Genomic DNA, 144,179 nt, shown 5'->3' on the forward strand with positions numbered 1-144,179 from the left:
TTAGTTTTAAATAAATAAATAAATGTTATATTTTTTTTAAGTAGGCTCCACACCCAGCACATGGAGCCCAACATGGGGTTTGAACTCACAACCCTGAAATCAAGACCTGAAGAGAGATCAAGAGTTGGACGCTTAACCAACTGAGCCACCCAGGCACTCCTGAAATGCTATCATTTTAAGTTTACATAGTCCATAGCGTAATGGAGACCTCATAGTGGATCCCATGACATCAACTGTGCTGCAGCCTGATGCTCCAGTTTTCTAGTAGAGCAGAGCCCTATCGCACACCCATATCAACAGAGTCAAAGGAATGCTCTATCTGCCGCAACCATTATCTTCTTCTGGTTCCCCCATTTTGTGGGCTGAGAAGCCCGACCACCTCCCTCTCCTATTCTTCTTTTTCCCTCTGCAGGTCCCTGAACGTAAAATTAAATACAGTCTACTAATAAAATAAGAACAGGATTCGTGTCCCCTCCAGATATTAGGGAAGAGAGGAGGCAAAAGATAGTATTTGTTGGCATTCAGATTAAGAGCACCCTCTACACTTAGCAATTCCACTTTTGGAATATATACTCTGGAGAAACTCTCACACATTTATCTTAGAAGACAACTATGAAAATGTTTTTAGCAAAATAATTTAAAAGAGCAAAACATTGGAAATAGCTCCAATTGTCCATCACCTAGAAAATAAGATACTATACAATAATGGCAACTACACTGGAATGGATGAATCTCACTGTTGAGTATTAAAAGCAAGTCACATTAGAACACATGTGTTATGGTTCTATTTACAGAATAGTTCAAAAACAAGACCATTGAGAGTGTGTACTTGGCAAAATTAGAGGAACACAGTAATCTGTAGGGTGGAAAGGAGGGAGATGTCATCAGAGTTGTATATGCAAGAGTTTCAACAGTGTTGGGAATTGTTTTCCCTCATAAACAATGTGGTGGGTACTCAAATATTTTAATATTTTCACATTTTGACATTTCTGAATTCAGGAGGATCTTAAAAGATGTACTTGTTATTGTCATAGAAATCTTAACGAATTTCTGTGTTCACAGTATGTGATATTAAACAGAAGCCTGAGAAACATTTGTAATAAGTACAAAATAGAAAATCAAAGGGACAAGAGAAGATGTATCCATGGTCTTAGGTCTTAGGTCATGGTCTTAGACTTACATTTCAACAGAAACATCTGCATTTATTCTACTGATTCTCACATCAAAGGGGTTACCAAAAGTATTTCCCAAGTTGTTTATATCCTTGGGTAGAAGCTTAAGAGTAATTTTCAAAGACATTTTTGAGTGTTTTTTTTTTTTTGGCATAAGTAGATAAATAAGTAGTTGAAATATTGCTCACAGTTCTGTGAGATTTGCTACCAACAATTGCAAATCACTGGGAACAAATGCTGTCAAAATGTGTTCATCCATTCCAGTGTAGTTGCCATTATTGTATAGTATCTTATTTTCTTGGTGATGGACAATTGGAGCTATTTCCAATGTTTTGCTCTTTTAAATTATTTTGCTAAAAACATTTTCATAGTTGTCTTCTAAGATAAATGTGTGAGAGTTTCTCCAGAGTATATATTCCAAAAGTGGAATTGCTAAGTGTAGAGGGTGGTCTTAATCTGAATGTTTAATATCACATACTGTGAACACAGAAATTGGTTAAGATTTCTATGACAATAACAAGTACATCTTTTAAGATCCTCCTGAATTCAGAAATGTCTTTTTTAGAGCACTCATGGTTCTAAGCACCCTGCGTCCAATGACTCCTTTAACACTTACTAAAGTCTCGTCCCCATTTTCGAGATCAAGAAACTGAGGCACTGTGATCTCTCATGGTTTGGAGGAGACAAATGGTTCACGGTGAAGTCAGAAGCTAATTATTTAGTGGGCAAACAGATTCACTTACTTCACAATGTGGTTGGGATATTAAACTGCATAGCATATGTGAAACACTTTGCAAAGAACCTCATCCCCAGTAAACACCCAACACGTATCTGCTCTGATCATGATTCTACTGATGCCGATGGCTGAGAATGGAACCAGTCATCCTTGAGCTTCCCAGCGAGAAAGGTGTTCTACCGCCCCTGGGGCACTGCGGTCTGTGCTCTACGGATATGAATAGATACAGTTCCAAAGACAAGAACTAAACCTCCAGTTGAGCTGAAAGAAAAGGCATCCAAGTAAGACTAAAAGTGCCCATAAGTCCTGTGCTGTGTAGCATTTAAGCAGTTGTTGGTTAATGTATCTCCCATGTTCCTGTCACTAACATAAACAACTTACTCTGATAATCACTGTAATGGCATTGTTATTATCAAAATGACAGACACCCATATGGATGCAAGAAGCATTTCCTGTAAAGGGCTGCCTGGTGTCCTGGGCAATGCATACTTGGATATCAGTTCAAAAGGGATGACACATGAAGTTAGGTTTTAATTATTTCACTCAGTTACTGGAACATACAACTTGTCAATCTTAAGGAATATGAATCCCTTGTCAATAAACAGAAGGGAAGGCATAAAATTGAGGGAGGACTGTAGGAAATTTTACAGAACAAATGAACTCATACCTTCAACAAATAATGCAAGTGGAAAAAAGATATGGATGAAAATATAGATTAAAAGGCACTTAAGAGAGGGATGGCTGGGTGGCTCAGTCGGTTAAGCGTCTGCCTTCGGCTCGGGTCATGATCCCAGGGTCCTGGGATCGAGTCCCGCATTGGGTTCCTTGCTCGGCATGGAACCTGCTTCTCCCTCTTCTGTCTGCCGCTCCCCCTGCTTGTGCTCTCTCCCTCTCTCTCTCTCTCACACACACACACAAATAAATAAAGAAAATCTTTTTTTTTAAAAAAGGTGCTTAAGAGATATATCAAACGATTGCAATGCATTAGATTCATTTAGAACCTATTCAAACAAATTGTATGTTAAAATAACTTATGAGACAGGGAAATCTGAACACAATTACAATTAATCATAAAAATAAAATTCACTTTTAAGTATTACAATGGTATTGTAATTATTTTTAAAGCGTTCATATCTTTTAGAGAGAAAGAGATTTTTAAATTATACATATAGAATTTACTTCAAAATAATCTGGGGAATTGGTGAGGATAGAGATAAAATATGATTGGCTATGAGCTGGTGATTGTTGGAGCCGGGTGCATAGTATATGAAGGTTCGTTACGCTATTCCATCCATGTTTGTGTATTTCATCATTTTTCATAGTACACAGTTGAAAACCATCTCCCTTTCAAATGTGAAAATTCAGGTGAAATCAGGCTGATCAGAAAAATGTGATGGTGATCTTGAACTTCAAATCAATTGCCTAAAAAATGATGAATTCTTATTATTTTCCATTGGAAATCATAAACAAAAGCCCGATTTTGTTTCTATTTGTGTTACACCATATGGTTTGCAGGTTTGTAGGGAAGGAATTTTTCTCGTCCAAATTCAATTTCAAGGAATGTCTTTGATCCATTTGTCTGTAAATTCAAGCAAGAATTTGAAAATTAAAGAAAATATATGTAGTACAACAGGTGGATGGGGGAAGCCTGTTGTGATAATAGTGATAATCCTTGTTTACCATCACAAAGGAGATATATATGGTGTTTGCCTACTCCTGATGAAATAATAAATTTACCTTGATGCAGATATTCATGTACGTAGAGGGAATTTAGATGAGACACAGCCCTGCAGCCTTAGTGGCAATAAAGAAATACAGTTGGATTTTCACTGACAAACAGAAAACATTTATTTAATTGAAAAATCAACAAGTTTCTTACACTTACTGCTCACTATATCTTTTTAGGCAATAATTTTCTATATAAAGCTTCACAGGTATTGTTTGTCCTTTGATTCACTGGAAATAAAATAATAATGTTAATCATACCTGTCTCTGTTATTTCAAAATTATATCACCTCAATAATTATAATTCCACATGTTTGAATTTTGAAAGTTTAGACAGTAGGTAAGCTGCATTTTACCTATGTCTAAAAATCTTTCTTCAAAAATCTTTATTTCATTGGCTTGTTCATGAAAACAATGAACTAGACATCATGTTAGATGTATATTAGTGAATAATAAATAGTCTGTGCTTCTTTGAGTTTATGGTATAGCTAGAGAGATAAATAACAGAGTAAGCAAATTATAAATGCACAATTTTAAATTAGGGTAAAAGCTTTGAAAGAAACACTCAGGGTTAAGTGATATATATAGATTCACTCACTATATATATATATAGTGAGTGAATCCACTAACATTTATTCATTTAAAAATGTTCATTGGAACTTCTGTTTCTTGTCAAGATTGAGTAACAGGGACCAGATTTTTCCTCCCACCTGGGAAAAAATAAAAAGATATATATATACATATAAAAACAGTGATGTTCCAATATTGGACATCAAGAATTCAGAACAGTCCTTTTGGGAAAAAAGGAACCAAATGATGTGAACCTTCTGATTATTTCAGCTGACTGCCCAGAGATTTTCAGGCAGTGACAGAGGAAGCTGGAACACAAATGGATTCCAGGACTCTCCCTGGGTTGGGGAGTCAGATCTGGGAGCCAAGGAAGCCAAAGTAACTCACAGGGCAGAGGGCCACAGAGATTGAGACCTGCAATGAGAGAGAGCTCCTGAGATCTGCAAATGGTACCCCTGGAGTCTTCAGTTAGTACTAATCAGTATATCTGAATAAAGTCTATGGATTGCACCCAAGGCAGGAGAAAAAAACCAAGAGGAGCGGAAGGAAGAAACCTTGGGACTCACCCAAGGCTGGGGATGCTCTATGTTCTCACTAGCTAGGGTAGAAAACTTCATGGTACATGATGCATCAGGTTCGGTAGTCAGAGGTAATTGTCCCAATACTGGAAAAAAATTAGACACACAATAAAAGCTGCATCATCCCATCTAAAAAAAAAAATTAAAAGCAAGCTTTCAAAGGATCAAACTGTTTCCAAGGAACTTAATTGTGTCCCAGAAAGCTCAAGAGAGTTTATAGACCACAAAAACATCTAGCACACAACAAAGTAAAATTCACATTCTATAAAAGGCACATTCTGGCATTCCATATAAAAGTTACAGGCATGCAAAGAAGCTAGACAATATGACTTTTCAATTGCAATAGACCTAGAAATAACACAGATAATAAAATTAATGGGCGAGGTCTCTAAAACAGTCATTATAACTGTATTCCATACATTAAAAAGACTAGAGAAATTATTGATCACATAAATAAGGAAATAGAAGATCTAATAATGACCCATATCAAACATAAAGATGAAAAATATGATGTTTGAAATTACAATTACAGGGGATGGGATTAACAGCATATTAAGAAAAGATTAATAAACTTGAAGACATAGCAATAAAAATTCAGAATGAAACACAGAGAGAGAAAAGACTGAAATTTAAAAAATAAACTAAGCTCCAGAGATGTGGACAACTACAAGTGATGTAATATACACAAAAGAGAAAAGAGAGGGGGGAGGAAAAAAAAGTTTGAAGAAATAATGACTGATGATTTTTTTAAGATTTATTTCTTTATTTTAGAGAGAGAACACGTGGGAGGAGAGGCAGAGGGATAGGGAGAGAGAAACTTAAGCAGTCCCCATGTTGAGTGGGGGTGTAAAACTAGCAAAATATTAATCGGGTATATGGATTGTATTAATGTCAAGTTCCTGATTTTAATATTGTACTATAATATGCAAGATGTTACCTTTGGGAGAAACTGAGTGCAGGGTGTAAGGAGCCTCTCTACTATTCTTTGCAAGTTTCTGCAATCTATATTTATACAGAATAAAAATGTTTAAAAAATAAGACAACATACAAAAACTAAAAGAATTCAAAATTAATAGAAATACATTATAAGAAAAAGGCAAAGGAAATCATTTTAACAAAAGCAAAGGATACCAGATGGAAATATAAAAGAAGTGAATGGCCCCAGAAATAGAATATGTGGGTCAATTTTAATTTCATTTCTTATATTTGCATATCTTTAAATAATAATGGTCTGCTTTAAGAAAAAATTATAATGTACTGTGAGATATGTGACATGAATTGGATATAAAATGTACATAAAAGAACCCCAAAGACCAGGAGGGGGGAAATGGAAGTGTATTGCTATAAATTTCTTATCGCACACATGACATAATACAATATTACTCCAAGACAGCTGGTGATAAATTAAAGAAGTACATTGTAAAATATACAATATTAATTTTTTTAAAAAGAAAGGTCATAGATATTTGTGGAACATAAGGAATAGCATGGAGGACATTAGGAGAAGGAAGGGAAAAATGAAGGGCAGGAAATCGGAGGGAGAGACGAACCATGAGAGACTATGGGCTCCGAGAAACAAACTGAGGGTTTTGGGGGGGGGGGATGGGTTAGCCCGGGGATGGGTATTGAGGAGGGCAGGTACTGCATGGAGCACTGGGTGTTACACGCAAACGATGAATCATGGCACTCTACGTCAAAAACTAATGATGTGATGTATGGTGACTAACATAACATAATAAAATAAAATTTAAAAAAAAGAAAGGTCATAGAAAATATGCCAAAAGGAAAATAAAAGTACTTAGTCCAAAAGAAGGCAAAAAGAAAAGGGGGGGGGAAGAACAGATAGGACAAACAGAAGGGTGTCAGATTTTAAACTCCCAAATAATAACATTAGCATTAAACCTACATAGAAAAATACACCTGTTATAAGTTGAATTGTGTCTCTCTAAAAGATACAGTGAAGTTCTAACCCCCAGTAGCTCAGAATGTGAGCTTATCCAGAAATATGATCATTGCTAATGCAATTAGTTAAGATGAGGTCATACTGAAGTAGAGGGAGTTCTTAATCTAATATGACTGATATTCCTATAAAATGAGAAGAGATGATATGAAGACACAGACACACAAGAAGAATACCATGTCAAGACAGAGGCAGTGACTGGAGTTATGTGGTCACAAGCTAAGGGACACAGGGGGCTACCAGTAGCTAGAGGTGGCAAAGAAGGACCCTCCCCTAGAGGCAGCAGAAGGATCATAGCCCTTATAATATCTTGGTTGGGATTTCCAGTCTCCAGACTGTGAGAAAATACATTTCTATTGTTTTATACCACCAATATTGTGCCATATTGTTACGGCATCCCTAGAAAACTAATACAATATCCAGATTATAAAGCAGAGAATGCCAGATTGATTGACAAGCAAGTGCCAGTACACTCTGCCTACAAGAGACCCACTTTAAATATAAAAACAGAAATTTAAGGGGCGCCTGGGTGGCTCACTCGGTTGGACGTCCAACTCTTGATTTCAGCTGGGGTCATGATCTTGGGTTGTGGGATCAAACCCCTGTGGTAGGCTCTGTGCTCGGTGGGGAGTCCACTTGGGATTCTCACTCTCCCCCTCCCCTGGCTCTCTCTCTATCTCAAATAAATAAATCTTATTAAAAAGTAACAGAAATTTAAACACAGAATTATCTCAAAAAGTTAAATATAGAATTACCTCCAAAAACTAAACATAGAATTACCCATGTGACCCAACAATTCCCCTTTTAGGTATATATCTAAAATTATTCAAAGCAGGGACTCAAATAGATACCAGTGTTTACCAAGCAATATTCACAATAGCAAAAAAGGTGGAAACAACCCACGTGTCTAACAACAGAAAAATGGATACACTAATTATGCTTCTAAGGGTTTCATCAAAGACATAGGATGACAAATAAGCATATGAAAGTGGCTCAACACTTTTCATCATTAGGAAAATAAAGATTTAACTACAATGAGATGAAACTTCCTAAGCTATTAAAATGGCTAAAATAAACTTGAAAGTGACAATACCAAGTGCAGATGAGAATGCAGAACAGTGGGAATTCTCATAGAGTGCTGATGCGAATGTAAAATGCAACTGTTGCTTTAGAAAACTGTTTGGCATTTCTAAAAAAGTTACATGAATGCCAGGAAAGGATCTGTTCCACGTGTCTCTCTCATAGCTTCTAGGCTTGTGGCCGCATAACTTCAATCTTCACATGGTGTTCTCTGTGTTCGAAATTTCCCCTATTTGTAAGGACATTAGCATACTGGATGAGGGGCGCATCTGACCCCAGTATGACCTCATCTTAACGAATTACATCTGTAGCAACCCTATTTCCAGATAAGGTCACATTGCGAGGTACTGGGGGTTAGGACTTTGTGAGGGGAAACAATTCGACCCATAACAGCACTTACTAGAATGGCCAAAATCTTCTGTTCTCCTGGAGATTTGTTTATTTTTCAATTAACCAAGAGTGAAAGACCTTTTCTGACATTTTTGCTTGGGGTATTGGATTTAAAAGTATGTCATTTATGTTTGATACATTTAATTAATTAAATGTTTGACATGAGTTTATAAGGAACTTCTATTTATTTTAGTCAGTTCAGACTGCAATAGATCATTTAAAATTCCATTAGAGATTATTATTGACATTATTATTTTTAAAAAGTACATCTGATAGGATAAAGCCTCTCTGTTGCCAAATTTTTTACTCTTCTTTGGTATTTTTTTTTAATTTGGTAATTGTGTTAATCTCATCTTCTCTTAGTAATTTCCGATGTTGTAGTTAATGACTCAAATAATGCTATTTAATCAGTGGGTCAGACTAATACACTCAAGCTCACGCTCGCCTAAATAAAATCAATAAAATTTAAAAACAAGAATGGACAAAATAAAAAAGACTGACCATACCAGGTATGTGAGAATGTAAATGGTACAACCACTTTGGAAAACAGTTTAGAAGTTTCTTTAAAAGTTATACATATTCCTACCATATGAGCAGCTTATTCTACCACTAGATAGTTCCCTAAAAGACATGAGAGTACACATCCATGCGAAGATTGTACAAAAATGTTCACAGTAGCTTTAGTTATGCTTTCCAAAACCCAGAAACAATCCTTATCCATCAACAGGTGAACGGATAAGCTAGCTATGGTACATCCATACAATGGAATAGTACTACTCAGCAATAGAAGGGAACATACAGCTGGTACACAACTTGATCATGCTGAGTAAAAGAAGCCAGGCAAAAAAATAGTTCATAATATATGATCCCATTTGTGTGCAATCCTAGAAAATGCAAACTAGTCTATAGGGGGAAAAAACTGAATCACAGGCTGACTGGGGACAGGAGGAAGAGGGGCAGAAGAGGGAATTAAAAAAGCGCATAAGGACATTTGCAACGACGTGGATGGAACTGAAGGGTATTATGCTGAGTGAAATAAGTCAAACAGAGAAAGACATGTATCATATGACCTCACTGATATGAGGAATTCTTAATCTCAGGAAACAAACTGAGGGTTGCTGGAGTGGGGGGGGGGGTGGGAGGGATGGGGTGACTGGGTGATAGACACTGGGGAGGGTATGTGCTCTGGTAAGCGCTGTGAATTGTGCAAGACTGTTGAATCTCAGATCTGTACCTCTGAAACAAATAATGCAATATATGTTAAGAAAAAAAAAAAAGAAGAAGAAGAAGGTAGCGGGAGGGGAAGAATGAAGCGGGGGAAATCGGAGGGGTAGACGAACCATGAGAGACGATGGACTCTGAAAAACAAACAGGGTTCTAGAGGGGAGGGGGGTGGGAGGATGGGTTAGCCTGGTGGTGGGTATTGAGGAGGGCACGTTCTGCATGGAGCACTGGGTGTTATGCACAAACAATGAATCATGGAACACTACATCTAAAAGTAATGTTGTAATGTGTGGTGATTAACATAACAATAAAAAAATTTTTTTAAAAATGCACAAGGAAACTTTTGAAGGTGATGAACCAGTTCATTATCTTGATTGCGATGACAGTTTCACAGGTATATATATATGTATATATATTTTTTACGTATATAAACTTATCAAATTGAACATTTTAAAGATGTTCAGTCTACTTCAGGTCACCCATAACGCAATAAAGCTGTAAAAAAAAATCCTCTGACTCACTTACAAGGGTATTATACTTATCATATATCTACAAAGTACCTAATAAAAAGCCAGATACACAGAAAATGCTCACTGTAAATTTGATGCCTGAAAAGAATACTAATTAAAAACTGTGACTAAATTTTAAACTACCTTCAAAAAGTATACATTTAGTAAGTATTTACTAGTCTGTGTAGGCACACAGCATAAACAAAAGTATAAGACAATATAACATCAGTTTCTAAAAGCACAAATTACACCAAAATGACCTGTTAAATATAGTTCATTTTCATCTGTGTACTAAAATAGTTTCTCTAAAGATTCCTACCAGGTGACACTGCTAATATGACTTATTTAACATTTAAAAAATAAATCTCTATATATAAATATATCTCTATAAATAACCTGAATTATATGCTTAGTTGCTTTATTACTACTATTACAATTATTATTATTCATTGAGGCTAGCTGGGTTTTCTCCCTATTCCTTGTCTGAGGAAATCAAAATTAGTATAGTACTTTTTCTGTCAAATGAATGTTTAACAGGTCAGTTTCTAAAATTTTTACTTCTTTTTTTATTTTAAGATTTTTATTCATTTATTTTTCAGAGAGAGAGAGAACACAAGCAGGGGTAGGGGGAGAGAGAGAAGCAGGCTCCTCACTGAACAAGGATCCCGATGCGGGACTCAATCCCAGGACCCTGGGATCATGACCTGAGCCAAAGGCAGACGCTTAACGACTGAGCCACCCAGGTGTCCCTAAAATTTTTACTTCTTGCACTTACTCTACTTGCTTGAAATGAGTACTTTCTTCTCTCCCACATTCCACCTATCCCCAGGCCCCATTCAAGTATTTCTTTAGCATATACGTTAGCAACACAGTGCCAATTTCAGTTGGTCATCTTAAAATCCTTCTAAATGTGCAGTGAAACTTCAGTCTTTATTTTATTCTAATAGCCTATAATTTTTTAAAAATCAAAGCTATACTCCTGTCCCAGAGCATCTATTAATAAGCCAAAAGATTTTATAAATCAGTTAGTGTCCATATACTAGCTGTCATCTTATTACAGTTATTCTTATTCAAGCCTAGTTTCTTTATTAAAAAATAATCTTAGTAAGTTCCATCTTGGGTCTTCCCATTTGATTTATGTGGTAGATTTTAAGATAGCAACTTTACCAAATCTCAACTTACAAAATCTCTGGAATGTGATATAGTATAATAAAACTTTGACTTGGAGATGTTAACTAGGTGATAAAATGCTACATAAGATTCATTTGTAAGGTGTAAACTGCTAGTTCTAACTTAAGGCCCTGTAATTAGAGAGAAATATAGAACTCATGCCTATGCCTTAAAGAAAGAAAAGGCAGAAGAACCAAGAAAGTTGTCTTTTCATTATTCCAGCAAGGTAAGTGTGATGACATAGGATGGTGATCTGCTGAGTAAAAAATCAACATAAAGCCATCACTCCTCCTGGGAAACAGGATTCCCTACGCCTCTGTCAGGGCCCCATGATCCAGGGCAAGGACAAAAGATTCCAACAGCTCGATCTATATCAAATCTGGATCTGACACAAAAGATAAGTTTTCCATCTGTCACTGTCTCTTTCCTTGCCAACCCACTCTTGTCCAGGCCCCATTTGCAGCCCCTTTTAAAGCACGTTAGTTTATTGTGCCCCTGACATGACCTCTTCTCTTACATACCGGCAGCAGCCGCAGCTTCCTTGAAGAGACAGACTCCAAAGAGCACACTGCTTAGCTTAAAGAAAAGTGAAAGGATGCAGGTTTTGTGTTCAATATTCCATTCTTTTCTTAGAATGAGACGCTGTCTTAGGGAGGATATTTATATCATTAGACCTCTGAGGCGCCGCTCACCAGGAAGAATTTACACCCCACTGGAATCCCTACTCTTTCTCCTTAAGCAAACTTGTAGCTGAATCCCAGTCTTTGCTTTATTTTACGAGCCTGGAAAATCTCTCTTTCCCATTCATTCAATATTTGCGCCATACTTCAGTATCTGCACCGTGTAGTGAACAGGAGTAATGCTCAAAAATAAGAACTAGACTCCGAGTTATATTCTTCCATATATGAATTATCTTGAAATGAGTCATTCACCAATGTGGTAAGACAGAATATTTGATAACTTGGTTTCACTGAAAATATCAAGATGCTCTGTAGACAACTGGACTGAATCTCTCATTTATTTGCTTGCTAACACAGATGAATATAGTTCATGAAATAAGGTTCTAATGTTGTCCTTCAGCAAAAGCTCCACTCAGAGAAAACCTACACTTCTAAAAAGCTCGGACTCTGTGCTTTTATTTCATTATCTGTAAATGGGTACTAGAACCCCCAGATGATCTTCCATAGGTATCAGAAAGAATGACCTATTATAAATTAAGGATTGAGGGAGATAAGGGGCAAGAAACACCAACATGCATCCAGGAACTCCAACCAATCTGTCTATCTCAAAACCAAATTCTCTAAGATCTCTTCTCTCAGGGTCAATTCAATTCAAAGTGTAACTAGGACTTTTCCACAGGCTTATTGAATTGAATGACCTACACGTTTTTAAGGAGAGAAAGCATTCAAAAAATCATCATAAACAAAATTGAAAGACAAGAGATTAACAAATTCACAATACATGTGACTAAGAAAGGCTTACTATCCATACTGCATAGAGAGTACAGAGACAAAAGGTAAGTAAAAGATAAACACTTCCATATTAAAATAGGCAATGTATATTGCTTTTCAATATACATACCAACCTGAAAAGATAAATACTCAAGATATTTAAAAAATTGGTCACAGTAATAATCAGAGGATTGAAAATTGATATGATAATAATAATATACTTTTCTCACTTGTCAAGTGGAAAATATTTTTACAATGATAGTGCCCAGTGTTGGCAAGGGCTTAGAAGCAAGGCATCCACTTATGTTGCTGATCACAATGCAGATTGCTCTTAGAAGGCAATGCATATTTATAGGATACGTATATTAATTTATATATATTTGCAAATGTATGCACATTGTAAAGGCATATATATTATATATTTTAAAGACAAACATATACTTACATGATATGTATTAATTTATATTATGTATTCATTATGTATTTTAAAACATAATATTAAACACATATTTATTATTATATGTGTGTGTATAAATATATGGATTTATATATTACATGGCTATTTTTAAAGGCATATTTCTATTTTGCTACTATTTCCTAACAAACTAATTGAAAATATGCTGATTTAAGATTCTGGCTCTCCTAAAGTGGATGACTTTCATGGCACATAGACAAAGACTCCTTTGGGCTTCTTCTCAGAATCTTTGATGCCATGTATACTAATGGAGAATGAAGAATGGACATCATTCTTCAACAAACCAACAAAAGCAGATGTATTGTCAAGCATTACAGACACTCCCTCTACAGGGAGAGTAGATGGAATTTTCTTCCAATCGAATTCTTTCTTAACAAAGTAACTAACCATTTAGAAGAAGTCAACTTCACAATTTCCAAAAAAGGCCCACACAGTGATGTCAGCACATGTATAATATGTGAAAATCCAAAAATGAGATCACTAAGACATCTGTAGTTTCACCCAGTTGCATGTTGAGGGAAAATGGAGTAGTTTCCAATTCCTTCATTACCCACTTCAAATTACTAGAATAAATGTCAGCAATTCCAGAGTATATGACATCATTTAAAAAGACTGATTCTGTTCTCATTCTGCTCCAAGTTACAAATAAGCACCACCATTTCCAGTGCAAATGGATTAACCAAAGTCACTCATTATGTAAGGCTTCTTTTATTGGACATTATAAAAAAGCAATTTCCTAGACAGGATCAAAAAGAATATGGATTGGAGAAAACCTTAGTCTTGGTAAAATTCCAGGCTTTAAATTGAAGCTTCTTCAGATCACATTTTTTTAATCTGTGTTTTTGATTGACTGATGTAAGGGGCTCATTGGTTCCGAGGGCTTTATGTTTCCATTGTATGAGTCTTTCCATAAAGAAGGAGATTTTGTGGCCCATCACATTTAATGATAAAATTAAAACCAATGAATGCATCAGCTGAATTATACATTCCTTTGCTTTGACATTTTCAACATCACCTTAAGTCCAATACAAGTACAGATTGGTCTCCATAATGTGATCTCCAAGTTACACTTTTAAAAAGAGTACCAGTGGGAAGCAATCACAGACATCATAACTTAACAAAGTATTGACTGATGGTTCTTGATCATGTACTGAAGAACTCAATAACATATTTGTATAAAGTTAAACTACAACTTAAATAAGGTAATACCTCATTAAAGATAACTTAACAAAAGAAATATCAAAAAATCAAGAAGGGAATAGAAAAATTTTTTCACCTAGCTCACTTGTGTATCTGAGCTTATCCTGGGAACCAATAAAAACTGATAAAGCCCATGGACTGAGGTCCAAACTCATCATTTTATAACAACCCACATCATCAAATCTTTACTGAATACTTACAGAGATGCCCCGTGTCATCTCTGTAGTTACGAAATTGAATGATATTGCCCTTACCCCTAAAAAGTTTATAGTCCAGTAGGAGAAACAAGTACCTAAGGAGATAATTTTTTTTAAAGATTTTATTTATTTATTTGACAGAGAGCACAAGTACGCAGAGAGGCAGGCAGAGGGAGAGGGAGAAGCAGGCTCCCCGCGGAGCAGGGAGCCCGATGCGGGGCTCGATCCTAGGACCGTGGGATCATGACCCGAGCTGAAGGCAGCCGATTCACCGACTGAGCCACCCAGGCACCCCCCTAAGGAGATAATTTTAATATAATATGGTAACCACTAGAATAAAGGCAAGTAAAAACATAAAAGCTTAGAAAAGGAACATTTATCCCTCAAGGAAGATCTCCTTGAAGAGATGATGCCTCAGCTAAGTCTTAAAAATGAAAAGACTTCTTTTATCTCTCATTGCTCTGACCAAACAAATGACCTCATGTCTTCTTTGATGGATAAGAAATTCAGATAATCAGTTTATTAGGCATGTAATTTAAAACCATGCAATGATAGAGGCTAAGCAGTGCCTTTAATATTTGGGCCCAGGATAGAGTGGGCTGTCACAAGGCATGGCTCTGGAGAAAAGTCCAATTTGAAAGAAATGTGCAGGACAAACTGAGTAAGAACCCGAACTAAGGCACATAAAATTTTGTAATGGGAAAAATATAAGATGGAATAGGATTTGGTAAGTAATTGGGTGTTAAAGAACTAAAACACAAAGGACACAAATTTGTCTCTATGAGTTACCTGGAAAGAGACAGTGATGATATACCATTAATTAAAAACAGAGGTCTCATGATGTGAAGGTAACCACCTTTGGGGAAAGCTGCTAAGTCCAGTTAAAACATCTAAATCTGATTCATGAGATCAGTTGGCCTGAATGAAGAGGGACAGTGATACTGGGAGTTTGAGGAGAGAGAGATGTCAGCTCAGGGAGAATCATCTATGAAACGAACAAGAGAAGAAAGAAGTAGTGGTAAAAAGCCCAACTAAAAATTAGAGATCATCAATCTACAGTGTAATAAATTATTTCACCAATGAATGACTTTCTTCTGAAACATTCCATGAGCTAGAAGCAAAAGCAGATGGAACAAATGTTGCACTGAGAAGTGGTACCACAGAAAAGCAAAGCAGTAAATAAATGCATGTGCCCAAGCGTTTGCCAAATAGTAGCTCATTTAGTACTCACCAAAGACTAGGTAGTAAGCCTAGTCAGACCTGCACTTGTCAGACCTCCTACAACTTTTTCACCAGTGCCCACACACGGCATCATTTTATTGTTGCAAGATGACCGGGCATGCTTGATGACTACTAATTATGATACTTCATTTAAAATGTTTCTTTTGTTTTTTCAGCAGCAAATAAGAACTTCTATAAGATTTATATGTTCAATAATCCTCACCAGGACTTCAACTCCAGTGCTTTGAGAATTCACTTCATCTTGTGAAATAGCTTTTTATTTTGTTTCCATTGCAGAAAACAGTAAGTTGAGACCCAAAGCAGTGAGCTAGGGTCATTCAGCCACCATGTGGTGGAGGAAGATTGAGGCTCAGACTTTGAGTCTTACTCTTTCTACTGCACCGAAGTAGAAATGCAAAGTAGGGGCAAAGACAGAGAAAGAGCCTGTCAATGAAGAAGGTAAGAATAAGATTTAGCAGATGTAAAGAAACATCAGGTAAGTGTCAGCTAAAAACAAGTTAGCTGTCTGTGACCAGGAGCAGGGTTGATAATGGCAAAATCCAGGATATGAGAGTAATAATCAGCAGTATTAGGGAAGTGGAAGGTAAGGTTGCTGGCAGTATACTGAGCAACAAACTTTGATTCCACGTCTCATACTCAACGTGGATATTAAGGTTGCTAAGTACTGAGTGGGAGATAAGAAGAAATATGAAAGAGTAATATGAGCAGTAGCATGAACACAACGTCCAAGTGAAGCAATGGCAGGATATAACTGAAATGGGAAGGTTTTGAAATGCAGAGAACAGGCTGAGCCTTTCTGAGTTCACAAGAATAACAAAAGAAGGCAACTATATACATACATATATACGTATAGTTATATAGTTACAGTTATAGTTAGAGCTCTTTATACTTATATACATGATATTTCATATAGTTAGATATATAGAGATATAGATATATAGATATATATAGTTATATATAGTCTTACTTAAAGAAGCCACATTTCCACTGAAGGAGTAAAGAAAGTCTGAAGATGACAAAGTTTCTAGCAGTGAAGTAAAGGTTACATTAAAAAAAAAAAAAGCCATGGGGTGAAGGACGGGCATGAGTAGCCCATAAATGAAATTAATGGATAAGCTGAACTTGAATGAGTTTGTGTGGAGGAATCAGGAAAGAGGAAGACAAACCAAAGAGGGGCGCCTAGGTGACTCAGTCAGTTAAACATCGGCCTTTGGCTCAGGTCATGATCCCAGGGTCCTTGCTCAGCGGAGAGCCTGCTTCTCCCTCTCCCTCTGCTGCTCCCCCTGCTTGTGCACTCAAGCTCTCTCTCTCTCAAATAAATAAAATCTTAAAAAAAAAAAAAAAGACAAACCAAAGAGACAGCAGTGACTGATGTCAGAGCTTGGGAAGTAGAGAGGAAGAAAGGAGTCTTTTTGTAGGAGTTTAATTCCAAAGTAAGTACACCATCCCAAGAATAGTTAGGCAGAGATTCTCATAAAATTTCACATAAGGTGTTTTCTGACTTTAATGAGCTCTCTTTGGTCATGTACTTTGTACTTTATAGCAAGATCAAGCATTTTCCCTGCCTGTTTTGTTCTTAAATATACCTCAAATTAGAAGCAAGGTGTGTGCTTACCAGAAACATAGGATACATCAAACTCTAGTCTATGAATTTTTTATAGGCAGAGAAGAATTAAAAGATCAGATTAAATTCAGAGCAATAACTGAAACCCTGCTCGGAATTAATGTGCATTACTTGAGTGAAGCTTTCGAGAGTAAATACTGCTCATTTTGCAGTCAGAGCACTGAACTGGTGACATGCTTCTAGTTCGCTCAAGCAATTCACTCATACTTTAATATGATATTTCATAAGTACGATAAAATATTCTAGGATGGAAATTATGTTTGGCCATTTATGCAAACTTTCATTTTGTGCAAGTTAATACAATTCATGACCTGGTATGCTTCAGGGCTTAAATATTTAAATGATGTTTAACATAATCTCTCCCAATGGATAAAACCATTTTGGGGGGGGGAAGCAAGATTTGAATGATATTAAGAAAATGTTTACTTAAACTTGTATTTGCAAGATGCTTAAAAGAAACGCTTCAGTTCATTTTATAATCTACTCTGTTCCTCTGTGCTATTCTTTATTCTTAGGATATTTGTCATCTGAATTTCTCTGTGTTTTAAGTAACCATATATCAATTTTTACCAACTGTGGTAGGTCATTTGCAAAGATGACCTCTCATATACATGCACACTTGCAATGTGACCTTGCTTCTCCTCCTATCAAGAAGTGAAGTTTTTTCTCGACCCTTTGAATCTGGGCTTGGCCATTTGACTTTTTGGCCAATGGCATATTAGCAAGCATGAGATGAACAAAGACTTAAAAGTACTTACACATTAGGGATTGCTCTCTTTTGATCCCATCTGGAACCTTAAAACCACAGTGTGGATAATCCTGAACTAGCCTACTGGATAGATGGTTTGGAGGGGAGCAGAGCACCCTAACTTGACAGACTGCTAACCACCTCTCTACGAGTGAGCCCATCTTGGACAATTGAGTCCTAGTTAAGCCACCAGAAGACCACAGCCAAGTGATTGGCCCGGGAAAGATCATCAGCCCAGCTGAGCTTAAAAACTGCCCAAACTGATGACTCACAGAATCATAAGCAACTGAAATTATTTTAAGCCAATAAATTATTTTTACAATTTGTCATACAGCAATGCATAACTAATACACGAATACACTTTTATCTTCTGATAATAGGTAGCAATTGTTCATTTGAAGAGGAGTGGTAAAGAAGAGAGGTGGTAGGGCGCCTGGGTGGCTCAGTCGGTTAAGCGACTGCCTTTGGCTCGGGTCATGATCCTGGAGTCCTGGGATCGAGTCCCGCATCGGGCTCCCTGCTCAGCAGGGAGTCTGCTTCTCTCTCTGACCCTCCCCCCTCTCATGCTCTCTATCTCATTCTCTCTCTCAAATAAATAAATAAAATCTTTAAAAAAAAAAGAGAGGTGGTAAACAAAGCAATGCTTTAACTGGAAGAAAATGAGGAAATAAAAGTATGAGTGTTATGTTAATTCTCAGTCTCACCCAATTGCAATTTATACCACCACCGACCCTCTAGCAAATGCTTAGTCTTCGAAATTAGCTTGTATTTGAAAACTCTAGAAATATGTTACTTCCACATGGTTTCCATTCAAGCTATCCTATTATTCTAGTAATCCATTTATGAAACCCTATTTCCTGATCTATTACTAGTGGAATGCTGGGAAGCGGCCTCAATGCCAGATTAGTTCATTCCTGTGTGTCGAAATTGATCACCAGATACGTGTCTCATGGTCATTCACTTTCTAGCACACACAGGAAAGGCTGCTGGGGGACATGGCTCCACCAAGAGTTAGACTGAGGTCAGGCCGAGATTGCACTAAGCCCTTTACCACAAGATAAGGGAAAAATTACTGGTCAGGATCTGTGATGATGGTTTTCAACCAGGGATGGGCATAATAATCACCAGTGGACCTTTTTATTTTTTATTTATTTAATTTTTGTACTTTTTATTATTAACATATAATGTATTATTTGTTTCAGGGGTACAGGTCTGTGATTCAATAGTCTTTCACAGTTCACAGCGCTCACCATAGCACATACCCTCCCCAAGGTCCATCACCCAGCCGCCCCATCCCTCCCACCCCCTCCACTCCAGCAACCCTCAGTTTGTTTTCTGAGATTAAGAATCTCTTATGTTTTGTTTCCCTCTCTGGTTTCTTCTTCTTTCATTTTTTCCTCTCTTACCGTTTGCAACCACGTGGATAGAACTAGAGGGTATTATGCTAAGAGATATAAGTCAATCAGATTAAGACAATTATCATATGATCTCACTGATATGTGGAATTTGAGAAACAAGGCAGAGGATCATAGGGGAAGAGAGGAAAAAAACAGTGGACTTTTTTAAACCACTGATTTTTCCCCATCTACTGGAAATTTTAATTCATTTAGTCTGAGATGAGGTGCTAACATCTGCTTTATTTTAACGTCACAGGTCATTGCCATGCACACTGCTAAATAGGAATCACTAGTAAGAGCAAAAGAGGGTGTTAGCAATGTGATATGATTTGAGGGGTAACAAGAGGATTTTTTAATAATATAACCCCCTCCACCTGAGTGGCTCAGTCGGTTGAGTGGCCAACTCTTGATTTCAACTCAGGTCATGATCTCAGGGTGCCGAGATTGGGCCGCAGGTCGGGCTCAGAGCTCAGTGGAGAGTCTGCTTAAGGATTCTCTCTCTGCCCCTCCCCCTACTCACGCACATGTGCACACACTCTCTCTCCCAAATAAATAAATAAATCTTTAAAAAATAATGATAATAATAAGACAACCCCCTCTGGCCTAATATCGTGCCTGACATTACACTGGCTCTTCTCTGGCTAAAAATAGATTATCCATGGGCAGGGCAGTTACGTTATATAGGAAAAGTCTTGAACCAAAAACCCTGGATTCTCTCATAATTACTTACCTAACCTTGGTGGAGTCATTTAACCTCTCAGTTTCTTCCTCTGCAAAATAGGGAAAGAAATATCTGCTTTCTAGGTTACTGAGAATGTCAAATGAGATACACGGGAAAGTATTTTGCAAAGTCTAAAACGTCATCTGAAATAAGGAATTACCACCTTTCAGGAGGAAAAAGCCATTTACTTCTCAGAACAACCTCACTTATTTGAATCGCTAGCCTATTACCTAATAAAATGATGAGGAAATGAGACTAGGCACAGGTAACTTTGGATTGGAAGGGAAGAGACCCCTGAAGTGGGATTATATCCACGAAGGAGGAGCGTTTCACCTCAATGGGGGGTCCTCCCCAATGGCAGGAAGACAATACAGATTAATGGAACAGAATAAGGTAGTTAAAAAAAAAATGCTGGGCACAAGCATCACCTACTTCTTGATTTACCTCAGATCAGCTCAACAAATGGCTCCAAATCAAAATGGTTCAGTGGCTTCATTTTACTCTTAAATGATGGGACAGATAGGGAGATAAAGAATAAAATAAGATATACCTCAGAATAATGCACTTGATTGGATATATTTGATTTTTTTAGGCAGCTTTTCTCTTCATCTTTTTCCATTTGAAAATCAGGTTATATCCATTTTTCATATTTGGAAGCACAGTCAGAGGAGGAATTTTGCAGATACAGTAAAAATAAAAGTGAATTGCTCTTCTAATTGCCTTGCAGACTTAGCTTATATGAATAATTATTCCTAGTCTTTTTTGATGCTGTAGTGTAATAAGTTTTTTTTCTTTTGATGGCAATAAAATAGGTTCATTTATTGAGGCTATAACAATCAAAATGAAAACTTGAAAAATGATGGCTCGTGCACTAGAGAAAAAAGAGTTTGAATATTTAAAATACTAAACAGTAAAAAAGTGAAGTTTTTCTCACTTCAAGCTTTCAGAAATGTTAGATGATGGTGAATCCTGGGCACTTGGTTTATTTTTTTTTAATGTTAACACATTTTATCTAACCCCTTATGTTCAAAATATTATTTCAATATACAATCAATATTAAAAAATTATTAATGAGATATTTTACAGTCTTTTTCACAGTGAAATTCAGTGTGTATACACTTGCCGTATATTTCAAATTAGATTAGCCACACTGCAAGTGCTCAGTAGCCACCATGAGGCTAGCAAACTGGAAGAATCGCACAGATTAAGAATATAAGAATATTCTTAGGAGAAGGACAATTTAGCAAAGAAATTCAGTCAATTTACATAATAAAGAGCTCAGAGGCCTAAGGCAAGTAGATTAGGGACAAATGCCTCTAGACTTGAACTTGACAGAGGGGTGGTGAGCTCTAAGTGAATAAGGTGCTGTTCAGTCCCGCTGAGTTGAGCAGTCAACAGGAGATAAAAAGGAGGATTTTATGAAGGATTAAGGGTCTATGGGTCCTTTCCAAGGGGTTAAAAAAAAAAAACTAAAGATTTTGTTATTTTAAAATATTTAAGTTTGCATGGACCTCATTCTTTGTCAAGAGCACTGCTGTAAATTATAACCACAGGGTTGAAACTTCAAAACATTAAAAACTATTTTAAAGGAGGAGGGCTTTTAGTCAAAGGGTGGAGTTGGGGTGGAGGGTTTAAATCCCTAATCCACCCCTCTTTTCATTTTCATAGAATGTGGCCGAGAACACTTCCCATTGCCTTCTCTGTAATTAGCCATTGGAAGAGAAGCAGCTAATCTGGTGGGTTGGGGGCCTGACCCTCCCCAGGGCTTTCATTTCTGGGGAAAGGGCCCAGATGTTCACAGCCACTGGCCCAGCTCTCTTCCTGGGTGCTGTCAGCTGCTTAAGGGCTCTCCCTTTGCACTCCTCCCACCCCTTGCTCAGCCTCTCTCAGGTGGTAAGAGACATATAATCCCAGTACAGCACAGTACTGCTTTACTGGAGGCCTTAAATTCAAAGTAGCATAAGAGCAGAAAGGAAGGAGGGGGTCAGGGGTTTGGAGGTCATTCTTCACACCAGAAGGCCTTCTTTTCTACTCACACACCTTCTAAAATGCCATTTTGTCATTCCACGTTACTATGGAAATGTTATTTTCTCCCAGCTTTATTTTTTTTTTTTAAAGGGGCAGAAGGGGGAGGGAGAGAGATGGAGAGAGAGCCTAAGCAGGCTCCACACCCAACACAGAGCCTGACGCGGGGCTCGATCTCATGACCCTGAGATCATGACCTGAGCCGAAATCAAGGGTCGACACTTTAACTGACTGAGCCACCCAGGCGCCCCTCTCCCAGGTTTACTGAGATATGATTGACATCTAATATTGTATAAGTTTAAAGTGTACAACATAATGATTTGATACGTGTATATGTTGCAAATTAATTACCACAAAAAAGATCAGTTAACAGTTCTATCACCTCACATAGTTACAAATTTTGTATGTGTGGTGAAAACTTTTTAGATCTCTCTCAGCAATTTTCAAATATACAAGACACTATTGTTAACTATAGTCACCATGCCATACATGACATCCCCAGAATTACTCATCCTCAACTGGAAGTTTGTACCTCTGACCACATTCACCCATTTCCCCCGCCTCTCACACCCTGCTCCTGGCAATCACCATTCTACTCTCCGCTTCTGTGAGTTTGGCGTTTTTAGATTCCACATATAAGTGAATTCTTACTGTATTTGTCTTTCTCCATCTGACTTGTTTCACTTAACATAATGTTCTCAAGTTTCATCGACATTGTTGCAAATGGCAGGATTTCCTTCATTTTTATGGCTGAATAATATTCCATTGCATATATAACCATTTTTTCTTTATGAATAAAGAAAAGTGTGTCAATGGGCACAAGTTATTTCCATGTCTTGGCTATTGTGAAAAACACTGCAATGAACATGGGGGTGCAGAGATCTCTTCAAGATAGTGATTTCATTTCTTTGGGATATGTATTCCAGTGGAATTGCTAAATTATAAGGCAGTTCTATTTCTAATTTTTTGAGGAACTTCCACACTGTTTTCCATAGCGGCTGCACCAAAATTTACCTTCTCACCACCAGTGTAAAAGGGTTCCCTTTTTCCCCACATCCTCCCAAACACTCATTATGTCTTGGCTTTTCAATAATAGCTATCTTAACAGATACAGCTCTGATTGCTGTAAGCCCTGCCCCTCTTCTCCATTTCTGTCTGATTCTCAGTGGTCAAGGTCCTGCCAATTTCCCCAGTGATTCCTATGAGGTGATGTCCAAGTGGGCATCTTAGAAAGGACCTGACAATGATGGGGGAGCTGAATGTTCACCTTGGGTTCTTTGCTCCCCCCTGGAGAGACTATAAGCCCAGAAGTGCCCCCTTGGTGCAGCGCTATGCAGTCCTGGGAAAGGGGCAAGAAAGTCAGAGTGTAGCTTCTCCTGTTACCCTTCTAATGCAGATCTCTGTGATAGGAGGGCAGGGGTGGGGGCGGGGAGGGGTGTTGCTTCAGCCCACCCCTGAGTTTCTGGGATTTTTACAACAGTGTCCTATCTCTGGTCTTCTTGTGAGGAGAACTGACGTTGGGAACAGCCTATGTCACCATGTTGGTCTGTGCACTTGGTTTAAATTGAAAGAATGACATGCTGATTTGGGGAAAACACGGCAATTCTTTTATATTTTCTAATATGAAAAGGAAAAGTCACATTCCTTTCTTTGAAAAGAAGTGCATGGCAATGCCGAACATTTTTCAAATCAATAAAAAATTATTCACTAACCTTGTGAAGATGTATTTTTCCTCCATACATTTCCTTATCCTATAAACTACCAAAATTTGCCTTTTTACCTTCTCTCTCCATTCCTACAAATGGATGCAATGGCACATATTCCCTTTTTCACGGGATACAGTTAAGGGCAATAGTAAAAGACACCTGACAATACTGTCCAGCTATTCTGAGTTGGACAAAGACTGAAACTTTGAGATATTACCTGGCCAAGTGGCTTTCTTCGCTTCTGGAGATGTTCTACAAATATGTATGTTTTTTATATCTTGATTCTCTGCCTAGGCATTTGTAATAACCTGGGGTCTTCAAACCAAGCATAATTAACAGACAAGTGAACAATCAATAACAATATAGTCCGGTAGATACTGTAATAAAAGTAATATCAAAGTACAGCAATATTACAACACCTCATGGGGCAGTCGGGGACTTGTCTGTGCACTAATGTCCATGGAAGGTGGTGCTATTAGTTTTCTGCTGCTGTAAAATAAATTACCACAAGCTTAGCAGCTTAAAACAACACGTATTGATTATCTCACAGTTTCTAGGGGCCAAATTCCTGGCTCAGCTTAGCCGGGTCCTGTACTCGGTGTCTTATGGGACTGAAATCCAGCGGTCGGCTCACCTGCATTCTCACCTGGAGATCCTCCAAGGCAGAATTCAGGTCGTTGCAGCTGTAGGACGGAGGTCCCTGTTTTCTTGCCGGCTGTCAGGCTGTCAGTCCGGGGCTGCTCTTGTCTCCTAGGGGTTGCCCACAGGCCTTTGCCACACAGCGCTCTCCCCAGCCTTCTCAGACGGGGCATTGGGGAACCAGATAAAGGAGACCTTATTCAAAATGGAGTCAGAAGCCCTGAAGGGGGAGCTTTCACGCACCTACCACTCATTGCAGCCTGCTTAACCTGTGGGAAGAAGGAAGATAAGAATAATTTTGACAAGGGAGAACATTTTTCACATAGGAATTTTCTCTCCTGCTTTTAGAGAAAAGAGGGGAAATCCCTCCCTGCCCAGCAACAATGCATGAACCCCAGCTTGCTGTCACTGAGAAACCACCACAATCTCCAACCCTCATTCTTCTCAGTGAACTTTGGTTCACATCAACTCTCCCCCACTTTCCGCTTAAAGCCTAAGAAAAGCTGACCTTCCCTTCGTTTCTTCGGACTTCCCTGTGGCTCACTGTAGCTTGCTTGTCCCAAATTGCAATTCCTCTGCTATTCCAGAATAAACTCATTTTTTTTTACCTAAATAAAATGCTTTTTGCTCTATTCAAAGTTACTAACAGTTTACTTCTTCAAGGCCAGCAGGAGAATCTCCTCTCCCGTTGGCTAAGACAAGGTCTTATATAACTTAAGGTAACCACAGGAGTAAATATCCCCTTTTCTCTGCCATATTTTATTGGCCAGAAGGGAGCCACAAGTTTTGCCTGCACTTCAGAGGAGAGAATGACACAAAAGTATGACTCATTTGGAGGTCTTTTTAGGATGTGTCTGCCACAAGATGACATGAAAATTTCATAAAGAGGAGGTCTGAGATGAGTTTTGTATGTTGCCTATGATGGGAAAGAGATGAGGAAAAGACAGCCCAAGCAGGTTGAGAAGCCTTAGCAACAACAGAGCAGAGGAGGGAAGGTACAAAACACATTCTGAAATAGTAATTAGTCCTTAGAATGGAATAAAAGGACCTCTATTCTCTCCACTTTGTGTGAACTTTTAGGAATTCCCAAAAAGAAGGCAGAGTTTCTGCCACCCCAGGTGATGTCTTTGTGTGAATTAGATAAAGACACCCCTTCTCCCGGTGTGTACACACCACACCATAGACAGCTCGGTGGCTGGGTGGCTGCAGGCTGACCTCATACCCCACCCACTCTCCTCAGTCAACAGGCTACACCACTGTCTGTGGCAGCCTCGGAGGAAGAACTGTAGAGGAATTTGGGAAGTGGGTAACCTGGTGCTCGTGGGTAACCATCTCATGTACATTCTGCCCCAGCTGCCTGGCCACAGAGCCCTGTGGCACTTTAACATGCCTCCTTCCAAGGCTTTCCATTATCACCCATGGGCTGACCCTGGGGCACATTTCAAAACTGACAGATCTGAGTAGGGAGAGGCATGGCAGTGGGGATACAGAGAATGGACACCAGAAGAAGGAAAGTGAATTTAAAATTAAAGAATGGAAAATTAGGGGCGCCTGGGTGGCTCAGTCAGTTAAGTGTCTGCCTTCGGCTCAGGTCATGATCTCAGAGTCCTGGGATTGAGCCCTGCGTTGGGCTCCCAGCTCAGCGGAGTCTTCTTTTCCCGTTGCCCCTCCCCCTGCTCATGCTCTCTCTGTCTCTCTCTCTGTTTCTATCTCTCTCTCTCTCAAACAAATAAATAAAATCTTTAAAAAAAGAATGGAAAGTTAAAGTTCTGGAGATTATTTTGCTTTTTTAATAAAGTGGCAATTTTCTCCAGACCTTCTAAGTTCTAAACACTATTGTTTCAAACCAAGTTAGGTATATTTCAATATTCATTAACTAAAATGATTTTAGATCTAACTCTCTACATGGTATTAAGGACCAAATACCATTTTTAGTTTTCAAAAAAAAACACAAAACACTATTTATCAAGTACCTATCATATGCTAGGCATGAAACTTTATAAACAGTACTTCAATTAATCCTTACAAACCTGAAAAATAATTATTAATGTACATACCATTATAGATAAGGAAATTGAGATGCCAGGATATGAGGTCCAACTCAGGGGTTCCATTCCCATGTATTTTGTGTGAATCATGCCTCTCAGGAGTTGTACAAGCTGGTCAGGTCAAGATACCCACTTAACTGAAAAAGGAAACCCTGGTCCTTCAGCTCATCCTTAGTACTGCATCAAAAAGTAAACTTCCATTGCTTCGGAATTTCAGGGAATTTTACTTTTCAGACTTGAGCGGTGGTTCTCTGGAGTTGAGTAGTTATTAGGTATTTATTGAGCCCTTACCATATGTCAAACACAGTATTTGGTGTTCTACATGTTATTTCATCTAATCTTCGTCGTTTTCTGATACAATCAAGCCCCCATTTCACAAACAGGGAAACTGAGATGACAAGTTAATCAACCTGCCCATGAGAGTCAGGCAGTATTTGGTGGGTTCAAGATTGAACCCAGGTATCCTCGATCCATTGCGCAAAACTAATCTGAGAAATTATGGGGGACATCACACTCTCCTCAGGCTGACTTCCCCACAATAGTTAATCTGAAAGTATCTTCCCATTTATCTCTTTCCTATTTAAACTGTCATGCTACTTTGCGATGATTTATCATCACACATCAGATTTTATAGTCACCTCCATGCAAATCTGTGGCTGATGAATTAACTACAATTGGAAGACATTTTGATCATGAAAAGTGCTAAGCATTGCCATGAATAATAATCAGTGTGCTACTCCAACTAAATTATGTATGTCAGTATTGGGAATCAATCAGTAGAGGGAGGGTCACACCTCAGATGGCCAGACTAGATAAGATGGATTAGTCAGAGCAACACAAATGATTCAAACAGATATTAACAGGAAAAACAAGAATAAAAAACAACAACAACAAAGCCTTACTGACCACCTAGTATATGCTATGCACCATTCAGGATCCTGGAGACACAATGTTGAACATGACAAATGATGACTGCCTTTGGGCGTCTTGCAGTCCAGAACATGGCAGACATGACAGGAGGTCCCCCACACGGTGTCCCTGCAGTCAGCCAGCAGACCAGGAGAAAACAGGTAAATGGCCAAGGTGGCTATGATTCACAGCCTGCTCTCCAGTCCCTAAGAGGGTTGAGATGAAGTGAGGTGAGGTTGCAGTCTTAGAAGAGAACCGGGATTGGAGCACCTGGGTGGCTCAGTTAGCTAAGCGTCTGCCTTTGGCTCAGGTCATGATCTCAGGGTCCTGGGATCGAGTCCTACCTTGGGCTTTCTGCTCAGTGGGGAGTCTGCTTTTCCCTCTTACTCTGCCTCTGTGCTCTCCTCTCTCTCTCAAATAAAATAAAATAAAATAAAAGGCTTGAAGAAGAAGAAGAAGAGAACCAGGACAGGCAAGGCTATGACAGGGATTCAGCTACTGAAATAGGGAGTGACCTGCCCACAGGAAGTAGGCAAGAGCTTGGTTACCGGAAACAAATCAGGGCCTGATCAGCAGGAAGGGTAAAGTCAGGTTAGTCTTCAGGCCTAGAATTTTATAAAGCCCTGTGCAGCCTGTTAGAAACGGAAGTGCCCCCAGAGGCTGAGGTACACACGAGCCTAGGTTCTCATGTGCAGTTGCGGCTGCTGTGGGAACCAGAGAGCCATGAAGGGAGGAAGCCCGATAAGCCACCCCACACTCTCCTAGTTTGTTTTCTTTCTAAGATGGCTCACAACATTTCCGTAGATGTAATGAGACACCCTGCCCCTGGAAGTCCCAAACCGGAAGTTACCCAAATGATAGTCACACACAGGGCTTTCCCTTTCCCTACCAAAGATATCGTTTTCTGAGCAGGAATTAGATGTCTCACAAGTTTTCTTGCCCAATTATTCTGCTTGGGAGTAACTGCCGCCTTCATTTCCGGAAGCTGGACTCCCAGTCCTTGCTCTAAGTGGTGAGTTCGCTTTAAAAAGGGAAGCAGCCCTGAAGCAGGAGCACAGGCGGATGTGTGCTGTCTTGGATTGCAGGAGGCCCCTGCGACCCACTCAGTTCTCAGATTTTAATTCTTATCGGGGAGTCAATTTCTTCAAAGATGCCATTTCATTCCTTTCTAATTCTATGACCAATCCCTTTCTATACTGCAGAAGGCGACCGCATTTCTTTGCCTTTGCCTTACTCTCTCGTTAGTTTTTCAGGTGTGATCAAGGAGTCATTTTCCTTCAGTGATGCTGTGCGTATGCCTGTAGGCTATAATCCCCAGTGGCGACTGGCACAAATTGCATTCATTTGATCAAACAAATCAGAATAACTGTCTTTAAAGAAGCAGTATTTTCCCGGAGAATGCGATTTTAAAACAGGTTGTTTCAAGTGTTATTTACTCCATTTTCTTTAAAGACATTTCTCCTCAAGAGCGTAATTACAAACAATAAACTCATTCGCGTCTAAGCTTGGACCTAGGCATTGCCAAAGCTATCAAATATTTTACAAGTATTTGTAAATGTTTCCATATAAGATATGTATAAAAAGGCTAAGTAAAGGGGTGCCTGGGTGGCTCAGTCAGTTAGGCGTCTGCCTTTGGCTCAGGTCATGATCCCAGGGTCGTGGGATCTAGTCCCATGTCGGGCTCCCAGCTCAGCAGGAAATCTGCTTCTCCATCTTCCTCTGCTGTTCCCCCTGCTTGTGCTCTCTCTCTCTCTCTGTAAAAAAAAAAAAAAAAAAAAAAAAAATGACTCTTTTGTGGGCATGTGGTAAATATTCAAGAATCAAATATTCTACACACTCCTGATGACCAAGAACTTCACAAGATTCTTTCATACGTTTCAAATTATTTTATCCACAAAACAGATCAGAGTTATGATGCCCATTTGGCCATGACATGTTCATCTTTATACACATGGACCCTGACCACAGCCCCAATCTCCTGACCTTGAGTTCATTTTCCTTTCTGAAGTGTACATGCTCAAAAACTGTTATTTAAAACACAAAGAGAGACGCCTGGGTGGCTTAGTCGGTTAAGTGTCTGCCTTCGGCTCAGGTTGTGATCCCAGGATTCTGGGATCCAGTCATCATCTGGCTCCTTGCTCAGTGGGGGGTCTGCTTCTCCCTCTCCCCTGCTCATGCTCTCTCTCTTGCTCTGTATCTCTCAAATGGATAGATAAAATGTAAAAAAAAAAAAAAAAACCCACAAAGATGTGGGTCACGGAAAAGTTAAATATGTGATGGGGATTAAACGGTGCACTTGTTGTGATGAGCACTGGGTGATGTATGGAAGTGTTCAATATTGTACACCTGAAACTCGTATTACACTGCATGTTAACTAACGGGAATTTTTTTCCCCCAAGATTTTATTTAAATTCAAGTTAGTTTTTTTTTAAGATTTTATTTATTTATTTGACAGAGAGAGAGACAGCAAGAGAGGGAACACAAGCAGGGGGAGTGGGAGAGGGAGAAGCAGGCTCTCCACTGAGCAGAGAGCCCAATGCAGAACTCAATCCCAGGACCCGGGGATCATGACCTGAGCCGAAGGCAGAGGCTTAACAACTGAGCCACCCAGGCGCCCCTAAATTCAAGCTAGTTAACATAGAGTATAGTATTTGTTTCAGGGGTAGAATTCAGTGATTCATCACTTGCATATAATACCCAGTGCTCATTACAATAAGTGCCCTCCTTAATGCCCATCACCCATTTACCCCATCCTCCTACCTACCACCCTTCCAGCAACCCTCAGTTTGTTCTCTATAGTTAAAAGTCTCTTACGGTTTGCCTCCCTCTCTGTTTTTATCTTATTTTATTTTTCCTTCCCTTCCCCTATGTTCATGGGTTTGTTTCTTAAATTCCACATATGAGTGAAATCATATGGTATTTGTCTCCCTCTGACTTATTTCACTTAGCTTAATACCCTCTAGTTCCAACCACGTTGTTGCAAATGGCAAGATTTTGCTCATTTTGATGGCTGAGTAATATTCCATTATGTGTGTGTATATACACACACACACACACATACACACACATACCACATCTTTATCTATTCAACAGTCTATGGACATTTGGGCTCTTTCCATTTTTTGGCTATTGTGGATAGTGCTGCTATAAACATTGGGGTTCATGTACCCCTTCGAATCACTATTTTTGTATCCTTTCAATAAATACCTAGTAGTGCAATTGCTGGGTCATAGGGTAGTTCTATTTTTAACGTTTTGAGGAACTTCCATACTATTTTCCAGAATGGCTGCACCAGTTTGCATTCCCATCAATAGCCTAAAAGCATTCCCCTTTCTCCACATCCTCACCAATATCTGTTGTTTCCTGAGTTGTTAATTTTAGCCATTCTGACCAGTGTGAGGTGGTAGCTCATTGTGGATTTGAATAAAAACCTTAAAAAAAAAATAAAATAAAATACAAAGGATTTCCAATTAAAACAAAACTGTTATCTGCTTTATTTTTCAATATGTTCCTGTCTTATAAGGAAACTATGTTATATTCTGAATTTTTAAAAATCTTTTTTTATGGAAGGTTTATTCATAAAAGAAAAGCTGACTTCCAAGTGGTAGCTTGGTTATCACTTTTAATGATGTGTTTACATTAAAGACAATGCGTAGTCTGAATTAGTCTGTTTGGACAGCTGTAACAGAATAACACAGACTAGGTGGCTTATAAACAACAGAAAATTATTTCTTACAGTTCTAGAGGCTAGAAGTCCAAAATCAAGGTGCCAGCATGGTCACGTTCTAGAGAGAGCCCTCTTCCTGGTTCATACACCGTGCCTTCTTGCTGTGACCCCACATGGTGGAAGGGATGAGGTAATCTCTCTGGAGCCCCTTTTATAGGAGCACTGATTCCGTTCATAAAAGCTCTGCCCTTATGACATCACTTCCCAAAGATCCCATCTCTTAATACTGTCACCGTTGGGGGTTAGGATTCAACATATGAATTTTGGGGGACACATTCAGACTATAGCATAGTCCTTTGGAATCTTCTTACTAGGTATTTTTACATTTTTCATATGTGGATCTCCTTATTATCATAAAAGAATTACAGAGAAATCCAGACTTATAGACATGGATAAAAATGCAAAGCAGCACAAGAAGTTGCCTATATTAAAATAGAAAAAACTCATGGCAGTGAGATAAATTGCTGTTATCCTTAGAGTGGCTAAGAGGGGTGAGGTTCTCTTTTGGTAAAAATTCATCCTGAAGTGACTGGGTTCTTTCCAAGAATGCTCAGATGGCTACCTCTTTATTGAGTTGGAAAATTTTATATCAAAATAGACCCTTAAGGAGACTCAAAAGTAGGCTAAAACTCTTGATTTTCTTCCTCATCCATGTAATCTTCCTGAGGTTTCAAACTGGGAAGGCTCATCACCAAGGATTCCTTGCAACAGAAGACTCCTTGCCACAGACTCCTTGACCAGAAGAATACAAAGCTGTCCAGCTCTTAATCACTATGCAATCCTGCTTCTCGTTATACTGTGTAAGTAAACACACACAAAGACACCCACACACAAGGTGATTTTCACACGCCAGTCACTGCAATCAGGACGTTTGCATACTATTTTCTTGTGTCACCATTATAAGTGAGGCAGAACTTCATTATATTTTGTTCTATTTTTATATCAAAATTTCCTAATTTCAGAAATACAAATTTGAGCTCTATTAAACTCCCTCTTTCCTAATACATGAGATGGGTTATATAATTGGGTAAAAAATTAGGCCTTTTAAAAGAATTAAAGATGAAATTGCCCAAAGGAATAAAAATCGATGAGACTAAAGACCTCCCAAGGAAGAAACTTGTACGTCCAAAGTCAGTAGATGAGAGTAATTGAAGGCACTGCAAAGATGAAGCTACGGAGGCAGTTTCTAACAAGATTAAGGAATAAATAACACTGCAAAAGGCTTTGCTGTAAACTTCAGAGAAAATAAATCTATAAATAATTTCATTTTCATGCTTGAAAGTGTATTTGGAAGAACAAGGTTGCCAAATTTCTATTAAAAGTCAGATATAGACAACCTCCGATGATGAGTGATCGTAAAGCTCAGCTTTGTAGTTCTGAACAGTGATTGTAAAAAGCCATTATCCTCTCTCCCTCTCTCTCTCACCCACACACACATATAAACACACACACTCATGCACACAGACTTACACACTGACACACAAAATGCAATTTGCATTTTTATTCATAACTTAATCACTGATCAAATGCCTGTCCCATCATGTTTTGTGCTTTCTTTCTTTTTTTTTTTTTAAGATTTTATTTATTTATTTGAGAGAGAGAGAATGAGAGACAGAGAGCACAAGAGGGAAGAGGGCAGAGGGAGAAGCAGATCCCCTGCCAAGCAGGGAGCCCAATGCGGGACTCGATCTAGGGACTCCAGGCTCATGACCTGAGCCGAAGGCAGTCGCTTAACCAACTGAGCCACCCAGGCGCCCTTGTGCTTTCTTTCTATCCCCTTCTTCATTCACGGGGGCATGGGGTCTTGCAACCATGAAAGTTAGGTAAGTTATCAACTTTAATATGTTTCAACATAAATATATCAAAAATTTCCCTTTAAGGGGCGCCTGGGTGACTCAGTCGTTAAGCGTCTGCCTTCGGCTCAGGTCATGATCCCAGGGTCTGGGGATGGAGCCCCGCATCAGGCTCTCTGCTCCGCAGGAAGCCTGCTTCTCCCTCTCCCACTCCCCTTGCTTGTGTTCCCTCTCTTGCTGTGTCTCTCTCTGTCAAATAAATAAATAAAATCTTAAAAAAAAAATTTCCCTTTAAGAGATGCCAATATGCCATACTCACACAAAATATATACACAGTGGGAAATATTAATATGTGAGATTTAGTGAAGGCCTACTATGTGCCAGGCCCTTTATAATTCTACGTGTAACACTATGTCTGCACTTTAATTTGAGGAAACCAAGACAGAGAGACGTTAAAAGGTATGCACAAGTTCCTAGAAATAGAAGTGATGAAGTTAGGATTTAAACCCTTTCTGCCTGACCCCAAGAGACCACCAATCTGTCCTGTAAGTACATTAGACCAGCAAAAGGGAGCCCACAATCTCTAGGAGTCTTTGTGACTAGAAAAAGTCACATAAAATGTTTAAGAATATCAAAACAAACAGAGTTGGAGAGAGAAGAAAGGTAAAAATCATAGACTACCCAAGACATATTCATCTATGAAGTAATTGCTTTTCTTTAAACAGAAGTCACAAAAAAGTTACATTAGGATATTATTGAACACACATAAATATTATTTATTTAATATTATTTGAACACACATAAAGAGCAATCTTTAAAATGTCTACACAGACTTTGAAAAATGCTAAATTGTGTGGGCATCTTTTGAGACAACCAGTGACTTCCTACTATGCAAGTTGATATGGGCAAGGCACTAAGGGCAGCGCATGGCTTATAGTAAATGCTATACAAGTGTTTGTTGCTGTTGTTGTTGTCTCTGATGATCTCCTCCTTCCCTCATCTTTCTCCTCCCCCTCTCCTCTAAAAATTGCCTCACCGCCATCTTTGGTAATGGACTCTTGCAGCCATCACCTTTCCTCCTCCTTGGCCACAGATGGTTGAATCAGTAGGGGAAATCTGACTCAAACCATTCAGATTTCCTCTCCCAGGGATTTATTTGGTGATTTCACATCATCTCTGTTAGCATCAAGCTGAGTGGACAGTTAGGGGTCAGGGAAGGCCATTTTATAGTACACAAAAGTAAGTCAACCTGCTAAGAGAGAGGAAAATGAAGAAGCCGAGAGAGAAAAACAGCAGAGATACCTTGTGGACCCAGAGGGAGGAAGACAGAGAGAGTGAGGATGCAGTGGATTGGAATGGCTTTCCATTTCTGGCTCCAGCTCTTTGTGAGCTCTGACTTCACTTCCTCTCACTAGGTTGGTGTTTTCTTTCAACATATTCCCATTTTTGCTTAAGTTAATTTGAATGGATTTTGGTAAGTGGTAAAAGTGATTGCTGATTATAACAAAAATGCAGTCCAAAATAAAAGGTGACTAAGAAAATTCAAGGAAAAAACTCAAGATCCACATTCTAATTTACTTGTTTTAGGGGAAAACACAAGGGTGACTTCAGATTGAAGTTGTTCTTATAATGGTCTTGATAGGAATGATTCTACTTTGAAATCCATTGAGTATACTCTAGCATTTTGAGAGTTAGACCTGTATACTTCTTTAATGGCTTTCTGGAACGTTTTCCTGTAAGCAGTACTACTACAATGCACAAAATTGTATCTTGGTGGACTGAAAGGATTAAAGAGATTCTTTTATTAACCAACTTTCTACTAAGAAATGACTTGGGTATTGGCCAGAAGAGAGGATTCTAACAAAGACTGCAATACCTGGATACTGTTGACGCAACAGTGGGAAGTATTAATATAAGTTTTAGAGCAATCAGGTCTTCAGGGAAGCATATGTAAACTGGAAAAGAAATAAAATATCTTCTACTTCTTCCAGAGTTACTAATATTTTTTTGGTGTCAATACTGATCATTCAAAAAGAAATGTGAGCCTACCTCCAAGCACGTCCATGTAGGTATTCCATTTCGTTGGACTTTATTTCCCTCACAAGCCATTATTTGCTTATATGGAGCTCTTCTCAAGAAATATGCCTGAATCAAAAATGGACTAAGAGCTCTGTTTTCCCCAGTTTTATGTTAAATGCAATTGTCTGACTCACAAATCCTGTGAGTCTGGTGTAGCTGAAATTCTTGTCTCTTGAGAATTGCTTCTTATGACTGGTTTGGGATTTGAAGTATGAAACCATGTTCTTGTGCTATGGCTATAAAATGGTGAGACTGATTTCTATGATAAGTCTACAATAAAAATCATCTTTTCCCATTTTACGCACACATGCACACACACCATCCTGATTTACACACAATTCTTGCATCCTGAGAGCCAGGCTGCGGAAGTTCTTCTTTCTACCTCACCGTCAGTAAAGATTTTCTGCCCTCCCTTCCTTCCATATCTGTACACCTGTCCTGACATTCCACCATCACCTCCTGTGCCTCTTCAAGATCCCCTTCCTGGAATCTCTACTCCCAACCTCTGGGGTGATCTTGTCAGCCCTTCATCCAGGCCTGCTAGAGACCACTTCCCAAATTGTGGAAGCTGAATTAGTGACCCGATGAAAGGTCTCCACTCATACTTCTGTGTATTCAGGAAAGGAGAGAGGAAAGATAAGTTACAGATAACCCCAGTTAGAATTCTGAATGTATCCTCAAGTGTAAGCAATAATATAAATAACATTATATCTTTAATGTAATTGGTATTATTCTTCAGTTCTTTTTATTCATTTATTCATTTACTTATTCAATGAAATATTTTTTGTTGTTGTCTACTGTATTTCAGGCACCATTTATGAGTCTGGGAAAATGGCCATAACAAACAGATAAAATTATGGGTTTTTTTATGGATTGGTCTTAATACATAAATATGATGAATAATTAGCATTGATCCTATAGGAAATTGTTCATAATTCATAATAATCTTACAGACCACAATAATCCCATCAATCAGTTGAAGAATTCCTATATATGTCTATATCTATACATGTATAATACTAATTTCTTAGTCAAAATCTTAAAAGTTTATTTATTAATTCAGAGACACATAGCTAAATAAATTGACATACTTAGTATCCACATACTATACCCCAGGAATTGGTATCCAGCCCTCAAATCACTGGTAGTGACCTCTTCTCATTATTCCCCAAAATATGACATCAAATCTCTAACATATATTTTAAGTCTAAAATAAAGTTTCAATTCCAAAACATTGTTTAGGTTTCCACATAGGTAAAGCATAGTTGCTAAGGACATGTGCTTTGGAATCAGACAGACCTACGTCCAAATCTTAGTAGTTTTGTCACTTTGTGCAAGTTATTAAACTCCCTTAGCCCTCAGATTTCAGAGCTATAATGAAGATAATAGTACATATCATATAAGGCTGACCTGAGGATTAAATTAAATCAAGTACTGTATATTTTAAGCCCACCATGCCTAGTACAAGATAAGTACTCAAAAACTTATACTTATTGATATGAAATGGTTATACTTCATCTATTTGATAAGCCAAACATCAAAAAGAATTATTTGACTTGGAAGCTCTTGAGAAACAATAGACTACCATGTCCTCTTTTGATGAGAGTCTATTTGGAAGGTGGAAGTACACAAATCCTATTTTGTAGCTAGGTGGCCAATTTTATTTTTCTTTCCATCTCTGATTCTTATTGTTTTATCATGCCTCATGATATGTGTTCCAATATTCCCCTCAACCACGCTTTAAGGAAGCAAATATAGTAATTCCATGAATACAAATACCACCTCAACCTGCAAAGTCGTATGAACACTCCAACCAAACTCCAAAAGAACAGCTGAAGGTGATTTTTTAAAATTACATCTCTGAATCCATCTGACCAAACCTAGGGGGCAGATATGGATCAAAATGATGTATAAACAGGCAGGTAACCATTCCCCATAAATAATTTCCTTGCAGGACTTAGAAATGACAGTGATTGAGAAATGACACGCTATTTCTCGCATGAGCTATTAGCTCAGACATCTCTTTAACATCCCTTTATCTGCCTCTCTCCCCAGGGCAGCATTTCGATATACAATGCTAGTCTGGAATGGACATTTGCTCTGCAGGAGAAATACATTTATAAGCAGCTCTTCCTGAACAGCTTCTCCGGTGAGGAAACAGCTCACATGCCTTTGTCCCAGGCTTCCATCCTCCAGTTAGTTTCCTCAGCATCTGACCAATGAGAAGTTCTTCCAATCATGCCAACGCTAGGCAGGAAGGAAGAATATTTATCTTTAATTGGCCTTCTTAGTGGAGAATTTGAACTACCCTTTTCCCAGTAATAAAAATCCTTCCAAAACCCAAGGGGCAGGGGTGTCAATTAAAAGTTTAAAACTTCAGGCAGAAAGCAAGTCCCCATGACCACATGGTTGAAAAATACGCCATCCAAACAAGCATTGCAGCCCCCAGGGATGAGGAGTCACCCAAGGGAGGAAACCTCTGCCCATGTGGGAAAATTCGCATATATGAAATAGAGAGAGAATTCAAAGTTTCTCTGTTTTCATAAAATACCATAGCCTAAAACATCAAATGCAGAATTCCTTCTTCACCAGAACCTAAAGAATCCATTATCTGCATGCTCTGCCTTTCACACAAGTGATTTTCTTTCCTTATTTGCATTTACTCAACTGAATGTGCAGGTCTTCTAGCATGACTTTGAAAATAAAAATTAAGGGCGCCTGGGTGGCTCAGTTGGTTAAGCAACTGCCTTCGGCTCAGGTCATGATCCTGGAGTCCCTGGATCGAGTCCCGCATCGGGCTCCCTGCTCGGCAGGGAATCTGCTTCTCCCTCTCCCACTCCCCGTTTGTGTTCCCTCTCTCGCTGTGTCTTTCTCTGTCAAATAAATAAATAAAATCTTAAAAAAAAAAAAAGAAAAGAAAAATTAAAACAAAGAAGACTAATAATAATCAAGGAATAGACATAAAATAAATATAATTGTTTTATCTTACCTTTTTTTTTTACATCTTATTTTTGAAGAATCCAAGTCCACATATATATCTTTGCAAATGCTGTGCATCAGTCAGTAACCTTTACATTGAAAATATATTGAAATGGTCTCTGTGTACCTGTCTCTCAGACTATAAGTTCCTAGTTACAGAATCTATGCCTTATACATTTTTGTAGTATGGCATAGGATAGTGTCTTGGAAATTTTGCCTCTGTTTTTAACTTGTTTACATTTAGATAAGACCTAAAATGAAATCTCTATAACCAAATTCAAGGATGAGTTTGAGTTGACATTATTTGAAATGAAGGCAGTTTGTGTCTGTCAAATACTAAAGAGAGCATCTAGCTCTGGTACCAGAAATACTTGTATGAACTTTTGAGCTTTAAAAATATATTCTTTTATATGACAAAGACAGCACTGTAAATTAGTGAGGAAAAGATGGACATTTTTAAATGACATTGGAATAAAGGATAGCCATTTGGAAAAAAAAAAAAGTGAATTTTCATTTCACACTGACTCCAAGGAGATCCAAGATCTAAAATATAAAAATTAAATTAAATTAAGGAAATTATACAATAGAGAAATAAAATAAGGGTAAATTTCTTTATAACTTGGAAGTTGGAAAAATATCCCTGATTCACAATTTAAAAACAATAAAAGGAATAATAAGTTTGACTAAACTAAAATTTTTAAAAAACTTGTATAAGAAAAAATATCATAAACAAAGACAAAGGACAAACTAAGAAAAGATATTTATAACTAATACCATAGACAAAAGAATGATATTTTTATGACATGAAGATATCCTAAAAATTGAGGCAAAAAACCAACAACAACCAGATAGAAACATGGGCAACCAGTGAATAAATAATAAACAGAAGAATGAACCATATGACAAGATGCTCAACCTCAATGATACATGAAAACTTTATTAAGATATCACTTCCAATTGGCAAACATCCAAAATTTTGACAATATATATTTTATTTTGTTGGAACAACCCCATGGCAGGTAAGAATACAAAGAGTTAACAGAGATAAAGGAAGATGTGACAGTAACTAAAAGAACTTCTTATGCATTTTCTTTTTAACTCAACAATTCCACTTCTAAGTATCTGTCAAGAAATGGCAAAATTATGAAATATTTTATGTACAGAGTTACTCATTGCAAAATTATTTTTTAAAACCAGGGCGCCTGGGTGACTCAGTCAGGTAAGCACCTGGCTCTTGGTTTTGGCTCAGGGCATGATCTCAGAATCCTGGGATCCAGCCGGGAGGAGCTCCATGCTCAACGGAGAGTCTGCTTGAGATTCTCCCCTCTCCATCTGCACCTCCCCCCCTCTCTAAAATAAGTAAATAAGTCTTTAAAACAGTTATTTTTAAAACCAAAAAGTGGTAACAACTCAAATGCTGGTTAAATTAATTATGGTAAATTAACTAGTATATAATCATAAAAAGGACTGAAGAAGAGTGCTATACACTGATATAAAATGATCTCCAAAATATATAAAGTGGAAAAAATGCAAAAGAGTATATATATTATGCTATCTTTTGTATAAGAAAAGAATTTGCATTTATTTGGCAAATTACATTTGTAAAAAGAATTTTTTGTGCTAAACTTGTACTAATCACAACTTGTTACAAAAAAATGGGTAGCTATAGAAAAAAAGATGGAAGAGGATGGAATGCGTTGGAATGAAGCAAGAGCCCTAAAATATGAAAACAGAAAGAAAAAATAAACTTAATTGTATATCCAGTTAGAGACATAAGTACACAAACACAAAATATTGTTTTTCCACATAGTGTTTTAACTTTTCGTACTTAGTGGAATAGGATATATTTCATAGACAAATAGAATTCAAAAGAAATCTTAGCAGTCATCTATTTGTTGGTAGTAATATTGGTAATTTTATTTTGACATTTTATATATATATGCAAATATGTAATTAAGTTTAATATTATTATATAGTAAAATACTCCATGTAAGAGAAAAGTACAAAATCAAAAATTTGACTTAAATATTTTAATGTTAAATATGAATTTGAAATATTATAAATTCATGATTTTTTTCTCCTTTGAAAAAATACAAGTGCCCTAGTTCTGTCCACTGAAGAGACCAAGAAGTCATGATAACCAAATAGTACTGAGCACAACTAGCATTATGGTTTCCAAATGCCATTTCCTTCTAAAAGGATTCAGGAACTTCAGAGGAAGACCTGATTCTAAATATGGATATGTAAATATACAAGATGAACATTTTGCTGTGTCAAGGAGGAAGGAAATTGTCAAAGTCAAAGGGTCATTTCCAAAGGCCACAGAAGCCAACATGAAGGGGTGCCTATTGGCCAAACTTGAAATGATTTGAATGTCAAATACAATAATGAATGTAATTGTCTAAAACATTTAATATAGATGTATTTTAAATGAGTAATAATAAGAAAGAAAGCAAAAAAATCTATTTAATTGACAACATTTTAAAAATCCTTACTTCAAAAAACATCAATTAAAATGATGAAATTGAATGTCCATCTGCCTTTACTAACTATATTTCAGAGATCCAACATCATTCTTCTTAATAAGAGAAAGTTCTTAATAAGAGAATGGTGTGAATGAATTTATGGGATTGTAACATAGAATTCTTAAAAACCCATTTTATAACCTGAAATGAAATAATTGATTCAAACCTCATCAATAGATGCAATCATTACATGACAGGGGCCTTTACAATGGAGGGAGGGATCAGGCTGTCCCCACCCAAAACCCCCTGATAATTCATGGCATCACAAAAATTTAGACAATGCATGCACCTTAATGTGTTGTAATATAAGGTACGCTGTGCCACCTGTGAGAGATTCTTACCAAAGAGTTTAAGGGAATTACAATGAAGAGAATAAGGCACACCTACCTTAACTAAGAGGGAGACACCAAAAGCATTACCAGTAGCCATTACCCAGAAATTTACATACCACACACATTCCACAGTCATAAGGGGTTTTTGAAAATAGCTGAAAATGCCCTCCTCCCCGATTACTGTCAGTCAGCTCCAGGACAGGTAGCTCTCTCTGAGATCTGCAGGCAGAAGGAAGGAAATAATAAGAAAAAAAGTACAAATCAATGAAATATGAAACAAAGTACAATAGAAAAAAAATCAATGAAACCAACAGTCAGAATGATCCAGAAAAAAAGAGCAAAGATACAAATTACCAATGTCAGGAATGAAAAAGAACACTTAAATAGAAATCTGAATAGACATTACAAAAATAATAGGGAATTAATGAACATTTGCATTACTTGAAAAACAAAGAACTCTATTTGTATGATACTTGTACAAACACACTAAAGAGGGGATGCAAATGGAATGGGATTCATAGCTTCTGGCATGTCTGAAGATTCAGTACCTCCCAAGAAATCTGAACTTTTCTGGGTGCCTGACTTTTTCTCCTTTCTTCAGAAAAGAAATAAGAATCCCATAGAAATACACAAAATGAGCCAAATCAAGATGTAAAAAGAGCTTTTCATGCGAAAAACAAAATATTAATAAAATTTCAAATTGGGCCCATAGCTTGACTTGGAGAAGTCCTACTGAAAAGATACTACTGAAAATAGCACATGATGAAGAAGGAAGGAGAGCCTGGGTAGCTAGGTGGTTAAGCAACCAACTCTTGGCTTTCACTGACCATGTCAGGGTGGTGAGAATAAGCCCCATGTCTGGATCACTGGCGAGTCCACTTGAAGATTCTCTCCCTCTGTCCCTCCCTCCACTCACTCTTGCACACACACACTCTCTCTCTCTAAAGTAAATAAATCTTTAAATAAATAAATAAACAAAACAAACCCAGAACCTTCATTGATCTATTAGCCTAAAAGCTGAAGAGGTAAATTGAATTAATAATATTTTTAACTTTTTACATTTTTATTTTTAAAAATCCAATTTAGGGATGCCTGGGTAGCTCAGTGGATTGGGCTCTCATTCTTGATTTCGACTCAGGTCATGATCTCAGGGTTTGAGATGGAGCCCTTCATCGGGCTCCACGTTCAATGGGGAGTCTGCTAGAGATTCTCTCTCTCCCCTTCCCCATGTCCCCATGTCCTTCCCCCCAACCCACTCACTTGCACTTTCTATCAATAAATCTTGGGCGCCTGGGTGGCTCAGTCGTTAAGCGCCTGCTTTCGGCTCAGGTCATGATCCCAGCGTTCTGGGATCGAGCCCCGCATCGGGCTCCCCGCTCGGCGGGAAGCCTGCCTCTCCCTCTCCCACTCCCCCTGCCTGTGCTCCTCTCTCACTGTGTCTCCCTCTGTCAAATAAATAAATAAAATCTTTAAAAAAAAAATCTTTAAAAATAATAATAATAAATAAATAAAAATCCATATTTACAAGAAAGTCCCAAGAATTGTTAACTCCTCTATGCCCTTCACCTATATTCACTAATTGTTAATGTTTTGCGCATTTGCTTTATATCACCCTCCTTTCTCTCTCTCTTTATATATATTATACATATTCATAAAATAATAAAATAATTATTATTAATTATGCTATGCCACTTGAAAGTTGGTTACAGATATTATGACCCTTTATTTTTATTTTTTTTATTTTTGACCCTTTATTTTTAAATACTCCCATGTTTATCTTTCAAGAATATATTCTCTTACATACCTCAGTACAGTCATCAAATTCACAAAAATCAGTATTGATATAATGTCACAGTATAATATACTATAATACTATCACATACATCCTTTATATAATTTTGTTCTTGATCTAGAATCCATTCCAGAATCATCCATTGCAATTAGTTGTCATGTCTTTTTAGCAATTACTCATCTGTCTTTGCCTTTATGACATTGATATTTTTTAAGAATACCAGTGAGTTGAGTTACAGACTCTCCATCAATATGGGCTTTTTGATGTTTTGTCACAATTAATTTTTGTATGTTTGGCAGGAATGCCAAGTAACTGATGTTATGTCCTCAGTGTACCACATCTAGAGGCACATGATGTTTCTTTATCACATTACTAGTGATGTTAACTTCAATTGCTTGGCTCAGTGGGCTTCCACAAGGTTTTGAGGTTCCATGTAAAATCATCAGTATTTCCTCTGTAATTAAAAAGTAATCTGTGAGGAAATACTCTGAGACAGTTTAATTATCCCCGTCAAACTTTCACCTAGTAGTTTTAGCATTTATTAATGATTCTTGCCTAAGTCAGTGATCACTATGGCAGTTGCAGAATGGTGATTTTTTCCCAACTCTATCTTTCCTTCTACATTTATTGTACAAAATTCCATGATAAAGAAGAGCTTTTCCTTCTCACCATTTATTTATTTATCATCAGTAGAGACCCAGGAATTCTATTTTATCTAATGAATTCTTAGCCATTGCTGCTATATTTGTATCAATACTTAGATTATCCCAGATTTGGCCATTAAGATTCCTTCAAGCCAGCTCCTGTGCCCTTTTTATAATATCCATTAGTTTTTAAAACTTCCTTCCTTTTTGACTCAATAAGGTGCTTCAGACTCATCTTGAATTTTCTCTGTCCCAACCCAGGAATCAGCCAAGTCTCTAAGCTATTCAGAAACAATTACATGGTTTGTTTAATTCTATCTAGAGTGTTTGTTCTCATATCAATAAGTATATGTCTCCTCAATATACACTCTCAAAGAATCCTTTTCCTATGTAATTAGATGGCTTTCTCATGCTGACTACATAAAAATGTGGTATATACTTTGACAAGATCATCTTGCCCTAGCTCCTTTTAGTGGAGAATGGTATTTCAAAACCAAACTCTGGGTGCTATCTGTTCTCATTATACCCATGTATAATTGCTTCTAAGTGCATTGAGTAGATAAAACTAAGAAGTACAGACTTTTATTATACATATGGTGTATTTAAAATAATGAATTAAGAAATGCATATATATTTTTATACTGTGAATTTTTATATGTTTAATTCTAATCTAATACCACAATATTCTTTTCCACCTTTCCAAATTCCTTATTTGTATCTCTCTCCTGCCACAGAGGCCTGCCGTCTGGCTCCCAGCAGTAAAATTACATTGATTCAGTTTCTCATTCGTAGGATGTATATACAAAATGATTCCAGAATTTCCACACCCATACTATACAAACAAGAAACAATTAAGAAATGTTCAAGGTTCAAGATTTTGTTTTTTGGGTTTGGGGGTAGTTGTTTTGAATTTGGAGTGAGCGTTTGCAATTTTGTTGTCTTTAAACTGAGGGTATAGAATCAAAGCACTGTGTTTAAAGTTATGAACTAATGGTATTTAAAATGAGAACAGTTAATATTTATGGAAGAATTTAATCCTCCTTATCTTAAAGTTCTACCCTAACCTTAATTATGATATAATATACATTACAAAATCCCCATAAATTCTCATTTTCTTACTGACCAAGATTATCCTTACCACATTCTGATCTTATCAGGTGTTTTCAAAACCTAGTATCATATACAATCATATCCAAGAGGTGCAAACTTTATTTCCTAAAGAGATACCAGTGAACACACCCCTATATAATACATAACCAACAGACTGGTTATATAGGAAAAGACACCAATGAAAGTCCATTTTAGAACTGTATTGAAAACAGGGTCATTTCAAGTGTTTCAAACCACTAATGCTGTTCTTAAATTCCAGAACATATAATCCATGGATTTATACCCCCCAATGCAAATGTACTAAGGATTTTACAATCTAGATATTAATTTCCACTGGAGATCTAATTCAGGAGCAGGAAATTTACAGAAATAAAACGACAACTGCAACAGACAATTGCCATAGCTACTAACATTGCCATTTGTGGAATTTCTTATCTGGTCCTGATCCTCTAAAAAGTATTAACTCAAACACATCTAATGCATATGTTTCAATTGAACTCTAGGCCTCCCACAATTACTGCTGTTACATATGTATCAAAGGCCTTGTGATCACCCATAGAATGTCAAAAATGGAAAGGGACAGGTCACTAGTCATGCAAATTATAATTCAACTACTTTGTCATAAATCAATTCAGACCATCACATCATTTGTTTAAAACTACCAAAAATGTTCTTTGCAATTAGACCAATTACAATTAGGAAGCAATTGGTACCAGCTGATTATCTTTATGCCCTCTCAATACACACCCATGGGACTATTTTTCCTATATAATTAGATGGGCCTTCCATGCTAATGACCTCAAAATATGACTTACACTTTGAGAAGATCATACTGCCTTTCTGAGGATTCAAGACAAATCCCTCTGCATCTCATATTTTTGGTGAGAAACCTGACTAGGTAACTTATCAGAAAAGATCTAAGACACCAGATACCATGAAAACGTCATCCTCGGACTAAAATGTGTTATCCCCAATTTACAACTGACTATAACTACATGACAAATAAAAGAGCTTACACTTTAGAAGTCCACTCAACGCGCAAAAATTTGTTGGCTGGAATAGTTCCCACTAATAAAATTGTCCCTGACTATTTACAGGCCAACCAAATCCTGAGGCAATACAATAACTAATGCTGGAGAAACACTTCAGGAGAAGTGGAATCGTTTATTTGGCAGGGCGGGGGGTGGGGATGAAGGGTAGAAAAACGGACATAGTTTTTAAGGTTAGCCAAATTGATCTATGAGACTTACACTCCTGTTGGTTCTAGGCAAATTAAAAATTAGATACAAAGTGGGATTGCAAATATTTCTTTTAACATTATGATCATCCCCATTCATCTTGCCTTTTCTACTGAATCATATGCTTAAAAATTACCCCACCACCACTCTACTAGCAGGACGCTTGCTGATGTTACCACCCTCGAAACAACTGAAGCCATGACAGCTCACTTAGCCCACTTTGACCAAAAGGAGGACAGTATAAGAGAGAAATGGTACAGTCAGTCTGACTAAGGAGGAGCATTCAGCAAAGTCCAGCCAAGAGTTCAGCAATAGCCATACCCAGAAACAAAACACATCATTTTCAGTCACAGGAGTTGTCAGAATACTCATAAATAACTACGATTGCCTTCCTTGATAAATGCCCGTTTGCTTCAAGGAATATTTTCCCCCTGGTAAGTTTTAACTAATAATGAAATACATGATGCTTGAGCTCAAGGCTAATGTTACTGCCAAATTGAATTGTTGATGAAATAGCTTTTTAAAAATCCTACCTACATCTATTAATTCAATTCCATTTGATAATAAAGCAGAGCAAGGGTGAGGGAAGTTCAGAGAGTCAGAGAATGAGTTAATAAATGGTTAATGGAAAAATATCCCTGGAAGGCAGTATAATAAAACGCTTTTGCTTTTTCCTTCCCTAATTCCTCCTCCTCCTCCTGGTTGTGATTTAAAAAAAAACAAAGTTCTTAGGCAACTACTGTTAACAGTATGTATAGTGCACTGTTCATAGTGGGACTTCTGTTTAAAAAATAAAATAAAATGGGACTTATGGGATAAATAGAGTGAGTCATACTTCCCCTAGATTTCTCCTCCAAGCACTTCAGTATTGTCTCCATTTTGTTCCCACTCAAGTGTTGTAAGCTAAAATGCTGAGTGGAATCCCAAGGGGAATCAACTTCCCAGCTTCAGTGGTGTCCAACTAATGTCCTCCTTGGACTCAAACTGTAAATCAATTCACAGAGAGAAGGAGAGAGTCATGGTAGTTGTTGCCAAGATAGCAAACAGTTTTTCAACATACCAATTTAATGTAAAGATTCAACTTATTAAATTTATATTAAGTCCTTCTTATGATTAGAGCAAATTCATTTTCAGAAAAGTTCAATTATAGAACCATCAACAGGACTTACTAATTTCAATAGGTCATTTTGCTTCCAGATAAATTATACTAATTACTAATGTAGAAGTCCCATTTGAACATAAAGAAAACCCTAGGTACAAAAAAAAAATGCTTTAACTAAGCATTCTTCATCTTTAAATAACTGATCTAAGAAGAAATAATATGTTCATTCACCATTGCAGAAAACAACTCTACCACGTTGGAAAATTCCTGAACAATATAGATTTCATTATTAATAAGGAACACTAACTCTCCCTCCTCAGAATGATTTTCCTTTTAAATAAACCATATTAGACAATGCTATCAGAGGACATTTGATTCTTTTTACTTTTCACTAATCTATAAGGGTTTAAATATAGCAACATAGTCAAAATGTTAGTCAATTAACTTTTTTCATCTTACTATTTTAGATGCATTTCTAGATATCTTCAGCTATAACTGCATTCCCAACCACCTAAAAAAAAAAATTTTATGGCCTTTTTTTTCCCTCACAAACTTCCTTTGTAATCAACTGAGGTCAGACCAAAACAATTAATTCAACTCTAGCAATATTTTTCCTATCTTACTAACTTTTAATAATTACTTTAGGATTCTTTCCCAGACACTTGATTATTAATAGCAGAAAATCATATGACTACATTAGATTACATTAGCTAATCCTCCAAAGCAACTGTTCCTCCCCAGTTTGGAAAGAAATCAACACTTCAGGCCTTGTCACAGAGATAATACACAATACACTGTAACCCACAGTAATTAAAATCTGTTAGCACATCTTTGACTTCCACAACTTCCTCTTACTGCTGTTAAAGATTTTAAAAAGTTGGGGCACCTGGGTGGCTCAGTTGGTTAAGCAACTGCCTTCGGCTCAGGTCATGATCCTGGAGTCCCGGGATCGAGTCCCGCATCGGGCTCCCTGCTCGGCGGGGAGTCTGCTTCTCCCTCTGACCCTCCTCCCTCTCATGCTCTCTGTCTCTCATTGTCTCTCTCGCAAATAAATAAATAAAATCTTAAAAAAAAAATTTAAAGATTTTAAAAAGTTAACAAGGGTCTACTCATGTGAGTTCTATCCACCTATGTCTTTTAGGGAATGAGCAGCATATAAATAAACAATAGTAAACAGCTTATTCACTGCTCCCAACATGAGCTAAGCAAAGAAAGGTGGTTGAAAGTATCACTATGGTTTCACCAGGTTCATTCCTTTTGAATTATGTTCAACAGTGTTTCATTATTGTTGTTATTAGTTCACAAGCATTTATTGACTTACAACCATGTGAATCATGAAGCCAAGCAACAAAAAGGATATAAAGATATACACTACTCAGGCCCTACCCGTAAAAACTTTAAATGTATTGGAAACCATAAACATAGTATCTATAATTTATTAAGTATCCCAAGTTTTTTAGGCAGTTTATACATTATAACCCTTCAGTCTACCCCAAATCCTAGAAGATAGGTAACTGTTGGCCTTATTTTACTTTTTACAGACCTAGTACCTATTCTTTAATTTGGGTATCCACCCATCCTTATCAAAACCACTTGCTTCAAGGAAAGCTGATTCTTATCTCCAGACTGCTGGGGCCTACTCTACTTCTCTGTAGTTAGATAAATAAAAAGAAAAAAAAAAACACCTTTTATTATCAGAGCCAGTTTGGTTGTTTTTTTTATACTTTGCAACCAAAACACTCTGATACACAGGATAATATTTGTCCTCCAAAATTAATAGCATTTTCTTAAAGAAGTGGGGGTTACATTTTCTTTCACTGTGTATTTTTTAGACATTAGGGAGAAGGTTGGCTGATTTCATACTATAAAAGCCCGAAATTTCACTAAATAAATACTTGTTGGGTGAATGAATTAGCTGAACAAATGATGAATAAACTATTGAATATAAGATAATTCTCTGTTCCTGTTTGCCCCTATCCTCCCAGGCCAAGGTCCATGAGTGAAATTGTTATGTTAAAAGAAAAGAAAGAACAATAATTGATTATAAGTCAGCTCTTTGAATTTATTTAGTTTTTCTTCACCACTTGATGACAGCCTGCTATCTCTATATTCTATAGTAAAACATACTAACAACCTACCCTCTCCCCTGCTTGACATTACTTGAAAATCACGCATAGCTGAAGTTAGGTGACTAGTGCCCAGAAAGTCAGAAATAGAAAAGAGACACACATCTGACACTTGCCCCATGGATACTGACCTCCTTCTCATATTCCTATCCATTAGTAAGGCATGTTCACCATAGGATAAGAGATTAGACAGTAGAATGTGTGTTTTGTCTTGTTTAATTAAAAGTGCAAAAGATCTTACTCAACTGCTAGTGATAATTGTTAAAGACATTAATGCCATGACTTAGGGATCTTGTTCTCCAAGGAAGTTAAAGAATATGTAAAGATGATACATAGCCTAAGGGGAAAGGGGGTGGTGGGGAGAAGAGGAATACTCTAAAGATATGAGTCACACAGAATGCTGAAGATCCTTATTCTCACACTCGTAACTACTCCACTGAGAAGGAATTAGCTCTCACATTTAAAGAGGGAAATGACCATAGAAAGGTAGAAAATGGTTATTTATTTCCAGACCTTGCCAACTTCCATACTGCTCTATTGCTGTGTCATAGTCACAGACCTGAACAGTGACAGGAAAAATAATTTCTAAATCTTCCTGTTCAAGAAGTAATTTTATTGATCCCCACTTTATCTTTTATTTTTCCTATGATTCAGCAGGTTAGAATTGCTCTAGTTCCAGTACTTTCTATCACTCAGCAAGATGTCCATGGGGTGTAAATGTCTTACAAGTTAATAGGAGGTGAATAAATTTATTTCAGGGGCGCCTGGGTGGCTCAGTCGTTAAGCGTCTGCCTTTGGCTCAGGTCATGATCCCAGGGTACTGGGATCGAGCCCCGCGTCAGGCTCTCTGCTCGGCGGCAAGCCTGCTTCTCCCTCTCCCACTCCCCCTGCTTGTGTTCCCTCTTTCGCTGTGTCTCTCTCTGTCAAATAAATAAATAAAATCTTTAAAAAAAAAAAAAAGAAAGAAAGAAATTTATTTCAGCACCAAGGAGAGTGCCTGTTATTTTTCAGATGGTTTATGTGTTCAAAACTGCATATTATTCATGAGGCTAGAAAGAAATTTTGAAATGTCATTTAATAGAAAGCTGCTAAGAATTTATCTCATCCATTAGAATAATCCCAATCATTTCTATAAAATTTCAAAATTGCCAAGATTTTGTATATGTTCATGATTTCAACAATGTGCTTATTCTTTTAGCTTTCAAACACAAGGAATTAGCAATCCTTTGCCTTTTTTTTTCAAATGTCAAAAACCACAATTTCTGAATGGATCTAGAATGGAGGAAGGCTCAGTGAAACCACAGAAGTGTTAAATTAACAGAGATTAAAATCTACATGAGAACAAGGTCTAGAATCTTTTTCACCGTTGTGTCCTCAAAGCTTGGCACATGATAAATGCTCAATGAATATTTATGTGAGTCTTCTGAGAAAGAATGAATTAATGAATGATGTTCATTAAGTCAACCAGAATTAATTAGTGAATATCTTCTCTCTAATGAAAGGTCACTTTTTTGCACCTGATCTGGGAGATCCTCACATACCACATTGCTCTCAGCCTGAAACCTGAAAACGTCTTTCTTTGGCCTATTATCAATGGAGTCTCTGGATCTCTGCAAAATCATGCTCCAGATCACACCTTTCATCTCCATGAAGCTTTCAGTATAAAGGTTTCTCCTTTGAGAAACTTGCAAAAGTCACTGAGGTTTCAATCCATGTAATCCTACATCTCCAAGACAGAATGGCATTATCCACCTATGGTTCCTCCAATGCTCAAACCAATGGTTCTGCCCTGTAACCAGATGGACAAGACACAGACACAGGAAGCTGACTCTCATCCTCCTCCATGAGGTCCCCAGGTAGACCATAACTATTTGTCCCTATTCCCAACAGCCCAGACAGCCCCTTCCTTCTGTGCCAAGAGTAGAAAACACCAGGCCTCACTCTGTTGAGAGACCTTCAAGAGTCCAAGACATCTGAGTCCAACTGTGCTGAGAGACAAAGGGCAATAATGCATTTCTGTTTCAAGCTACCACCATAGGCAGACATGGGGTCACCCTGGGAGACCAGAATCTACCAAAACAGGGCCAAAGGTGAAAGAGAAAACATGAACAAGTAAAACCACAATGTTTAAACAGATGTTTCCAATAGTCAGCAAGTTGTGAAGACTTCTCAAAGCTCTAAATCCTTTTTCCTTTTTATGTCTATTTGTGCAATAAAACATGTGTGAACAAAGTCAATCCTGGCTCCCAGGTAGACACAGTCCAGTTCTTAGCTCTTAGGAGGCTTCTGGGCTAAGGCTCCACTCTACTTGGACTGTACTATCAGGCCCCCAAAACGGGGGGGAGCTGCCAGGGAAGGACTGATTTCCATTTCAAACTGCATTCTGGTACTTTGTACTCCAGCACCATTGGCCGATCAATATTTAATGCTTGGAGATTCTGACTCTGCGGGAGTCATGTCAGGGGACCTTGGGAGCCAATCTGCTTGAGCTTCTGAGTGATAATTATTCATGGGCTCCTGCCTCTTGCTCTTTCTCTCGCACGGTCCCACTCTGCAGACTCAGTGCCTTATTCAGTCTTCTCTCTCGCTCTCTCCGCTGCTGTAGCTGGACCCTTCGCCTTCGCCACCGCTCAGCATCTGCACATCCCTACAATGGCTAAAACAGCAATGGGTAAGGCATCGCGCCTCCTTCTCCCTCGGCTCGACCTGGAGCCCACCTCTCACCTTCTGTCTTAGAGCTTTGAAGGCATTCGGAAATATTTTATGAAGAAAAAGACGTAATGATAAAACAGAAACCGGGAAGGACGAAGGCAGTTCTGGGGGCTTGGGAAGGGCAAAGAGTGGGTCCCTGGAAATCTAAAACTAAAATTTTCTTTTGAAAGGTAGAAGCAGGTAAGTTGCCCTCCCATGGGAAGAGAATTTGTTCAGTTTCCATGTTTAAAATTAGGGCTCAATTGTTGGGGGAGGGAGCTACCTTTACTGTTTGCCTTAAATGGGGTTAAGGGACATTTTGGAAAGTGCTTTGTAACATCCTTTATTTCTTCTCTAGTTAAAAAAAAAGAAAATGGGGAAGAGGAGAGGGAGGTGGCGGAAAGGAAAAAGAAAAATGCGAAGTCAAATCGGTCCCTTCCAGGTTGTTTGAAAGATGGGTGGGGACGGCGGGTGGGGTGGTGGCGGGCGGAGAACGGGGCAAATTTTATGGTATTGTCTCGTCGGAAAAACCGCTAGTCCTGGGGCGCGGTGCGGGGAGGTTAGGGCGGGGGATGGGGTGCTACGCTCCTTTGTTTTAGGGAAAGGGAGGGGAAGGAGAAAGGAAGTCGGGGAGGGCATGGAGGGCGCGGGTGGGCAGCTGCAGGGGCGGGGAAGCGCGCGGTGGGGAGGGGTGGAGGGACAGCGGTTTCGCAGGCGCTGGGGTGGGGTTTCTTTGTGTGAGGACGAGCGGTCCCAGGGGGAGGCACCTGCAGCGCTGGGCGCACAATGCGGACGGCCCCACCCTGTGTGAAGCCGCGCCGGCGCCCTCACTCCTCCCCCCTGCGGGGTGCAGCAGCTTCAGCCGAAAGAGGGCCGGGTGGGGAGCGCAGCGCGACACCCAGGAGCCCAGCCCTGGGGCCGGGGGGGGGGGGGGGGACAGCAGCGCCACGCCCCGCGCTTGTCGCTCCTGACTCCGACTCGGCTTCCGAATGAGACCTGACCATAGCCCCTGCCTTCCCCACCCTGGCCTCATTGTTCTGTTTTACGGAGAGAAGGAAAAAAGTGGATTAGCCTTTTTCTTTTTCAAAATCACACTGCATAGGGTGACTAGACATTGACGCGGATAAAGGCTTCTTTGAGCTCATTGATCGTTTTGGGTAAAAGCTTTGGGAACCTAGATAAGTGTAGATATAATAATACAGATACAAAAGAGGCCAACTTCTTAAATTGAGCCACGTGAAATACCCGTCTTCTAGGTCAAACAGGGCCAAATAATGGCAATTTTCATAGGCTCAACCTATATATCAGGGAAACAGTTGAGACACAGAGATCGCCAGCTGGTTGTGCGCCTCTAAGTGCCCCACGGTTCCAGCTCTCGGTGGCCCCCGGGGTGGACAGGCAGGGAGGGGCCCGAGGTCTGGTGACTGCTGGAAACACCATCTCCCCCGGGACCCGGTGCGGGATGCGGAGAAGGGAAAAAGCGATGGACAGGGCTCGCTCTGCACAGCTCCGCCCTGCCCCACCCTTTCCGCGGTGCTGGGAAGACCTCGGGCTCCGAGGCGTGGGGAAGAAACGGACTTGGGGAGGGGCGGTTGAACGGTCTGCAGTCCTAGAGCCCCTGCAGTCCAGAACAGCCCAGACACCCCCTCGCTTGGCGCAGACACCCGGTGTTGCTCTGAGAGCTGGCGCCGAGCCCCTCCCAGCCAAGAGGGTGTCTCTGCAGAAAAGCTGGCTCGAGCCCCGCCCGGCCATACAAAGGCGCGGCCCCACCCCAGCCGGCGGCGAGACCGCAGAGGTGACCCCTTCCCAGTGGTGCGGGGAGGGTTTTTCTTTTCTTGCTCTCCCACAGCCCGCGGAGTTCAGGCTACTTTCCCCCCGCTGAAGCCCTCGGCCCAAGCCGGGTTCTCTATCATTTCCCGGGAGTAGACCCTTTGGATAGTCTCTCCGGAAGGGACCCTCGCTAATCTAGCAAGGCGCGGCTCGGCCCCACCCCTCCCAGCGGCGGCCGGGACCAGTCAGCCGCTGGCCGGGTGGGGGCGCACTTGGCGAGCCGGCGCGTGGAGCGCTGCCAGCCCTGCAGAGCCCAGCGCCGCGCCCTGTGCTCCCCTCCCCCGAGCTGGGCGCTCGCCCCCGCGGGTGCAGCCCGGGAGACGGGTTTCTGCGCAGTGTCCTGAGCTACCCCGCTTTTCACAGTTCGCGATTCACCCGCAAGTCCAGAAAGGTTCTCAGAATGAGGGATGGGGCGGTCTCGCTCTGCGTTCTGCAGCCCATCGAGAGGTTTCTGCTGCAGAAGGGCGGCTACAAACTCATCATTATCAGTATTATTTCAAATCATTATTATTATTATTATTACTTCATGACTCAATGGCCTTATTTGTTCAAAAGGTTTGAATGTTTGAATTTGGTTAAGGATTATTAACCCTTGTTGCACTCACTTTTCTTCCTTCTACTCTTCCCTTCCTTCTCCCCCACCCCTTAAAAAAAGAATTTTTTGTCCTGTTGTTCATTTTACATTATAAAGCGAATGTATTTTCAATTCCTGTCTGGATTACATATGTTCTTGTGGGTCGGATATTATGTGCAGGTGCTTCCTAAGGGTAGGGTTTGTGTGCCAAAAATTGCTGGAAAATTCTCCGCAGATAATTGTTTGTGACTGCAATGGGTAAAATTATGCATATATAATTGAGATGTTATGATCTTCACTGTGTATTCCATAAGGTCATATCTATCAATCAATATATATAGGTTATGCATAAATTTTTAACTGTTTCTTTTTTTTTTTTTTTTTGAAACTGTTCTTGCAATTGCTGATTCTTGATACAGTCTCAATCCTGCACAGAAACCTGGATCGTGAAATGGTAGCCACCATCCCATTAATAAAAATCCCACCCAAAATATGACAAATGCAAGGGTCCTTTCTGCCATGAGTAAGCTGTATTTGCAAATCATGAAGAGAAGTACAACCTCTACAATACTAAAATAATGGATTTTGAAATCGTTTCAGTTGCAAAGCATAATCAATTAATCACCAGGGTGGGTGCTTTTTCCTGATTCATTAAACAATTATTCAGCATGATTGTACTAGGTGCATATAGTATTCCCCATTATCTATTCTAATGAAGTGGGCACCTTCTAAATGGATATATCAATAACCTGAAGTGGAAAAATGAAAATTTGGTCAGGATTGCAAGATCATACTGAAAGAGAAATAGCAGTAGCTTATCAATTAATTATATATATGGTTAATACCAGCTGAGTAAGCTGAGCCTGCAATAAGCACTATGTGACCCAATGTAGCCCAAATACATTTATACATGATGGTATAAATTAGTAAACCTGGTGGTGTTTATCTACATGTTAAAATTCTCTGAAAGTATATTTTAAAATAATAAATAAGATTGAATGGTTTTTAACATTAAAGTCTGGAATTTTTTTCAGTCACAATTCGCAATGGTTTTGTGAAGTGACCTACAAATTTGTAGTAAATTATTCTATCCTAAGGGGGAGGGGATTATTTTTATTGTGAGAAAATTGCCTCTGCTCTTAGTCATTAACATTTTTAGCAGGATTTTATTTGTTGCACTAAAAACACATTTACTTACTTTGGGGATTTTTTAAATTATTAATGGATAGATTGTGGAATAAGCATTCGGCCATTTGGGCCAAGCTTGTTCTCTGTGATGAAAAGGCTGCAAGAGGCTACATTTTGCCACATTCCTGAGTGCCCGTCAGTCCTTTCAGAGTGCATGGAGCTGATTCACGCAATAAAATAGTTTTCCACCCTACAATGTAGGATCAAAATAGTTACTTAATTCTGTGAATATCTAGTAGTTGCTTTCATCCAGAATTTCAAGTTAAATCTGTACAGTTAAAAATGAAATGGGAGATGAATCAATCACATATTTAATTGAGCATTTTTGTTATTACTGAATCCAGACCATCTTAAGGAAAATTCCTGATTTATCAGTCACCACTGTTTTTTACTCCAACTGAACAGGACTGACTATATGCCGCATTCCACCTCAGGAGCTCTTTGCTCACAAGGATGGATGACACTTTCCCTGAGCACGTGGCTACCTGCTCTGGGTGTGGCCACTCCCAAGCTGCTGAAACCTCATTCCAGCTCACACCAATTTCCTATTTGTTTCTTGGAGAAACACACACTATACTGTTGTCACAGGATCTGTGACCTTATATGAAAAATGCAAGAAATTTGCCACATAGGAAGAAAATACCAAATTAGCTGATGACCCAGATGTTTCCAGAACTGAGGCTGGTTCTCTTTCCTGGTTCTCTCAATTGGAAAACCTTAAGAGTCCACATTAGCTTTCACCCACTAGAGGGCAATCTAGTTCTCTAAAGAAATAGGTGATGGATTTTTTTTTTTTTTAACCCAGTTTCAAATACTATTTAATAAAAAAATGTTTTTAATCTGCAACATTCAACTGCTTATTCAATAAATTAATGCCATACTTTACCCTACTGGATGAAAAGAGTTTGTGCACTTTTTCAAGGAGACTGATAAAATGAGTGGCAATGGGTGTTAACCCTGGTTAGTCATTCTCTTACGATTTTACTTTCTAGTTTTATTACATAGCTATTATAATATTATTTATGTTACTTTGGGGAGTTTTTAGTACATGAATGGTAGAAAATGGCCAGTAGTAATAGCAAAATTATTTAGGAACAGAATGTTTTAATGTTTAAATAAAGGAATAAATTAAACAAAAACATAGTTTACTTATTCATTTATTTAAAATGTGCTGAAGATGTTGGGGACATACCCGAATGTCAGTGTCCACCTTCAGGGAGCTTGCAGGCTAGCAGTTAAAACGTAGATACAAAGTGATACTGAGGAGGTGGTACCAAAAACAAGCATAAACTAATTTTTAGGCTCATCAAAAGTAGATTTTTTCTATGTTTGCATTGGCAGAGATTTTTTTTCTCTTATGTTTCGCATAACTATAATCCATCTGTAAAATATTTAATAGTTTCATATTACTGTGCTCCTCAAACTTTAATGTGCATATGAATTTTCTGTGATTTACATTAAAATGCAAATTCTGATACAGTAGGTCTGGTTGAGGCCAGACATTCTGCATTCCTAACAAACTCCCAGATGATGCTGATTCTAACCACGGAACATGTCAGTTTTAGAAATAGAGAATTGTGATAGACGTGTTCCTCCCATAATAAGCTTTGGTATTAGGTCTTAATATTTTCAAATGCATGGCAATCTTTACAAAATATTTCACTTCCCCCTTCGTACTCTTAGGGATTTTATTCCTCTGGGAGTTATTTGTTCTCTGCCATCACTTTTTTCTTAATTGGATTTTTAAAAATATATTCATATTGTAGGACTCAGCAGAAGACCTTCAAGAGAAATGTGGAAAATGAGAATTTGGCTGTGTGTGTGTGTGTGTGTGTTAGAAAAATGAATATGGCTTGTGGTACAGTCGAGAAAGATGATAAATCAATATTGCTAGCTTACTGTTATTTACAAAACAATGTGCAGAACAAAGAGTTCAACTCACAACCTTTTAGTCATGGGATAATCTAAAATTTGCCTAATTTCATGTGCCATATAGTTAATCCCATTTGCCATATAGATAATTCGCTACAGATACTCCACATACTGCAGAAACTAAAACAGATTGAACAGCACTAAAATTGCCTTTCAACATAGCCCATACTTGTTACTTACCAAATTATTCTAACAGAGAATTTCTTCCACATGAGAAAATTATTGATAATTTACTGAGTATGACTGCATAATTGAAAACAGATTATGTATGTGTTTTCTCCTTACTTAAGCCAATAAAGGACCTCCATTATTCCATACTAACTTTTTAAGAAAGTCAACCTAAAGGAAAAAAAAAAAAAAACTGGTCTTCAAAGAATAGCACCAAAAATACCATATGTCAGTGCTCTCATGCAGTGGGGTGAATTACCACATTTCTGGAAATGATATCCTACAAAATTATACTATACATAAAATAATCTCAAATTAGAAATGCATATCCCAAATAGGGCACTAAAATCATAGTCCCAAATAAAACTGGCCGTAGAGTTGTAGGATATATTATTATGCAATGTAAGGTTGAATTAAGCCTCAAGGTTATCCATTCCTTTGTTGTTGTTATTGTCAATCAATGATTTTCCTCTGCCACTGTTCTCTTTCAAGATTCATTTTTCCAGCATAGACATAAATTTTAGAGTATCTATAAGAAATGATTTTTACTGATTGATTTAATCCTTATATAGCATATATAACATGCTAGGCACTAAGCACTTTACACATTATTAGTTACATTAATCATCCAATAAATCTAAAAAGTAAGTACTTTTACAGATGAGGAAACAGAGGCACAGAGTGGTGAAGTGACTTTTATCTAAGATCACACAGTTGGATATGGAACTTGAGTCCAGGCCATCTGGTTCCAGAATCTGTCCCTTTAACCAGTACCGGCTACTCTTATAAATGCTCCATGTCAGAGGTGTTCCCACCATGGCAGTCAAACCTGTGAGACCGCCATTTTGTCTAACAAGGCTGAGATGGTCTTATCCTTTCTTAGCACAGACTCACTTTAAAAGGAGATACCTTCATGGGCGCCTGGGTGGCTCAGTTGGTTAAGCGACTGCCTTCAGCTCAGGTCAGGATCCTGGAGTCCCTGGATCGAGTCCCGCATGGGGCTCCCTGCTCAATGGGGAGTCTGCTTCTCCCTCCGACCCTCCACCCTTTCATGCTCTCTCTCTCTCAGTCTCTCTCTCTCAAATAAATAAATAAGATTTAAAAAAAAAAAAAGGAGATACTTTCAAACTGATGACTACTTTTAATTGCTAACCTGGGGCTTATTAAAATAATTGCCTTGATTTAGGCTTTTGGGGGAACAAGAGCTATGAGACCTTGGGGGTTGTAATGTATGGCGCACATGGCTATCTGAAGGCTCAGCTAAGAGAGTAGCAGGGACTTCTGATGTGGACACACCATGATGACCAGTTCTGGAAAGAAAAAAAAAAAATCTTGACTTAATCTAATCAATGTCGTCATGGTTATCACATTTTAAAAGGGACCCTTACCTCCTTCCATAGACACTAGATATTTAACTTTAATATTTTGTTTTATGAAATAAATCTAGAACTAAAAGAGATATACTACCCAGGCATCCACATTTAGTATAATCATTCGGTATTACTTCAAGACTCTTCCCCTTATTACCGCAAAAGCAAGCAGACAGAGGAAGGCTCTGAATCCCTTGTGAAACATTTTTAATTATCTTTTAATAAAGGAATCAGGTCCTGTCATTTGTCAAGGAGACATTTGCAGTAGTAAAACCTGTGTTTATACAACCCATTTTTATTAGCCACGATTAAAGATAACATTTTGTGTACATTTGTTCTCACAAAACACTTTTATGTGAATATAAAGGTTAATTAATGCATTTCGGCAGTCATTTGCTAGTCATCTGGAAATATAGCTTCTCTAGGAATTGTACTTAAAAGAAACAGCTATACATTATACAAAACCGTAACAAAAATTTTAAGATTTTTCTCATTTGTAATTTTGTCGACCTCCAGTTTAAAATATTTAATACTTGGAAAAATTACAAAATTCAAAAAATTTGACCAGAAATAAATAATTAACAGTTTTTGTATAGTACATTAAAAATAACATTGCCTGGGACTGATTTTTTTTTTAAGCAAAATCATAAAGCAATGCCTGTATGAGTGCTTATTTAGCAGTTATTCTTTTGGAATAATTATACTTTTGATGTCAGAGTTTGTACACCATCCACAGAACAAGTAACTAGTGTAACAATAGATCATCAGAGTATCAATCTTTCCACCTTTCAAGTTGCAGGTCTTTATATCAGGATAAAAAGAAAAGGATGAACTCTATCTAAACCTAGTTCCACAAATACTTGTATGAAAGAGCATTTTAAGCTTTAATTTTTTGTTAGCACTCTATTCCCTCTTTTGGAAGATTTTTTTCAACACCCACCCCCCCCACCCCACCCCACTCCTCCACCCCACCCCTGTGCACCACAGCCCCAGTTTGATTTCCATTCAATAACACCACTCGAAGTGAACCTAATGATAATCTTTCAGTTCTGGTATCCTAGTAGACAGAAGCTTAACTCGTGACAAAGCTCAACCTACAATAAACTGACTACTGCAAAACGGACACCAGGAAATCTCATCAAGATGTTCCTTGTTATCACTTCCAGACTCCCATGGGAAGGGAGCCTCATTGAGCTGACACGAGAGTTATCATAGGCTCCCTTGGAACCTTGCTCCGGAACATATTGTCCTTATGACTGCAAAGTTCTTTGTTATTCCCAACACTAATATCTGTTGTTGTAATTTAAGTCTTACAGCTTTATCTGAGAAGCGCCAGTTAGCATCCTTCTCATCCTTCTCATTATCACCATTCAAACGCATGAAAAATTACCAGAGTCAATTCTAGTCTTTTGATGCACAGATTACATGATCCAAAACTCCCGTCATTTTAAAAGTTTTTCATTCTACTTCAGACTTACCTTTTCCTTTTATATTAAAAAGAGAGCAGACAAACATAGAAGATTGAAAAATTATAAAAGGTTCAAAAGAAATTTAGATAGCATGATCTATCTATACTGGGCCTTGTAGTTCTTAGAAAATATTCACTTCCTCTAGCCTTTTTAATCTTCACATAGTCCCTATGAAATGGGCATAGTATACATGTTGCTCTGTTTAAAATGAGTCAATTTAGGCTCAAAGAATTTACCCAGTCAAGTTCATATGTGGTAAGCTTCAGGGCCAGGGCCAGAATATGTGTCTAATAAAGACATATATATACATATATATATAATATGTATTAGATATAAACTCTATATGAATATAATAGTCTAAAATATATATGTAATAAAAAATAAAACTAATAAAATTTAGCATTTACTCCTGTAAGTCCTATAAGCAAATATGCACACATGAGGGAGGTCGTACACGAAACATATTTGCCTTTAGTCCAAAGTCATTAGTAGTTAATGACAAGACTTACCAAATAGATACAAGCACCAATTCTCTTCTGAAGCTAAGTATCACGAGAATATAAATAAACATGATTCTCTTGCTTGGGGGAATTTAGTCTTTTGTAGAAGACAAGATTCTGTACATATAAAAAAGTTGAATGCCAATCGTAGTAGCTTATAACCATAACTGGAAGTCTCCACCATTTTAAAAACTTTATTGTACTACCCTACAGTATTACAAGACAGCACATAATGCTACACAAAGAATATCAGTTAGGAAGTACTACAATCCACCCAGAGGATACAAACTTGAAATATCTAACTAGTCTCCTCTATCAACCAATCTAGCCAGGGAATCCCTTAGTTAAAACGTTTCTCAAACTTTACTGAGCATCCGTAGCACTCAGCTCCCACCCCTAGAGGTTCTGATTCACATTCTGTGGCTCTGAGGTGGGTCTCATTAATTTGCATTTCTAACAAGCTTCTAGGGGATGCTGACGCTGCTGGTCCAGAACCACACTTGGATCAAACCTAATGCTGGTGACCGTTGGGGTCCCTGGCACAGTGTGGGGAGCAGCATGGCCCTCTAGTGTGATTTCCCTCCTTTGACCAGCTCTGCAACTGGTCTCAAGAGAATAGAGGACTCAAGAAAATAGAGGACTTAGGCCCTAACAGCTCCGCCCCTCTCCATATGCCGCCAGTGCTGCATTGCTGGAAGAGCCCAGGAGCAGGGTCCTGAAGCTCTGAGCCCTAGTCTTGACTCTCTCAGCTAGCCAACCTTGGTCAGGTCCCTTTTTCTCTCTGTGCCTCTGTTGTAACATCTGTAAAGTGGCGAGATACTGCCTTGTCTGTTTCAGAGGGTCCTTTTCAGAACCAAGGAAACAAATGTGAAAATGATTAGTATCTGTCAGATACTATATAAATGGAACCCCTTACATTATGTGTCATTAGATAGAATGCCTGGATATTTTACCCATGTACTGATGCACATTTAGTGAATGAATAACAAGGGAACAAGGAGCACAGAAACTGAGTCATTTGGGGTTTTTGGTTTTTTTTTTTTTTTTTTGAAAAACACTTCCTAAATAATACATTGAAATAAAATGTTGAGTGAATTGCTTGGGCAACAGTATCTGATATTTTGAAGGACTTGTGCTTAGGTCCCACCCAAGATTCTTCTTTAAAATTCTTAAATAAATGCCGACTGAGAAGAAGCACTTACTCATCCAAAGTTCAATCTCTTGCAGTCAGTCCCCACTCATTTTTTTCCCCAACCCAACCTTCTTTAAGGGAAGGGTGGGGAATAGTGGCCCACGATGGCAGCCATCAAGCTAAGAGAATTGCTGAGCAAGGCAGGGGTGCCCCTGCAAATAGAAATACAAAATATGAGAGGGTTGAAAAGGAAAAGGTAAAATTCAGTACAAATTGTTCTGTTGATTCCATGTTTGCCCCTTACCAGCACCACCTTGACGTTCTCTACCCCCTGAGTCTGCCCCATCGAGCAACTGTACAAAGCAACCCAAGCCCAAATGTTGGCTTAAAGCTGCTTCCAAAAGTTAAAAACAAAAGGGGAGCGCTTTGTATAATAGAAAAAAAGCAACTCGTCATGGAGCTCAAAAGAATGCAAAATGTTATGAAAATTAAAGACAGTACTATAAATTCCCTACCCCCCAAAAAAAAGCTTAGGTCAGGAACATTCCTATTACATGAAAGAGAGCTCTCTGGCAGATTAGATGTAGGTTGCATATTAGATGGACATAGTTTTGAAGCCTGCCCCACTACTCACTATCAGATAATCCTTGAGCAAATTATCATTTCTATACCACAATTTTCTCAAACATGAAATGGGGAAAATAATGCCACCTAAATGCCACCTAATATGGTTGTTATGAGGCTTAATTAAACAGTTGAATGTTAAGCACTTTGTAATAAAAAAATTAATCTCCTTCCAAGACCCCCTAAATAGATGATGAAAACACTAAATAGAAGTAATCATTTAAAATAAATATCTAGGGGCACCTGGGTGGCTCAATCATTAAGCATCTGCCTTCGACTCAAGTCATGATCCCAGAGTCCTTGGCTCCCTGCTCCATGGGAAGCCTGCTTTTCCCTCTCCCACTCCCCCTGCTTGTGTTCCCTCTCTTGCTGTGTCTCTGTCAAATAAATAAATAAAATCTTTAAAAAAATAAAATAAACATCTAAATTCTCGTGATTTGGGAATTTCCACATGTAGTAATAAATCTACTAGAAATTACTTGGAATTTAAGAAATGATCACTATTCAATTCTTTGTGATAGAGGGAGAGCTGATATTATATTTATGATGCAGCTACCAATATAGTGTATCTCCAAGACAAATCCACCCTGGGCAATGCCAAAATTAAAAGTACACTTTTCTTGCATTTAGTTCTCATTTTGTTTTTCACCGTCAAATATTTTGTATCTCATCCTACTTCAAATATATATAAAACTCCAATAAAATTGACCATTCTTGTCTGCCCAGTAAGGCTCATCTACATAAAATGTCACATTCAGTAGAAATAATAAGAAACATTAAGATGTGAAAGTCTACACTAAGTTCTCTTAAAGAGCAGGAAGGAAGGCACCTGGGTGGCTCAGTGGGTTAAGTCTCTGACTTTTTATTTCTGCTCAGGTCATGATCTCAGGGTTGTGAGATCTGCCCAAGCCCCTTGGCAGGTTTTCACGCATTGGGCATGGAGCCTGTTGGGATTCTCTCTCTCTCCCTCTCCCTCTGCCTCCCTCTTTCTCTTAAAGAAAAACAAGAGAGCAGGAAAGGGGGGATTATATCATGTAGCGCGCACACACACACACACCACACACAGTCTCCTCTCCTTACAGTCTTTGTTTTTTTTAGATTTTATTTATTTATTTGAGAGAGAGAGACAGAGATAGTGAGAGAGTACAAGTGGGGAGGAGAGGGAGAAGCAGGCTCCCCGCAGACCAAGGAGCCTGATGCAGGAGTTGGAGCCTGATGCAGGAGTTGATCCCAGGACCCCGGGATCATGACCTGAGCCAAAGGCAGACGTTTAACCAACTGAGCCACCCAGGCGCCCTTCTCCTTACAATCTTATTAACCCATCAGTTTCATGCGATCTCCACAGCACTTGGCTATTGTGAAATCCCTCCCCCTTGCTTCCTCGGACTCTTCCCTACCTGGCACTCTCCTGCTGTCCTTCCATTTCCAACACCCTTCCTCCAGTTAGATCTTTTCTTTCAGAGATAACTCCAGGTACCTGCTTATCTGGATCAATTTAGCCTTCTTCCTCTCCATCCATTAGTAGATGGGGCACAACAAAGACACTAGGGCCAAACAGTACGAATGTAATATTCCTTAGATGACTGTGGTGGGAAAAGACTATGGATACGTAGAGTTTCATATTATTCCTCAGTCATTCATGACAGTAACACCTTTTCAATCAATAGTGTTTCAGGTACCAGTCAATATAAATCTGGAAGATGTTAGCAGAATGTAATCATTAGAATAATAAAGATATCCTGAGAAATCAAATTAACATTCATCTGGCATCTGACTTTACAATGGCTGAAGGGAGGATAATTGACTACCAATAGAAAAGAGCATTTTAAATATTTTGCCTCCAAAATTTCATATAAATGTATGGTACATAAACTAGGAATTATATTTATGACATAACTGCAGGCATATTAATATGTGCTTACATTTACAAGGGTTGTACAGGCCTTTTTCAAATTAGATACTGTTGATTATAGCAATCTCCATATAAAAATACTCAATATTTTTTCATTTGAAGGCCATAAAATACAGGTAATGATAGACTCCTACTTTCTCATAAACATAGAATAATGACAAAGGAGCAACTTTATATGAAAGCATTAAAACAATGTAAATCCTCACAAGTTCATAATACATTGCACCTGGTAGGAAAGTTCAGCTTTAAAGAAAATGTAGACATTTCCTCATTTAAGAAAATCTAGCAGGGTTCTGAAATACCTAGCCAAACACAAAGTAAAGAGAAAAGAACTGCATCTCTCTATCAACCAAAAACTTGGCTTAAAAAAAGAAAGAAGTCTAGGAGTAGAAAAAAGAAAAGAAAATGAAACTCAGTATTTAGGATGAAAATTTTTTTCTAAGTTCAGGGCTAACATGGAAGAAATTAAATTAAGTAGCTTTGAAAGAATTGGATTTCGCTCACTGAAATTTTTCTTAAAATGAAATCTTAAAAGAGTGTTCACAGTTGCAGTCTGTATTGGTTACAAATTGCGAGGAGCTATGTTACAATGTACCCAAGAGAAGAAATGCGGAAAAATGTAACCTGCAGAGAACACAGGACTTTGTGTCCTGCTTGCCTGGTGGAAAGAAAGCTTATGCATCTAAATTAATTGCAAGGGGAAACCGTCACTCCTGACAAATAACAAATAGCCCTGAAGTTTTTCTGTCCAGAAAACTACACGTTTTATCACTTCTGCTAAATTTTAGAAGTGACTGGGGAATACGTAGGGTCGTCAGCTAAGAATTGCTTCTGAGAAAGGATTTGCTCTCCTTGAAGCAAATAAGTAGTAGCTTCCCCAAGTCAAGCAAGCTTTCCTTGATCTTTCCTTCCTATGAACTCTTATAGCAGATTTACTGTCTCCCAGTAAATGTGGGAATTGGCCATATATCATCAAATAGCACCTTTTGCTAACATCTTCCTGGTCATTTATTGCTTCCCTACTACACATGAGCCATCTACATGTCTCATGTCCTCCCTAGGCTCTTTTTCCCCACTTAATTTTTATGGCAACCCCCAAACAGGTTTCATTATCCCCACCTGACAAGAAAGGAGAGCGGAAGCCAAGGGAAGTTAAATGACTTGCTCTGGGGCACAAATGTTCCGGACAGAGCTAGGTTTCAAATCTAGTGCTCACTTCCCTGCACTCCAGCTTCCTCATCATGCGCTGTTCTTACTTCCTGTTTTGCTACAGACATTTCTCTGTCTTCGATCCAACCATGCTGAGGGCTTTTAGATAGAACCACGTTCCACTTACTTTGTCTCCCCTGTAGCACCTCTGTGGCTGGCAATAACCCTACTACTATAGGCTAACGTGTATTGAGTTCTTAACTCTGCGGGGATCTGTGACTATGCCAAACACTTGCGAGGGGTATTATCATCCCCGTTTTCACAGGTGAGAAAGGGAGAGAGGAAAAGACACACAGGATTTAAGACAAATCAGTCAAATCCCAGAGTTCACCTGGTTAACCACTGTGTCTCTCTTGGACATCGTAGGAGCTCTGACTGTGTTCGTTGACTCGATGAGGTAAGGATGAACTAAGAGAAGCTGGCAGAATTGTACAAAACAATGTTCCACAACATTTCACTCTAGCGAAGCCCGGTAGAACTTCAAAAGGTCACTCAAGAATATAGATCAATTGATAGAAGAAGAACCTTCACTAACAATTTCTTATATCAGTACAGCATTTTCCCAGCACACACCTAATTCAATCCTTACAACAATTTTGTGGATAAATAAACTCCTGTTCAGGTTTAATAAATTGTTTAAAGTTGAAAAAATCCTGAGGGAGAGCATAAGTCTTCAGCTCCTATTCATATTCTTTCCATTAGGGGGAAAAAGAAAACAACATTGCATATAAATGTAGAGGAAACATTCCCTTGGCTCCTTCTTCTCCTTGAATAGAGATAGTTGATTATCTGCTGTTGTGAAGAATAAAGGTGGTAGGGCTTTCTTTAATTTTTCCAGGGAACCACATAATCATAGTTGTGCCATTAACTAGTGCCATTTGAAACTATCCACACAGCTACAGCTAGGGGGTAGGTGCTACGTGAGAGAAGCAAACAACTTCAAGTATGCAGAAATACCAGTCTGTAGCATAAAACGAAGCTAGTACATTTAGTGGAGAGAAAAGTTGAACTCGGGGTGTCTAGGTGGCTCAGTCGTTAAGCGTCTGCCTTCGGCTCAGGTCATGATCCCCGGGTCCTGGGATTGAGCTCCGCATCGGGCTCCCTGCTCTGCGGGAGGCCTGCTTCTCCCTTTTCCTCTGCCTCTCCCCCTGCTTGTAAACTCTCTCTTTCTCTGTCAAATAAATAAATAAAATCTTAAAAAAAAAAAAAGAAAAGAAAAGAAAAGTTGAACTCAATCTGGCTCCAACATCTGGGCTCTTGACTCTCACTCCATACCTACTTTTTTTTTTTTTTAAGATTTTGATATTGAAGAAAGACATTGATTTATTAAAAGCCTACCATCACTTTCATTTAGGACGCACCTTTCCCACTTCTGTTTTCCATTCTGTCCCTGCCACCAGCATCACCCCACCACCGATCACCCCCTAAGGGAGCCTTCAAAGCAATAAAAGTTATTAATTTGATCTCTTCATCTATAAAATAAGAATAATAGATGATTTCAAGTGTTCCTTCCAAGTCTAAAATGCTGTGGCTAGTGAGTCCAGTTGCCTTAGACTAAGTTGTCTTTTATATTTGTAAGCGATGACACCAGCTGACTAGAATGCAGAGCTTTCAAGAGTGTTACATACTCGCTTTGTATGTTGCTTTACGTTCCCTGCAGAAAACTATACTAATTCAAGTTCCAGTGTATGATCTGATGAATCCTATTTCAGAAAATGAGTTTTTACCTGGCAGATCTGGAGGAAGTAGCATTTAATTTCCATAACAAAAAAGCAATTTCTGTCCTCTAGCTGGATTAACCTGAAGGGTTTCTTTCATGCCTCGAGAACAAGAATGGATGCTGAAGATCCCACTGCAGACACGGTAACATTAAGGTGCTTCATGCTCACCTCCAAGGCTCTGTTACTTCCTCATCCTCCCAGAGCTACTCAAGAATAACATTACTACAGTAATTTTTTTAAATATCAGGTAGTTCTAAACCTTAACAATATTTATATTTCCTATTTTTTAAAAGATGTATTTGTTCACTCTATTCTCCATAACATAGGGTGACTGGCACGTTAAGTGTGACTAGCAAAGTCACGATTTATTTTCAGTCAGAGGGAAAAACTAACTGATTATTCAGTTTTCATTCACTATACCAATTACAGAAGCATGTAATGTGTGGTTTTTGAATGGAAGGCTGAAATAAAACTCTACTGAATGTGATTTAAAAATCTGACTTTTTTTTTTTTTAGATTTTATTTTTTATTTATTTATTTGACAGAGAGAGACACAGCGAGAGAGGGAACATAAGCAGGGAGAGTGGGGGAGGGAGAAGCAGGCTTCCCGCCGAGCAGGGAGCCCGATGTGGGACTCGATCCCAGGATCCTGGGATCATGACCTGAGCCGAAGGCAGACGCTTAACGACTGAGCCACCCAGGCGCCCTAAAAATCTGACTTTTTAGGGTGCTATTAAGTAAATGTTACATACTGTGCATTTTACAAAGTTTCATTAAATGAGATCCTGGAATTCTCATTAGGTTTTTGGAAGCAAGCAAAATGCTTGCCCTTCTATGAGGTTTTTGTGGCCGTTGTCTGAAATAGTTATTTTCTATTAATTATTTATGTACCATTTATTTCCTAAGAAAACATTTAGGGAGACCAGTATGAGTGGAGTTTGTATACTAACCAGATAAAGATTCTATCCGGTAGAACTTTAAGAAATATTTGGCAGTGACACCAAGGTAAAATACTTTTATTCACGATTGATGCTAGTAACTAAGTAGCATGTATTTTGTAGAACACACTCAGAACTAAAACAATAATATGGAGCTTTTTGAGGGCACCTGGGTGGCTTAGTCGTTAAGCGTCTGCCTTCAGCTCAGGTCATGATCCCAGGGTCCTGGGATCAAGCCCCACATCGGGCTCCCTGCTCCGCGGGAAGCCTGCTTCTCCCTCTCCCACTCCCCCTGCTTGTGTTCCCTCTCTCGCTGTCTCTCTCTCTGTGTCAAATGAATAAATAAAATCTTTAAAAAAAAAATATGGAGCTTTTTGAATGCATAGAAACTTCACACCATTCCAAGGAAGTAGAAGTTTACATAGAAACTCTTCAAGAGGGCGCCTGGGTGGCTCAGTTTGTTAAGCGACTGCCTTCAGCTCAGGTCATGATCCCAGGGTCCTGGGATCGAGTCCCGCATCGGGCTCCCTGCTCTGCAGGGAGCCTGCTTCTCCCTCTCCCACTCCCCCTGCTTGTGTTCCCTCTCTCGCTGTGTCTCTCTCTGTCAAATAAATAAATAAAATCTTTAAAAAAAAAACTCTTCAAGAAATATGCTTTCAACTTTTAGTGAGTTTTCAGACTGATAGAGGAATTCAATCAAGATTAACATCTAGGGCTTGTCACACAAATTGCTGTGGGGTCTCTGCTTAATCCTACTGTTTCTTCACAGTGTTTTCTATAAATTAGTGTGTTCCATTATATGAAGACAGCCAGCCCCATCTTGTAATTGACAGATAGGATTTTCTCTGGATTCATTTTTTGTATCCTTAGTATCTAAATCACTGTCCATTCAGGGAAAAAGTCAACTGGCCCATTAACTAAGATAAAGTCATCCGAATCTTATATGACAGGTTTTTTTTTTTATTTTGCGCTTGTGATAAAAGTCTTGCATTTTCCATTTCTGAAAGTTCTTGCTTTCACTGAGAACATAGTAGGTAATTTACTGTATTTGTAGTTTCATACCATTTTATGCAATGCAAAGACACAAGACACAAACTTAATTCTAAAATTCATATGAAGTAGAAACCAGGTCTTATTTTCTGGAGAAAAGCCACACACTACAACAAAGTGAGAAAGGAAATCGGGATCATTATCACTGATAACCAAAATATTTTTGATTCTAGAAATTGAGCCCACAAATGCACTAATTAGTCTGGATAGGAAGTGTGAGTTTTGGCTGAATTAAGAATGGGTGGAAAGTATTTTTCCAGTCTTCACCCCCCCAAAATTAAAAAGTAATGGGAAGAAAAAAAAGTAACAGCGAGTGATTTAAATTACTTAGATGCCAGAGGAAGCCATTTTGCAGACATAATTCAGAGAACATCATGGCAGCCTCAGATGACAGTTGCTTCCAGCTCAGGAGGCTACAGGGAACGGAAGAGTCATTCCTATGTGAGAACTCTACTCAGCCAGATGAACAGACTCTCCTGAGTGTCTGAGATGGCTCTCTCTCACTTAAGTCCCAACCATCTAGCTATCATTTTAGGTTATCATTTTATTCATACTACCTGGTAGTGTTGAAGGCCTAAGAAAAGATATCCTTTAATACTCAAAATTAGGTGGGCAATGAAGTCTTGAAATATAAACAGAATGAAGTGCTTTCATTACTCCTGTAAACCAGTGTAGTTTAATCTTCATGTAGGACTGTAAGAATGTCTTTCATTAGAGGGAAAGAAAAAAAGGACAAAACCCTGCATGATATAGTGGGATTCTCATTAAACTCGGCAGGAGCTTTAACTGGAAGCAAGGGTAAGGTGAGGTCTCAGACTGGTACAATTTACTGCTCTTATAACAGTTTTTATCACAAGGACTGATTCAAGTCATCCAATTTCTTTTCCTTGTCACAGTTGCTTTGCCAAGAATCAATCAAATTGAAATTTAAGAGCTTCAATTTTAAGGTTGTTTCTGTACAACCCAGTGATGGGTTGTATAGCTTTGACCTTCTTAAATGTCCCTTAATTTGATTTGATATCTGTTCCTGCAGGAAAAGTATGCTGTTTCATCTATTCAAACATCAGTCTTTCAAACCCTCCCTGGTCATTATATCTTAGGAAACCATAATTTTGGTGGGGGAGAGCTGGGTAGAATGAATGTAGACGGAATCCATTTTTGTACTAAGCCAATTAACATTACATCATTGTAGCAGAAATATCTAGAACATTACCTCATATCAGTGATCTTCTGGGATGTTAAAATAGATCTTCAAAAATGTGAGATTTATTTTTCATGTAAATGTTGAATCTTCAATTACATATTCATCAACTATATTCATCAACCATTTTTAAGGTCCAAATTCAAGCTAATATAGTATACAAGTGTTTTAAATAAAATCCTTTTCATCTATTTCCTCTTTCAAGAAGAAAATCACAGTGATAGAGCACCCAAAAGTATTTCTAAATAGGATGATAGATTTGACTTTTAGAAAATAATCTGACCTCAGGCTCTAGGACCCCAAAGCAGTCAAACTACCAAACGTAATACACACATACACACACACACACACACACACACACACACACACACGGGCCAAAATCAAGTTAAAAGAAGGATGAGGAGCTTAATTTATGACATGGAAAAAGAAGGTGCCAAAGAAAGAGCTGTAAGTTCACTGATTCTGATCTATGTGGAGACTACATATTTAGAAGAGTAGGAAAATAATTATATATGTGTTTGTCTATTTCATATTTTACTAAGTGTAATTAACCTCTCTGCTGCTTTAGTCTAATCTAATCGAAGATCTAATCTGACTATTAAATCTCTAGTATCGATTGTACTGTTCTCCTTGGTGCTCTTCGTTCTTCAAAGAAGAAAATACTGCTCAGATTCACACACACACACAAACACAAAGGAAAAAGAAAAAAATGAGAAAATTCAGGTAATTGCCAGACAAAATATACCACTCTTAAAATATCCAAATAACTGATGCAAAGGGGTTTTTTCCCGTAAAATACCTAGATAATTGCCACTTTCTCCACTTACCCCATTAGCTGTGATATGAATGTATAAGGATATATTCAGTCATATAAGAATATATATACTCACAGTTCCTTTTGAGAAACTGTTCCTGAGTTTTCTAGCCATCTCTGCACCAATATTTACTATCCAAGTAAAACATACAAGTAAAAAAACAAAACAAAACCTTTCTTTCTGTAAATCTCTGTACTTAACCTACAGTTGTGTAGTCAGTAAGTCACATGTGGTAATTAATTAAAGAACAAATGCCAAAGAAAAATGGAAAGAGAAAAAAGTCTTGGATTCTTTATTTTCAAAGGCAGTAGTAACATACATCACTTTCTTGTTAAAAACAATATGTAGATGGTGAAGATGTGTGTAATGCATCTGAACAGATTGTTGGAGGAAGTGAATGGCATTACAAACAAGGCACATAGAGTCAGACAGCCTATATTCAAACTGAACTCCACACTTTATGGTCTGTTGGATATTGGGCAAACTACTCCATGTCCCTGCATCTTTTTCTTTCATCTGTAAATCTAGTCTAATTATAATATCTTTCTCCCAGCATTGTTGAGAGGATTAAATGAGAAATGCATGCAAATATTTGAACTCAGTGCCTGATACGTTCTTTGTGCTCCAAACCCAAATAGCAACTGCTACCATGATTCATAGTTCATGGTAGCCATTTGGAAGAATGGAAAAACAATTAGCATTCATAATTCATAGATCATTAGGTTAAATGGGTATTGCTATAGAATCATTATACATCATATGGGTTGAATTTTAAATGAGTTCACTAGAGAAATACACTAATTTGCAAACATTAATAGTTAATAGCAAATGCAACCAACTATGAGAAAGATTATATGGAATTACCTGTTACTTCCCACATCCTCACAAACATGCACAGAACTCTACTTGGTGTTGGGGTGTAATGAAAAAAATAATATATGCCAACTTCCAAAAACCAATGAACGGGATTGTCAATTCAAAGTATGAAATATCAATAGTGAAATCTTATTAGCACATTTCTTTATAGCCTTCACATTCGTTTGGGATTTTTCATTGTTGATTTTAAAAAAAGTTTATCCTGGGGTGCCTGGGTGGCTCAGTCGTTAAGCATCTGCCTTCGGCTCAGGTCAAGATCCCAGGGTCCTGGGATCGAGCCCCGCATCGGGCTCCCTGCTCGGCGGGAAGGCTGCTTCTCCCTCTCCCACTCCCCCTGCTTGGGTTCCCTCCCTCACTGTGTCTCTCTCTGTCAAATAAATAAATAAAATCTTTAAAAAAAATGTTTATCCAAATTCCATATATTTCAACCCACACTCTATTTTCTGCTAGGCCAACCTATCCTACTGGACTCAGCTTTAGTGACACTTTGTCTGGAAAGTTTCCTTAACCACCCATCTATAAGGATCTCTTGCCCTCTTCCCTCTGCCTTTGACTCCAAATACAGTTATTGTTTACTATCTATTCTTCTTTCATAAGGTCTCTTGTATCTATCTTCCCTTTCTTTTCCCTTTGCTATTCCCTACTATTTTCTTAAGCCATACCACATTACTTGCTGAACTTCATTCAGTTGTGTCTTAAGTGTATCTCCTGTAACAGGTCCTTCCTGCATAATAAAATGACTAGATAAATCTTTCTAAGAAGAGCCTTTCATGAGGTAACCCCCCTTTTCAAAATGTTCAGAGGCTGCCTCTTGCTAAGATAATTGTAATGGCCAAATTCTGATAGTGAATGAGGATATTATTAATGGGCTTCAATCAGAACTATGCAAGCAAACAGGACTTCTAGCTAACTCATTCATTCTCACCTCTGTGCTTCTCATAATTTCCCATGGAAATATTCCTGAGAGTGGACTCAAAACAGAACACTCAAGCTTAAATTTCTTTCAAGTAACATGTGGAAAATTCATGATATTCTGACATTCTGGTAAAAAATATATATATATACCTGTGGTTGTCTTAATGTGAACACAATATCTTAAGTCATAACCTTTTCACATGAGCAAAAGTTCAAAACATCTTACCCAACATCTTAGAGCAAAACTGACCTCCAGGAAGTCTTTCTATCAGGGCACAACTCCTGAAAACCTCATTGTCGTGTAGTCCATGAAAATGAAGTGAATGATGCTCCCTATAGTTGAGTTATCATTTCTTGCATGAACTCAACTCACTGCCCACCCATAAAAGCCTTCCAGATAGCTCCTTCAGAACCCCATTTCCATGTCAACAATAATAAACCTACCTTCTCCCTTCCTTGTTTTCCTTAACACTATTCAGTCTTTACCATCCAGGTCCATTTGCTCTGGTTGCTGTATAAAATACAAGTCACCCAATTAAGTCTGAATTTCAGAAAAGCGAGGAATGATTCTTTAGTATGTCCCATGCAATTTTTGGATTAAAACTTAAGTAGGCATCTTGTATTTTGCTTGCTAAATCTGGCTACCCTTCCTGTAAAGCCATTCCTGACCACTCTCCCCATAGCTTCAAGGCTTTGAGGTTCTTCCGAATTTCCAGCACAAATCACCTGTACCTCCATTTGACACCCTATTTTGCACGAGTTTCTATCCATATACTCCATATTTTTATATCCATATACTCCACTTCCCAGGTTTGAAAGCTTCTTGAGAATGAGGATAACCATTATATTTCTTTGTAATCCCATAGTGCCTCACAGAAACTCCTGCCCATCAGTGGTGCTCATAAATACTTGTTAATTGAGAGATTGACTTAAAATCAATGAGCAAGCTAGCCAACAATGATTTATTAAGCAATAACCTCCTTTTCCACCCAGACCTGTGAGTAAGATGTAGCATTTGCCTCCAAAGAGCCTATAGTTTTGTAAACAAAGATTACACATCAAAACCCAATAGTGACTGCCTTAGACAGTATAGAATCACATATAACAGTATATAATCAAGATTGTGTAGTACAGCCAACTAAGGGCAATGGGAGATCAATGTGGGCAGCACCGCCAAGAAACAGAAACCCTGAGGAGGGAGGAGCTGAATTGGGATTGAAATTTTGGCAAGAATTTAGATGAGAGGAGGGGATTAGGAAAGGCAATGCCATGTGGGGAAAGTTTGGGCAACTGTACCAAGTGAACAGGAAACCCTTCTTCACTGGAGAGCGTGCCTTTGTTGTAGGGAAAGAGTCAAGATGTGCTTGGACTTTGGTTGCAAGTGGTTTTAAGGAGCTCCCTAGGATTCAGAGCAACTATATAAGTGAGAATCTATGCAATGGCTGCTACTGGGTATATTCATGCCATGGAGAATCATGGGCCTCAATAAAAACAATGTAAGGATTCTCTTAAGTAATCACCCACAGAGGTCAATTGAGTTTTGTCCCCAAACCACCTAGGAGAGGAAAGAACAAACGTTTTATCAGTCATGGTTATACATTACACATAGGGGTCTAAAGTGTTGGTCCTTGACAACCTTTACATCTTCTGCCTTCATTAACCTATCAAGTGTAATAGAGCAGTGGCCTTACTAAAAATTATTGAATTTCATTTCCAAGAAACCGAAGACAGATGTTGAGGAGTATTCTTTTCGGTAGAAATTCATGTTCTTCTACAGTGCTATTTTAATCTGTTACTGCTCTATGAGATAGAGAATCTTATTTTATTTTTATTTTGGGGTTGGCCCTCCCTAGTAAAGTTGGTGTCTCTAACGTGCTCCTAATATGTGCTTAATTTTTCAAAATATTTTGGATACCATATTGCTTTCTCTTATTAAAAAACAAAAAAAGGCACCCGCCTACAAAACCTAGCTGTTTTGAGTTTTATTCTTCATGGAATTAAATGTATTAAACCACCAAATGTTTCTCTCTGACAGAAACTGTGATTCACACTAAGCATCCATGTAAAGACCTGCTTAGACCCTTATAAGTGACACAATTTTATTAACTGAATAAACAAATAAGACAAAGAAATATGGCTTCAGCCTTCTAAAATTCCAAAGGCATCCAATGAAATCTCTCAAAGTAGGTGTTAGCAGGACTGTTACGCAAAAGGCAAATTGTGTTGCTTATTTTAAAGGAAATAAGCTAAACAGGGAGAAAAATTCTCTTAGAGTGACCCTCTGGATGTGTTAGTTTGAACCATATACAATATGGCAATATTTGATCTTTGCATGTGGTTCATTGATATGCAAGTATGTCCAGCCTTGACACACTGAACCTCATCCTAAAAGTAGAAATGGAAAAAGGCCTCTTGGCAATCTTGATACTGATTGATTTACTGCATTTTTATCTGGAGGCCACATGTGACTTTAGCCTCTGGGTGCCAGTTTCATTTGCATAATTGGTGGTGGGGTGAGTGGACTCTTAGCTAAATGATCTTTTAGGACCCCCTGAATCTAGCATTCTGTAGCTCTAAAACATATGGGTGTTAAATCTGTTTCCTGTTAGCCAACAAAAGATGGATTTGTCAACAATGCCCCAAATTAATCTTCTGGGAACTCCTGTCTTCCCAAGGTACTCAGCCTTCCTTGGGTTACCATAATGATCAGAAGCCCCTGCCAAAAGAGAACCATTACCCGTGAGATTGAACATGTTAGGGCATCGCCATTTGTTTATATTTTTCCGCAAGTTAGTACACAGTAGACCTATCATTTCTCTTCCATTTTTCTTAATTCATTGATAATCAACAATGGTGAGAAGATTTCACTTCCTTATCTCCATCTGGTCCTCTCTTGTCCTGGTGACAACCAGCACTGATGAGATGCCTTCCCAAGTTACCTGGGCGGGAGGCCTCTTGACAGAGACAGGGAAAAATGAAATAGGGAGGGGGAGTGAAGGATGAGGGAGATCACTCACTGAACTCCTACAGTTCCTTGGCAAGGTGGGCACCCAAACCGGGTTCCACAGAGGAAACGAGAGCCTTATAAGAGCTCAGATCTAGCTTTATGGTGTGTGGAAAGAAGTTGCAACAAGAAAGTGCACTCGGGGATAAAGAGGAAGCAGAAACATAGATTCTTGGAGGATGCATCCACTTGAGAATATCCTGATGGTTCTCTGCTTGTCCCTGACTGAATCCGTGGCCACTCAGGCCAAAGCAGCAAAGGGCACCTCCTGAATCATACTTATGTGCAGTAGACTTACATATGCGTGTACTCGGATGGACCTATCTCTCTGCTAATTTTGTCTGGTTTTGCTTCTTCCATGTCCTTTCTGTCTCTCCTCCCTGTCCTGCTGGATCTTAATTCCTCTGACTTTCCTTTCTTTCTCTCACTCCCTTTCTCTCACTTTTTATCTAACCTGCTATAATGTGTCATTTATGTCCTCTGTAATAAGGAATATGCACTTGAGAGTCCTGTTTCAATCTCTCTTTCACTTATATTTTTGTGAAGCCGTGTCCCTGGCAATACTCATTCTGAAAGAGTCTGTAACTGTTACTTAGATGAAAAGAAGCATTAAGAGGAAACTCAGAAAATGAAAGATACTAATCTCAAGTCTTTTATTTTAGCCTACAAGGAAAAAATGAAGGAGCTGTCCATGCTGTCACTGATCTGCTCTTGTTTTTACCCGGAACCTCGCAACATCAACATCTATACTTATGATGGTGAGTTGCCTACAATAGAAATGCTCCTGCCAACATCATTTGGAAAAGCTTAGATACACTTGTTTCTCTCTCACAGCTCCTGATAGAATTAAATCAATATTTTGTAGATCTCACTACTGACTTGTTGTGTCTAGCTGTTTGGTCTTATTGATTGCCTATTGCTCAAAACAGTTTGAGGGTTTCTTGTTTTGTTTTGTTTAAGTAAACTCTAACCCCAACATCAGGCTCAAACTCACAACACTGAGATCAAGAGTCACACATTTGGAGCGCCTGGGTGGCTCAGTCGGTTAAGCGCCAGACTCTTGATTTTGGCTCAGGTCATGATCTCAGGGTCGTGAGATCCAGCCCCATGTCGGTCTCCACACTCAGCAGGGAGTCCGCTTGAGATTCTCTCTCTCTCCCCCTCTCCCTCTGCCCTTTGCCCCCCATGTGCTCTCTCTCTCTCTAAAATAATAAATAAATAAATCTTTTTAAAAGAAAGAGCCACACGTCCAACAACTGAGCGAGTCAGGTGCCCCTAAAACAGTTTGAGTTTGATGCTAACAACAGCACATTAATATCTCTTAAGAAACAGAGCTAGATGGTTGTTAGAAGCCACATCCAGCATATCAACATTGACAACATGTCTAAAGCTTTTCTTTGCAAATAACATAATATGCTAAGCTAACATAATATACTGTTAGACCAAACAGTAATTTGCAAGAAAACGCTTTATACTTAGGAAACTCAAAAGAAAAAAATCAACAACCATCACTGTTTCCCCCTTATTATAGTCTTCATAAAGTTCCCATATTTTGAGTATGCATGTCAACAAGCTAACAAGTTCCCATGATAAAAGTGACTTATGACTGAGGCCCCAGATAAAGAGAACTAAAAAAAAAAAAAAAGCCTAAAGAATTGGCATGACTATGAACTTCACTATAGTGCAACACTTTCCGTTGGATTTATCCAAGTTCATTCTACTTAGTTTGCTTTTCTTCCTGGCTCTGCCACTATCTGCCTGACCTCAGGCAAGTAACTTAGATTTTCTGAGGCTTATTTAACTCTCGTATCTTCCTCGCACAGTTGGTGTAGGGTTTAAATGGTCTAATGCAAGTCAAATGCTTAGCACCAAGCCTGACCGCTTGTAAGCACTCAAAAATGCTAGCTATCATTGCCCATGATATCACCCTCACTTAATTCAGTCAATGTAATTAAAATGTTTGAAAGAGTTCTGTGTGTAGCAGTCAAAGCTGAGGTATAGACTGTCAGCTTATAGACTGTCAGCTTATCATGTTTCTTTTCCATATGTGTAAAGACATACATTAAAGACCAGCTGAAGGCGTCTGTGGCACTTAACCCCTTCGGTGCCTTTAAAGCCTAGCCCAGGACTCAGAGGCTCTTTCCATCCCAAGTTATGCTAACACAGCACAAGTGTCATAAACGCTAATTAACCCTTTCACAAGGCAATGTCTTTCAGGGGAAAGGGTTTCAGTTTCCAACCAAAACTTTCATTAGAATGCAGGCTCAGTGCCCACTTTGTGTAGGTTCATTCAGTCAACAGATAAACCGGACAGATGCTTCCTCGGCTAGATACAGCTGTGACCAGTAATCCAGCCACGTTCCTCCTGGAATTCTAATATCTTACTATGTGCTGTCACAGAGGCTCCAAAGATAAATACAGAACAGGCCTCTCCTTGGAGGAACTTAGAGCCGACAAGAAGAAACATACATACAATATACAAATAATCAGTAAGCAGACCGCAGTGTGATTAAGGGCTAAACTTGAGATGACACAAAATGTATTAGGAAGACAGGGAAAACAGTGACAGGTTCTACAGCTTTAGGGATTGAAGACAAGGGAAAAAGGAAGTCAGAAGTTATGGATAAGCTGAGTCTTAGAAGCTAAATAGATAAATTCAACATTGCTCGTGCACTGCTTCCTAGAAGAATTGGTAGAGCATGTCAAATTTCCAATAAACCTTTGTTATTTTTTTCTTCCCCATTTAGCCCAAAAATGCCTCCAGCCATGGTAATTTTCACAAGATAAATCTAAATCTGTGCTACTTTATTTTCATGTGAAGCTCATGTTTATTCAAAAGGAAAATAAAGTTCAGTTTAAAATCAATTCAGGCTCTTTTTTCCTAAGTAGGCTTGCCATTATTCGACTCCCTATGGACATTGTTGAATCTCCCAACACTGTAAATATTTATTCTGTTGGAATATATCTGTAATGATACTAAAGAAAGAGGTCTTGTATGTTCAAAACAATGTAGAACAAATAATCACAGGCAGCATTTATTCCTATTGGCCAGAATAACAAGGCTACTTGCAATTGCCAGAATTCAAATTATTTAAATAAACCCCCTGCTTCACTGCTCTGTATGCTTAACATTCTCAAATATTCATTACTCAGATATGGAAGTGAAGCAAATCAACAAACGTGCTTCTGGCCAGGCTTTTGAGCTGATCCTGAAGCCACCATCTCCCATCTCAGAAGCCCCACGAACTTTAGCTTCTCCGAAGAAGAAAGACCTGTCTCTGGAGGAGATCCAGAAAAAACTGGAGGCTGCAGAAGAAAGAAGAAAGGTAACTTCTCCCATAGGTTTTTAAATTCTCTCTTTTCTCCGTCTCTTCCCTTCCTTCCTCTTCTCTCTCCCTCCCTCTCCTCCCTCCACGCCCCACATATTCTAGCAGAGGTTCCAGGGGACAACTGCCTGTGAACCTGCAACATCCCAGCACGTGTAGGTCTTCAGTAGACATGGTGCCAGGCTAGTTCAAGTAAAAATTGCTGCTTTTAGGCTACTTAAAACCAAAGATTTGCACTAAAGAGCACTAAAAGAACTTCAATACCTTAGTGCTCTTCTCCCTCTCTTGGATCCCCTATCACAAAAACTTCCCTGCCTTTGTCCACAGTGCATATCCAGGAAAACAGCCTTAGGTAACTTAACTCCAAGGTTTGGAGGTGGGGAGGGGTGCAGGACTGGTGATTCCTCCTTCTCGGGGTCTGTGTCTCATCCCCAGTGTAATGCATGGTTTTCCATGAAACTATAGACCACCAGATCCTCCCCCTGAAATATCTCTGTCCAGATGCTGCTCACCCCAGGGTAAGGTCCCTAAGCTTGCCTCTGTCCTCAAGGCCTCACTTCTTGCCCTTGAAGTTGGTCAAGATCTCAATCTATTAGTATCCTCCTCTACCCAGTTCTAAGCCTTGATGGCATTTTTGTCTCTCTTTTCCATTGGTCCCTGTTTGTATTAGAGCACTTTTCTTTTGCCAAATCTCTAATTTTTCGCAATTAGATGACTAAGAAGTCATGGGTATTAAAAATGGAGGGCACTCAGAAATCCCAAGGACTCTACACATAGAGATAAAAGTTATGTCTGAATATATCTGTACCAACCATGTGATTGTTAAAGTCCATCCCACCAAAATGCTCTTGACCAACCCAAATGGAATTATTTTTAGGTAATTCATTCCTATATTGTATTTTCCACTGACTTTATCACAAAATCTTTTTAGAAGCACGTAGTCACTAAGAATATGCTCCATGCACAGTATTAATGGAAATGAAACTCTGCATTTATAGTAATTTTTTATTTTATTAATATATTGCCTATAAAAAGTTAGCCAATGCATTCAACACCTCTATGTTGGGTAGTTACAAAGAAAACAAAGATAGTCTTTCTCACTGAATTCTCTAACGGTCAAAATGTGGCAAAGCCAAACGTGTATGTGCGAGTATGTGTGTGTATAATGTGTGTACATATATGAACACACACATATATGTAATAGCAGATAACGAGAAAGACTCAAAGATTAGAAGACCTCAGATTAAATTTTCTGAGATAGAAAATACTTTTTGTTTTGATCTTTGTAGTTGAAAAATCTTCCTATGTCGGAAAAACATACGAAATACAATTTCAGTTTTCATTGAAGAGTGAGGTTCTCCAAACATCTGAGAAGTATTTCTTTACATGTATGCTTATTATATTGGATCAACTACTGTTATCATAGACGTGGATTTTAAAAGGAGGAAACTGAGCTACTAACCCAAGTCTATGTACAGGAAGTTGCCTAAAAAAATGTTTAGCAGGGTTTTTTTTTGTTGTTATTTATAGCTTTCTTCTTATAGTAAAGCTAAATTAACTAACAGTTACAGTCCATCAAGACTGCTACCCACAGATATAAGTAACTAACTACAACAGTGAGGGTGTGTTGCATTCAAAGCAGTTCAAGTTCTCTTATAGGTACAGGTCCTAGGTTGTCATATAGAGATGCTGTGACTTGCTTAGAATAGAAAGTCAGTGACTGAGCTGAGATTGAAACTTAAAGATGAAAATTCAACATCATGGTTCAGAATGTTGCTGGTGTTTCCAGGTAACGTATTTAATTTGAAGGATATTGTTAAAAGGAAAGAACAACACAGAGATTATCAAAATTAACTGGGTACTCTCATAAAACTCCCTGAGTTAGCTAATTACTAATTCTGGTAAGATTCCTACACTCTGATGATGATAAATTATCAACAATTACACATTTATACAATTGAATTGAACTAGAAATTGGCCTCATGGCTAAAAGACATTTACAAATATAATCATCCAGCATCATGACAACAGGAAAAATCTTCTTTGAAAGCCTTTAAAATCAGTATTCCTTCACATGTCTGGTATTACTTCTTACAATTTTCAAGGCAAAAATCATATAGATTATGTCCTGGCAGGGTTTTAATTAGAAGAGATATAACTGATTAACAGAAATTACCAACTTAGAAAAATCATTAATTGATTTTATTCTATTGGCTTGTGCCAACTTAATTAGTGCTCTTTAGAAGACTTGTTAATTCTCCTCGAAGAACCTCCAGCCAGTGCGTATGTGTCAATGATTACCTTAATGAGGACGTGCATATAACCAAAACTGAATTCAACTAGCTAAAACACAAAGTGGGTATGTGATTAAAATATCTAGGAAAGGTTACAGCTTCAAAAACACCTGGATCCAGATCAAGCAGTACGGTCAGATAAACCTTTTTAGATCTATCATCGATCTCTTCCTGCCTCTAATTGGTTTCAAGACCAAGAAAGTTTAGTTTCCAACAGTCGCTCCCAATTTATTTTCCTCACAAATTAGCCACTGGAGCAGAAAGAGTGCTTTTCTTTCCCAGTAGTTCTAACAAAAGTCCTGGGATTGAGCCTCCGTGTCCTGTCCTGGGTCACACGCCCCGGCCCTGAGCCCATCCTTGTGGAGGAGGGGATGCTGTACTTTGATTGGCTAGCCTGGATCACATAACCTGCAGAGGCATTGAGGTAAGAATCCTGCAGAGAAATGTGGAGGAGTAGAGCCCTAAAGGAAAATTGAGGTGTTGTTATCTAAAAAGGGGGAAATGGAATTTAGACAAGCAGAATGAGAGATATCCACGATTTTTATCTGTAGAGGTTTAGCGTTAGTATAACAATTACAATAACTACTTAGCTCTCACACTATTCAGTTGGTAATTCTCCTAGCCTTGCCAACATGAAAAAAGCAATCTCTGCAGCTATATAGACTAGAGCTATCCAACAGAAATATAATGTGAGCCACGCATGTATTTTAAATTTTTCTAGCAGTCACATTTTAAGAAATAAATAACATGAAACAGACCTAGGTGGCTAGTAGCTACTGAGTTGGACATACAAATCATTAGACCAGAAAGATTTTAATGAACCACGGAGGAATTTTAGGCCTAACTTTTTCAAATTGGTACCAGGTAATTATTCAGTTCAACTTTACTATTTTTTTACATATTTTCTAAGAATTACACTGATATAGAAACTCAGAAAGTTAAAAAGAAACTGCCATGCTATGATTTCAATCCTTACATTATCAGAACAAACCCAGGTGAAGTTTAAGACCTACTGGAAGTAATAGGATCTTCTAAATCTCACACTTTCTTCTTTGGCTCCCTCAGCTCTGTATTAACTTGTCAAGTCCTCACTGTCGGGAGGGAACTTCCCTGGGCCCAATGTTCACCTGCTGGTCTCTCTCCTGGTGTTCAAGTTTATTATTATTATTTTTTTTGGTAGCACTTAGCACAATTAGTAAGCATATATTTAGCCCTAATACTCTCCCCTATTAGATTATAAACACCATGAAGGCATGGATTGTGTCTTTTGTTATTAGTCCCTAGGAATAATTAGTACTACAAATATTTTTAAATGAATAAGTAAATGATAATTTTTAGAGCCAAATGTTAAAGCGGCAATATATCACTTGTTTTGACTTTTTATTTCATCTTCACATCCTAAAACAAAATTATAGTCAATACACTTCCAAAGGATATCTTCTGAAAGTGCACTAAATAAATTATACAATCCAAAGAATTCTTAGTCTGGGAAAAATCACTTGATCAACAGATATATTAAGAACCTACTATTTGACAGGTACTGTTCTAGCTAATAGAGATGCCTCATCAACCTTATTCCAATTGGGAAGAAATAGCTAATAAATAAGTATATAATACATCAATCACTTCTCGGCCTTTTGGCTAAGATCAAGTGAAGTATATAATACATCAGATGACACTGAATAAAGCAGGGCAAAGGTAATTGATAGTGCTGGAGTGGAAGGCACTATTCATATAGTGTGATCAAAAAAGGTCTCTTAAATATGAGAATATTGGGGGGGGGGGAAGCATGAAGGAAAGTAGTAAGCCTTAAACTCTTCTCTGGGGATAGAACTCTTCTCTGGGGGTAAAGAGATTAGCAAGTGCAAAGGCCCTGAGGTAAGAGTGTGCTAGGACAGTTTAAGAACACAAAGTTCAGTGTGGATGAAGCAGAAGGAGCAAGGAGGGACTAGTAGGAATTGAGGTCAGAAGGTAGCATTTTAATGACTTTGACTTTGACTTCAATTGAAATGGGAGATCACTGAGGAAAATAAAACCATTTCACTATTTGATGTGAATCACAGCATCTTTTCAGAAAAATATCTGCTTAAAAAAGCTGGGTGACTAGAAAAAAAATAGTGTTAGATAACTAGAGAAGACATGGAAGTGTTCTAGACTAAGAGAATGGTTCTGAACTAAAGATACTCAGAGGTGAGAATGCATAATGTGTGTTTTCAGGGCAGTGGGTAGACCAGTGTTACTAGTGGACTTGGTTTGGGAGTTGGAGACTAGTGAGGTGAGATTGTGAAGGGCCTTGAATCCCAGGTTAGGTCCTCAAACTGTATTACAGAAAACATAAAAAAAATCACCAAAGGCTTTCAAAAATGAACAGATGTCCAACCTAGCCCAGGGGTCAGCAACATTTTGCCCTGGGTCCATTTTCTTTCTCATAGTTACAAATTATTAAAGATTCTGCCTATCAAACATACTATTAATAGTAGTATAATATTAATATAATAATATTAGTAAATTAATATAATAGTATTTATATTCCTTTTGCCATGGTTATAATCAAAGGAATCTTTAACTGTCAATTAATATTTTTGATTATCATAAAAAATAAGCATTTTCTCACTAGATTGACTTAATTCTAACTCAGTGTGAATATAAAAATAGGCATAGACATAAAGGTGAAATATGATTTCTGATAGGACTTCTAAAACATAAAAAAAAGCTTATGAGCCCCTTTCCCCTCCATTGGTATCATCAAAAGGCCTGCTTTTGGGAGTTTAGGGAGTTTAGGGACCACATCTGGGAACCAGTGACCTGGACTATGTTGCAGAGGCCTTCTGGATTGATAGTTAGAGGGCTGTCATAGAGTCATGTCCACATGGGCTCAAACTCACTTTGAGATAAATGTTTTGGCAGTGTCCCCAATTCCTCACACCATCTGCTGACACTATTGCAGCGCAGGCCATCTGGTTACTAGGTTGGACAATCCCCCTTCAGGTTCCTTTGAATCAGAATTAATGCCCCATTGATTGGTTCACAGAAGAAATTGGTTACACAAGAAATAAGTCTTTTTCCTGCTTTTCCTCCTCTCTTTGATTATCTCTGGGAATCAGCATTTGCCTCCATAAGACCAAATTATCTCATGAGGTCAGCTTGAAGCTCATATTTTGAAATCAAAGTTTCCATACTGCAACTGACCCACCTGGGTGAAACACTTTAGTCATCCATCCTTTCAGCCAGCCAGCCATTTATTCATTCAACAAATGTTTAACAAGAAACAACAGAGTGAAGCTAACCATATCCCAGTTGGCCCAGGACAACTCCAGCTTAGTCCTGTTTTTTTTTTTGATATCAGTATTATCATTTCAATTTCATAAGTGCCCCAGTTTGGACAACAAATTATATGGTCATCATAAGCCAACCATAGTGTTTAAGAGAATCTTTAAAGAGCACAGTGGGTAAGAACATATGTTTAAGACAATACCTGCGATCAAAGTCTGGTTCTACCACATAATAGCTGTGTGACCTTGGACAAGTCACTAACCTGTCTATGTCTTATTTTACCCATCTGTAAAATGAGACTAATAATAGGACTTCTGTCGTGGAGTTAATGTGAGAACCAGAAGACCTATCCTACATGAAGACACATGACATGCACTGTGGGACAATTTGCTATTATTATGCAAAAACACATCTGATTCCTGTCCATAGAGGCTATATAGTCCAGCAAACTCACAATTTTTTAAAGTTTATTTTATTTAAATTCAATTAAACATATAGTGTATGATTAGTTTCAGAGGTAGAGTTCAGGGATTCATCAGTTGCATATAACCCCCAGTGCTCATTACATCAAGTGCCCTCCTTAATGTCCATCACCCAGTTACCCCATCCCCCTCCCCTCCAGCACCCCTCAGTTTGTTTCCTATAGGTAAGAGTCTCTTATGGTTTGTGTCCCTCTCTGTTTTCAAAAATTCACAATTTTATAAAGAAAAGAAGTTTCTTATTAACAAAGATACTGAAATGTTACCATACATTTCATAAATATTTTCAAATATTATAAAATTTATTTATCAAGTTACAAAGAAGGAGAAACAGTCTGATAGGTAGTGGGTATATAAATAGGTCTGCCCAGCTACCAGTGGCCTGAAGAAAATTAGTATTAGGAAAAAATGATGAAAATTTAAGAATTCTAATGACATGGATAAAATCTCACCCTAAAATAGATTGAATTAAAAAGAGCACTACTCAAACCAGTTTAGTGAGATACCCATACTGACAATATTGGTGCCTGTCAACCCCAAAGTCCCCAAATCTCTGAAAGAAAGATGCATTGCTTATTTTTAACAAAATGGAATAAAGTAGACCATGAGTCACCAAACTTGACAGACTTACCTTTTCTGTTTGTTGGCATCTCATAGATGGCAATTAAAGTTGCATCCAGGAAAAGAGGGGGGTGGTTTGTACAGCAATGGATTATGAGCTAAAGTGCTAGATTATTTGTAATTCAACATTCAGGAAGCATCTGCTGCGTGGAGAATTTGACACCTGGTCCACAGAACCCTCATGTGTGTTGTCCCCTCAGTGAAGATCACCACCACCACCCTCCCCCCATAGTTCTTTTCCTAGGAGTTCACTACAGTAAACTCAGTGCAGGCTTTAGCAGAAGAGCTCACTCTAAAGGTCTTTGGGTTTTAATCATTTTAAAATTTTTATTATGCTTCTCACTCTTCAACACAAAGTGAATAGGGCACCCTTTTGTTTTACACAATTATATTCAATTATCATATCTTAACAAGACATTATTTATGATTCCAACTGGGTTACTTATGTTTTTTTCATTGTTAACAGTAAAGCCAAAAATTAGAGACACGTCCTCTAACTTAACATTGTAAAGACACTCATACTAGGAGATCTAGTTAGTGGCAAGTAATATATCCAAATGATGAAAGGAGACATAAAATAAAGGGCTAGAAGTGTGTTCACTTCCGAAGTAAGTGGGACACTAGCACTATCTAAAATACAGTCTTAAATCTCTTATGTGTACATAAAATAAAGTGAGTTTTATATACCACTTAACTCAAATTTATCTTCCATTTCATTTGTATAGTAATTAAATTCATACTCAGTGATACAAGGAATGGTAATGAACCTCTTTGGAAAATGTTAAAGTGTTCCTAAATGTACAATAACTCCTCTCCCTGTCTCATTATTTTTCGCTTCATGTACGTCTCATGTAATCATTTCAGTGATACTGAGTTCATTGTGGGGAGGTTTATGCCTAGAAAAGGTTTTCACCGATTCTGTGCCTCCATTATTACAGTAGCAAGGTGGGGAAGGTTCCCTGATCTCCCAGAATGTCGTGTTGGATGTCTCGGTTCTATAAATAGTTTGCCTTGACATTTGCATTATATCAGCTGATGATTATCATGCCCTAATTTTCCATTTCAGTGTGTCAGTGATCTTCTATATTAGGTACATGCTATTCAGAGATGGTCCTCCATGGTCAGATCCTTTTCCCTTAAACAATTTATTTTTAACAACTTTTAGCAAATCCTACCTTTCAAGCCTCCCAGTCGGGGTTCTTTTCTGCTAATCTGCCCAAGCAAGAAATAAAATAAAAACACCTCTTCCACCATGCAGTGAGAACTTTACTTCTGCCAAAGTGAAGGGAAATATTTCCACATTTGTCTAGCACATATTTTTATTCTACATCCTCACACACACCTTATATTTTAAGGCAGTTTTCTGAACTAAATGCTTTATTTGCTCACTGATAGAAATATTAGAATCATAACCAGTTTTCTTCCTTGAGGCTGTGACTGGGAGATTAAGGTGTACTTTTTTTTAAGATTTATTTATTTATTTGAGAGAGAGAGAGAGAGCACAAGTGGGAGAAGGAGACAGAATCTCAAGCTGATTCCCCACTAAGCGTGGAGCCTGATGAGGGGCTCATCTCACCACCCTGAGATCACAACCTGAGCCAAAACCAAGAGTTGGAGGCCTAACCCACTGAGTCCCCAGGTGCCCTTGGGAGATTAAGGTGTATATATGAGAGAATCAATGTTTTCCTAAGAATAAAGTCAGAGAAGTTGTAGGCAATAATATCTGGGTGCTAGGCTGCAGAAGAAAGAAAAAGGAGTATGACTGTCTCAGCAGTGGAATTATGGAGACCTTAGGAACTGAGGTAAAGGCCCCAAGACTATTAGCTCTGCATAAGAATGTGTTTAAGAGTTGAGTACTTGTGAGGAGAAGCCAAAAGAGGGCGCCATCGTAAGTATTTTTTCAGTGTGGAATTCTTTCCATAATCAATTTCATGTCATATATTTTTTTTTTACTGGATGTGAGCTTTAAATATTTGAAACACAGGTAATCATTAGATCCTAAAAATGAGTTAGTCGAGACGATGGTGAATATAACCTTCCCTCTGTGTAAGAAAAGACACGACAGGGAGGAGCAGGCCTGAAGTGGTACGGTTTGGCCCGTCTTCATCATTTAGCAGTGGCCTCACGTGAGAATGATCTGGACTGCCTTCTGTTTCTGTTTCACCCCATTAATTGTGCTGAAGAAATACACTTGACATCGATGCTGGGTAGTCTCATTTAGCCCCAGTGGCTGCCAAAGTACTAACGCCATTAACTGAGGCAGTCAAACGGAGCCAAACGCTCCACCAGTAAGGCAATAGGCTGCCCTCCATCACTGACGATGGGGCCTGTGGGAGTGTTTGTTCACGCAGACCAAATGTGCCTCACCAAGGCGAGACATTTGAAAAGGTATGGGCTGCGATATTGTCCTTTGAATCCCCAGGGCTTCCCTTCTCAATTCTCTTCCCCTGCCGTCTCCTGACTGTCTTTAGGTCTTTCACAAAAGAAAATGAAGAATGCAAATACAAACTGTAAGTTAGAACACAATTTTAAAAGTGCCACAGTAAATTTGAGCACCTGAAATTAGAAGTTACTCAGTTACCCCTTGGTAATGATAACTCTCTGGTAACTGTCTCTGTGAGCTGATACAGTGAAGAACAGCAAGCACATGATCCCTTGCCCTGGAGTCCATCAGAGAGAAACTTTACACATACACACACACACACACACACATCTGTAGTTAGTGTGTTTCTGTCACAATTCAGTAGTCCTGGTAGCAGTAAAGAAGCAAAATCAATGTAGGATGCTTTACCTATAGTCCCACCGAGAGGCAGGAGGACGAACCAGCTAGAAAATATTTTTTCATGTTTCTTCCCAAAAGGCTCCATTTGATTTTGATTTTATTCTGTGTTAACACTTTCTCGTTATTTCTCATACTGGGTTTTTTGTAAACTACAACAAAGCAAGAATGTGATGAGTCTACTGAAGATGTCAGTGAAATCATTTGGGGGTTAAAAGAAGACATAGGGCTAGTTCCCAAAATGTTCTAATCTCCAGTGAGTCACTAGATCTCTTCCTGATGAACTTCAGAATAAACACATCAGCAAAGAGTCTTAAGGCTGCCTGATTTTACCATTCCTGTAGAACTGTACCTGAAGAGAAGTTTCTTCCCCTGTCAAACTTCACAGTGTTTACGTACCAAGATCTCTCCTGTAAGGCCCCGTGACCACTGTTAGCTAAAATGGTTTCCTATTAATGCTTTTAATAGTAATCCATATTTGACAAGCTGAGCTGTGAAATTTTTTTTTTTTGATGTGCCATTTACAATTACTCCTATGAAGGCTCACCTCAGAGCACCAGCCAGTGCTAGGCATTACCCAGGAACAATGAGTGTGCAATAATTTAGTCTTAAACCTGGATAGCTCAGGGCACCTGGGTGGCTCAGTTGGTTAAGCAACTGCCTTCGGCTCAGGTCATGATCCTGGAGTCCCGGGATCGAGTCCCGCATGGGGCTCCCTGCTCAATGGGGAGCCTGCTTCTCCCTCTGACCCTCCCCGCTCTCATGCTCCCTCTCTCTCTCATTCTCTCTCAAATGAATAAATAAAATCTTAAAAAAAAAAAAAACCCGGATAGCTCAGTATTGAGGAAGACTTCTTTTAGCTGCATTTTATGGAGGTAAAAATCAAGTTAAATAGCACATCTAGGTCACCAACACAGGCTTGACGCCATAGACCATGCCAGTGCATTTTCCAGAAGGTATTCTGTGGATGACCTGCATTAGAATCACCAGGGAAGCTTATCGAAAATATAGATTCCTGGATCTTAGGAAAGAACCACAGAATTAGGGGAGGGGGTAGATACCAGGCCTCTGCATTTTTATCAAGCACCTCAGTGATTGTTAACCTACACTGTATAGAGTTGAACAGCCTCCTGATGCTGCAGGAGAATTACAGGGCACAAAATGTGAAGGGATGCTGGGTGGGGTGCATCTGGCTCTGACATTTCTGTTCTAATCACTAAGTAACCACAGGGTTTCAAAGATTACCCAGGTGACCTCAGCATGTTCAAGAGGAGGCCAGAACAAGAGCTTAATATTTTCTGTGGCCAAGTGGACATTAACTTTGCACTGTTCACAAGTCTCCAAAGAAAATTTGGCTAATGAAAGAAAAACAAGCAGATTGGAGGTGGGGTGGGGGGGGGCATTGGAATGTTGGAATAAAATGAGAAAATGAATTTGGCGATTTGATTGGCTGGAGTTGAAAAGCTTACTGCAGGACTCAGCCTATTGCTGATCAAAAAGTGGGGCAAGGAAAAGACTGGAACTTTCCCCAATCTTCCCATATTTTCCTTAGGCTTTGATGGATGCTGCTATCCAGTGATTAATTGCAGCATCCCCGGTTACATAAATGCTTAGCAGCAACTTCTTCTTCTTCTTTTTTAATTCTTTTTTTTAAATTTTATTATGTTATGTTAATCACCATACATTACATCATTAGTTGTTTTTTTTTATTATTATTTATTTGACAGAGAGAGACACAGTGAGAGAGGGAACACAAGCAGGGGGAGTGGGAGAGGGAGAAGCAGACCTCCCGCAGAGCAGGGAGCCCGATGTGGGGCTCGATCCCAGGACCCTGGGATCATGACCTGAGCCGAAGGCAGACGACCAACGACTGAGCCACCCAGGTGCCCCACATCATTAGTTTTTGATGTAGTGTTCCATGATTCATTGTTTGTGCATAACACCCAGTGCTCCATTCAGTACGTGCCCTCTTTAATACCCATCACCAGGCTAACCCATCCCCCCATCACCCTCCCCTCTTATTCTAAAAAACAAAAACTCCTCAATCTGGGTTAAATGCTTCTTCTAAGACAGTGCATCCAGAAAATTCACAGCTGAAATTTCAGCTAACCACATTCTATAGAAAACTCTAAGCCATGCAGGTGAGTACTGAATGGTAACAGTGCTCAAGGCTAGAAGTAGTGTTCATCTGAAAAGAACACTCTCGAATCAGTGGACCATTGTTCCACCAGGGTTGCATGTGGGTAACTCTGAGATGGATATGTTTTTCTTCCCCAGTCTCAGGAGGCCCAGGTGCTGAAACAATTGGCAGAGAAGAGGGAACATGAGCGAGAAGTCCTTCAGAAGGCTTTGGAGGAGAACAACAACTTCAGCAAAATGGCGGAGGAAAAGCTGATCCTGAAAATGGAACAAATTAAAGAAAACCGTGAGGCTAATCTAGCTGCTATTATTGAACGTCTGCAGGAAAAGGTAATCCCGGCAAAGTTCTGGGCATAAGCATGCGTTCCTATGCAACACAGCTGGGTGAGCTCTCAAATGCCCTGGCACCAGAGACTTAGTCAAAACTTGCTTCAAGTGAAAAGACAGCCAACCCCTTGGGCAGGTTCTCCCATGGTAGCATTGACTTCATGGGCACTGCACCGTGGTAGAGGAATAGGAACCCAACAATGAAGCTAGAACTGGGTCAGATTTTTTTAGCGGTGAATGAACTCAGGGAGGCTGATCCATGCTTTTCAAGTACAGAAAAGACTTCTGTAGAAACTTGAAGAACCAGCCTACTAGAAAAATATTAAATTGGAAATATGAAATATGCCATATAAGTAATAATTAATAAGTAACAATAATATATAATAAAATAATACATTCAATATTTACTTCACTAAAATGTAATGCTAAATATATAAATAATAATTTGAAAAAATACATTTGTCAGAAAATGACAGAATACCTATAAAAAAACGAGAAGCCCATACTCTCCATGTAGGAAAAGCTACATGGAAAACTAGGGTATAATAACATTGCATGAAACCAAAGCAAAGGGGAGCTAGTAAGGGATGTTCATTTCCCAAAGTTCTCATATCCTGGTGCCTTTCTTCTCAGCAGCTCTTCAATTGGGTTGAGCAGTGCTGGAGATTCTCTGGAAAGTGTTCTCTCTTTCCTTTTTGTGGGCTCTATTGCTATCTATCCACCACCACCCAGAAAACTTTCCTTTGAAAATGTATAGCTATAAATAGTTTAGCTTTTCCATCTCCAGAAATTGGATGAAGCATTGAGAAATATGATTTTTTGAGAAGCAATGCCTCAGTCCTTTCCTGAACAATTGCCCCCAGCACCAGTACTGAGTGCTATGACATGCTGGCACTGGAGAGAAAAGTTGGACTCTCCCTGTCATCAGAGCATTAAGAATCTAGACAAGATCAGCCTCCTGTTTTCTGAGTATTTCTTAGGAAAACTCATCTCGTCTACTAGAATTGGCCCATCTCATCTAAGAATCAGGCAACCCTATTCTGATGTTCTCATCTATTCTGATGACTCTGTCTTCACTCCCATTCTCCGATTACAAATGTCAGGCCAGAACCAAAAGAAATCAGGCATAAAACCTAAAAATATAAACATTTAATTCCATGGAGATTTTGGTGGGTATCTGTGCTCTTGAGGAATTTTTGAAAGCATTGCTGGGGAAGCGTGTGTGGGCTGACACAGCAGTAGGACACCGAGGCTCTCCGAGGTGTAGAGAGAAAGCACTGGGTGACCTGGGCAGGAGCGGAGAGCCACTGAATGCCTTGGTCAGAATCTTAAAGTTACTTATATAAGCTAGTGCTTCCAACACTCTCAGAACAATGTTGTTGTGCTTCACCTAAGTGCATCAGGTCAGAATTTGAAGGGGCACTTCGGCTCTCTGCGTGTTACACGTGGTGGTACCATAGCAAGCGCTTTGCTGAGATGCAGGAGAGCAAAGTTCCAGTGGATGAAACTTATGCCCCTCGCCTTGAACCATTTGGTCTTCTTTCATTTATCCTCCGTTCACACGTTTATGCACAACCAAGGAGATTCTTGCTGACTGGAGCTGGTACCATGGACAGCAAAAGACCACCATGTATTCTGCTCTGAATAATTATGAGTCAACTCTCTCATATCCTAGGCCTGAAAAAAAAATCAAGTGGAGTTGCTAAGAATGAGACATGCTGGTCATATTCCAGGATTTTCCATTAGACCTTAGTATCCAGTGCAAGATTTATATCATCAACCACCAAGACCATTATTGTTTTTGAAATTACACGTATACAAATATGCAGCATGTCCCTCTTGATTTCAATTATAAAATGGTACGTGAAATTTCCATGTTTTAACTAGTATTTCCAGAAGTGTTCAATTTTAATAGGCAGTTTCTTTTTCTCTGTGTGTTTCTCTTCACTCACTCCCTGCCCAGCACCTTTTTTCACTCTTCCCCATTCTCACCCAGATTTAGTCTCTACCCTCTTTCAGACACACATGCATACAGACGTGCAATTTGTCCTGGAAATAATCAACCTGTGGACAGCTTAACATTCCTGATATGAAGCTGCAGAATCTCCAAGGGTGAGACCCAGGCATCTATATTTTTTTAAAACTCTCCAGATGACTCCAATATTCAGCCAGGTTTGAGAACTAGTGGTTTATATATTCTGATTTAAATCTCAGCTGACAATATTCTATCCCATGCTGAATGATACAGTGCAGATCATTTTTAAGACCACATTTCCCCTGGTATTTCATAGCCACAGAGATGCTTTTCAAATCTAATGAGATCTTTGGCCAGGGTTAGCCAAGATCTATTATCTTCTCCATAAAGTGGAGAGACTCCTTATGGAATACCAAATTTACTTCCTTTTGATGTATTTTAAATATGTTTTCTTTTTCCTAAAATAAGACAAAGTAAGTTTTTTATTATTACCTATATTTAGCCTTTTGTTTGAATGAAATTCCTGCAATGAGATTAAAATTAAAAAGAGAATCAGTAATAATAGTAATGCTGAAAATGCATGAAACTGCTAACATACATAAGCTGTTCTGGAATCTGATGCCTCAAAAGATGATTACCACTGAAAATGAGACCTATTAATGAGTTAGCCATTCAATGAGTATTTATGGAGTACCGACTATGTGCTTAGAAACCTGGAAGGGGAGGGCGCCTGGGTGGCTCAGTCGTTAAGCGTCTGCCTTCGGCCCAGGTCATGATCCCAGGGTCCTGGGATCGAGCCCCGCATCGGGCTCCCTGCTCCGCGGGAAGCCTGCTTCTCCCTCTCCCACTCCCCCTGTTTGTGTTCCCTCTCTCACTGTCTCTCTCTCTGTCAAATAAATAAATAAAATCTTTAAAAAAAAAAAAGAAACCTGGAAGGGGATGTAATATCAAAGAGCATTTACTAACCATCTCTTTCCCCATGCAGGCAATATAAAACCCAGCAATAAATAACCTAGCAGCAAAAATTAGAGAATAAGTCAACATATCATATGAACCAATAGAGATAGTAAATACAAAAGCACTGGGAAAATGTGAGTAAAAATAAATCCACATCAAGGCTAACACACTAAATTCCCACCATTTTGACAGGCCTCACTGACCCTATCAATTAGCCAGGAGACGTGATACAATTCCACGTGAGCTTTTGCCAGCATTCTGCCTCCCCCTCACCCTGCCCTTCACCCCTCAAGTAAGAGAACAGAGCATCCGAGCAGAGCATGTCTTCCCGTGGTGTCCATGGTTTCTTGGGTGTCATTCACTGATAACATCCCACAAACTTCTTGGAGACCCAGCCATGTTAGGCTCAGAGTCTTTAGCTAAAACTGAAAGCCTAAAGCAAAAGCCATCTCAATTGCACTTTAGAATCCACTGAAGTACTCTTTAAACTAAGAGATTTCGATGTAATTGTCTGGGAAGGGACCCCGAGTTCAGTATTACTTTTAAAATTTGCCAGTCGGTGCTAATATTTAGCAGGAGTTGAGAACTACTGAGCTAAAGACTTCTTAAATATGCTTTGTTATGTTGTCATAAATTATATTTAAATATTCTTTAATCTGTGTTCCATAAAACTGTTCTTTTTTCCTTCAGAAAAGAATTTTACACTTTTTTTTTCAATTTCTGTTTTCATAACACCTCACCTCAACACTCCAGCTTATTATATAGAAAGGAATCAAATGTGGAGAAAGGTGTGGATGCAGGAGGGGCTATGCCACAAAGAGCTACACTAGGCTGATCTGTTTCTGTCACTCAAATCGAAATTACACATACCCGACAGTCTTCAAGTTGAGTGACATAAATAGTCATCCCCAGGACTCAAGTGTAGTCTGTGGATTATGAGTGACACTCTGGTGAAGTTTAAAATGTTCTTATTCTTGGGATAGAATAATAGAAAGAGACACAGAGACAGAGACCGAGATGGAGACAGAAAGAAAAGCACCCGTTCCTGCCACACAGAAAGGATTAAAGAGACACTTTCTTCCTCCCCTAACACGTCCTTCCTCCCCTAACGCTCAACAGCATCCTGCAGAAAATGCGCTGCCTGGCCCACCAGGAACCCTGAGTAGCAACAGCTCTCCCATCAGACCCGAACAGGATCTGTAGTGGCTAATTTTGAAAAATCAGTTAAAGCGAAAAATAATACATACATTCATTAAACACGTAAGTTTAACATCAAACATTTAAATGTACAGCCAATTACCAATCTTTTGGTGTAGGCCAGGACATTTGTGAGAAGTGGATCAGTTAATAGGGGTCCCATGTCCTTTTTTCCCCCCATTTTCCACCTATACCCTATTAGCCGTGTCTTACAGTTTCTATTTCTTTAAAATTGAGTGAGGACTAAAGACATCTGCAAAGTAATATGGATACATAGGATCTCTACCACTTTTCTTTTTTTACAATTTCTCCTCGCTTTTATAGTTGATCCAATATCTGATCGTAATTCCCTTCCTCGAGTATCTCCAAAGCTTACCTTCCACCCTCACAATTTTCTATTACTGTAATATTTAATTGAATCATATAATTAAATTTTCAACCAGCTAGCAGAACAGGCTGGAAATATCAATGACTGCAAGCAAGCATGTAACTCAACCAGTGAGAGGAAAAGTATGTGGAAATAATAGGGAAGAGCCTCCCAGCCTCACAAGCAACCCAACCTTTAGGAGATACCAGGATGATGGAGGGGATGGAGAATGCTGGTTAACCTAGCAGGTCAACTGAAAGGACTTCCACTGAACCTTGTTGAATTCTCCACTTACTTCAAATGGTGTCACATTCTCTTGCTTTTATAGCACAACCCCACCACTCACTAGCCACTGCCAAGACTGCCCAGATCATAATATTGTGACAGAGACCAAAGGAATTTTCCATGGTGTTCAGGAGTGAGAGAAACAAAAAAAGGAGATGCCTTGACAGCTACTTTACCTAGCCAACCACAAAGGACAGTACTTAGGAAATAAGAGTTGTTTTAGTATAATTGATAATTTCACCTCTAACAATATAGAAAAGTTGAAGTGAAAACATTATAGCCATTATTTCAGGGACAATCACATCACATAATATGATATAGCTTAAAATAATAAAAATAGTTTGAGGGAATAAGATTCTGGGATTCTTTTCCTAAAGGATGATTTTGATGCTATGTAACTCTTTAGATCGAGATTTCAGCCATTATTAGTTTTCATCTATGGTCAATTTTTATTCTTCTCATCTGACTTTGTTTTTTTTTGGGGGGGTTCATTCTTATTCACAAGTGCCATTTATGTATTTACTATTGAACATATCAGATGAATGAATAATGAAAGGAAAAGAGGAGTTAAAACTAGCTGTTACCAACTGGTCCCTGTAGGCCAGCCGTTTTGCGTGTACTGTTGCATGTAATCCAAACAACAACCCTGAAAGGAGATACTGTTATCGTCCCTGTTGCACATCTAAGGAACTTTGTCCTTAGAGAGATTACGCCGTTTGGTCAAGATCACAAAGCTAAGTAGACCACAGAGTCTAGATTTGAACCCATGTCTTTTTGATTCCCAACATCTATACTAAGCTAGAGCTGCAATTCTTTGTCAATCATCAAACACTGCTCAGTAAGCAGGCTTGGCAGTACCATTGGAAGTTTATACTCCGGTAACCACTGTCATCTTGATATATATGAAAACATGCCTTCCTGGCACTCACAGCTCACTGCTGACCCCTCTTTTGTTTTGCAAGTGCATGGTCATTTGTCAAAAAGAATTCTTGATGATATTGATTGACCTCGTTTTGCATTTAAATAGACTCAGATAACAGAATTTCATAGATGGAACTGATACTCTGGGTCATCTAATTCAGATCCCTGGTTTGTATTTAATACCTAGTGAGGCAAAGGAGACATTAAAAGGTAAAGAGGAAAAAAGGAAGACCTCATATTTCTTGGCTTCCAGCACGGAAATCTCTCTAATCACATTTTCTTAAGGAATTGGAATTTTTCCTAACTTTTCCTTTCATACATATTTGCGTATCGAGGGAATAGTTGCATACAATGCTACAAGATGATTTATTACACTTCCTTTATATTGATGGGAGGAAGGAGGGAAGTCGCAGAGAACTTTGTAAATGTAGATCTGCTTCAGTCTGTCTTACCAAGCGTGTGACAGCACCCGCCGAAGAGTGGAAGCTCAATAACGAGGTGCATCTTGTCAAAGAATAGCCTTGACTTTTTTATGCGCTTTCTCAGAGCATCACAACTACCTTAGTAACTTCCAACAATTGCAGTTTCCTGATTTAAAAGAGAAAAATAAAGACTATGTTGAAAACCTCCCGCATGTCTGCCCTTGGATTCTCCCACATTCTGATAGAAAGTCAAATGACAGTTCCATGGGTATATACCTGGGGATTTGAATACAAAGTTTGCAAATAATATCTTTACTAAACTACCTGAAAATAAACAATAGTTTCCCTAGAAACTCAGAAATAATTTATTTTCCCTTTTTTAATGTTTCTCTCCAGCTCACAGATCTATTTGTTCTTTCCTGTAGCAGAACCCATTTCCTTAGAACTAATTTTGAGTTTCATAAGAAGTGTGCTCCAGGGAGGCCCAGGAATACCAATTATAATGCTCCCTGTTAGAAATTTGAGTTTGTACCAATGCTTAGGCTTGGGTCTCTGTTATTTTGCCCTAGTATACTAATGGTCTGGGGTTTTTGTCAGAGCTCAGCTCTCACTAATTACCTTCTTTCTGCGTGAGAAAGATTTTGCTGCATGATTTTCCTCATGATGGTGAGACAAAAAGAAGGAAGGGCCAGCTGTATCTCTGCTCCTTCCTCTGTGACATTTCTAAATGGGACAGACATGACTTCCTCATATAAGCCTTTTCCCCCTTCTCGTCACGGCTTTTCAACATACACAAAAAGCTCATTTAAGCCAATTAAATAAAATTGTGTTTCAGCTCACTGGAGTCAACTTCCTCCTTAGTCCAATTCTATCTTTGAAGGAAGTGTAAGATGTTCTACGCCTTTTTCTCCTAGCACCCACATTTGAAAAGATACATGTTGCCGCACAACTATTAAATCTTTTCCCTCCGCTAACAGTGAGGTTGTGGAGTAGTAGTTAACAGAGTGGGCTGTAGAGCCGGGCTTCCCGACGTGGAGTCCCGGCTCTGCCGCTTGTCAGTTCTGTGATCTTGGGCAAGTGGCGTAGGCTTTCCGTGCCTCAGTTTCTTCATCTGTTAAATGGGAACCAGAATAATGCCTCTACCGTGGGATTGTTGTGAGGAGGAACAGGGAACTTAACAGGTAAAAATTTGTATTTATGCAGAACTGCTTACCTATTAAGTGCTTAATAAGTGCTCAGTATTGTAAAGAACACAGCAAGCAGGGACTCATTGAGATTAATCGAGTTTAATGATAAGATTTACTTTACAGCTGGTCAAGGTCTTTGCCCCTGAACTAAGGGAATCCATAGAGCCAGAAGAAATTTCTGGAGCTACAGGGGGGGGGAAAAAGCAATATAAATAATACTCTAAGTAGAAAAAGAAATAATACTAATAATTTTTAGCATTTTAAAATTTCAATTCAACAAGCAATTATTTAGTACCTATGATATGCAAGACAAGGGGTTTATAGTCATTCAGTATAGAACTGTGTACCGAAAAATACCTGATCCACCCTTCCCCTTAGTTCCCTCCACAGAAAGTTCAGTTCCCAAACCAAACTGAGCGCCTCAGTTCCTCATGTAAATAAACAATCACGGGCTTAGTGCGGAACACTCTGCTATGCCCAGCAAGTGTAACAAAAGTGAGAAAATACAGTCCTGGCCTTCAGTGAGCTTATATATAAGCTTCTACTTAATATAGAAGACGAGCCAAGAACAGGAATGCCCATCGTAGAAGTTAAAATAAAATGGCTGCCACTTATAAGCAAAGGTTTATGCAGGTGTTCAAAAGAAAAGTAAGATTAATTTTATTTTGTGGTCTCCTGAAAATCCTCGTGGAGGAAGACATAACTGCTACAGGTTTTAAAGAGTAGGTTTATGATCCTGACCAAATAGAGACAGAAGACTAGGAACCTCAAGCATTAAAAATTGCATGAAAAGACAACTCCATTATATAAAAACATCAAGTATGTGTATGTAGGAGAAGAGTGGAGGGTAAGGCTGGAAAGGTCATTTGGACTCAAGCTTTGAAAGGCCCTGACAAACAGGGTAAGCATTTAGGAAGCATACAAAAAGGCTTCTTCCTGCAACTAATCCTCTCAAAGTGTCCACTGGCAATTATAAAGCCCTTAACAGATTCAGGAAGAGGAAAAAAAAGAAACCATTAAAAATGACAGGGTAAGCAACAATGTGATGTTTTATTGCTACTTCCTGGATTCAGACAGTAGTCGTCTTATTCAAAATTCTCTTAATCATAGGACCTTTCGATCATAGTTTTGATCAAATATAGCATTAAGGGTTTTTTAGACGCTGTAAGTCTTATAAGATCCTCCATAATATGACACTTCCTGGGTCTCCTGTGGTCATGTCTCGTGAAATGAGAAAATTTCCTAAAGATAGACACCAAACAACTGGGTGACTTTCAGTGAGACACGTACCCTGTAAAGGAGTAGGCAGGCCTTCCTGGGTCTCCGTGGAGCAGAGAGCTGGGCTCTGTGACGTTGCTTCTCCCTTTGGTGTTTTCCAGGAGAGGCATGCTGCCGAGGTGCGCAGGAACAAGGAGCTCCAGGTTGAACTTTCCGGCTGAAGCGATGGAGGGTATGGCACGCCCCACCATTAGTAAATCCCCCTGCCTATATTATAATGGATCATGCGATATCAGTATGGGAAATGTATGACATGGTTTAAAAAGAACTCATTATAAAAAACAAAAAACAGAATCAAAAATTAAAAAAAAAATTCAATGCGGTCTCTTTGCAGAATGTTTTGCTTGATGTTTAAAAAATACCTTGGATCTTATTTTGTAAATACTTACATTTTTGTTAAAAAATACAAGTATTGCATTATGCAAGTTATTTCATAATCTTACATGTCCTGTAACAGGCTTTTGATGTTGTGTCTTTCCACTCAAATGAATTTGCTAGGTCTGTTCTTTTTGAAGCCCTCATGTTGAACTCCATTCCCTGCCCTTTTCATTCCAACAGAAAAATGAGGTCAGTAGACAGTCCATGGTGCTAGAAACCCACCATTGCCTAATGACCTAGACGGCTTTGTAATCTCTGAACTTGACTAAGACCATACCTAGGTTACAGGTATTATGATTCCACGCAAACCTCCACATTTGTTCACTCATAATCTACTAACTGCCTAGAAACTACAAAACCAGGCTGAGAAAAAAAAAAAAAAAACACCATTCATAGCATTTACTTCTGCTTCTACTGGATTATGTGCTACAAATGTGCTTTGGCTTTAGAAAGGGATGGATGAGAAGACAGATCTGAGATCAGTCTGGGTAGAAGCAAAAAGTTGAACCTCTTAAAACTGCTGAACACAGATCCAAATCCAAATGGTTCAAGCAGCCATGAAATCGCTCTTCATGAAGTGGGCTTAATTCTCTAGTTTAAGTTCTTTTGATGGAATGAATTACTTAATGTGTCAGGTGGCTTATTTGTGGATGCCATGATTGATGATGTTCATTTTAAGCTCTTACCTATAGTACAAGTACATGATGCTACTGAGTATTTTTCCACTTGGAAACTGTGAGCTGGTTGTTGCATTAAAACACACACATGAACAAGATCAAAAACACTGCGGACTTTCACTCAAGCTGGTCTTTCTTCCCCAGTGTGAGGCAATCCTGCCTATTAAAATAAAAAGAAACTTACTCCATCTGTGAGGGCTGATACAGCTAAGGGGGCTAGGCAGGGCATTTGTGCCAACTAAGAATCACCGGACACCCACCATAAGTACCTATCGCAGTTTTGAAGTCGTTTCTCCCCCAAATCCCAACTCCTGAAGGTTGCTGCCTGCCTATTTACTCTTCATTAGTGCTATTTTCCTGTATGTCGTTGTGAGCAAGCTGTGATTAATAAAGAATTGGAGTTCTGTGAACTAACAAAGGTTCGGTCTGGTCTCTTGCCCCTTCACGTATCTGACCCTGGAGTTCAGATTTTGAAAGGGTGGCCATCGGATTAGACAATCCCCTAGGCAGCGAGACAATAATTAGAGTTTGAAGGAAACCTGTGCCCTGCTGACTCACTTCCGTCCTAGGGCAGCTGGCAGCCTCTCTTTTCTCTTTCACTCTGACAGGCCGGCACAGCAGGCGAGGTCTTCAATCTGTTCCCCTTCAAAAAAAACATTCAGGACTGAAGGAGATAACCATAGGTTTAGACGGAACATTCTGAGAAAGAGACCCCCTTTCAAAGCACTTGGAAGGTTCCTGGCACACCTCGCGTTCTCCCATGTGGCCCCAGACCACCTTTGCCAGTCTGTGAGATGTGATTTCCCTGCCGTGCTGCTGACTTTTGCGCTGCCAAGCAGCACACTGCACACATGGACACAGCAGGGTCCTGTCAGTGACCCAGATGGGTCCTCCAGGACCAAAGGAACCACATCCAGCTTTAGCAGAAAATCATAAATGATTGAAACCACACAGACTCATGAATAAGTAAACTGGGCTATCGTCCATAGGAGCACTAACAAGCCAAGTCTGGGAGGGGGGAGGCCACCTGGCCCCCTATCTTGAATATCCTTTATTTATAGGAATCTAACGTCACAGCCATCAATACGCATGCTTACAAACATGAGCTCCATTATCTTCCTTTGGGAAGTCGATCACAGCTTCTGATTAGCATAAAATAATCTGTATTTTCACACTGCTTTTTATATAACTTAGTTTGTAATTTTTTTTATATACCATTATTCGAAGGGTTCCCATTGGGCCAGACCCTGTGATTAAGCCCTGGAAACATGAAAATGAGTGACCACAAGAAGCTCACAATTTACTTGCTTATGTTTGGCTCAGAACTAGCAAGTAGGATATTTTGGTCTTTCCTTGCAGCATATTGAGGGGAAACATAAAATTTCTGTGAAGGTTTCTGAAATACTAGAATTAGTTGACAAACCTCTCACACTACTTTGTGGGTCCCTAAACTGGAAATGCTGACCAGTCCAGCTGCCTAATCCCAAAAGTGAAGAAGCTAAGGCACAGAGAGACAGAGAAGGATAAGTGATTTTGCTCTAGCTCACAAGGCCCACTTAGCGTGATTGCTCTCCTTATTAGTAGCTCATCAGCAGACCATCCTCAAATCTTACCACACCGGTGAGGATGTATTATGTCTTTGAAACTCCCCTAGACTAGACTACTGGTTCCCAAATTTTGGCACGCTTCAGAGTCATTTGGAGGGCTTGTTAAAAATAGATTGCTGAGCTCCAACCGCAGAATTTCTGATCCTGAGGTCTGTGCGGCAGCCTGAGAATGTGCATTTCTATCATGTTCCCAAGTGGTACTAACCTCACTTGAGAGACCCCACTACAAAATGGCATTGATACAGATGTGTGGACTCTTGCTGATGGTCACAATGGTGATACTGTGTCAGTCAGGGCAAGTTCCACTGGGGTGGGCCGTGAAAAGGAACTCATTCAATCGTACTCAAAAAAGTATAAGTGGAACCCAAAGGAATCCAAGAAGAAGAAAAATGAACAACTACACCTTCCAGGTTAATAAAACAATAGAAAGAAAGCATCTAAGAGACAGATGAGGTCGAGGAACCAATAGTCTTGCATCTCTGACACAATGTATTATTTTAGTACGGCTTAAAACATCTCCTCCTGACCCTTTAAGAGTTGAACTAAGAGCTCTTTGCAGGGATGATGTCATTCTGTGAATTATCCACAGATTGTTAGTCTTATTCCACTTAGAATTTTTTTACAGAGTCTAGTTTCCTCAGGAATATGTTTAAATTGCATATATGACTTTGAAATGCACTCTGAAGAAAATTCACATAATCTCATTGGTTTAAAGATTTACCCTCCTCTCCTATTTCTTCTATACTCAAAAATATATGGAACAACTGAGGGTTGAAAAATGTTGTTTTCTCTGGAGGCAAGCCCCGGCCTTTACAACATTTCTGAGGAGAAAACATAGGCAAAAATGTACTGATGGCCATCCACCACATCCACCCCCATCCCACTGAGGGAGAGAACGAGAAGGAGGAGATATGACACCCTTGACTTTAGCAACCAAATAATCACCTTTTGTGTTCCCAGCCCTGAACAAGCAATGATCCTTGACTTCTAATCAGACAATTTGCTGAAAATTCCTAAGGCAAACACACAGCCCAAAGCAAAACTAAGATTCCCAAGCTCCTCCCCCATATTACTGTGGAGTCATCTTGGATCCCTCACTGTCCCCACCACCCACCTCCAGTTGATCATCAAGTAGCATCAATTTGACCTCAAAACTGTCCCTCATTTCTTGCTTCTTTTCTATTACCATAATCAGTGCCCTAGTTTGGGTTGTATTAGCCTCTTACAAAAAAACATGTCTCCTTCACTCCACTCTGCCGGAGCTGAATGAAATCTGCACTCTTCTGCATGGCATTAAAGTGCCTCACTATCCCCCTCATTTCTCAAGAACATTACTCCCCTTGGACACCAAACTATTCACTCCGACAAGAAACTTCTGGTCTCTATGCACATGCTCTACTCTGCCTAGAATTACCTTCACTACAAATTAGCCAGGAGATGCTAGATCAGGCTGTGATAAAACCTACAAAATCTCAGGGAGGCTAGTAAATCACAGAGGCTTATTTCCTACTCCTGATCCATGTCCAGCATGGGTCACTGTGGACTCTGTGTCATTCCTCACTCTGCACTAAAGGCCAGGGAGCTGCCTTTCTCTGAGACACTGCTGGTCACTGTAGAAGGGCGAAAGTGAAAGCAGGCAAATCGTGCACTGGCTCTCCTAAGCTTCTCCCCAGAAACAGCTCACATCACATTTCATTGGCCAAAGCAAGTGATATGTCCACGTTTCACTCCAAATGGGCAGGAAAGTGCAATCCCAACATAAGCCTAGAAGGAGGAAAGCCAGGAATATTTAATGAACAGCACCAGTGACTACCACCCTGGTGGTCACCAAACATTCAGTCACTCTCCTTCCCACACGTAAAGCACACTCACACCGTCCTTGTAATAAAATCCCCAGGTCCATTTGACCATAGCAGCCAGCTCAAGGTCCAGGGTCTCTGGGTGATGATGAACATTACTCTCTCTGACCGATGTGGACATGAGTCCTCTTGAGCAGAGATAAATTAATTAGGAAGACAAATGATTTTCCCCAACATATTTAATATACAACGATGAAATGGGGATAAGATGATCACAATAAACACACTTGTTCTAAAGGGAAATAATAGAAGATACATAGCATTCACTGACAATAGAAATTCTGGTGAGACACTGTGAGGGCCCTCTATCCTTGGGATAAAGAGGGAACATTCCTTATTCCTGTCTCTATTCTGATACCCAGGGAGGAGGTCTCCCATCCATGGTTCTTGGTTCTTGGCTCTTGGCTCTAAGTAGGTCTGCCCGTTCCTTCATTCTCCTTGGCCACATCTACAGGGGCACTGGAGAATGTGCCTTCCTTGGAATCCGAGCAGTTCTCTCAGCCAGCTTGCTGCCCACCATATGGATCCAAGAGTTGCTGAGTTTTTACTGATCATCATATTGGTCCAGATCCTGGCAAGAAACCAATGATACATCACTATAAATGGGTAGATGAAGAGAAATTAATGATGATTCTATTGCAATAGAATGGTATGGACAGGTGAAAAGAAACCAACTAAGGATGGTAAAGCACCAAGGGGGTACCAACAGAGAGAAGCCGTTTCCACCCACAGCCTGAAGACCCAGGACACAGCTGTACCTGTAGGTTGCCCAACCTGGGGTTATGACCTTCTGGAGAGGAACTCAGCCTCTAACAAACACAGCCTGGCAAGGAGGGATTGGGGAATAAATGTCCTACCATCCTTCTACTCTCACCCTTCAATCTCTAGCCAAGGCTTCACATTGGCCAAATCCCCAACCAGAAACCAGAGGGCAAGGGAGCCCAGTTGACGAAGCACATAGAAGTCAGCCTCTGGGGGTGGGCAAGAAGAAGAAAGGTAGAGAAAGACCCTGGAGAGACAAACAGAGAATGTGGCCAGCTGCAGCACAGACCACAGACTGATTCAGTGGACAGCATTAATGACAACTATGATGTCTTCTCCCTTATTTGTCATTAGTACTGCCCACTAATTATTCCTGGCATCTTTCCTTTCGGGATTATACTTTCCTGACACGTGGTGTTAGGTAAGGTTGTGTGACCTACTTTGGTCACTGAGATGTGAGCAGAAGTAACAGGTGCCACTGAAAGTGGAAGTTTTAAGAGCAAATTCGTGATTCACCACCCTGTTTTCCCTCCACTACTGTGGCCTGGAATAAAGATGAAGACGAGCACAGCCTGCATCTGTGAGAGACATGTAGCATGAGTGAGAGGAACTCTTTTTGTTTTTAGCCTCTGCATTCTGGAGTTGTTTGTTATTCATTAATAAGAATTAGTGGAGTGAAACTCTTTTCACCATCATACAGGTCCTTAGCTAGCCATATCATCCTCAGTTCGAAATTGAATGTTTCAACACCTTTTGAGTGGCTTCTATATCCTCAATTCATCTGAACCCTAAATGCCAAGGAAACCAATTAAAGCCATGATATTGGGAGGGAGGCCGAATCTAACCACCTGAACTATTTATTTCAGATACAAAAAGGCAAACTGAATGTTTTCATTGGTTTATTATGATGGTAACTATAGTCACCTGCATTGTTTTAAAGGGAAAGAGAACGAAGAGGTAAAAAAAGAAAACTCTAGCATACAAGAGCTTCACATGCACACTTCTATCAACTACCTCTAAAAGTTATAATTTCCTAACACACCAATTCCAGTGACTGAGATTTCAAGAGGCCCTTTTGTGTATTAAAGGGAGATGCAAGGTGTACTAACATTTCCTTTAAATCAGTGGGTACTTGGGGAAATTTTTTGCACACCTGCTTGTAATAAATATGTTACCTCCCACCTGAATACCAGTTAAATAAATGTATCAGTTCAGTTCTATAAGCTATATGACGGATGCTAGGCTAGACCACATGTTAGTATGCAGCGGCACACACAATCATGGAAATTAACTCCTCTCCCTCTTCTTAGAGTCACATCCAAATCTTCTTTCTTCCTTACCCCCCAACAATTCATCTTATACCAAAGGGCAAGGATGTGGTGGATATTTTAGAGGCTAAATCCAAATCCAATGGTGCCTTTCTACTAACTTTCAGGTTAGCATTAAGCGCTCAGGTCTTTGAAGAAAAAAAAAAATTGCTACCCTCTAGACTCTTCCAATCCTATTTTCCCTATTCATCTCAGTCAAGCTTCCAGAAGCTGTTTCTCTCCCTTCACTTCCCATGCAACCCCTAACCTACGGCCATCTGCCTTCTGTTCTCACCTTTCCAGTTAAACCACCTCTACCACTATACCAATGGCCTCTTTGGTGCTAAACCAAATAAAAACTCTTATACTAAGGTCATCCCCAGGTCTTACCTCCCCTAAGGGCCTTCGTTGTACCTTCACACCCCAGTAGACTGGCCAAACACGACACCCGCCCCCCTCCCCCGCTGTGTTCCCAAAGTACCTGTGCAAAATAGTGTAGTGGTCAAGGGCATGGTCACTGATGGTCACTGGGGCTTAAGGCTCCTGGGCAAGTTGCTTATTTTCTTTAAATTTCTCACCTGTAAGCTGGGGATGATATAATACTAAATGCCTATGGCTGATCGAATCACTGTTCTTAATTTGTTACTCTCTCCATATGTCCTTGCCATTTGTCATGTGACTTGTAGGACCTCCCACTAAAGGAGGCGGAGTATATTTTCCTACTCCGCTTATGTTGAGTTTGACCATGTGTCATACTTTGGCCAATTGAATAATAATAAATCTGACATGAGTAAATTCTATACATGTACAGAGGCTGGCTACCTTACACTCCCATAGTCTGTCATGAAAATACATCACAGAGGAACTGCTGTAACAACAGGAATGTGGAGACACATGAGCAGACTTAAGTCCAATCAAAAGGCTGGAGCCAAGGCCAGCTGACTGACAGCCTGAAACAGAAAAAAAAAAAAATGCAAGAAAAGTAAATGTTTGTTGTCATGAGCCACCGAGGTTTGAAATGGTTTATAACACAATATTATTATGAGATGATTAATATAATGTGTGAGAACATTGCTGAGAAGATTAAATGAGCCCATATAAAAGATCTCCACATAACACCTGGTGCATAGTAAATATTCAATAATTATTAATTGTTAACCTATATCATACTGTATTACAATTTCTGTTTGCTTAGATGTTTCTCTCAGCTAACCCCATAAGCTCCTCTAAGACAGAGTTTCTAATTTACTGTTGAATCCCTAGTATTTAGGAAATATTACACACACACACACATATTTCTGGTGAGTTAGTAAGGGAATGAACAAATGAATTTATGAATCCAAATGACAAAAATACTTATGCAGTGTCTGGTATATAGAGGCATTTTTTTAAAAGATTTTGTTTATTTATCTGAGAGAGAGAGAGAGAATGAGAGAGAGAACACGAGAGGAGAGAGGTTCAGAGGCAGAAGCAGACTCCCCGCTGAGCAGGGAGCCTGATGCAGGACTCGATCCTGGGACTCCAGGATCATGACCTGAGCTGAAGGCAGTCGCTTAACCAACTGAGCCACCCAGGAGCCCCTATAGAGGCATTTAATAAATATTAGTTCCCATCTCTTTACTCCTTCTATAGTCTGTTAGTGTCTGCTTGGTTTTAAGTTATTTGAGCTTGCAATTAAGCTTTATGTCATTCAAAGGACCATCTTAGATGATCAGAAAAGCAAACTTCTGTGAAAAATGGAAAACTTTCTTACATCTAATCACAAAGAAAAACAGAATAAAATCACTTGGGGACAGCTCTTTGATCAGAACTTTCAGCCGCACACCATCAAACCTATACTGGTCCCAACAGATCACACCACTTGGGCTGCCAACTCTGCTTGCAAGTCCTGCCATTTCAGGCAGCTGCGAGTCCAGCTCTCTGAAGCCTCAAGCTCCCATTTATTCCTGAGGAAATGGAGTCTAGCTGAACTGAACTATCTTCAGAAATGGGAAAGTATGGTATCAACCACAGTTCTTAGGATTTGGTGACAAATAAATTCTTGGTATTTATGTCCTGAACACTGGATGTGCTTTGTCTCCTTCAAACCACAAATTCCCTCTGTAAACAAGGTCTTTCCCATTGGAAACCCCTCTCTCCCCTGAGTATACTTCTTCCTCTGCAGGTCTCAAGGAGACATGCTAAGTACCAACCTTGCTCCTGTTTGCCACTTCTAGATCATTCTACTTCCTCCCTAAAACACCCAGTCTTGAAGTTCATGTCACCCTACTAGTCAACCTCTTTCTCTTCACTGTTGGCATTCACTAGCAACCTCCAGGTGATGTTCCCTCATTTTTCTATGATTTTTAGTTCCTGGATCACTGTAACTCTCTTCAACTCTACTTCTGTTCTAATGATTGGCAATTTTAATATTCACACAATTGAAGCTTCCACATTCTGCTTTGGGTTGCTTGGCCTCTCCTCCTCAAGGGATCTTGCTCCCCCACTTTTCTTCAGTCGCTCAGCCTTGTGGTTATTCCTAGACCTTCTCATTATCAGTAATCCAAATCCCACCATTATCTCCATTCCTTGCATCTCTTTGACCATCACCTCCTGTCTTTCCAGTTGAATTTCTTTAATACCTTGACTCCTCCCCTTCAACCACACTGGGACTCCAGTCCCTTGATAGTAACTCTTCATGTTCCTTTCCTTCCTCGGTCATCACTTCCCCCCTACACACACACTTACCAGCTTGTTTTCCCTGGGCAATCATTGCCATCTCTCTCTTATATATCCTTACAACTTCCTCCCTTAATGAGTTGTGCTTAGTTGGCCAAACCCATAACCCCAGATAAATTAACTCTCCATATGGCCCATGCTTGTATCCATGCCGATGAACATAGCTGCAGAAATCACACAGCTATTCTGACTGATTTCTCTTTAAATTCATGGATATGAGCTTCAGTGGAGCCCTCAATTTTTCCCGACAATCACACTTTATTTCTCTGGTTTTATCCGTATGTTTTCTCACACCTCCTCAAACTTCCAACATCTTCTCCCCTCTGTTCACACTTAGCTGATGACTCTGCTGCCTACTTCACTGAACAAATGAAGTAACTAGAATAGAATATCCATCAACTCCCACCAACACATCTATCCACCTACCACACTTACTTTCTGCTTTTCTGGACGTGACTGCAGATGAGCTCTCCGAAGCTGGGCCTTTCATTTGTGCACTAGAGCCCATCTCCTCTAACCAACTCAGATCTATTGCTCCAGGAAGTCTCTCCTCTCCCTCCTATTTCATCTTTTTTTTTCTTTGTACAATGTCAGCGTACAAACCTGCTACTATCTCTTCCATCTTAAAAAAAAATTTCTACTCCATTTTCCATCAGCTACTGACATATTTCTCTGCTTCACTTTGTAGCAAAACTCCTAAAGCATCTTCTATACTTGCCATCATTTCTCACCCTTTCTTCTCTCACAGGCCCTCTCCAAGAAGGCTTTTACCCCCACTCTACTGTCCCTACACTGTTCTTGTCAGAGCCAACTAAGTGCTGAACAGGGTGAGTGACAAAAGGCTAGACCCATACAAATGCTGAAATTTTGAAACGTCTTATCCTTTATATTATCAAGGGAGATAAAAATAGTTTACCTACAAAGGAATAAAAATCATATTGCCTCTGACCTCCTCCTGTTGGCAACTCTGAATGCTAAAAGCTAATGGAATGATCTTCTTAAAGTCTTGAGGAAATAATATAGGATTCTATATTCATCAAATGATCAATCAAACATGAAGGCAAAATAAAGATATTTTCGGACATACAAAAACTCATAAGAGTCATAGCCCATTTCTGAAAAAATTACTCAGGGATATATTCTGCCAATACAAGAAACCAGGAGGATGTATAGATGGTCTCATTATTGTCGGTGAATATGCTAAATATCATCTAACGTCATTCAGCGTCATTCTCGTTCCCTCTGCACCATCCCCAGAGACTAGAAACCTGTGAACCACATTTCCTTTGCCAGCAGAGTTCTTGATATTCTATAGATCCTGTCAATGATAAGCGCTTACATCAGATTTGGAAGGTGGAAGAGAAGGCATTCTTTCCCCTCTGGAATTAGCAGTGGACGTGTGGGCTTCAGTAAACATGATCTTTTGTAGCAGTCACATATCCCTGACAAGGACCCACCTCAGGACAACTGTGACCATGGACAGTGGCCTTTCCTGCCTTCTCCTGGCTCCTGGTGGCCGCAGCAAGTTTCTGACTTTCTGGACGACACAGCTAAAGGCCTTTTGACTTGCATTCTCGCAGGACTTCCAAAGTTCTGGTAAACACTGAATTCCCTTAAATCTCTTCCCATTTGACATAACCACACTGGTTTCTGACTGAATTTTGACCAATAATGGCCCTTTTTAAAAGTAATAACAATTTGGAACTTTAAAAAAAATGTTATCCAGAAAAGTATTATTCATAAAGTGAAATTGTCTGGAGTTCAAGTTCAAATCGGGTTTCTTCTCAAGCCTCTGATTGGGCTCCTCGCATGCTGTCTTAGCACTTAAGAATTCAGCAGATTTGGGGCGCCTGGGTGGCTCAGTCGGTTAAGCGTCTGCCTTCAGCTCAGGTCATGATCTCAGAGTCCTGGGATCGAGCCCCATGTTGGGCTCTCTGCCCAGCGGGAAGCCTGCTTCTCCCTTTCCCTCTGCAGCTCCCCCTGCTTGTGCTCTCTCCCTTGTTGTCTTTCTCTCAAATAAATAAAGTCTTTAAAAAAAAAAAAAGAATTCAGCAAATTTAAGAACACAGGAAACCTCAGGAAAAATAGATTATTTCTTAAAATTTCACAAAATCTAGAACACTTACAAAGTGTTGGTGCTAGACTTTTAAATTCTCATGTCCTCCAGAAACTGCAATAAATTCTAGGAAGGTTTTGCCATGCAGTGAAACTCCAAGGGTAATAGAGTAATATATTTATTGAAAGACCCATGAATCTCAGTCTCTGCAAAGAGAAAAACGTGTAAAGAAAACTACTGCAAAATGGATATTGCTGTATCTAGAAATCTAAGGCCAATTCCTATTCTATGAACCAATGGGAAGCTAATTTTCATGGCAGCACACCGGCAACAAAGCTTATACACTTTGAATTAGGGGTGAAATTTTAGGAGTGACACCCAGATTTCAGGGTTTCTTTCCTCAATCATTTTAGAGTTGGAATGTTATAAAATGTAGGTTAAAAATCTAAGCACATCCATGGTCTCAGTCTGTACGTGGCACAGACTGAGAAATGCAACACCAAACAGAACAAAAGTAGGGCTTGATGAATGCAGCTGATGAACACTGAAGAAACCACAGAATCTGTAGGATTTCAATGCAACAACTTCTGCTCACTCTCTCTCTCTGGCAACTAGCCCTAAGATTCATTGATTCATTCAGCAAACATTCATGGAGGATCTATCGTGCAGTTTACACAAGCCGAGAAAAAACGCCACATTCATTCTCAGTCCTTTGCTCTCCCTTCTACACACAAATATATGTCCACTCTCTTCACTTCTCTTCTGCTTGCATCAACCACCCTCAGGAATGCTCTATTTGACTTCCATTCTTACTGAGTCGTATTTGCATTTGACTCTTGCAGAGTCCCTCCTGCATACCAGGCTCAGTGTGTAAGAGAACTTGATCCTCAGCTCTGGGGCCATCCAGACGGTGATCTGCTTAAAAGACACACGTAGCTAGCTCGTGCTCTTGCAGTGGCTGCCAATTGCCCACTGGATAGTCTTAGTCATGGCGCCTTCCGACACTGCTGAACTGATCATCACAGCCCATACATTCCATGCTCCTTCCCAGGCCAGTGGTTTTGGTCATGATGTTCTCCCTGCTTGCTGGTCTACCTCCCTGTGCAGCTCAGGCATCCCATGACTCCTTTAAGGAGCCTGTCTTGAACACGCCTCCCTCCCCTCCCTCCTCCCCAAATTGGCTGGCTCTCCCCTCTGCTTCTATAACCCTGTGTTTGCTTCTTTCAACAATCATCACATTACAACTGAAATGATTTAACTTATCCATTCACTCCACAAATGTTACTGAGGGATTATTAAGTGCCAAATACGGGGCTAGGTGCTAAATACACCATAGTGAGAAGAGATCAACAACAGTTAAGTATAAACATCCACACCCACACGTTCACACAACTTAGGAAAATGATGAGCTTCGTGCTCTGTTAGAATAAAGGGATAGATAAAATAAAGTTGTCCAAAATTTTTTGGTGGTAGCAAATGCCTGGCACAGAGTAGGTGGTCAATATATGTTTCTTCGACTATCAAACTGAGCAAATAAGACTACACTGGAATTTTAAAGTGTACATGGCAGTTATGGTGCTTTAAATAACACGGTGGAGAAGAAAGAACAGTAAGGAAAGAAAGGGTGTGTGTGTGTGTGTGTGAGAGAGAGAGAGAGAGAGAGAGAGAGAGGTCCTCAGGCACCATAGCCTAGGACGCATTGCGTTCCCATTTTCCCTTTCTGGAAGAAATACAGGATCCCTTTGGGCCACCAGGGGGCAATGTCTGACCACATGTGAGGACAATTCCTGACCCAGGCAATCATTTTGTTGAGGAGGCACTCCGGTCTGCTCCATCTGTTAAGAAACAGAGGACTTGGACATAAAATACTTTTTTTTTTTTTTTTTTTACATTACTAATGAAATACACATTCCTCGAAGATAACAAATACTCATTAGATTAAAATGTATTAAAATGGAAGAAAAAAGAGGCATTTCATATTCATAATTCTATAATTATCCTTATCTAACGGAACAAACCCCACTTCCTAATCATTTATAATTTTCATCACTCAACTATAGGTCACAGCAGGTATTAATATTGGGTGAGAAGGAGTTTTCCGGTTTCTCCTCAGCATTGATGCTGTTCGAGCACTTCCAACCGCTGCTTCCTTCATGTTGAATAATCTTGTTTAGCCTCATCATAACTCATCGAGATAGATGAGAGGCAATTATCATTTTTGCTTGGCACATAAGGAAACACAGAGGAGTTCTCGGCTGGTTGGGGCAGAATTGAAAATAGCCACCCAAGTTTGACAGGCTGCCCAGAATTCACTCAGCTCACCGCCAGCCAGAATGAACAGGCCCTGGAACACTGCCATTTCCTGGCAAAAGTCAATGACCAGGTGCTCTCAAGAGTGTGTTATTTGAGACACCTAGAGATGTTATTCCTGTCAGAGCACATCAGGAGGGTATAAAGAGCTTAGAGCCTTGCTTGGCCCAAAGTAGGTTATTCCCAGAGGCCCAGGCAACATCTTCACTAGGAACCATTAATGGGAGAGGCCAGATACTGTTCCAGGAAATAAAAAGCCATAAAAGTTGGAAGGAAATAATCCAGGCTTTGCTACCTGGTTATCCAATCAATGGACATTCATGAAACAGCACTGGAAGGGTCACTGTGGGGTTAGCAATGCATAAAGTATTGTCCTTACCCTAAAAGAACTTAAATCTAATTATGTGAGCATGGCATATATGCATAAAAACATTTGTTAATAATAATATAAAACAGACTCTACTCCCATGTGGCCGAGCTCAACAGAGATTGTCAATAAATATTTGTTGATTGCCTACTAAGTTCCGAATATGACTGAGATGCAAGAGCGTATATAAAAGGCACTGTGCTTGCCTTTGCCTTTGCACACTTTACCCTCTACTTGTTAAAGCATATGAGTTATTCTGTTTGTTAATTCATTCAATAAATATTAATGGACTACCTATAACATATGAAGCATCATGCTAAACAAGAGGTATATGAATAACCCACAATCTCACCCACAAGGAACTCAGTCTAGAAAGAGAGGCAGACCTGTAAACAAACAAATAATTTACTTTCAATGTAGTGTGTGTATATAACTATATATTATATATATGGATAATAGATATTATATATAATCTATATATATAATTATTTTATATTTTATTTTATAATTTATAACATAAACATAGATTTTTATGTTTATATAATTTTAAGTTATATTTAAATTTTACTTTATTATTTTATAATATATTATAATCTAGGAAGATTGAATTATTTATAGATAGCTGATAGAGATAGATAGAAAGATACTGCTTAAGATGAGCATAAGAACAAAAAAAAAATCACAAAAAGGTGACATTTAAAGAGAGTTTTGAAGGTGTTTTCCAAGTAGACTCCTGAGTGAAGAGTCTTCCAGGTAGAAGGAACTAAACATGCAAAAGCACAGAGTCAGGAAATGGTATGATGATGATTCATTAATGGCTGAAACTCAGAGTAAAAGTTAAGCAATGATGACAGATAAGAATAGTAGAGGGGCAGAGACCAGATGGCAAAAAGGAAAGGGATTTTATCTTTCCACAGTGGAAAGCCTTTACAATATCAAAAGGGGAGACTAGGACAATTTGATTTGTGTATTAGAAAAATTATTATAATTGCTGCATGGAAGATGGTTTAGAGTAGAACAAGATTAGAGTCAAGGAAATAATTAGGAGTTGATTTCAGTAATCAAGACAAAAGGTAATGAGAAGGATGGAATAAAGAACGATTCAGGATGTAGAACCAAGACAACATGGTAACCAATCAATATTTGGAATAAGGGATGAGAAGTGTCAGGGATGATGTGTTGCTACTGGTGTTCTTAATTTCTATTGGGTGTTCTCAACTCACATGCTGGCAGGCAGCAATAGGAGAGAAATTATAAGAAAGTGAGTGGGAAGAATCAGGGATAAATAGCTCAAATCTAAATATGTTGAGTCAAAGGTACATGTGAAACAGTGAAAGGTAAGGTAGTCATCAAATATGTCCTAGAAACATTTGCATTAATCTAGACCTAGGATAGGTAGCATTTGTGGAGTGGAGGTAGAAGGGAGAGAAAGAGTTGGGAACAAAGGACATACCAGGTGAGGGAGACTTCCTAATGAAGTCAAAGAGGTGGGAACAAGGGTAGTAGATGAGACCAACCTAAACAAAGCAAAGGGTAAGAAAAAAAAAAAAAAGGCAATGTTTCACAGACAGAACGGATCCAAGTTCATGGTGGAAGTGAGCTGAGGAAGACTATTCTGGGGGTGAGACGCAAATGGTATCTGGACCAGGATGGCAAACGGAGCTGAGTAATTTTTCAGGGCATGAAGAATAGGAGAGATTGCCCTTTTCTTCAACAAAGTACAATACAGAAACTCCAAATTTTAGTTCCTATAAAGTAGTTTCCTGGTGATAAGCAGAGATTGATATAATATTTCTTATATGCCAGGCACTGCTTTAAGCACTTTACGTATATTAATATATTTAATTTCCTAGCAACCATATTGAGTAGGTGTCGTTATTAGTGTCATTTTATGGCTGAGGTAACGGAGACACAGAAGGGTCCAGCAACTTGATAAAGGTCATACCACTAGTAAGTGGGGCAACAGGAGTCCAGCTATGCAGCCACATCCTCAATCACTTCAGCACTTTGCCTCCCAAGTCCTGTGGCTGCTCTGACTCGGCTCCATCCCTTTGAGTCTACCCACCACCCCCACCATGCTGATTCCAGGAGAAGTCTGCTCTGTCCGTTTGCAGCACTGACACAAGCCAAAACTTGTAAAAGTTTTCACTGAATCATAAAGGGGAACAAAGTAGAAACACAGGAAGGGTACTCAGAAAACCAATCTGACTTATGGAACACAAGTCTCTAATCATTTTTATAGCTAGCTTGCCCTGTTTTTCATGATCTCCCCAGAACACCACACTACCCCAAAGTCTGATATGCCTGCACGTCTCTTGCCTAGGACCCTCACTTTCTAGCCTGTTCCATATGGCTAAACCATCTTTAAAACATATGATACGGAGCAACTTCCTAGACTTCTAACTTAAAGAAGATCTTTGTTAGTGGAACTCTTTCTTCATTTCCACAGATTTACCTGCAGGGACCACCTGTTTCTCAAGGGATCGACATTACTCATGACTTCATTCTACCAGTGAGATGTCCCGTCCATCACCCCCATGTCCACAGCTTTCCCCCTGAAGTGTGTCTCCACCCTCTGAAGCACAAGAGCATTTCCTAATATACTACATCCTTGCATCCTCATGGGAGGAACTACACATCCATAAAAATGGGAATATTTCCTTACAAAGTGACAGGTGTTAGACTAGGAAGGGACCATCAGGCATAGAGAGGAAAGGATTGGACTTGACAAAATTTGGATGAGTGTCTTGATATCAGGGTTGTAGGTGAACCCAAACTTTCAAGTCCAGGTAACAGACAACTAATGTATTGAGAATGTCAGGAAAGTTAGCAGGAAGAACTGGTTTGGGGAGTTAAAACAAAGAATGTGTTCTTACCCAAGTTGTCCATGAGGCGAAGAAGCCAGATCCAAGTGCAGATGACTGATGGCCAACCGGACATCTGAGGCTATAGGTTGGTGCTGGAGATATCAATCAGGGCATCATCAGCATAAAGGTGAGAAATGAAAAAGAACTGATAAATGTTCCAAGATTTTAAGAAGGGAACAAAAAGACTAAGTGGGAAGAACTCATAGCTATAGGGCAAAATGAAGAGATAGAAGAGGAAACAAGGAGATAAATGGAAAAAGAATCATTCAGGGAAGAAGGGGAAAACCAGGGATTATGCAGCAGCACAGAAAACAAGAGAAAGATTTCTAAAAAGAGAGTGAATTACTTAAGAATTCTATGTGACAAGAGATGCCATAAAGAAGAGCAGAAAGCAAAGAATAGACTAGGAGAACCCATCTGAACTACATATGGCAAATGAATTAATATTAATATGAAAAGAATTTACCATAGAAAAAAGAGCAAAGAATATGAACAGGAATTTCGCAGAAATAGAACTAAAAATGGCCAATTTAAACATGAAAAAGTATTCATATTCATCAATAATCAAGGAAACACAAATTAAAACAGATCAGAAATGTTGATGGCATCCCTGGGGGCCAGGATGTGGGGAGTCAGGCTTTTTCATATATAACAGGTGGAAGCATGAATTACCCTAAGTTTTTTGACAACAATCTGACATTTGATAAATTTCAAAATGCACATTCTCTTTGACGCAATGACACCTTTTTTGAAAATCTATCACACAGCAATAAAAGCACCAATATGTTTTAAAATACTTGTATTTGACTATTGCAGCTTTCTCTGGTAGCAGGGAGAGGAAAATTTGAAAAATTGAATCAAGATAAATAAGACAATAATTGAAGAAATGATGACATATCCGTACTATGAAATACGGTGCATCCATTAAAAAGAATATGTGTGTTTTAACCTGAAGGAATATGTTACATTTTTTTAAAAAGATTTTATTTATTATTTGAGAGAGAGGGTGAGTGCGTGAGAGCTACCAGCGGGGATGGAGATGGACAAGCAGACTCCACACTGAGCGTGGAGCCCAACACCGGGCTTAAACCAGAACCCTGAGATCATGACCTTAGCTGAAGTACAGAGTCGGACTCTTAACCAACTGAGCCACCCAGCACCCCAGGAATATATTTTAAAGCAAAATGCAAGTTGCAAACTATTTATATTATATATAAATAAATATATAAATATGATATATATATCATATTTATCATATATATCATATATGTATGATATATATCATATTTAATGTATGATCCCCTTTCTGTAGAGGATAAAATAGAGGAGATGAACCCATATTCATGTCAGATGTGTTTGCATAAGCACGGAGAAAGAAGAGGTAGCATGCACATTGGTTAACTCCGGCTAGTGCAGTGGGATGAGACTGGAGAGAAGGGAAATGGATCCACTTTTACTTCACATACTCTGGATGTCATCTGATCCACTCCTGCATCCATAGATGCTGTGATATTTTTAATTTAAATTCAATTGGCCAACATATAGTACATCATTAGTTTTTGATGCAGTGTTTAGTGATTCATTAGTTGCATATAACACCCAGTGCTCATCATATCACGTGCCCTCCTTAACGCCCATCACCCTGTTACCTCATCCCCCCACCCCCTTCCTTCTGTAACCCTCAGTTTGGTTCCCGGAGTCGAGTCTCTCATGGTTTTTCTCCCTCTCTGATTTCTCCCCATTCAGTTTTCCCTCCCTTCCCCTATGATCCTGTGCGCTATTTCTTATATTCCACATATGAGTGAAACCACATAATTGTCTTTCAAATCTGCTTGACTTATTTGTTGTGATTTTTTTAATCCAAATAAATGATTGTAATCAAGAAAACTTGAAAAGTATCAGAAGCCACATTCTTCTAAAAGAATGAACATGAAAACAAAGCCTCTGGAGATGACAATAAGGAGAACAAAGCTCTTCAGGAAAACAATTTAGGAAAGGGAGGGTCAGTGGGTGAGGTAGACAGCTGGAAGAATCCCAATTTGAAGAAATGCAAAAGGAAGTGAGTAGTAGATAAACAGATTCTTAGAGAATGTTAATATTTGATATGTGTATGTTTCAAGTTGCATAAAGTTTTTAATTTACAAAAATAAACACCTGCAATTTTTTTTTTTTAATTAAAACACTTGCTGGTGCATTAGGACCTCACGGAACCCTGCCCTGTCATCAGGATTGCCTTCCCATTTTACACATAAGGAAACGGAATCTGATACTAAAATGACTTTCCCAAGACCACATGGCTACCATGAGACCCCACTGGCCTGGCAATCAGCTCTTCCAGAACAAATCCCTATGTCTTGTTCAGCAAAAGCCCCAAAGTGCGAAGGTTCTTTCTGGACTGCAGCGGCGGCAGGCTGGCATAAGAAGAGCTCCCGCCCGTTGTCAGATAAAGAATCCATCAGAACCCACTCAGGATCAAATTCAGCCTTACCATTCCCAAGCTGAAGGCAAGAAGCTGGACCAAGAAGGCAGACTGCTGGAAGTTTCCAGTCCTGTCTGTTGCAAGCTCCCCAGTAACCTCACCCCTGTGTCTTAGTTTCCCTCCCTTCAAATAGGATACCCTACCTTCCCCCCCGCCTCAAAAAATGTGCTGCGATCAATTGGGCTTTGTTTACAATAGTTTTGAACTTGCTGGTAGAAAGTACTACACAGGTTGCTATGATCTCGCTCCCTTAGAGGAGGCTCCCAGAGAACGTGTTCGGGAAGATGATTTACAGTGTGGCCATCCCACCCTCCCTCACCTCGAGGTGAGGATAAGCCTGCGAAGAGTGTCTAAGAGACTACCTACACATGGAAACCACACCCGCTGAGCTGTTAGGAAAGACTTGATATCTTCAGTAGTCACTGTGTGTGCGAAAGGATGTGACGAACCTCAGGCAAGGCCAAAGGGGACCCATGTAACCAAAGAAACCATGAGTGTGTGTGTGTGAATAAAATACAGCCATGCAGACAGGAGCCTGTAGATAACAGTTCTGTTGGGAGAAACTCAGTTTATCTTTCAGGGCTTCAGGGAAACGCATTCTAACAGCCTCAAAACAGCTTCTTTGGAGTCACTGAAGAGCTGAGGAGTAAACACGTGGGTTTGCATGCATTTTCTCTTTATTGAGCAAGATGGTAAGTTCCTGAAGCCAAAAGAACCTGACCTGTGATTGTCTTTTTGCTGTCTGCTCTTCGTCCTGCCCTGCTCCCTCCTCGAATGCAGGCTCTGCACACAGAGGCTCACGCAGTGCTGGTGTTCACACGCTAGTTATTCACAGCTGAAAGACTTCTGGAGAATTCCATGGGGAAAAGTCAATAAGCAGCAGCGACTGAGTTCTACAACATGGGGTTATAACTGAACCCCAGCTAATGGCACACATTTGGATGGTCATAGCAAGAGCTATACTATCTTGGTGTCCTTTCATTCCTTTTTTAAGATGATCACAGGATAAACAGATTCCCCTAGACTCTGGGCCCCTTCGATTACTATACAATCTTAAAGGCAACCCAGGAGCTGCTTACACACTGAAAAAACAAACACTCTCATCACTTACTGAGTGTAAATCATGTACTGTAGTTTAGTTATTGTGCTTTATAATATCTGGATGGGACCTGAAGTTTTTTTAACTTTTTTTTCTAATTTATTTGAGAGAGAGAGAGAGAGAGAACTTGAGCAGGGGGGAGGGTCAGAGAGAGAGAGAAGCAGGCTCCCCACTGAGCGGGAAGCCCAGACTCAGGGCTCTATCCCAGGACCTGGAGATCAGGACCTGAGCCCAAGGCAGACGCTCAACCTAACTGAGCCCCCCAGGCGCCCCTTGACTTTTTTTTTTAAGTCATGGTACCTTCCTTTCCAGAAGGTCACAGTAGAGTGAGGGAAGGGCAGTTCAGACTTACATCTCCCGTTTCCACAGTCAGAGCTGAGTGGATATCCACTCTGTGGGAGACACTAGGCCACACATGACGGGACATGAAAGTGCATGAAGCAAGGTCCCTTCTGGCAAGTTCACGATGAAGAGTCCCCTCAAGTGGTTCAATTGAGTTTTAAATGCCTGGTACATCACCTCCTGTCCAGGTTCTCTTTCTTGTCTATTATTGTGGAAACCAAGGCAGTAGATGGCATAACTATGAAATGAATAAACATACAAGGCAATTTTTCCTAATGTCTGCACCCATAATCCTTGATAGGCATCGTAAAATAGCAATGTGGTTATGAATAGAGCACCCAGGGCATCATAAATTGTGATGGTTCATTCGTGCACATCCTTTACTTCTCAACAAAGAAATAACTATCGGGCGCCTGGGTGGCTCAGTCGGTTAAGCGACTGCCTTCGGCTCAGGTCATGATCCTGGAGTCCTGGGATCGAGTCCCGTGTCGGGCTCCTTGCTCGGCAGGGAGTCTGCTTCTCCGATTGACCCTCCCCCCCTCATGCTCTCTCTCTCTATCTCATTCTCTCTCAAATAAATGAATAAAATCTTTAAAAAAAAAAGAAATAACTATCTTTGGATTCTTTGTATTAGGGAATATTGGCAAGAGAGGAAAAAAAGCAAGAAGGGAGGGAGGGAGGAAGAGGGAAGAGGGAAGAAAACGATGAAGGAAGAAGAAAGCAAGGAAAAGAAACAAACAAAAAAATCTTTTTATTGTTTTGCAAACTGGATCCAGTCTTTAAAAAAAATTTTTTTTTTTATTGATTCCCAGGAGAATTAAAGTCACTGGATTATCCTTCTGCTTCTTGTGGAGCGACAGTGGTTCAGTTCCAAGAAACATAAGCTCCTTGCTTACCTTAGAGGAGCCCCCAGGCGTCAAACTCATTATTGTTCCTCTCAGTCCCCGAATTTCTGCCACTGAAGCGGCTTCCATCCCTAACCATTGCCTCCCTAGTCCCTGTGCCACGGAATCAGTGCCAAGTTTCAGCGTGGAAACCTGGTTAAAATCAGAGGCTGTATGCGACATTAATCCAGTTAGAAACGGACCCACTTCACAACTAGAAATGAAACAAGAAACTAGTCTTATCTAGGAAGGAAGAGGGAGAGGTTGGTAAAAGGGTACAAACTTTCAGCTCTAAGATGAATAAGGTCTGAGGCTCTAACGTAAAACACGGGGACTATAGGAAGGAAGGAAGAGAAGGAGGGAGGGAAGGAGGGAAGAAAACTAGATCCTTCGTTGAATGGGGGAGCCATAGGTCCTTCTGTAGGTCCAGAGATAAAACAGAAGCTGGGGAAAAACTGGCACTTCCTTGGCACATTTCTGCCAGGTGTGAGAGGCAGAATGTGCCCTTGCATTCAGATTTTGAAGAACCTTAGCTGGGCCTAAAGAACAATCTGGACGTGAGCACAGCAGGCTCTTCAAACAGTTTTTGTTAAAGTGTGGCTGTCACAGAGCGAGGTCACAGGGCCAAGTCCCAGCTCTGGCAGCAGACAGGCTATCCATCAGCACTTAGCTCTGCCCCTGGGAGCCCTGACACTTCGCACGTCCCCTCCCTCCACTCGCCCCCAGTTTGGACAGGGCTCAGTATTCCTAAAATTACAGTTCCATGTCAAGCTGAGTCCGAAGAAAAAAGAGAGGCAGAAGAAGGGATGAAAAAGCAGAAGGACTCAGGCATAGGACTGAGACCACTGGGGAAAACACTGCAGACCCCAAGATTTTATTCCCCATGTTCAAGCCATGAAACAGCGTTCTCCTGAAATATACAAGCACTCCAGAAGGAAAAACACCAGGAGATGGAAACAATTTTATTGCCAAAATTGAATCCCTTACCATTCCAACGCCCTCAGAGTACTAAGGTTTGCAATTCTCCACCTGAAGCCTAGGCAGATACCAAAGCTTTGACGCATAACCAAAGATCACACCTTAGTCTCTGGTAACAGTTCCACTGGTGGTCAGAGAGTCACAGAGCCCTAAAAGTCAATGAATATCTTCTGGTTTCTTTGGAGATACTGACCTCTAATGAGTAGTGGTCCTAATGGCAGAGGGGAAAAAAATTCCAATGTGTGTTCGGCACCTGGGAAGTTGTTTCCAAAAGAATTTAAGCGTCTGCCTTCGGCTCAGGTCATGATCCCGGGGTCCTGGGATCGGGCTCCCTGCTCGGCGGGAAGCCTGCTTCTCCCTCTCCCACTCCCCCTGCTTGTGTTCCTGCTCTCCCTGTGTCTCTCTCTGTCAAATAAATAAAATCTTTAAAAAACAAAGCAAAACAGAAGAATTTAAGTAGCCAGTGGTGTTCTCACCGGGCTCCTTGCTTCGCAGCACTCGGCAGGAGGCGCTGTTGTCGTTCTCCGATCACACTTCCACCCCCGCTGCATGACCTAGTCCTGTCCCTATGCAGTGCATCCCTTCAGTCATTTAGCAATCTCATAGGTTTGTTCAATCACTCTCTCGTCTTTCAGAAATTTTAGTTCAAACTCTTATGAAAGTGTGGGACAAATACCACCTCGTATTAATTTCTCTGCATCTCTGCAAAAGAATATCCCAGGTTCTAATGATAAGAAGGAACCGCAACCCCTATATGGTCAGTTTATTTCGCCGCTGCTAGGAGACTGGAGTGAAAATATCCGAGGATGGAAACAGGATTTAAATTCTTACCCCACATCCTCCTCCTGGGCATTGCATACCACACGTGCCCAATCTTCTTCCATGCCTGAAATCGCTCTTCAGGGTCTCCTCCACGATGTAATATCTGGTGGACAGTGGCGAATTAAACATTCCTAGAGGGTTTGCAAACATTCACCCAGAGGAACCCAGAGCTTCCCTGAGGAAGGGAAGTGGGCTTCAGGCACCATCCTTGATCTGCCTTTCATCATACCTCAAACTGAATGACACAAACGCTCCAGGTCTTGCACTCATCCTTGTCATCATCTTAGGAATGTTCCCAGACTTTGGGCAGAAGCACTCCATCACAGAGTTGGGTATAATAGCTTTGTTTAAAGTATACTCTGAGTTCCTCAGGAAGTTTCCAGGCAGAAGGATGTCAAGAGGGACCTAAGGAGATGGAAGAGCTGCTAGTAATGAGAGGGCTTATAAGAGACTCTCTGTTACTTGCTTTCTCCCCTTCATTACCATTATTAAGATATCATCCGAGTCAACTTTCCTGTAACAGTCTAGTAATTCACAGGCCACAAAAGTCATAAAGTGGAAGAGATGGCAACAGCGCACTTATCTAATGTTCCAGCTCATGGCACAGTAATCTAATTCTTCTTAAGGAAGAAAGCATAGAAGGGAAGGAGAAAAAGAAGAAGAAATGGTGACTTTTTAATAAAATGTCTGCGGTTGGGTATATTCTTTTTTTTTTTTAAGATTTTATTTATTTATTTGAGAGCGAGAATGAGAGAGAGAGAGCATGAGAGGGGGGAGGGTCAGAGGGAGAAGCAGGCTCCTCGCCGAGCAGGGAGCCCAATGCGGGACTCGATCCTGGGACTCCAGGATCATGACCTGAGCCGAAAGCAGTCGCTTAACCAACTGAGCCACCCAGGCGCCCGGTTGGGTATATTCTAATCTAAAAATGTATAACTCTAAGGGTTAGAAAGATCACAAAGATATTTCCTCCAGGAATATCTCCCTTGTACCGATATCTCCTCTACCATTTTTCTGCCAAGAGTTCCGTATCCTACGTGGGATTACTACTGAATAAAAAAACACCCACAGAAGGTGCCCATTCTGTCCGTGCTAATGCTGCCCAATGTCTCAGAAGGGCACAAGCCCGAGGACCAATCTGGACTGTCCCACTCTCATTACAATGCTGTTTTCAGCACGCAGCCTGAGTTCCTTTTCGGAGGTACATTTCTTTTCTCCATGTTCTAAGTCAAATACCAGTGACCATGGTTTGTTCTTAACTAATTGCAGTGTATTCTAGAGTCAACAACTCTGACTTCTTTCTTGATCCTTCTCAACTGAGCTATGCACAAGGCTCCCCTTACATTTCTAATCACAGATCAATACCTGGTTCCTTAAAGGAGTAGTAGCCACCTCATGGGCTTGTTATAAGCCCTAAATTAAGCACAAATATGAAGTGACTAGAGAGGGGTCCAACACATAAACACATGCTGGCTATTATTAACCATTTGTATTTCTGTGTATTTCTCTTTTTATTCCACGTACATGGGTCTCTTTTGAGGATGGAGCACATAAGTCTGAAAACTGGACCTAGCGTTCTGAATGCACCGGCACCTAGAAGATTCTTAGAGAAGGACTGGCCCTCCCTTCTTCATGAGGCATTCCATCCCAAACAGCCCACTGGGAGATCACATTGCACACATGTGTCTCATTAGCTTCCCATTATTACCGTGACTACTTTGACATTCTTGTTCTTGTCATTGCTCCTAGAGCTTAATATGCACTTTGAATTATTTTCCTTGAAAGTAAACAAAAACCATCTTCACGTAGGTTTTTTATGGTTCGAGTCCTTCACTAGTGTTTGCTGCTCTTTAACATCACCTACAAGTTGTGATATACTGATTATATTTCTTTTTTAGGTTAAAAAGGTGCTAATCGGGGTAAATAGATGTGAAGGCATATGTAGAAATGTTTAATTAAAACACATCAATCAGTGGGCAGTTGATTGAGTGCCCACTGACTGCAGAGCACTGTTTTTGGAAAACATGACTAATACTTAACAAATATTGATTGATTCCTACCACGTGCAAGTTACTGTGGCAGGTTTTCTTATGCGGAAAAAAATGTAATTTTATGGGAAAAGATAGTTTTTAATTGAAAATAAATATGCGGGCGCCTGGGTGGCTCAGTTCGTTAAGCGACTGCCTTCAGCTCAGGTCATGATCCTGGAGTCCCGGGATCGAGTCCCACATCGGGCTCCCTGCTCGGCAGGGAGTCTGCTTCTCCCTCTGACCCTAACCCCTCTCATATGCTCTCTCTCATTCTCTCTCTCTCAAATAAATAAATAAAATCTTGAAAAAAAAAAAAAGAAAATAAATATGCATAGAATGTGTAAGATGCATAACAGATCCCTGCTCTTAAGAATCACCTGAGGTATTTCTGCATCAATCCCCAGTGATGACAGATAACCTGGCATCCCCCATCTTGAGCTCAGCCAAGATGAAGCCCTGGAATCCTCCTCAACACTGCTCCTTAGGCAATCTGTGTCAACCTATCAGAATTCATCTAGGCATTCACTTAGTCAACAGCTATTTATTGAACACCTACCCTGTGCCAGGCATTGGAATAGGTGCTGGGTTATAACAGCAAACAAAACAGAATGTGGATTTGTCCTCCTGCAGGGTTAGTGTGATGAGGTTGGCATTCAATACGAAAGATATTTCCATCCCTGGCCTTAGACTGTTCCTTGTGCCATGACATCGTCTCCCTTAGAAGATTTAAGATGAGAGACTCTTCCTGTCTATTAATTTGAGGTCACCCAGACTTGAACTTCTGAGTAGACCGACTGGCAATAAAAGAGTATTCTAGATTACACACTAGAAAGAGGGTGTGTCAGTCAAGATGTCTTTGGCTACAAGTTAACGGAAAATCCAATATAAACTCATCTTAAATGGTAAAGAAGTTTATTGCCTCACTGTGTCAAAGACTGAGTTGTCCCCTAATATCCCATAGTCATATATCCCCTATTATTACCAAAGAGTTTGGCTACCCAGAATAAAAACTACTTTCCCAGCCTCCTTCACACTAAGTCTTAGCCAAAAAGATAGAAGCAGAAGTGTAGCTGGCAACATCTAAGAATCTTCCCTAAGAGACAGATGGTACATAACACTCTGTCTTCTTCTTCCTTATGCCTTCCTCCCTAGAGCTGCCTGGAAAACAGATGCCATTATCTTGAACCTTAACGATAAGGGTCATATCCTGGAGATGGTGGGCTGATGATCTGGAGGAGTCCTGGGTCCCTGACTCCTTCATAGAATGTGGTCACCACACTGGTCCTGACCTGCATTCCTACAGACTTTTACATGAAAAAGAGTTAAGCCTCTATCCTGTTTAAATCATTGTTACTTTAGGAATGCATGACTCTCAGCAAAACCTGACCTTAATGATACACTCATGTATTGGGAAGTTCTGTGGTTGGGTGGGCTTCAGGAACGGTATAGTCCAGTGTCTCTGGCTCCGTTCCTCCGTGATTCTTTTGGCCTCTGCTTTTCTTGGTGAGGGAGACTCATCTCAGGCTAGTAATCATATTGGTATAGTGGTTCTGGACCTCATGTCTGCACATAACAAAAATCTAAAAAGAGAGGGAAAAAGTAGCTTCCAGAAGTTTTCCCAGAAAAGAGAAAAGAACCAAACCAAGAAATCCTCAACAAACCTCTCCTCTTGTACTTGGGCCTGAATTGAATCCTGAAACAATCACTTACAAGTGGACAGGAATCCCCTTAGCCCAAACAGAGCCACCCGCAGAACTGGGGATGGGGCCAGCTCCCTCTAAATCGGGCACACAAGCTGGTGGGAAAGGGCTAGAGAGCTGAACAACACTGAAATTGTGTTAAGAAGGAGGAAGAGTAATGCTCTGGTTGCTTATTAGCAGAGCAAACCACCCAAAACCTGGTGGCCTAAAAACGATCTTGATAACCATCTTCTTTGGGTTACAAGTCTGCAATTTGGGCAAGACTCAGCGGGGACAACTCATCTCTGCTGCATATGGCATCAGCTGGAGGAGGGGCTCCTTGAAGATCGCCAGGGGGCTCGGCAGCATCTCTGTTTATCTCTGTCAGGCCTCTGCAGCATCTCTCCAGCATGCAGCTTGCAAGTCGCTGGATTTCCTATACAGCAACTCAGGGCTCTGGAGGTACATGTCCTAAGATAGAGTCAGGGGGATGCTTTGTAGCCTTTTCTAACTTCGCCTCACTTTTGTCACATCTGTTTGCGCAGGAAGTCACAAAGACCCACCCAGGTGCAAGGGAAGGGAACATAAACTCCACATCTTGATGGTTCCATGGCAAGATTCTGGAAGAATATAGGAGACTGGAATTATTGCTGCAACTTCTTTTTGGAAAATACAATCTGTTACAAGGTGAGTGGGAGGTTGATAGGTCACCAGTAACATCCACCACCAGGAGATAAGACCTATCTACAGACAACCACCTGCTTGCTGGGCGGAGTGACAGATGCTTTAAGACCTGGGCTGCAATGCTCAGAAATGCACGAGATTCTCTTTCTGATGGCAGGGCTGTGCCTGTGCCAAGAAGACAGCACTGATAGTGGGCCGTGAAGAACGGGGAAGGTACGGAAACAGGGAAATGTGGGTAAGGGGATTCCCGTGAGACACCAGATAAGTAAATCCTGCGATGCAAGAAGTGCACACATAAGGGAATTCCAGAATATGAGACTGGGTAAATAAATCCAGAGGAGCAGGAACCTAAACAACCACTCATTAATGTCTTCTACTTATTAAAGATTAATAATGTTTCCAAGGACTCCCTTTTTAAAAACTGTTGGGAACATAATGTAAATAAGTAAATTGAATGACAGGTAGGCAGGCAGGCAGGCAGACAGTCGGGACGCAGACAGATGAGGGAGAGAGGGAGGGAGGGAGAGAGAAATGAAACACACACATAGCAGGTGCTGTATGTTGGAAGCTGCCAGTTTACAGGGTTGGCCCAAAGGTCGGCTTACATTGACTGCTGTTGGCTACATGGCACTCGTGCTGACTTTCTGTAAATGGAAGAATTGATTTTAAACCACCAGGTGCCCTCAGCCTGTGTCACATGGAAAATGGCCATGTTCCTCAGCAACCTAGGGGAGGAGGTTTGAGGCCGCAGGTAACACCGCCCTGCCAAGTAGCTCTGGTCATGCTAAGGATTGAGAGCATCTATATCCCATCACACCTGTGACCTGGTTTCAATCTTATAAGTTGGCCTTAGAGAGCACGGCTCACTCTTCTAGCAGTGGGCCCTAACCTTGATTGCACACTGGGATCCCCCAGAGAACTTTTGCAAAGTTACTGATGCTGAGGTCTCCCCAGAGACTCTGATTTAATTGACCTGGGGTGCAGCCTGGTAAAATGGGAAGACCTCTGAGCTGGAAGGGACAAAGCTATATAGCTTTATTCTTATGGCTATATTCTGCTAAACTTCCAACTATACAGAAGTAACTGGATGATTTTTTTTTTTAATTTCTAATCCAGATGTGTAAGGCTCCCAGGGGAAATCTCTCTGCAGTCTGGCATTCCTATTGGGAAGAGACATCTTTGTTAGCAGATATTGAGGAACTTGAGTGTAAATAAACCCAGGCTGGGAGTGCACTTTGAGCATCAAATCTACTTTTCCCCAAATTCATTTCTGCCTGTGACAAAGCACCTTTGACATATGATTTTTCACCAGGTCCACAGTACACTTTCTGATTGTTAATTGAGAAGTTGGCATGACTTAAGTCATCTTAGTAGCATAAGCACAGGGGAACATTCCTAGTCCATTGGGTACAATCATATCGAGAGTTAAGAAATGCTTTCTAGGGCCACATGAACCACCAATCAATTGTGAATTTTCCACAGCTATTTCAGAGATGTCCAAGTCAGCACTGAGGGAGTCAGAAAGAAGGCTCAGATCTGTGGGTCCTAAGTCCTACTTTGGTGATTGGAAGACCTACAGAAACTGGTTGGCATGAGAACGTACCTAAACATCAGCTTAGCAATGAGGCAGGAATCAAGAAGTACAGGCAGAAAACAGAGCTCACCCTGACCCTCGGCTGGACCTAATTCCTAATGGATGTTGTCAATTCTTGACCCACCTGGGCTGGTGTGAGCACGTGACAGACACTTTCCACCACAGACTGTCAGCTCTGTGGCCAGTGGTAACGGTCAACAGTGCTGCGAGAACCAGACTTGGTATCACCCAGGGGTGCCCGTCTCCCACAGACGTTGACTCTGACCGTCTGACCGCACAGTCTCGCCCTTCCCCTCACAGGTAGCGGCTGGACTCCAGAACCTCTTCTCCCTGGAGACTCCTTTCCCTTCCAGACGGCTGTCCTACCGCCTCCCCGACCTCAGAATCGCCAGTGTCTAGAAGTTGCGCCTCCCGTGGTGATTGCCATGCCTCTGCCCTGCCCCGCTTGTCCCCGGGTCACACTTTGCATGTGCCCCAGCGCAGGTATTATTCCATCCCTCACCTCAGCTCTGGTTCTTTCATTTGGGTTTTTGTTGTTGTTGTTGTTGTTGCTTGTCCTTTTGTTTGGTTTTGTGTGTGTGTGTTTTGCTTCTTGCTTCTTGTTTTTTGTGTTCGCCACGCTGTCGCGATTGTCTTCCCAGCTCTCCCATGTTTCCAATAGTTGGGTGCTTGGGTCACACGAGCTGCAAAACCTTGGGCATTTTTCACTCTCCACAGTGCCTGTGCCCCGGGCAGGAACTGCCCCCAAGCCTGCCTGTTCCAGAGAGGAGGCCGGGATCCCCGTGGCGGCAGCCAGATGCTCAGATGCTGGGGTTAGCAGCAACAGCTCGCTGATGCAGAGCAAGGAAACCGAGAAGCAAAGGAACAGGGAGCCATGCCAAGAAAATAGGTTTAAAATGAAAAGCTCCCTCAGTGGGAAATATGGACTAACCGCCGATTCATACCCCCTCCTGATTGCACATCCTGCACAGAACCGCAAAGCCCACTGCGTTACTCAAGCGCACCCCGGACACTGGACTGCCCTCCCGCCTGTGGGCCTCGTGCCTGCCTCCTGCTCGGCTGGGCGGCAGAACAGTAAGTCCCAACCTCATGCGCTGAGCCTCCATGACTTGCCCGCAACTAGTTAATGAGCCCGTGATCAGTTGCTGTTTTATATGAAATGAACAAAACAACAAATTCAAAAAGCAATCAATTTGGGTTCCCATATTAAGCCTGTCTAAAGGGCAGTACACCAAGAGCCGAGAGTATGGCCTTCTGAGGCCTCAGACCAGGGCTTGTGGCCTTCAAGTGGGAGCTCATCACTGCAGCCCTGCTCTGTGACGTGAGGGGCTCAGAAGAAATGCCCAGCTGGGAAGTTAGCGGTGAGTCAGGTGCAGGGATATGAGGAAAACATCTTGGGCTTCCAAATGGCAGGCTTGCATTCCAAAACTGGGACTTCTCTCACTGCAGACGGGCCGTCATTCTCTAACTGATAGGACCTCCTTCAAAACTAGTCTTACTCTCCCATGCTCCACACATGCATTCCTTGCAATATTCCCAAAGCCCTGGCGAACCAGCCAATGGGCAAGTGAGGCAGAGCGGGGAGCTGAGTGACCCCCCTCAAGCCCCCCACCCCCAGGGACACGGCAGCACTGACTTAGCAGCTTCTGGTGCCCCGCCTGTCAAAACAGCACCGTCTCATCCCTCTCAGAACAAATACAAAGGTATCAGCCCCAGCCAGAATCTACAAGCACAGATAGCGCCCTGCCTCTCCTCGGGGTCCAGGGAGCTCCGCCATGTGCCACTCAGATCCCCGCCCCCTCCCCCAGCAGGTTCCAGCTTTCCCAGATGACGCTCAGCCAGCTAGGCGCCCTTGGCATTCTAGTCAGGTGAACAGCTATATGTATCTCTGCTTTTATCACCTGAAGTTCAAAAGGGATCATGTCCTTGGGGGTGGTGATGTGGGCTGCTGGCTGTTGATGGAGACACCAGCTCTGGAGTGACACGGTGGTGACGCCCGGGGGGAAGTGGGGCCGTCTGCAGTCCATAACCTGATTGTAAGATGTTGTAAGGCATTTGAAGTCAGAATCCCTGGGTGCAGATCCCAGCCTAGCCATTTACTAGATATATGTTGGGCCAGTCACTAAAACTTTCTCAACTCTAATCTCTTCGTCTGCAAGGTGTGGTTTTATCGTTAAGTTTTACCAAAAATTCACAGTTAATTTTAAAAAAAACTGCAATTAGAGCATTTTGGTTTTAATATTAAGATAATCTAAGGGCTAGGGGCGCCTGGGTGGCTCAGTCGGTTAAGCGTCTGCCTTCGGGTCAGGTCATGATCCCAGGGTCCTGGGATCGAGCCCTGCATCGGGCTCCCTGCTCAGCAGAGAGCCTGCGTCTCCCTTTCCCTCTGCCTGCCACTCTGCCTACCTGTGCTATCTCTCTGCCAAATAAATAAATTTAAAAAAATCTTTAAAAAAAGATAATCTAAGGGCTAGTATGCAATAGAGCAAAGCATATGAGCTTTTGAGTTACAAGGTAAAGATAAGGCTCTTAACCACTCTGAGCTTCTGTTTCCTCCTCTGTAAAATGGGTCATGGCGGGTCAAGGAGTAGGGACATAGACAGTGCTTGCACTTAGTGGTAATGGCCTTGGGCAAGTCACTCAACCTCACTGTCCTTTAGTTTCCCTCACCGTTCAGTGGAACTAATGATATCTATTTTTGCATGTAATTATGATTTTTATTTTTAAGATTTATTTATTTATTTGCGAGAGAGAGAGAGTGTGTGTGTGTGTGTGTGTGTGTGTGAGGAGTGCGGGGGGTGGGGAGGGGCAGAGGGAGAAGGAGAGAGAATCTGAAGCAGACCGCACTGAGCGTGCAGCCTGACTCAGGGCTCGATCTCAGGACCCTGGGATCACGACCTGAGCCGAAACCAAGAGTCGGTCGCTTAACCTACTGCGCCACCCAGGCGCCCCAGTACTTATGCTGTTTAAATGAAATAATGAATGCATGTAAAAAATCTTCTTGAGAGATGCCTAGCATATGAAAGACACTTAATAAAAAGACTAAAATGGAAACTATTATTATCATTATATGTGAATATACCTTGTAATTATGTGAAGTGTTATACATATATCAGTTATTATTAACACCCCTCCCCCTGCAAAGCTGAAGGATAAAAACACAGTGGAGTGCCTAAAATTATTACCTTAGAAAGGTAAATAAATTGAGCTGTGGTCAAAACACAATAATTCAAATAAAGATTTTTTTTTAGGATTTTATTTATTTATTTTAGAGAGAGAGAGATCAGGTACGTGCATGGGGGGAAGGCAGAGAGAGAAGGAGAGAGAAAATCCCAAGCAGGCTCCACACTCAGCACAGAGCCTGGCATGGGGCTCAGTTCCACAACCCCAACATCATGACCCAGGTCGAATTCAAGAGTCAGTCACTTAACCGACTGAGCCACCCAGGTGCCCCTCAAATAAACATATTACAAAATAAATATGCAACCATTATTAATGTGAACGACGCCCCACAGTCCTGTGCAGTACACAGCCTTAACAACCATACCGGGGGACCCTGTATAACTGAATGTAAAAAATGTGTGTACATGAGTGTGTGTGTGTGTGTGTGTGTACCAAAGCATACATTTTATTAGTAATGGAATTTAAAAAACAAGTAAAAAGGGAAGGTCAGGGAGAGAGCAGAGGGAGACTGTGCAGAAAGTGACACTTAAACTGGGCCTTGAGTGATGAGTAGAAATCTGCCAGGTGGAACTGAGGGCTAAAAGGGGAGAATGAAAAAGGAAATCGAAGCAGAGAAAACAAAATAAGCGAAGTTCAGAAGCACAAACACAACTGGGAAGTTTGAGAACTACTGTTGCAAGTAGCAGGGAGTCATCCCGAGTTCTGAAATGGAGGAAGACTCCAGAACAAGGTAGTTGAACTTGGCACTTGTCTCTCAATAAATGAAAAGGAAACTTTACATGACAGAAGGTGGCCCAGTGGGCTCAGAGAGTACTACTTGGCATCATGGGGACAATGCATGGACCCCGGTAGCCCAAGGGTAGGAAGAATTGGCCAATTCCAGGAGGTGGGAAAGTAAAAGGAAACTGGAAACAACATCCCTGTTCACTAAGGGCAGAAGGGCTGAGTGAACTATTGTGTGTATGCCAAACCAAGGAATATACACAGGTATTAAAAGGAATAGTATGTATATAAAAGATCTCCCAGAAATAGTGTTGACTGAAAAAAGCAAGTGACTAACAAAACACATAGTATGATCTTCCTTTCTGTAAAGCAAACACATATATACACACACAAAACCATGTCCCTTAACCCATACACATGCATATACACGTATGTGAATACACAGGAAATATTCTCAGATAGATCCTCAATGCCCTGATAATAACGGTGACCTCTGGGAATGAGTTAGCTTGAAAAGAGTGGTCAAGGGAAACTCAGACTCATCATATCATTCCATTTTTATAAGGAGAACGTATTCATGTATCACGGTGTAATTAAAAATTAATTTCGAGAAATCACAGATTAAAATGGAGCTGGCTTTGCAGACAAACGTGTCCCTCTTCCCAGTTTTGCTCCCAAGGTGACATTAAGCAAGCACCCCCATATGTGTCTTCACCCATCAAATCAGAGATAGAGACCAGACAGGACTAACCCAAGGCCTTCTGCCTCACAATAAACCAGAACAGGCTGAAGCTACTAATCTCAATAAACACATGAAATAGAGGATTCTTAAGAGTACCATCTCATTCCACAAGGGATTGTCTTTGTAACAGTGTGAAATAGTCCTCATTTACTACGGTTTAGCTGTTGCTGGGCAACCTGGCAGGAAGGATTTTCATTGCAGCAAAAGCTTTACAGCTTTGAAAAAAAGAGTGCGTGACCATATCACCAAGGTAATAAAGAGTGAAAAGCCCAAATGTGCTTTTTTTCCCCCTCTCATATGTTTTAAGTTCTCTCTCTAGTATCATGGAACTGGAAGGATATTCTGCTAGGAATTGTTCGTGGAGAAGTAGGTCTTCCGTTGGGATTTACACCAAGGGATATAGCAGCATAAATAGGAAGGTAACACTTAATTTTCTGTGCACAACCATCATTAATTCATGTGATACTCCTTACAAATGCTCTTAGTCAACCTAAGAAAACCTGTTGAAGTCACACACAAGAAACCGCCTAGAAGCCAAACCTTGTTGTTAAATTGAATTAAGTGTTTTATGTGTCACTTTTTGAAAAATAAACTGCGTGGCACATTTACCAGACCAGAAACTGCAGAAATACTTTAGGTTTTGCTCTTCCGCAATTGAGACTAGTATATGTCTTGATTCTATAGGTTTTCCATAGAGGGATTACAAAATGGAATACTTAAGGTAACTCTGGGTTACTATAAAATGGGTCAACAAATGCTGTTGGTCAGTTTTCCAGGGATACTCAGGGCAGAGCAGTTATACCCAATAAGCTCCTAGAGGTGAATCATTACTTTGCAAATTCTATTCTCTGCGGTGACTCAGCATGTCACTCAGTGCTCTAACATTGCCAGCAACTGTTGCTTCTTCCTCTTTCTCCTCTGCATGTTACTTACAACAGAGCAGAACAGAATAACCCTTTATACAAGAAGGTATTTTGTGTTTTCCTTTTAAGTTACCTTAGTCCGTAGTTACTATGGATTTTATAAATAAATACCAAGTTTTTTCAATACCCATAAAACACGACACAATACATACAAGCACGCAAAGACATTTTACCAGATAATACACTAGTAATCAAAAAAGGCAACAATTAAAATTTAAATATTCAGGGGTTGAGTTCAGATGCAGAAGAGTTGAGCTCTTGAAAGGCAAGAGCCAGTTAGCTGATGAGATTGTGTACTTTACCCTCGGTAAAAGTTTTGAACCAACACTTGAATAATATATGAAGAAACTCCAGGTCAGTTTTGGCCACCGGATACGAAGATGTTTGCCAACGGGGCTCTTGAGAGTTAAGGTAGGCTTCTCCATTCAAGAATCCATGGGAAGTTGTGATCTTCTTTTCAAAAGGCAGTTCTTTAGTAAATTAGCTGTTAAGGACAGGGGGTGTGGTTAAAGAGATAGGAGATACAGAGGTATCCTCTACTCTTACTTTTACTTTAGAGCCCTTTCCTCTAGGGGATGATTTTAAGCAACCAGCAACAGTAATTGCCACAGACAAGTAGGTACTAGTCAGGAAAAAAGTGTGATTGGGTATTCCAGGCAAAGAAAGTAAGGTGTGCAAAGATCTGCAAATGGCAGAGGACCACATAACCTGGGAAATAAAAATATTACAAGGCAGTGAGGGGCACCTGGGTGGTCCAGTAGTTAGGCGACCAACTCTTGTTGGTTTCAGCTCCGGTCCTAATCTTAGGGTCATGAGATTGAGCCTGTGACAGGCTGCATGCTCAGCGGGGAATCTGCTTGGATTCTCTCTCTCCCTCTGCCCCTCCTGCTTGTGTTCTCTCTCACTCTCTATAAAATAAATAAATAAATCTTAAATATATATATATTTCAAGGCAGTGAAATGTAAGGCTCAAGCAGAGGTTGGGATGGGACTAGATATTCTAGACTTTATCTTGAGAACAATGGAGAGACATTAAAGAGTTTTAAATCAATAAAAGCTATAATTAGGGTTTTCTTTAAGTGTATTATTCAGCAAGTATTTATTTTAAAATTCAAACTGGCTTAACAAATAACATAGATGTATTGATTCATGTAAAAATCCAGAGATAGAACAGAATTAGGCACAGTTCGCTCATGGGTCAAACTCAATTTCTGTGATTCTCCTGGTTGTTCCACAGTCCATATTGACTTCTTCTCACGGTAAACTGCTTCCGTGATCAAAATGGCTGCCAGGAGCAACCACAACTACTTGCAAGCTCGCTCAAATGTGGGAGAAAGAGGCAACTATTGATTTCCATAGCCAGATTTGAGTTTTGTTCTGATCAGATCAACCCAAACCAGTCCTTATGGCCATGCTAATGGCCATGGCTTAAGTATAGCCACACTCAGAATCATTCACTGAGGCAATGGGATAAAATACTGCTGACTGACCCATAACAGAGTCTAACCTTGGAGCATACCCAAATTCCATAACTACTGCACAGTGAGGAAGGTGTCCAAAGAAGTAGATCCCTAAAGGAAAATCCACAGAAAGCAAGATGGGAACCAGACAGACCAATCTAATGTTATAATGTGGCAGACATTGTTGATGTCTAATCCATTAGGCATTTTTGCCTCTTTTCTTGCTATTACAGCTCTACTTTGTTCAGGAATTATGTGATCTTTTGCTTCATGGGCCCCTCTCTCATTCTTTTTGCAAAGACTGGTTTGGGCATGGACACGTGACCCAGCCTTAGCCAATGGGAACTGAGAGAGAATATGCTTTGGGGTCTTTTCCTTGCTAATAAAAAGATACTTAGTGAAGCAAACAACACTTTTCTTCCTCCTTTTGTGTTGTCCTGTCTGTGCATGATACCTGCATCCACTGCAGCCTTCTTGCAGCCACAAGAGGAGATAACACTGAAAGGCTGAGGACAGCAGAGCAAAGGGCTGGAAAGGACCTTTGGTGACATCATTCTGTAACTAAACCAACCCTAGAACTGCTCTGGCTCCAGACTTCCTGCCATGTGAGATAACAACCTCCTCTTACTGTGTATGCCACTCTTGTTGGGTAATCTCACTTGCAGTTCAAAATGTCTTAACTGAAAAAATGTTGGCTCCATTTCTTCTTTCTCTCTCCTCCTCGTCCTCCTCCTTGTCCTCCTCCTCCTCCTCCTCCCTCTCTTTCTCCGCCTCCCCTGCTTCCTTCTTTATTCAGAGCGTGGACAGCTTAATTTCTCAAACTCTGTTTGGGAAAGCAGATCAAAGCTCTTACAGTCCAAACATCTGGAGAAGTGTAGGGGGATCCCTTTTGGTTTATCCATGCCAAATCACAACACAAGATGCCACTATGATCCCTTCTAAGCTGTGGTGATTTAACAGATAATATATAAAGATAGCCAACCAGAAAATACTTACGAGGCATTTTCTATGTCCAAGACACAATGTGGAAGGCAAACAAAGAATAAATCCAGAATCCATTACTATCTGAGCAGGGTAAATTTGGTTGGGTAATTCTTACAGACGTTTTCAATTTCAGATCTTTGGCTATTGTGGTAGTCCTTCTGGTTCTACTTCAGTCTGCTCCAGACAGGTTTCAAACACATAGGTTGCCATGTTTTACAGATGACCCCACCTGACCACAGCCTGGTGAGCAGCTCTGAGGACCAGTGGCCTACTCAGTGGCCCGGTTTAGAGCTCTACCACATCAACAGGATTAGGTCTGGCCAACCCAATGTGTTCCTCTATTAATGGGAATTTTAACATGACCGATACAAAAGGAATCAGCAGACCACTGAGTAAAGTTTTAGGAGAAGAAGCAATGGGTCAGTCAGAATTTGACTGACATAGAAGAAACTGTTCATGTAATTTTTTTTTCTTAAATGGGTCATAATTTTGTTGGATTATCCTCCATTGGAGTCATTCAAATGAGTGATATTTATAAGCAATATTTAAAAATACCAGTAACTAAATCTTTGGCAACTATTTAAAATGATAATGAAAAATGTTAGATCCTTATTTTTTAATGTTCAAAATTCAGTTAGAGTATACGCAAGCAAAATCTTGAAGACTGGTGCTCAAATTGAAAAGCTACGATCTGAGAGACAAAAAGGGAGTTTATTGCAATATAGAGAAGCTGATAAGCAGAACACCCATCAACTAACAATAGAAATCAAAGTGACCTTTATTAGTGCAAAATGGTCACAGCAAAGTCGCAAAAGGTGAAGAAGGGCTTCTAGAAAGGCATCAAAGACCTTCCAATGCACTGTATTCTCAGTCATAGCAGAATTTCTAGGCATCCAACAGTTTGCATCCGTCATCCCCTATTTCTCCATGAATGACTGTCCTCACTCAAGGTTCCCAAGACATTAGTTCTTAGCCTATCACCTTAATAAGTTTCTCCTGGTATGTTGCCACCAACATGATTACTTATTATTGTCTCAAAAATCAACTCATTTTTTAAATTTTAAATTTTACACTAAGGAATCAGATCCCTAAAATAGCAGATTTAATGTGTTGATTGCACTTTTCCTAATACATAATAACATAATAAAACTTTAAAAATAACAAGTCCCCCATTGCACCAACTAAACACATCCCATGCGCCCACTGGTAAAACTATCAGGAAGCATCATTTTGACTGGAACTGCCAGTGGGCTAAGGCTTTGATCTCCCGAACACTGGTGGACATAACTGTCTTATTACTCAGGAAGGACTTGAGGCTGTTTCAGCAGCCTCAAGGATTTAAATCTGTCTCCAGGCTCAGAGAATGTGTTTGGTTAAAGGAAAGGGCCAATAGTGACCAAGGTGGTCATTTTCTCTTCCTCAACAAAGACATAAAACTATATTGTTCTCTAGCTTCACATAATGTGTTTCATTTGCTACTTTGCCTGGGAAAACAATGTGTTATAAAACTGTTGGACTTCTTATAACCAAAGTTGGCTGAATTTCAATGACACCAGAATAAAGAATGGGAAAAGCTCCCAAACACTTCTTTAGCAATATTTGAGTCTGAGTCAATGAATTAAAAAAGAAGACTAGGGACGCCTGGGTGGCTCAGTCACTTGAGCATCCGACTCTTGGTTTCAGCTCAAGCTCCACACAGGGCCCCACACTAAGCATGGAGCCTACTTAAGATAAATAATAGCAATAATAATTTCCATGTAGCCAAAAGTGTGGCAGTAGCTTTAGGCTTTTACAAGTAAAAAAAAAAAAAAAGGAGGTGGGAGAAAGAGAGAAAGTTAGCAAAGAAATGGGAAACATGCTAGATTTCAGGACTCTGTGGAAAACTATTAACAATTATTGGGTCTAGATTGTCATTTATTTATATAGATAGTTCCTTCCCATTTGCTATTACATTCCCTAAATATCTTGCAAAAAAAAATCTTAAGACAATCCATCATATATATAGTAATACAAAGAATATAATAATGTTACAATAGGGAAATAGGGAAGTAAGAGTAGTGAAAATAAAAGGAAGACAGAATTTAATTCAACACACTTCATCAGACCCTGTACACTGGCTAGAAATAGGCTAAGAATTTGGGTTTAGCAACCTAGCAGCGAATATAGAAGAAACTTGATCCAAGAAGCCTTATCAACACCATGGAAGACCTCGCAATCAGAGAAACCTACATCTGATTCCCAGCTCTAATCAGCTGTATGGCCTTGAGGGCAAGTCACTGAACCTTCTAGGTCTCAGTTTCCTCCTTTATAAAATGAGAATGATGATAGGTATCCCTTAGTTACAAACTACCCAAGTCAAGTACAGGCATACCTCAAAGATATTCCGCTCCAGGCCACCGCCATAAAGCAAGTCACATAAATTTTTTTGGATTCCCAGTACATATAAAAGTTATGTTTACAGTACCTGTAGTCTATTAAGTATGCAAGAGCATTATGTCTAAAAAAGCAATGTAGATACCTTAATTAAAAAATACTTGATTGCTAAAAAATGTTAACCATCATCTGAACTTTCAGCAAGTTGCAGTCTTTTTGCCCGTGGAGGGTCTTGCCTTGATGTTGATGGCTGCTGACCAATCAGGGTGGTGGATGCTGAAGGTTGAGGTGGCTGTGACAACTTCTTAAAATAAGACAACAATGAAGTTTGCTGCATCAACTGACTCTTCCTTTCACAAATGATGTTTCTGTAGCAATGCTGTGTGATAGCTTTTTACCTACGGTACAACTTCCTTCAAAATTGGAGTCAATCTTCTCAAACTTTGCCGCTGCTTTTATCAAGTTTATGTGATACTCTAAATGCTTTATTGTCCTTTCAACAATCTTCACAGCATCTTCACCAGGAGCAGATTCCATCTCAAGAAACCACTTTCTTTGCTCATCCACAAGAAGCAACTCCTCACCCATTAAATTTTTATCCTGAAATTGCAGCGATTCAGTCCCATCTTCAGGCTCCACTTCTAATCCTACTTCTCTCATTTCCACCACATCTGTGGTTATTTTCATCACTGAAGTCTTGAACCCCTCAAAATCATCCATGAGGGCTGTGATCAACTGCTTTCAAATTCCTGTTAATGTTGATATTTTGACCTCTTTCCATGAATCATGGACATTCTTAATGGTGGGTGTCTAGAGTGGTGAATCCTTTCCAGAAAATTTTCCATTGACTGTGCCCAGATTCATCAGAGGAATCACTACCTTACCTTACAAAATGTATTTCTAAAACAATAAGATCTGGAAAAAAGTTGGAATTACTCTTGGATCCATGAGCTGCAGAATGGATGCTGCGTTAACAGGCATGAAAATAGCATTAACCTTGTTGTCCATCTCCATCAGAGCTCTTGGGTGACCGGGTGCATTGTCGATGAGCAGTCATATTTTGAAAGGAATTTTTTTTTCTGAGCAGTAGGTCTCAAGAATGGGCTTAGAATATTCAGTAAACCATGTTATAAACAGATGTGCCATCATCCAGGCTTTGATGTTCCCTTTTTAGAGCACAGGCAGAGTAGATTCAGCATTTTGGGACCTAGGATTTTTGGAATGGTCAATGAGCATTGGCTTCAACTTCAAGTCACCAGCTGCATTAACCCCTAACAAGAGAGTCAGCCTGTCCTTTGAAGTTTTGGAGCCAGGCACTGACTTCTTCTCTCTAGCTATGAGAGTCCTAGATGGCATCTTCTTCCAATAGAAGGCTGTTCCATCTCCATTGTTTAGTGTAGTTACTTCCATTAATGGTCTTAGCTGGATCTTCTAGAGAACTTGCTGCAATTTCTACATCAGTACTTGCTGCCTCAACTTGCACTTTTATGTTATGGAGATGGCTTCTTTCCTTAAACCTCATGAACCAGCCTTTGCTAACTTCACCCTTTTCTTCTACAGCTTCTTCGCCTCTCTCAGCCTCCACAGAATTGAAGAGATTTAGGGCCTTGCTCTGGATTTGGCTTGACGGACTGTTGTGGCTTGTTTGATCTTCTATCCAGACCTCTCCAACTTTCTCCATATCGGCAATAGGCTGTTTTACTTTCTGACCATTCCTGTGTTCACTGGAGTAGCACTTTTAAATCCCTTCAAGAATTTTTCCTGGGCATTCACAACTTGGCTAACTGTTCTGCACAAGAAGTTTGGCTTTCGACCTATCTCAGCTTTTGACATGCCTCCCTCACTGAGCTTAGCCATCTCTAGCTCTTGATGTAAAGTAAGAGACATGTGACCTTTCTTTTCACTGGAACACTTAGAGGCCATTGTAGGGTTATTAATTGGCCCAACTTCACTATTGTTGTGTCTCAGGGCATAGGGAGGCCCAACGAAAGCGAGAGAGATGGAGAACAGCCAGTCTGTGTGGCAGTGAGAACACACACAACAAGTATTGATTAAGTCCGCTATCTTATATGGGCACGGTTCATTGCACATCAAACAACTACAAAAGTAACATCACAGATCACCATAACAAATACAATAATAATTTTAAAAGTCTGAAATATTGTGAGAATTTTCAAATTGTCACTGTAACACAGAGACACCAAGTGAGCAAATACTGTTGGAAAAATGGCACCAATAGACTTGATCGATGCAGGGTTGCCACAAACCTTCAATTTGTAAAAAAAAAAAAAAAAACAAGAAACAAAACAAAACAAAACAAATAACATCTGCAAAGCTCAATTTTTTAAAAAATGCAGCCTAATAAAATAAGGTATGCCTGTATCTAAAAGGACACTTGGCATTCAGCAAATGTTTAATATGACTAATCAATTAAATAGCTCATATGATGCATAGAATAAAAAAATAAAACCAGTTGCTCAGGACCAGCTAGCAAAGAGCTAACGAACAGCTAACCCTCTAACACCAGCAGAACATCAGTGAAACTCAAGTAAAGAGAGAATGAAGAGCCCACCCAATTTCTTTAGCAACACTTGAGTTTTGAACTGATCATTGTAAAAAGTAAAATAATTTACACATGACCAGAAGTTTGCCAGTGGTTTCAGGCTTCATCATAAGGCATTTGGGTTTGGTTGCATGTGTGTGTTTGTGTGTGTGTGTGTGTGTGTGTGTTATGCTATCATTTTAGTTTAGTAGTCCCTTGACAAAAAGTATTTCATCCCTTCACAGATTTGCACAGGTGGCTTCAACATTGACCTTCCTTTTTCTATTTCTTTCAGAAATAAGCTGGACTTCCCCCTCTGCTTTCCTCTCCCAACATCACTGAAGACTGTGAGCTTTCTCTGGCTGAGAAGCCAAGTGAGTCCATTGAACCAGATTAACATCATTTTAATGGATCAACCAGTGACAAGTGCTAGACTCACTAACTAGGTGGCAGACTTCCCTGCCCAATCTCCGGGGAGGATTTCAGATTTCACGCACACCCAGCCCATTTGGCTCATCACGTCTTTCGGCTCCAGATCTTCTGGGATTCCAGTCAGCAGGCCTGTATGTCTCGTTCTACCCCCGAAACCCCCAGCCACTGGGCCGTGATGATTTTTCCACACTTCACCCTGGGGCGTGTCAGCACACAAAGCCAAAGCATTTGAACTCTTCCGAACTCGTTAAAATACATGTACAACTGGGGTCTGCTAACTCAGCCCCCACCACTCTGGCTCCCCACACCCCACCGTCCCCCCAAACTCACAACCCCGGTAGATCCCATTAATAAAGACATGTGTAACTGTCTCTGGTGGTCTGGAAACAATACTTAATTCCCACATGTGCCTGACTATATTTTCAGTAGAGCATTAGCCCAGGCAGCCTCCCACATTAGCATCCCTCTGAGGCCATAAAAGAGGTGACTGGAGGCCAAAGTCACACTTTCCCATAGGGGCCAAAATTGCCATATTTCTCAGAAAGCTGTATATTTTAATCCAGAACTGATTTGAAATGCTTGGAGAAAGAAATTTTTGAAGTATGATCAGAAACGTAGAAGCAAAAACAACGAAGTGTCCTTTACTTGGTAACAGTACTTCTTGGGAAAGAGATACAGTTGGTGGGGAAAAAAATCTCTGGGCCTCAGAAGACAGCAGCATGAAAGGAATACATTTTTATTATCAGAGAATTTAGAGGGCGATGGATGAAACACTATTAGCCAAGCTTCCGACAAAGAAACACATCCCGTCAATCAACCACAAGATTTGAAGGTAGGCCAAGTGCTGCTCATGATTAGACAAGCAAAACAGCATCAGGCTCAAGAGCTTGAGTTTTGGACTAGATGCGGGGGGTCATTTTCTGGGTTCCTGCCATGGGTTGTTAATCTGGCTCTCCCACATGCTAACTGTGGGACTTGGGCCTCAGTGTCTTCCTCTGTAAAATGGGCTAATTAATTATATCTCTTCCAGAGGGCTGCAGTGAGCTGAACTGACAGCTTAATATCACACACAGAATAGGGTAGGGCAACGAACATTTATAAGTGCCCATTATGGGATGGACGGTTGTAAAAGAAATGGTCACTGCCCTCAAGGAGCACACAATCTAGTGAAGAAGAAGAGTGCAAATGTCTAATTATAATAGAAGGCAACACTGGCCTTGGCTGAGGTTGGACATGCTCATCCAAGAGCACAGAACAAGGGACAACTTCCTGGTGGAGCCAGGACGCACTTGCTGGCTGTCTCATCCCAGGGCCTTTGCTCTTCCTCGTCACATCCTACGGGAGAGATCCGGGAGCAAAGGTATGGCGTGATGATCAGTCTGACTCCCCACATCACATTCAACATGAGAATATTCCAAATACAGTTGGCCAC

At 39.9% G+C, this 144,179-nt stretch overlaps 1 protein-coding gene and 1 pseudogene across 1 annotated transcript; one reads left to right on the forward strand and one right to left on the reverse strand.

Moving 5' to 3' along the window:
• Positions 1-51,265: 51,265 nt before the first annotated feature.
• On the forward strand, positions 51,266-101,633 carry STMN2 (stathmin 2). Its single transcript, XM_021688183.2, has 5 exons — positions 51,266-51,614; positions 76,725-76,820; positions 79,216-79,388; positions 91,112-91,303; positions 99,991-101,633. The coding sequence occupies exons 1-5, from the start codon at positions 51,596-51,598 to the stop codon at positions 100,048-100,050; spliced, it is 540 nt and encodes a 179-aa protein (XP_021543858.1). The 5' UTR covers positions 51,266-51,595; the 3' UTR covers positions 100,051-101,633.
• A 38,318-nt stretch (positions 101,634-139,951) lies between these two features.
• LOC110578839 lies at positions 139,952-141,696 on the reverse strand (annotated as a pseudogene).
• Between the last annotated feature and the right edge of the window lie 2,483 nt (positions 141,697-144,179).

Source organism: Neomonachus schauinslandi, chromosome 4, assembly GCF_002201575.2.
Source record: "Neomonachus schauinslandi chromosome 4, ASM220157v2, whole genome shotgun sequence".
Classification (NCBI taxonomy): Eukaryota; Metazoa; Chordata; class Mammalia; order Carnivora; family Phocidae; genus Neomonachus; species Neomonachus schauinslandi.

Coding starts and splice junctions, on each gene's coding strand:
- STMN2 (XM_021688183.2), top strand. Junction 76,821..79,215: donor CAACATCTATACTTATGATG/GTGAGTTGCCTA, acceptor TTCATTACTCAG/ATATGGAAGTGAAGCAAATC. Junction 79,389..91,111: donor CTGCAGAAGAAAGAAGAAAG/GTAACTTCTCCC, acceptor TTTCTTCCCCAG/TCTCAGGAGGCCCAGGTGCT.